The sequence below is a fragment of the Pongo pygmaeus genome, chromosome 9, assembly GCF_028885625.2.
Source record: "Pongo pygmaeus isolate AG05252 chromosome 9, NHGRI_mPonPyg2-v2.0_pri, whole genome shotgun sequence".
Classification (NCBI taxonomy): domain Eukaryota; kingdom Metazoa; phylum Chordata; class Mammalia; order Primates; family Hominidae; genus Pongo; species Pongo pygmaeus.
Genome location: NC_072382.2, coordinates 132,052,407 through 132,196,585, shown reverse-complemented (window position 1 = coordinate 132,196,585; position 144,179 = coordinate 132,052,407). Strand labels below are relative to the sequence as shown.

Here is a 144,179-nt window from a genome sequence, read left to right as displayed (position 1 = left end):
CACTTAATAACGTAACTTTGAAATTTTCCCACACTCAATGTGGAGAGTGCCTTCCATTATTTTATTTATTTATTTATTTATTTATTTTGAGACGGAGTTTCGCTCTTGTTGCCCAGGCAGGAATGCAATGGAGCGATCTTGGCTCACTGCAACCTCCGCCTCCCAGGTACAAGCAATTCTCCTGCCTCAGCCTCCTGAGTAGATGGGCTTACAGGCATGCGCCACCATGCCCAGCTAATTTTGTATTTTTAGTAGAGATGGGGTTTCTCCATGTTGGTCTGGCTGGTCTTGAACTCCTGACCTCAGGTGATCTGCCCGCCTCAGCCTCCCAAATTGCTGGGATTACAGGTGTGAGCCACCGCGCCCGGCCATGTTCCATTATTTTTGCAGTTCTCGTTATTTCCATTTACATGGGCATTCCAAAATTTATTAAACCAGACAATATGGATGGACATCTGTGTTGTTTCCAATTCTATCAAAAAACAAAGGTCTAGGCCGGGCACAGTGGCTCACGCCTGTAATCCCAGCAATTTGGGAGGCCGAGGTGGGTGGATCATTTGACGTCAGGAGTTCGAGACCAGCCTGACCAACATGGTGAAACCCCATCTCTACTGAAAATACAAAATTTAGCTGGGCGTGGTGGCAGGCGCCTGTAATCCCCGCTACTAGGGAGGCTGAGGCAGGAAAATTGCTTGAATCCAGGAGGCAGAGGTTGCAGTGAAGCCAAGATCATGCCACTGCACTCCAGCCTGGGCGACAGAGTGAGACTACATCTCGAAAAAAAAAAAATATATATATATATATATATATATATATATATATATATATAGCATAAGTTCTCAAAAACAGAACTGCTGGGTCAAAGAGTCCATGGACAGGTAATTTTGGTTTATTACTACTATTAGTATGAGAGACTGGGTCTCACTCTGTCACCCAGACTGGAGAGCAGTGTTATGATCATAGCTCATTGTAACCTCAAATTCCTGGGCTCAAGTAATCCTCCTGCCTCAGCCTCCAAAGTAGTTGGGACTACAGGCACATGCCACCACCTGGCTAATTTTTTATATTTTTTCTAGCGATACCCAGGGTGGTCTCGAGGTCCTAGCCTCATGCGCTCCCCCGCCTCAGCCTCCCAAAGCCCTGGCATTATAGGCAGGAGCCACTGTGCCTGCAGGTAATTTTACTTACATATGCAAACATATAACCAAATTGCCTCCAAAGGGGTTTTAGTAATCTATACACACAGCAGCAAGGTAAAAGAATCCCTGTTTCCCCACAGCCTCGCCAATAGTTTTATCAAACTTACATTTTTGCCCATCATAGGTTAAAAATCGTATCTCAATATGGTTCTGCTTTGTGTTTCTCTTGCTGTGAGGCAGAACACCTTTTTATTTCTAGGAATGGACTATTCATACCTTTCTTATGTTTATATTACCTTAGTAGTCTTTCAATACTTGGCTTATAGGAGCACTTTGTATAGAGATTAGCCTTTTCTTTGTCATGCATGTTGCAAACACTTTTTTCCAGTGGTGTGTTGGTAAATAACAATGGCTCTCTGGGAAAAATGAACTCGGCTTTATAGCACTTGCCAATTTCCACTGAGTAAATAGCCCCATGATGGACAATTTCAAGCTACCGACATTATGTCACTAAATGTGGAGTTCAGAAGAAATGTGCAGCAGCACACAATTATATACACAATACAATACAAATACACATTTGTATTTGTACAACACAAACACAACAATAGATGTGGCCAGGCGCAGTGGCTTACACCTGTAATCCCAGCACTTTGGGAGGCCAAGGCGGGTGGATTACATGAGGTCAGGAGTTCAAGACCAGCCTGGCCAACATGGTGAAACCCTGTCTCTACTAAATATACAAAAATTAGCCAGGCGTGGTGGCACATACCTGTAATCCAGCTACTTGGAAGGCTGAGGCAGGAGAATTGCTTGAACCCAGGAGGCGGAAGATGCAGTGAGCCGAGGTCACACCACTGCACTCCAGCCTGGGTGACAGAGTGAGACTCCATCTCAAAAAAAAAAAAACCCCAAAAAATAATAAACCTCAAGCATCAATGATAGCAAAATGTAGTTAAATAATTAGGAAGTGATGAGTTTTTCAGTATTTATTACTTTTGATTCTAACATACTTTAATTATAAGTTTCTATAATTTAATTTTTAATAATAACTGTGACAACCAGCTTGCAAAATTCCTGAAAAGGTAACAATCAGCTCATATGAGTGCAGGCCAGCTCCAACGCACCTTTTTTTCCCAGTTTGTTGATTGCCTTGATTGCCTTTTGACTTTCTTTTTTTGTTTGTTTGTTTCGTTTTTTTACTTTCTTTCTAATGATGTTTTTCACCATACAAAAGCTTTAATTTTGATGCAGTTGCGTTTATCAATCATATTTTTTATGGGCTCAGAATTTTGATTGTGTGGTTTTGTTTTTGTTTTTCAGGCAGGTTCTCATTTTCTTGCCCAGGTTGGAGTTCCGTGGCTCAGTCACGGCACATTGCACCCTTGGCCTCCTGGGTTCAAGCAGTCCTCCCACCTCCACTTCCTGAGTAGCTAGGACCACAGGCACTCACTACCATGCCCAGCTAGTGTTTTAAATTTTTTTGTAGAGATGGAGTCCCACTATGTTCTCCAGGCATGGGCAATCCAAAAGTAAATAAACAAAAACAAAAAATAAAATGAGACAGGCACAGGAAAGCTCTTTATAAACTACAAGAATAATTCTAATGTATCTCTCCAATAATGATAAATACTTTGGCCATTAATTTTTTTTAAGCTGCATCATTTAAAGATGGCTTTACAAATCAGTGGGAAAACATGGACTGTTCAACAAATGTTGTAAGGAAACTGGATAGGCCTCTGGAAAAAAAGGAAAGTAGGAGCCCCACCTCCCACCATACGCAAGGATATGATCCAAATGGAAAAAGATCTAAATGTAAAAATGAAACCATAAAAGTATTAGAAGAAAACATGGGAGGAGTCTTATAATCTTGGAATGGGGAAGGTCTTCCTAATCATTATTCAAAATTCTGAAAGGCTAGGTGTGGTGGCTCATGCCTGTAATCCCAACATTTTGGGAGGCCGAGGTGGGAGGATCACTTGAGGCTGGGAGTTCGAGACCAGCCTGGGCAATATAGCAAGACCACATCTCTATTAAAGAAAAACGGTTCTAACTGTCTTCAGTAGATAGTGTTGTTCCCACACTACAGATGAAGGAACAGAGGCTGGGAAAGGTCAAATGATTCACGGTGATATGTATTTCCCACTCTTAGCTCTTATTGCTCTTATTTTCTGGTACCCATTCTTCTAGCATTGGCACCTCCCCACTTGGTACACTGTTTCCCAAAGAAGATTTTCTAATAATGAGTAGGAAGAAAGGCCATATGAACGTATGGAGCCTGCTTATTATCCTCTAAATAGCCAAGATCCTAAATTAGATCCGTTCTATTCCTGCTCATCAGCCTTTCTTTTTCTGTAGCAAGGTGAAAATCCCCCTGGCCTAACTTCTCAATATGGCAAGGTCTTGGTTTTATCCCTGGTGTCTTTGGCTGGAAAGGTGTAAAAGGTCATTATCCAACGATGTCACAGCTCAAATCAGCCCCAGATCTTCTTTTCATATCAGGAGGAAAATGTTTCTAAACCTCTTCTTTGATTTAGAATGTCCTCATCTTGACCTTTTGGATTAGATTGTACCTGGAAAACAGAAAAATATTCTGAGTTGGGACCAGGTCCTCTAAAAAGTCTCTTTCCTATGAAACAGCTAACACATGGAGTTTCATAATCAGAACTTTTTGTTGTTTTTTCTTGAAATGTAAGCTTCTGTTAAAATGCAAGTAGCCCCTGGGAAGGTTTACACTCAAGTTTTATTGACCATGTCCACCTTAGTGTTAATTCATTTAGCAGATTATTTATTTGGAGCATATTTCCTCAGAGGAAGTAGCAAAGGAGGATAAGTAGTAGAAGAAGAAAACTAAGAGGAGAAGCAGGGGATACTACTGATGGGGAAAAGAGTGCAGTGATGGAGAAATGGAGACAATTACCAGAGGCTTACCTCCCCCAGTCACTTCTGAGATACGACTGTCAAGCACAGGCAGGGTGAAACAAGCTGATATGTAAGGTGCCATAAGGAATGAAGTAAATTAGACAGGTTCTCTGAACCCTGAGGGGAGGCTCTAGTTTAATACCAGAACCAGTCATCTCATTCTTTTCACATATTCTTCTACTTGGTCACTTTTGGCATTGCTCAGGATCCTTCATAAGCTAGAATTAATTTGCAACCAGAAATCAGACCCAACCATTCATATAGCATGTAATTGCAGCTGTCCCCTACTGTCAGCAAGCACAAGCTCCCCAAGCAATTTACTACCTGGACAAAACTACATTTTATAAGCTTCTCTTTTCTCAACTGTCATTCAATATCCTCCTAGATTCCTCGTCTATAAAATCCTAACTCTCTAACCAAGTTCCTATTCCAAGTTTCTTTACAGTGGCCAAGAGTGTCTCTGTCCCCACCGTTATACTGTGATTGCACACAGCTTCATTTAGGTTATATGCCGAGTCCTCTGCTGCCCATTGGTGAAAGTCCAAGTGAAGGCAAAACTCTGTTGAAGAGAATATCAGCAAAATGGCAGGCTAGGAAGGGTGAAGCTTTTATTTCCCCACAGAAACATATGAGGGGAAAAGAAGCAGAAACTCTTTGAACCAACTTTATCAGAACTCTGGGAAACAAAGCTGACAGCCACCAAGCAAATGTCCAATCAAGAAAAAGCTGGCCGGGCACAGTGGCTCATGCCTGTAATCTCAGCACTTTGGGAGGCTGAGGCAGGCAGATCACGAGGTCAGGAGATCAAGACCATCCTGGCTAACACGGTGAAACCCCGTCTCTACTAAAAATACAAAACATTAGCCAGGTGTGGTGGTGGGCGCCTGTAGTCCCAGCTACTCGGGAGGCTAAGGCAGGAGAAAGGCATGAACCCGGGAGGCGGAGCTTGCAGTGAGAGGAGATCGTGCCACTGCACTCCAGCCTGGGCAACAGAGCGAGACTCCATCTCAAAAAAAAAAAGAAAGAAAAAGAAAAAGCCACCTTCAAAATGGTAGGAAAGTTTTCTGACCCCGCCCTTCTCCATGATGTGGTTTTGGTCTTGAACTGGCAACAGCCTAGTTCCCAGTACCCTTTCTTGAACCAGAAGGAGCATAGCAGACCTTGTTCACAAATTAGTATGTATCTCTATTCTGGCCGATACTTGAAAAACTGAAACAAAGAGATAGTCTCTGTTTTGCCTAACTCAGAACTCAGGTGAAAAAAGCGGTAGGCACTACTCATAAAACCTGCAAGACAACTGCAGATCCACAGACTCCTGGGACAAAAAATTACAGGTGAAGATATATAACAGACCATCTAAACCACAGAGGAGAAGCTGCAGTACGACTAAGTAATTCCGACGTTCTAAAGCAGCCATATATATGAGAGAATTTAGAAAGCCACGTACATGTCCTTGCAAGATGCGTGCTCAGAAAAGACCTGAGAAGACCTTAAGCTTCCACCTCGAGCTGATCCCTAGGCACAAAACAAGCTTAGCTAAGTGTTAAAAGAATGCCTTAGGACTGGCCGGGTGCAGTGGCTCACGCCTGTAATCCCAGCACTTTGGGAGGCCGAGGCGGGCCGATCACAAAGTCAAGAGATCAAGAACATCCTGGCTAACACGGTGAAACCCTGTCTCTACTAAAAATACAAAAAATTAGTCGGGCGTGGTAGCACGTGTCTGTAGTCCCAGCTACTCGAGAGGCTGAGGCAGGAGAATTGCTTGAACCTGGGAGGCAGAGGTTGCAGTGAGCCAAGGTCGCACCACTGCACTCCAGCCTGGGCAACAGAGCAAGACTTTGTCTCAAAAACAAAAACAAAAACAAAAAAAAAGGAATGCCTAGGACAAGGCCAATCTACAAACACTGACAAAACTGCTGGCATTTAAACAACATCGTTGTTTAATCTTTGTTAAAGCATTAACTAAACATGAGCTAATGGAACAGAGATTTCAGTGATTCAACACAATAGCCTCTGCAAAAATTGTTAAGAAAACTCTCAAAACTAACAGACTATTACAGCCTTCAACAACCAAAAAACAAAAAGAAAAAGAAAACAGCAAACCCTGGACAAAGGGAAGAATGTCCTTTCCAGAGTTACCATATTATAATAATTGGGCATTTGCCCAATTTGAAAAATCACAAAGTATACAAAGAAACAGGAAAATACGACTCATTCAAAACAACAAAATAAATTGACAGGAGCCATTCCTGAGGAAGCCCAGACTTCAGACTTAGACAAAACTCTATACAATTTAAAAAAAGAAAACCTAAAGGAGAAAGAGGTAAAGGAAATCAGGAAAAGAGTGCTTTGGTTTGAATATTTGTGTCTACCCAAAATTCATATGTTGAAATCCTAACCTCCAAGATCTTAGGAAAAGAGGCCTTTGGGAGGTAATTCGGTAATTATGACAAATTTCCTTATAAAAGTGGCCTCTTGGCTGGGCAAAGTGGCTCACGCCTGTAACCCCAGCACTTTGGGAGGCCAAGGCGGGAGGATCACCTGAGGTCGGGAGTTCGAGACCAGCCTAACCAACATGGAGACACCTTGTCTCTACTGAAAATACAAAATTAGCTGGGCATGGTGGCGCATGCCTGTAATCCTAGCTACTCGGGAGGCTGAGGCAGGAGAATTATTTGAACCTGGGAGGCAGAGGTTGTGGTGAGCGAAGATTGCGCCATTGAACTCCAGCCTGGGCAACAAGAGCGAAACTCCATCTCAAAAAAAAAAAAAAGAAAAAAAAAGGCCTCTTAGCCATGCTGTCCTCTGAAAACACAGTAAAAAGATGGCTGTCAATGAACCAGGAAACAGGTCCTCACCAGGCAGCAAATCTCCTGCCTCCTTGATCTTGAACTTCCCAGTCTCCAGAACTGTGAAAAACAAATTTCTGTTGTTGTTGTTTATAAGCTACGCAGTTCATGGTATTTTGTTAAACTAGCCCAAACAGACTAAGACAAATGACATATGAACAAAATGAGAATATCAACAAAGATACAGAAATTATAAAAAGAAACCAAACAGAAATTCTGGCCAGGCACAGCGACTCATGGCTGTAATCCCAGCAATTTGGGAGGCCAAGGCGGGCAGATCACTTGAGGTCAGGAGTTCAAGACCAGCCTGGCTAACATGGTAAAACCCCGTCTCTACTAAAAATAAAAAAATTAGCTGGGCATGGTGGTACACACATGTAGTCCCAGCTACTTGGGAGGCTGAGGCAGGAGAATTGCTTGAACCCAGGAGGCAGAAGTTGCAGTGAGCCAAGATTGCACCACTGCTCTCCAGCCTGGGTAACAGAGCAAGACTCCATCTCAAAAAAAAAAAAAAGGAAATTCTATAGTTGAAAACTAAAAATTGAAATAAATATTCACCAGAGATTCAACAGCTAATTTGAAAAAGTAGAAGAAATAATTAGCAAACTTGAGACAAGGACAATTAGAATTATAAAATCTGAAGAACAGAAAGAAAAAAGAATGAGGGAAAATGAATAGAGTCTGAGGGAACTATGGGTTACCGTGAAGCAGCCTAATATATGTATTATGGAGATCTCAGAAAGAGAAGAGAGAGAAAAGGGAGAAGAAAAGTATTGAAGAAATCTTGGCCAAAACACCCCAAATTTCATAAAAGACACACATCAACAACTCCAAGAAGCCAAATAAACTTCAAGTATAAGCTCAAAAAGATCCACACCAAGACACATTATAACCAATCCATCAAAAGACAAAGAGTCTTGAAAACAGCAAGAGAGATGCAACTCAGTAAGGAATCTTCAATGAAAATACCACAATTGTGAGATTTTTACTAGCACAAAAAGAAAAAAAAAGAATATCGCCGAATTTTTCATCAGAAACACTGGAGATAGGAAGGATGTGGGATGACATTTAAAATGGTGAAAGACAAAGAACTGTCAACCAAGAATTATATATCTGGCAAAACATTCCTTCAAAATGAGGAAGAAGTTAAGACATTTTCAGATAAACAAAAGCCAACAGAATTTATTACCATTTAGACTTGCCCCCACAAGAAATGAAAAGGGAAGTCCTTTTGGGTCAAAATTAAAGAATGTTAGATGTAACTTAAAGCTTTATGAAGAAGTAAAGAGCTCTGCTAAAGGATTTAAAAGAAAAAATACGTTTAAAAATTATTGTAAAGCTGTATCATTAAACAATGCTGTGAGTTGATTTATGTCCCTTCAAAATTCATATGTTGAAATCCTAACCCTCAGTACCTCAGAATGTGACCTTATTTGGAAATAAAGCCATTGCAGATACAATTAGTTAAGATGAGGTAATAATAAAGTAGGGTGATCCCAATCCAATATCATTGGTGTCCTTATAAAGAGGGAAAATTTGGAGACAGGCAGAATGACATAAGAAGATGAAAGCAGAGATTAGGATAACATTTCTACAAGTCAAAGAATTCCAAATTTTTCCAGAAGTACCAGAAGCTAGATGAGAGGAATAGAACATATTCTCTTACCACCTTAGGAAGATGCAACCCTACTGACATGTTGATCTCAGACTTTTAGCCTCCCAAATTGTGAGACAATAAGTTTTTCTTGTTTAAGTCACCCAATTTGTGACGATTTGTTACAGCAGCCCTAGGAAACTAATGTAAGTACACAATATAAAGATGTAACTCAGGACATCAATAACATAAAGTGAGAGGGGAGAGCAGAGCTGTATAGGAGTAGAATTTTTGTACTCCATTGAAGTTAAGTTGGTATTGATTCAAATTACATTGTTATAACTTTAGGATCTTATATGTATTCACTATAGTAGTCACAAAATTATATCTATAGAATATATACAAAAGGAAATGAGAAGGGAGTCAAAACATGTCGCTAAGAAAAATCAACTAAACACAAAAGAAAGCAGCAATGGAGTAATTAGAAACAAAAAAGCTAGAAACAGAGAAAACAAATAACAAAATGACAGTAGTCCTTTCTTAGTAATGACATTAAATGTAAATGGATTAAACTCTTCAATCAAAAGAGATTAGCAGAATGGATTAAAAAATACAATACAACTATGTGCTGTCTACAGGAGGCTCATTTTAGATCTAAAAGCACAACAAGTTTGAAGGTAAAATGGTGGAAGAAGATGTTTCATGCAAATAGTAATCAAAAGAAAGCTGGGATGGCTATATTAATAACAGACAAACTAGATGTTAACTTGAAGACTGTTTCAAGAGACAAAGAAAGAGATTATATATTGATGAAGGATCCATTCATCAAGAAGATATACAATTATAAATATATATGAAGGAACCAACAGAGACACCAAATATATAAAGTAAATTGACAGAATCAAATGGAGAAATAGTCAGTCCCACAATAATAATTAGAGACTAAAATATCCGACTTTCAATAATGGATAGAATGACCAGACAGAAGATCCATAAGGATAAGACTAATAAAGATCCAACAGAAAACTTGAACACCACTATAAAACAACTAGATCTACAAACATTTACAGAAAACTCCATCCAGCAACAGCAGAATACACATTTTTCTCAAGTGTGCATGGAACATTCTCTAGAAGTCTTAGTCTATTTTGTGTTGCTATTTTTTAAAAAACTTGAGACTGGGTAATTTATGAAGAAAAAGAGTTTATTTGGTTCACAATTCTGCTGACTGGAAGGCATCTGGTGAGAGCCTCAGGCTGCTTCCACTCATGGTGGAAGGCAAAGGGGAGCTAGTGTATGCAGTAATCACATGGGAAGAGTGAAAGCAAGGTGGGGTGCCACAGTGCCAGGCTCTTTGTACAAGCAGCAGGAATTAATTATTTGAGCAATAACTCACTCACTGCTGAGGGGATTATTAAATTAAGTCCCCACATCCTACATTGGGATAATATTTCAACGTAAGGTTTAGAAGGACAAACATCCAAATTATACCACTAGGATAGACCACATTTTAGGCAGCAAAACAATTTTTAAAGAAATTTTATTTTAGGCCAGGCACGGTGGCTCACGCCTGTAATCCCAGCACTTTGGGAAGCTGAGGCAGGTGGGTCATGAGGTCAGGAGATAGAGACCATCCTGGCTAACATGGTGAAACCCCGTCTCTACTAAAAATACAAAAAATTAGCCAGGCATGGTGGCGGGAGCCTGTAGTCCCAGCTACTCGGGAGGCTGAGGCAGGAGAATGGCGTGAACCCGGAAGGTGGAGCTTGCAGTGAGCCGAGATTGCGCCACTGCACTCCAGCCTGGACGACAGAGCGAGACTCTGTCTCAAAAAAAAAAAAAAAAAAATTTATTTTAGGCTTTAGAGAACTCTAGGAAAAAAATTTTCTTTGAAACAGGCTCTTACTCTGTCATCCAGACTGGAGTACAGTGGCATAATCACAGCTTATTGCAGCCTCAATAAATCCTAGGCTCAAGCAATCCTCCTACCTCAGTCTCCCAAGTAGCTCAGACAACAGCTACACACCACCATGCACAGCTAATTTTTTTTTTTTTTAATACAAGCAGGGTTCCACTATGTTGCCCAGGCTGGTTTTTTTGTTTTGCTTTGTTCTTTCCTAGATAGAGTTTCACTCTTGTCGCCCAGGCTGGAGTGCAATGGTACAATCCTGGCTCACTGCAACCTCCACCTCCGAGGTTTGAGCGATTCTCTTGCCTCAGCCTCCCGAGTAGCTGGGACTACATGCATGCGCCACCACACCCAGCTAATTGTTGTAGTTTTAGTAGAGACGGGGTTTCACCATGTTGGCTAGGCTAGTCTGGAACTCCTGACCTCAGTTGATCCACCTGCCTCGGCCTCCCAAAGTGCTGGTATTACAGGCATGAGCCACCATGCCCGGCCCCAGGCTGGTCTTGAACTGGGCTCAAGCAATCCTCCCACCTCAGCCTTCTAAAGTGCTGGGATTACAGGTATGAGCCACTGTACTTAGCCAGAAAATTCTTAATAAATCTTAAGATTTAAATTATGCAAGGTGTCCATTCATCACAATGAAATGAAACTGGAAATAACAAAAATATGTGGAAATTCAGCAATATACTTTTAAACAACCAATGGGCCAATGAATATATGACAAAATGAATTAGAAAATAACTTTGAGACAAATGAAAATAAAAACGCAACATACCAAAACTTATGGGATGTAGTGAAAGCAGTGCTAAGAGGGAATATGCAGCTGTAAACCTATTCTTTTAAAAAGGTCTTAGGCTGAGCATGGTGGCTCACGCCTGTAATCCCAGCACTTTGGGAGGCTGAGGTGGGCAGATCAGGAGGTCAAGAGATCAATACCATCCTGGCCAACACGGTGAAACCCTGTCTCCACTGAAAATACAAAAATTAGCTGGGTGTAGTGGTGCACACCCATAGTCCCAGCTACTCAGGAGGCGGAGGCAGGAGGATCGCTTGAACCTGGGAGGTGGAGGTTGCAGTGAGCCAAGATCGCACCATTGCACTCCAGTCTGGTGACAGAGTGAGACTCCGTCTCAAAAAACAAAACAAAACAAAAAATAAATAAAAATAAAAAGGTCTTAAATCAATAATCTAACTTTACATCTTAAGAAACTAGAAAAGACACAAATTAAACCACAAAAAGAAAACTACAAATCAATGTCCCCTATGAATATTGATGCAAAAATCCTCAACAAACTACTATCAAAAAATTCAGCAGCAGATTAATAAGGAGCTATATACCATTACCAAGTAGGTTTTGTTCCTAGAATGCAAGAACAGTTCAACACACAAAAAATCAATCAGTATAATACACCATATCAACAGGATGAGGGAGAAGAAAACCACATGATCATCTCGATTGATGCAGAAAAAGCATTTGACAAAATTCAACACCTTTTCATGATTAAAAAAAAATCAATAAACTAGGAATAAAAGGAAAACTTTTCAACTTGATAAAAGCTATATATTAAAAACCAATGGCTAACATCATACTTGATACTAAAAGACTAAAAGCTTTCCCTCCAATATTAGGAATAAGACAAGGATGCCTGGTTTTGCCCCTTCTATTCAAAACAAAATTGGAAATTCTAGCCAGAGCAACTAGGCAGGACAAAGAAATAAAAGGCAACCAAACTGAATCAACTGAAGTAAAATTATCTGTGTTTACAGATGACATAATCTTATATGTAGGAAAAAGTAAAGATTCTACCAAAAACCAGTTAGACCTAATAAACAAATTCATAAAACTTGCAGGATACAAAATCAACACTCAAAAATCAGTTGTATTTCTACATATTAGCAATGAGCAATCTGAAAAAGAAATTAAGAAACAATTGCATTTATGATAACATCAAAAAGAATAAAATGCCTAGAATAAAATTAATCAAGGAGGTGAAAGATTTGTCCACTGAAAAACTACAAAAGTTGCTGAAAGAAATGAAAGGTAAATGGAAAAACATCCCATGTTCATAGATTGGAAACCTTAATTAAGATGTCAATATCACCCAAAGCAATTCAATGCTATCTTTATCAAAATCCCAATGATGTTTTTTGCAGAAATAAAAACAATCCATCCTAAAAATTAATATGGGGTCTCGAGAGACCCCAAATAGCCAAAACAATGTTGAAAAATAACAAATTTTTCAACTCACATTTTCTGATGGTGCCACACCATCACAGTGTGATACTGCCATAAAGACAAATCTATAGACCAAAGGAATAGAATAGAGACCCCAGAAATAACCTGCTGCACATATGATCAAATGATTTTCAATGGAGTTGCCAAGGCCATTCAATGGAGAAAGTAGTCTTTTCAAGAAATGGTATTAAGAAAACTGGATATTCACATGCAAAAGAATGAAGTTACACCCTTATCTTACATGATATGCAAAAATTGACTCAAAATGGATCAAAAGTCTAAACATTAGAGATAAAACTATAAAACTCTTAAAAGAAAACATAGTGGGCCAGGTGTTGTGGCTCATGCCTATAATCCCAGCACTTTGGGAAGTGAAGATTGGCAGATCACCTGAGGTCAGGACTTTGAGAACAGCCAGGCCAACATGGTGAAACCCCATCTCTACTAAAAATACAAAAATTAGCTGGCATGGTAGCATATGCCTGTAGTCTTAGCTACTTGGAAGGCTGAGGCAGGAGAATTGCTTGAACCCAGGAGATGGATGTTGCCATGAGCCAAGACTGCACCACTGCACTCTAGCCTAGGTGACAGAGTGAGACTCCGTCTCAAAGAAAAAAAGGAAAGAAAACATAGTGGAAAGTTGCATGACATTGGATTTGTCAATGAATTCTTGGATATGACATGAAAAGCACAGGCAAAAAAAGAAAAAGAAATAGATAAATCGGACTTCATCAAAATTAAAAAATTTTGTGTATCAAAGAAAACTATGAAGGGCTGAGTGAGATGGCTTACACCTGTAATCCCAGCACTTTGAGAGGATGAGGTGGGTGGATCACCTGAGCTCAGGAGTTCGAGACCAGCCTGGCCAACATGGTAAAATCCCTATCTATACTAAAAATACAAAAATTAGCCAAGTGTGGTGGCATGCACCTGTAGTCCCAGCTACCGGGAGGCTGAGGCACCAGAATTGCTTGAACCTGGGAGGTGGAGGTTGCAGTGAGCCTAGATTGCACCACTATACTCCAGCCTGAGCAACAGAACAAGATTCCATCTAAAAAAAAAAAAAAAAGAAAGAAAGAAAGAAAACTATGAAAAAAGTAAAAATGCAACCCATAGAAAAGGAGAAAATATTTGTAAGTCATGTATCTGAGAAGGGATTAATATCCAGAATACATCTGATTTGTAAAACTCCTACGATTCAACGATAACAACAAAAATTTGTTTTAAGTAAGCAAAAGACTCAAATAGACGTCACTCCAAAGAAGATATACAATTGGTCGATAAACATGAAAAGATGCTCAACATCACTAGCCATTAGGGAAATGCAAATTGAAACCACAAGGAGATACTACTTCACATTTAAAGAATAGCTATTATTGGCCGGCTGCGGTGGCTCTCACCTGTAATCCCAGCACTTTGGGAGGCTGAGGTGGGCGGATCACAAGGTCAGGAGATCAAGACCATCCTGGCTAACACGGTGAAACCCTGTCTCTACTAAAAATACAAAAAATTAGCCAGGCATGGTGGCAGGCACCTGTAGTCCCAGGAGAATGGCGTGAACCCGGGAGGCGGAGCTTGCAGTGAGCCGAGATCGCACCACGGCACTCCAGCCTGAGCGACAGAGTGAGACTCTGTCTCAAAAAAAAAAAGAATAGCTATTATTTAAAACAAAAGGAAAATAACAAGTGTTGGCAAGAAGGTGGAGAAATTGGAACCCTTGTGCATTGACTGGTAGAAATGTAAAATGGTACAGTCACTATGGAAACAGTATGGTGGTTCCTCAAAAAGGGAAACAGAGTTATCACATGACCAGCAATTTCATTTCTGGGTATATACACAAAAGAACTAAATGCAGAAACTCAAACAGATAACTTGTACATCAGTGTTCATAGCAGCATTCTTTGCAATAGCCAAGAGGTAGAAAAAAACCTGTGTCCATCAACAAATGGATAAATAAAATGTAATATATACATACAATGGAATATTACTCATCCTTAAACAGGAATGAAATTCTGGTACATGCTACAACCTGGATGCACCATGAAAATATTATGCTAAGTAAAATAAACCAGACCCAAAAAGACCACATAACCAGATCCAATCCAAACATTGTATGATTACACTTGTATATTACTAAGAATAGGCAAATTCATAGAAACAGAAAATAGAATAGCGATTACTAGGCGCTTAAGCGAGGGTGGACTGGAGAGTCATTGTTTAATGGGTTTGAGTTTCTGTTTGGGATTGTGAAGTTCTGGAAAGGATTAGTGGTAATGGTTGGACAACAATTTGAATGTATTTGGTGCCACTGAACTTACACTTAAAAATGGTTAATGAGGTAAATTTTATGTTATGCATATTTTTCAAAAAAAAAGTTTAAATTATGTTGAAGACAAAATGTGTTCTTTCCTTTTTCTTTTTCTGTGGGAAGGGGATTCAGGGTGTTAAATATTTTTTTAAGAGATGGGGTCTCACTCTGTTGCCCAGACTGGCCTCTAACTCCTAGGCTCAAGAGATCCTCCCACTCAGCCTATGAAGTAGCTGAGACTAGAGGCACGCACCACCCTGTCAGGCTTAAAATGTGTTTTCATAACCCTCTCAGACTATCCACTAAGCGTCATTTAACCTTTTTTTCGTAACCAAAATTTATTGAACACTAACCAAATGTCAGCTCTCTGGTAGGTCCCCAGCTTTCAAAGATACATAAAGGATTCTTCATAAAGGACTTTATAATCTACTTAGAAAGGCATGGAAGTAAATTAGCAGACAATACCATGTGGATGAGTACCATGATACTGGTAAGGATAGGGACCTTGGGAAGTACATTGATGGGAACATTTAGCTTACGTGAGAAATGTCTGGGAACACTTTTGAAAGAATGTAAGTGACTGAGCTGAGTCTCAAAGAACGCATATTAGTTGGCCAGGTGAAATGGGGAAACAGCTTCTCAGACAAGAGGAGTAACATGTAAAAAGATAGAGTAAAGAGAACATGAGACTGAAAAAAACATGGAAACTTATGAAGTCAGTAGAAATGGGGTGGGAAGAAGATGAATATTGGAGAGCTGGATGAGGCTCAGAAAGTTAATACCTTATATGATATGGGAGTGTACACTTTATCTCACAGGCAATGAGTAGCCATTCTATAAGAGTTCAGAGGCCGGGCACGGTGGCTCACGCCTGTAATCCCAGCACTTTGAGAGGCCGAGGCGGGCGGATCACAAGGTCAGGAGATTGAGACCATCCTGGCTAACACGGTGAAACCCTGCCTCTACCAAAAATACAAAAAATTAGCCAGGAGTGGTGGCGGGCGCCTGTAGTCCCACCTACTGGGGAGGCTGAGGCAGGAGAATGGCGTGAACCCGGGAGGCGGAGCTTGCAGTGAGCTGAGATCACGCCACTGCACTCCAGCCTGGGCGACAGAGCAAGAATCCATCTCAAAAAAAAAAAAAAAAAAACAGTTCAGAAAGAGGAGTCAGCTGTATCTTTAAAACAAACTTCCTGGCTACACTGTGGAAAAGGGACAGAAGAGAGGTTCAACTCCTCATTTAAAGTGAGGACTGATGAAGGACCTGAAGCAAGATAGTGGCAACAGTCACAGAGGCCAGTGGACAAGAGTCAAGAAACGTTCATGATAAAGACTCAGAAGGCCAGTCATGGCGACACATGCCTGTAATCCCAGCTACTCAGGAGGCTGAGGCAGGAGGATCACTTGAGCCTAGAAGGTCGAGGCTGCAGTGAGCTGTGATCACACCACTGCACTTCAGCCTGGACAACAGAGTGAGACCCAGTCGGTACAACGACAACAACAAAAGTTTAATTAGCCAGGCCTGGTGGTCTGTGTTTTGTTTTTTTTTGTTTTTTTTTTTTTTGAGATGGAGTCTTGCTCTGTCACCAGGCTGGAGTGCAGTGGCACGATCTCGGCTCACTGCAACCTCTGCCTCTCAGGTTCAAGCAATTCTCCTGCCTCTTCTTCCCAAGTAGCTGGGAATACAGGTGCGTGCCACCATGCCCAGCTAATTTTTGTATTTTTAGTAGAGACAGAGTTTCACCGTGTTGGCCAGGATGGTGTGGTCTTAGCTACTCAGAAGGCTGAGGTGGGAGGATCGCTTGAGCCTAAGAGGTCCAGGCTGCAGTGGGCTATGATCGTACCACTGCACTCCAGCCTGGACAACGGAGTTGGTCCCTGTCTCTAAAGAAAAAAGAAAATGACTCCAAAGGCCAGTGGCCAGCTGGATGTGGGTGACAGGAAGACTCTCACTCAGGTTTCTAGCTTGGGAAACTTGGTGAGTGGTGGTACAATTCATAAAAATTAGAAACCTAGAAGAAGAAATAGTTTTGATACAAGGGAGATAATAACTTCTGGGGTTTTTTGTTTTGTTGTTTGTTTTTGTTTTAATTTGCTTTGTTTTTGAGATGGAGTCTTGCTCTTTCACCTAAGCTGGAGTGCAGTGGCACAGTCTCAGCTCACTGAAACCTCCACCTCCGAGGTTCAAGCGATTCTCCTGCCTCAGCCTCCCAAGTAGCTGGGATTACATGCGCGTGCCACCATGCCTGGCGGATTTCTGTATTTTTAGTAGAGATGGAGTTTCACCATGTTGGCCAGGTTGGTCTCGAACTCCTGACCTCAAGTGATCTGCCTGCCTCAGCCTCCCAAAGTGCTGGGATTATAGGTGTGATTCACCATGCCTGGCCTTTAGGTTCTGTTTGGAAATGTTGTATTAGAGGTGATTGTGGGGCAGAAACAGATGGCTATTTAGGTGTGGAGTTAGGAAAAAAGCCTGACATACGGATATAGATTGGAGGGTGCACTGGACAGAAAGGAGGATCTGCCTTAAGTGAAAGGAATTAATGTCTAAATGTGGAATCCCAATATTAGAAGAAAGTCTACCCCTTCCACAGCAGGGGAGATTAAGGAATGGAGCAGCTCCCCTATATGACATCGAGATCGAATCACATGGGCAGATGCCAACTCAACTTTGTGTGTAATAAAGCTTATTAGAATAAACCGAGTACGGATAAGCCCAGAAGCTTTCCAGACTGGGCTTCATTTTGAAGCAAGAGGGACTTCTAATATATATCTTGTCTGTGGCAAAGCAAAATGCTAAATACCTTCTTATATTTGAGATAAATTCTTTGAGAATCTTGTCAGCAACCAGAAAAGCATAGCTAACCAAAAAAATGAAACAAAATAAAATAAAAATAAAACAAGTGTTGGTGTGTTCTATTCTTTTTTAAATGGGCATTCATTATCAATTTCCCCACATCTGTTGTTTCCTTCTGCTGCGGACAGAAATTCTTCTTCATAAAAGGTGGATTCTATATGCAGAATTCCTAAGGAACTAGATCACATCATATATGGTAGAAGATTGGGCTTTAGAGTAAGAAAATCCTGGCTGAATCCTGTTCCAACCATGTACGTGGTCATTGTCAAATTCATTTATTCACTCATTCATTCATTTATTCATTCATGCAACAAACATGTGCAGAGCACATTTTATATGTCTTATCCTATATACATATAATACTGAGTAAAAAGTCACAGCTCTTGCTCACAGACCTGTGAGAAGGAAGACATACAAACACAATTACAGCATAGTGTCTGCGCTGGAAGAGTGAGGAAGATGGTGCACCAGACTGCTTTAATGAGACTGGAGAGAAGGAAGAAAAGGTAGGGAAGAAGGTAAGAAGTATGAGAGAGTAAAGGGCCCTGGGGACATAGGAAACATAGAGAGAGAGATTGACAGGGAATTCCTAGTAGAAGGAACTACAAGACCAAAGTCAAGGAGACATAAGATAGTATGGAGTTGGGTTCCGGGAGCAGCAAGTCATTTTTTGATAGTTGGACAGTAAGATAGGTCATGAGTGACAGGGATGGGTGACAAGGCTCGATGCACAGTCAGGGGCAAGATCATGTGCACTCTGCCTATTTTGTGTGCCTGAAGGTACCATTGAGGCATGTTCCTCATGCTCCTCTTAGACTCTATAAATCCTACTCTCTTCGGTAAATAGCTCTTTTTTATTCTATTGCTGTCTCCTACTCTCTGCCTAAGAAACTCCCACTCATTATTTGGGGACCTTGATACTGTGTGCATAGGCTTCTCACTAAATTCTGTGGCATCCTACGTTAATCAGGGTTCTCCAGGGAAACAGAGCCCATAGGATATATTTGCACAGAGACAGAGATATTTATGTTAAAGAATTGGCTCACACAATTGTGGAGACTGTCAAGTCTGAAATCTGTAGGCCAGCAGGCAGGAAACTCAGGCAGGGTTTTTATATTGCAGTCTTTTTTTCCATCTTTCTTTATATAGAGACAGGGTCTCACTCTGTCACCCAGGCTGGAATGCAGTCAAACAATCATAGCTCTCTACAGCCTCGAACTCCTGGGCTCAATTATCTTCCCAACATTCCTGAGTAGCTGGGACTACAAGCATGCACCACCATACCTGGCTAATTTTTTAAAAATTTTTTGTAGAGATGGAGTCTTGCTATGTTGCCCAGGCTGGTCTTGAATTCTTGGCCTCAAGCGATCCTCCCACCCTGGACTCCCAAAGCACTGAGATTACAGGAATATTGCAGTCTAAAGGCAGAATTTCTTCTTTTTTGAGAAACCTCAGTCTTTGCTCTTCAGGCCTTCAACTAGGTGGATAAGGCCCACCCACATTATCGGGGGTAAGCTAGTTTAATCAAAGTCAGAAAAAAAAAAGATTATAGGCCAATGGCTCATACCTGTAATCCCAGCAATTTGGGAGGCTGAGACAGGAGGATCACTTGAGCCCCGGAGTTCGAGGTTATGGTGAGCCATAATTGTGCTACTGTACTCCAGTCTGGGCAATAGAATGAGATCCTGTCTCTAAAAAAAAAAAAAAAAAAAAAAAAAATGAATCACATCTTTAAAAAAAGCTTTACAGCGACATCTAGACTAGTGTTTGACCAAAAAAATGGGCACCATAACCTAGCCAAGTTGACATACAAAATTAACCATCACACATCCCCTTGAGATTTCAAACTCTCTAGATATATCAGGCAGGGGCATAGCTGGAAACAGAATTCACTGAAATGAATTTTATGGAAGAACTATTTTTAAAGGTATCATCAGATTTTTTCTGAGACAGGGTCTCACTCAGATTTAAAGGAACAAACAAGAGGTGCCAAGTTACCTGTTAAGAACTGTAAAGAATCTGAGATTGTACATTATTTGAAAGCTAACAAGAGAGCCTATTAGTTTCACAGGTGCTGGTAGAAGACATGACACTCCTGGGTCAACATGAAGGACAGTTTATTGCTCATAATAACAACAGTAGCCAAAGAATCAGCACCTATTTTTTTTTTTTTTTTTGAGGCAAATTCTCACTCTGTCACCCAGGCTGGAGTACAGTGGTGTTATCTCCGCTCACTGCAACCTCCACCTCCCAGGTTCAAACACTTCTCCTGCCTCAGCTTCCCAAGTAACTGGGATTACAGGCATGCACCACTACACACCTGGCTAATTTTTGTATTTTTAGTAGAGACGAAACTTCACCATGTTGGCCAGGCTGGTCTTGAACTCCTGATCTCAGGTGATCCACCCGCCTCGGCCTCCCAAAGTGCTGGGATTACAGGCGTGAGCCACTGTGCCCCACCAGCATCAGCACTTTTATTCTAGTTTCCCAGGTCCTAATTTCCATGAAGAGTGTGACAGGAAAAGAGCCAGATAACAACTGTACATGCAGTGGGGTAGGTTGAGTTATAGGAGAGGGAATTCTGAGCTTAGGAAACCCAATCTTTTGTAATGGTCACTAAATAGGTCTGCCCCTTTCTCTAGAGGAAGACAGTATCTTTCTTATACTGCATAGTAAATATGACTGCCTTTTGCTCCAGAGACACTATCTTTATTTTCCAAGGCTACTTAGTATACAAACCTCCTTGAAAAGGCATTAGCATTTTGCATGTAAGATGTGCAGAAACATGAGAGACCCATGGAGAATTATCTCTCAATAGTACCTAGAAACCAGTGGTGGTAAAAATCTGTTACCATTCATAGGGCCAAAATCCAAGAAAAAATACAGTTATCTGAGCCCAGTAAGAGCTGGAGGTATGGAAAAGAGGCCACCCATTAGGAACTGCAGTCACAGAGAGACACAGGCACCAGAGAAGCATGCTGAAGCAGGGAAATAATGAGAAAGAAATATTCCAATCTCTATCTTCCATTTTGATTTTTGGCCAGTGACTCCAACCGGCCAAATCCAACATGAAGCCAGCTGTCAAGAAAGCCTCAATAATACAGTTCATAGGGGTCAGTATCCTAGTGTTCAAAGCAGCACTGGGAGAAAACTGGAGAATGTATTTGGGATAATGGAGGAGAATGGTACAATTGATGATCCCTTTAATATCTCAGCTTGAAAGTTTCTTGATTTTCTGGGATTAAATCAACCTCACTCCACTCACTCTATTTAAATCACCCTCTCTCAAGGTTACATGGAATTCATCAATATACAGGACTCCTCCACCTCCAAAATATTAAGCCTCAATCTGCCAGTCTCTGACCACAACTTTCTAAACTACCAGCTGGCTGACTCTCTTTTCCTCAGTAGACCTGCTTTGTTTTGAACACCACTGTTTCTTGCATTCCATTTGTTTTTTTCTGATTCCAACTTCCTTCTTGTTGAATTACTCCATTTCTTAATGATTTCAGAAAAAGCCTCTGCATGATGAACACTCAGTCTTTTGACTGCCTGAAAAGGTTTCTATCCTAGCCGCCATCTTATATGATAGTTTAGCTAGGTGTATAATGTTAGTATCCTGCTTATTTCCTCTCAGAACTTTAAATATATTATTCCAGTGTTTTGTAGGTTTTTTTTGTTTGTTTGTTTTTTGTTTTTTTGGCTTCCGTTCTTGATGATGAGATACCAATTTAATGTGTTATTTCTATATATGTAACTCTTATCTTTGATGTCCTTGAGTTTTTCTGTAATGTGTTTAAATAAGGATTGCTAGAATTTATTCTCTCATAAGTCAGCTTTCTTCAATTTGACCAATCAAGTTGGTTTTGTTTTGTTTTGTTTTTGTTTTTGTTTTTGAGACGGAGTTTCACCCTTGTTGCCCAGGCTGGCATGCAATGGTGCGATCTCAGCTGACTGCAACTTCTGCCTCCTGGGTTCAAGCGATTCTCCTGCCTCAGCCTCCTGAGTAGCTGGGATTATAGGTGCCCACCACCATGCCCAGCTAATTTTTATATTTTTAGTAGAGATAGGGTTTCACTATGTTGGCCAGGCTGGTCTCAAACTCCTGACATCAGGTGATCCATCCCCCTCAGCCTCCCAAAGTGCTGGGATTACAGGCGTGAGACACCGTGCACAGCCCAAGCAATCAAGCTTTTTATAATCCTTCAAAATTTGTCCTTTTAAATATTTTTTTCCTCCATTTCTTTTTCTACTTTCTGCTTCTGGAAACTCCTGTTAAACGTGTGTTGAATACTAACCCCATGATTCAACTTTTCTTTTATATTCTTTATCTCTTCTTTTTGTGCAATCCTTTGGATAGTTATCTTATAGCTGTGTTCCAGTTCACTAGTGAATCATTAAGGTATATTTGTCTATAATTTAACCCACCTATTCAGTTTTAATTTCAATACAAAAGTTTTTCATTCCTCTAAGTTCTATTTGATTCCTTTTCAATCCACCTGGTCAGTCTTTACAAAGTTTTGCTCTTTCCATATGAATCCTGTATCTCGTCTTCTTTCATCCTTTTAATCATTTTTCAAAACTATTTACTTTATAATCTTTTAAAGATCATTCTATAAAAATCAAAGTTTTAGAAATGAATTATACTGTGCCTGATCAATCTTTGCATAGTGGATTATTTCTCTATGTGGTTTGAAATTTAACTATGAGCTCATCTTCAATAGGGATTCTTTTCCCTTGTGAGTTTGCTGAGTTATGGAAGTGTGTTAAGGGATGGGAACCGGGGCTGCGTGTGGCACTTGCGGGCCAGCGCGAGTTCCGGGTGGGCATGGGCTCAGCGGGCCCTGCACTCAGAGCGGCCCGCCGGCCCTGCCGCCCCAGGCAATGAGGGGCTTAGCACCTGGGCCAGCAGCTGCTGTGCTTGATTTCTCGCCAGGCCGTAGCTGCCTCCCCGCGGGGCAGGGCTGGGGACCTGCAGCCCGCCATGCCTGAGCACCGCACCCTGCCCCGCGTGGGCTCCTACGCGGCCCGAGCCTCCCTGACCAGAGACGCCCCCTGCTCCATAGAGCCTGGTCCCATTCACCGCCCAAGGGCTGAGGAATGCCCTCGCAGGGCACGGGACTAGCAGGCAGCTCCACGTGCGCCCCTGTGGCGGATCCACTGGGTGAAGCCAGCTGGGCTCCTGAGTCTGGTGGGGACTTGGAGAACCTTTATGTCTAGCTAAGGGATTGTGAATACACCAATCGGCACTCTGTGTCTAGCTCAAGGTTTGTGAATGCACCAATCAGCACTCTGTGTCTGGCTGATCTGGTGGGGACTTGGAGAACCTTTATGTCTAGCTAAGGGATTGTAAATACACCAATCAGCACTCTGTATCTAGCTCAAGGTTTGTAAACACACCAATCAGCACCCTGTGTCTAGCTCAGGGTTTGTGAATGCACCATTTGGCACTCTGTATCTACTTAATCTGGCTAGATACAGAGAATCTTTATGTCTGGCTAAGGGATTGTGAATGCACAAATCGGCACTCTGTATCGAGCTCAAGGTTTGTAAATACGCCAATCAGCACTCTGTGTCTAGCTCAGGGTTTGTAAGTACACCAATCAACACTCTGTATCTAGCTAATCTAGTGGGGACATGGAGAACTTTTGTGTCTAGCTCAGGGATTGTAAACGCACCAATCAGCACCCTGTCAAAACGGACCAATCAGCTCTCTGTATAACAGACCAATCGGCTCTCTGTAAAATGGACCAATCAGCAGGATGTGGGTGGGGCCAGATAAGAGAATAAAAGCAGGCTGCCCGCACCTTGACAAAGGCGCTCCGCCCTCTTCCGTGCTGGGAAAGCTTTGCTTTTTCCTTCTTTGCAATAAATCTTGCTACTGCTCCTTTGGGTCTGCATTGCCTTTATGAGCTGTAACACTCACCGGGAAGGTCTGTAGCTTCACTCCTGAAGCCAGCGAGATTGTGAACCCACCACGAGGAAGAAACTCTGAACACATCCGAACATCAAAAGGAACAAACTCCGAATGCGCCACCTTTAAGAACTGTAATACTCCCCGCAAGGGTCTGCGGCTTCATTCTTGAAGTTGGTGAGACCAAGAACCCACCAATTCCGGACACACCAGCACTTTAGGAGGCCGAGGGAGGCAGATACCTGATGAGGTCAGTACCTTGAGACCAGCCTGGCCAACATGGTGAAAACCCTGTGTCTACTAAAAATACAAAAGGTTAGCCGGGTGTGGTGGCAGGCATCTGTAATCACAGCTATTGTGGAGGCTGAGGCAGGAGAATTGCTTGAACCCAGGAGGCAGCGGTTGCAGTGAGCTGAGGTCATGCCATTGCACTCTAGCCTCGGCAACAAGCCTGTCTCAAAAAAAAAAAAAAGCTCCTGTGGGGACTGGGCTGATCCCAGAGTGGGCTGATGGGTGCTGGGTCAGTCACCCTTTATGTGTAGGTGCACTGTGGAAGTGTACCGTCCAGTCCCGTGGTGTATCTCTGTTTTGGGGGGTCTGGGATCCAGTGTAAAATGTGATCCTTGATTTCTGAGCATCTAGTTGCTCTGCTTCCAGCTATGTCTGCTTTTCACACATAAAATATTAGGCCTTGGAAAACTGCAAATTCTTTGTTGGCCCTGTTAATGGGCTTTGCCCTGAGCTCAGTATTCCAGTTAGAAAGTAAAGACTGAATTGGAAGCCACGTATGTAACTAGACTGGTGTACAAAATATTCCTTTCCGGCATCCAGTTTATTTGAAAAGGTTTCTGAATGTTCTCTAAGTTCATCTGTATGTTTTCCTTGTAAAATGCTGTAGCAAATTCCTGTGATTTTGTATTACTTTGGCATCCATTTGTAATAATCCACTAACGCACCCAAAGTCTGTCTTGAAATGCTTATGTTCTCTCTGTGCGCTTTGAGATGGCTTTGGCTATGTTGGCCAGAGAAACTTCAACTGTTTCATTTAGAGAGACATAATTCAACTGTTTCTTTAAACAGTTTTACCTTTCTCCTGGCTAAAAATTTTTAAATCGAAGCTATAAAATCTTTGTTTTTCTGTTTTTGTGTATACATGTGTACATGTCTGTTTGTATATTGTCTACAAGGTACCAAATTGACTTGATAAATGAGTATTCATAAGTAGCCCAAATGTTTTTCTTTCTTTTTTTCTTTTTTTTTCCTTTTTTGAGACGGAGTTTTGCTTTTGTTGCCCAGGCTGGAGTGTAATGGCGTAATCTCGGCTTACTGCAACCTCCACCTCCCAGGTTCAAGCGATTCTCCTGCCTCAGCCTCCTGAGTAGCTGGGATTACAGGCACCTGCCACCACGCCTGGCTGATTTTTGTATTTTTAGTAGAGATGGAGTTTCGCCATGTTGGCCAGGCTGATCTGGATCAGGTGATCCACCTGCGTCGGCCTCCCAAAGTGCTGGGATTATGGGCGTGAACCACTGCACCCAGCCCCAAATGCTTTTCAAATTCACTTGACTTTAGTAATCTTTGGTAAATAAAGCTAGTTTTAAAATTAGATTTCGAGCCTTTAGATTCTGGGGTCTGGATAATGCTTATGGTGAGGTCTGGAGACGTGTATCTAAAGCACCTGGGCCACCAGCTTCAGGGCAGAGCCAAGGTCAATACATCCTCTCTGGCGCAGCTGTGCCTCCTGGCCATGCTGGGAGAGGTTAGCTCCTACAGGCATTGTCTTCACAGCCCTGTCCTCAGGCCTGGGCTCTGTATCTGGTACATAATAATTAAAACTGCTTACTTCCTAGGTTGTTCACTAGAATTTAGAATCACTAAGAATTCAAACTGTAGTTAGTATGTATAACTAAAACTACTTGATATAAGAGAAATAATTCTGTGTACAGATTGGACAAGGACAGTAGAATGTGTTTTTTGTTAGGTTATTTTTAAAAACGTAAATATGTGGGTTTTGTTAAAGGAAAAGTAATTTTGTCTAGAGGTTAATTCAAGGTTGTTTAAATGGAATGAATAAAAAATGATATTGAATAGACATTTCTCGAAGACATAAGAATGGCAAACAGGTATATGAAAAGGTGTTCAACATCACTGATCATCAGATAAATGAAAAATCAAAAACTACAATGAACACTGGGTGTAGTGGCTCATGCCTATAATCACAGCACTTTGGAAGGCCAAGGAGGGAGGATCTCTTGAGCCCAGGAGTTTTGAGACCAGCCTGGGCAGCACAGGGAAACCCCATCTCTACAAAAAAAAAATTTAAAAATAGCTGGGCATGGTGGTGCCACGCCTGTAGTCCCAGGTACTCAGGAGGCTGAGGCAGGAGGATCACTTGAACCTGGGAAGTCAAGACTGCAGTGAGCCATGATTGCACCACTGCACTCCAGCCTGGGTAACAGAGTGGCACCCTGATTTAAAAAAAAAAAAACTACAGTGAGATATCATCTCACCCTAGTTAAACTGGCTTTTATTCAAAAGACAGGCAACAACAATAAACACTGGTGAGGATGTAGAGAAAAGGGGAAACCTCATACACTGTCAGTGGAAGTGTAAATTAGTACAGCTGCTATGAGGAACAGTACAGAGGTTCCTCAAAAACTAAAAACTAAAAAATTAAAAAACCATATGATCTAGTAATCCCAAGGTAGATTACCTTGTTAGATAGATACCCGAGGAAAAGGAAATCAGTACATTGAAGAGAGATCGGCACTCCCATGTTGACTGCAGCACTATGCACAGTAGCCAGGATCTGGAATCAACGTGTCAACAGGATAGGATAAAGAAAATGTGGTATATATACACAATGGAGTACTAGTCAGCCATAAAGTAGAATGAGATCCTGTCATTTGCAACAAGAGTGGAACTGGGGGACATTATGTTAAGTGGAATAAGCTAGGCACAGAAAGGCAAACTTCTCACGTTAGCAATCATTTGTGGGAGCTAGTAATTAAAACAATTGAACATACGGAGATAGAGAATAGAATGATGGTTACCGGAGGCTGGGTAGGGTAGTGGGGTCGTATAGAATAGGTATGGTTAATGGGTACAAAAAAATAGATACAATTAATGAGATACAGTATTTGATAGCACAACAGGGTGACCACATTCAGCAATAATTTGTCATACATTTTAGAATAATTGAGGGAATATAATTGGAATGTTCAAAATACAAAGAAATGATGAATGCTTGAGGTGGTGGATACTCCATTTACCCTGATGTGATTGTTACACACTGTACACCTGCATCAAAATAGACCCCATAAACATATATATCTCCTAGGTACCCATACAAATTAAAAAAAAAGTTTAAAAATAATAGATAAAACTCAATGAGGCTGGGTGCAGTGGCTCATGCCTGTAATCCCAGCACTTTGGGAGGCTGAGGCGGGTGGATCACCTGAGGTCCGGAGTCCGAGACCAACCTAACCAACACGGTGAAACCCTGTCTCTACTAAAAATACAAAAATTAGCCGGGCGTGATGGCAGACACCTGTAATCCCAGCTACTCCGGAGGCTGAGGCAGGAGAATCAATCACTTGAACCTGGGAGGCGGAAGTTGCAGCGAGCTGAGATCCCACCATTGTGCTCCAGCCTGGGCGACAGAGCGAGACTCTGTCTCAAACAAACAAAATTGAATGGATGTAGAGAGTTGTAGGGGGAAAGAGAATGGAAAAAAATCTGTAAGAAGTTATAAAAGGATTGTGGAACCATTATCTTGTATGGTCAAGGCTGACTGAGATTGGATAGATCTGTTTATAATATTAAAATTAGCTTTAAATCAAGTGTTTTAAACCATTGCCATCTGACAAACTACCCAAAAGCAGATTTTGAATTCTAAATTATTTTTGACTTCAAACTAACTTTTGGACGTTCCAAAAAGAGCCCCTGGAACTCCAAGAGAGACATATTGGGCTTATCTGGTATGTTAAAATCACATAGAAAGCATTGTCAAATTTAGAAATCGTGTTTAATTTTCCTTGAGTTATATTTGTATAAATGTGTTAATATATGTTCCAAAATTGTATGAAAGTCCTAAAACTCTGATATGTCTTGGTAAATTGCTTCATTCTGGTGCTTTTTTTCTAAGAGCTCTTTGCAAATCCTAAGGTGGTGTATTTTCAAGGAGGTTCATGAAAAAGCCTCTGAAAGGTACTTTTAAATAGAGACCTCTGCTTACAACCTCGAGATTATTCAATTGGACTGGGTTAAAAAAAAAAAAAAAATCCAGTAAAAAAAAAACTGGACTCATAAAATTGCTAATCTGACATCATACAGAACAATAATTAAGTAGATGGGACTAACCTGATAAAGGACTGAAATGATGTTTATGACTTTTTTGCTTGAAACATTCTTTTATTATTTATTTTGAGACAGGGCCACGCCATGTTGTCCAAGCTGGCTTCAAACTCCTGAGTTCAAACAGTCCTCCTACTTCAGCCTCCTAAGTAGCTGGGATTATAGGTATGCTGCTAATTGTTTTGTTTTGTTTTCCAGAGTTAAAAAAAAAAATCTTTTTTTCCTCTTAAGCTATTTATAACTTACAGTAATTGGGAAAGTATACTTTTGTGAGCAGAATGGAAACATTTACTTTTCTCCCTGATATCTTCAAAATTTGGAATCTATTAATGAGTATTTTTATTTTATGGCAATATAGGTATTTGAATAAATTCAGTAAGAATCTGTTTTCTTCTGTGATAGGACACAATTAGAGACACTGGTTATTTTACTAAGACTTTGACTGGAATGTCATACTTTCATATGTGATCAGGCTGCTTTAAGGAATTGAAACTGACTTTAAAGCCAATAGACTTGGAAAAAGACTGTCCTGGTTCCTTGTCTATACCGTTTCTTTAAAGGATTTTTGATCCTATGGTAAGTAAAGAATGTCACTTTCTAACAGGCCCAGGAACCTCAAGATATTTTGGGGACCTTGAGAAGAATTCACCCAATTTGTATGGTTATTACAGGTATAATCTGATGGAAAATCCTTGGCGTGGCTTCCTATCCTTGAGAGGCTTTTTTTTTTTTTTTTTTTTTGAAACAGTTTCACTCTTGTTTCCCAGGCTGGAGTGCAATGGCGCGATCTTGGCTCACCGCAACCTCCGCCTTGCAGGTTCAAGCAATTCTCCTCCCTCAGCCTCCCGAGTAGCTGGGATTACAAGTATGTACCACCACGCCCGGCTAGTTTTGTGTTTTTAGTAGAGACGGGTTTCTCCATGTTAGCCAGGCTGGTCTCAAATTCACAACCTCAGGTGATCCGTCCGCCTTGGCCTCCCAAAGTGCTGGGATTACAGGCATGAGCCACCATGCCCGGCCGGCTTTTAAAAATCTGAGTTTCTTATGAAAAAGCCCCTGCAAAGCCAATTTATAAAGAGCCTATATAGCCAATCACTATTGCTGCTTTACTTTATGCAAATAATCAAGCCATGTATAATAGGACTAAAATTATTCTGCAATTAAATTGGTTCTGCTATGATTTATCTTTGGTAGAAATGGGGGACTAGAGATTGAAAAATTACATTTCAGAAAAAAACTATAGTACACCTGTTATTAGATTCTACCACTGACCATTGTTTCTATTATTTGCCTACAATTCAGACTGAATTTTGAATTCCTTCCTGGTTACAAGTCTCCAAACTAATGTTTCCAAAATTTTATTCCATTTTTCTGACTTGGACTCACTGAAATTGCTACTACCTTTTTCCGGAGGGCCTGCAAGCTGAAGCTCATGAATAAACAACCTTGTGATATGCAAATTACAGACCAGAAAAGCTGTTAGATTGCTACCGCCTATTTCTACTTTAGCTGAGAATGCTTTGAGTTTAACATCAAGACACCTCAACTGACTGCCCTCCAAACTCTAAAGAAACTGGTTTATACTGTTCCAAACATTAACCTTTGTGTTTCTTCTGTGCAAGAGCCTGTCTGCAACACCATCTTCTGAAATCAGATACAGCTGTCTAATGGGGCTGGCCTATTTCCAGAAATGGGAGACTGGGTTAACGGGATCCTTTGCCACTCAGCTATTAACTCAAATATTCTCTCCACAGCCACCAACTCAGCTTTCATTGTGTGAAACATCTAGGGAAGTTTCATATGGAAATGTTGTTTGCAGAGAATGTTTCCCCAAGAATATGGTGCTTTGGCATGTTAAGTGCTTTTGAAAATGGAAAGGCCTCAGAAGCCTCAGAATCAAGGTCCCTCTAATTTTGTCTTTTTCCTCTCTCTCCAAGGGCACAGAGAGTCTCCCTCTGGAATTCCTTTATCTGACCAAGAAAGCTTCTCACCAAAAGAAACACAATTGCCTTCTATCTCCTTCCTGAAGTCTCGTCATCTATTTCAGGAAAGAAGGCTGAAGAATGACCTTTATGCGTGATTAACCAAATGTATGTCTTTCCTGATGTACAGCTAATTGCCATAGACTAATGCAGGCCTCTTTATGAAAATGGCTCGCCTGTTACTCAAACTTGGCCAATTTCTGCATGTTATCTTTTGACAACTCACCTCTGTGGGACAAGCCACTCTAAAATCAGACATTTCTAGCTCCAAAGACAATATATAGCCAATCTATGGCCAACCAATAATAATTGATCACCAGTGCTGCCTCCTGTCAGATCTTGATCAAAACAGGGAATGTGAAATGTGATATACAAAATGGATCACTCTGGTTCAGAGCTCTAAAATTAAATCAGGGCTGGGTGCATTGGCTCACACCTGTAATCTCCAGTTTGGGAGGCCAAGGCAGGAGGATTGCTTGAGCTCAGGAGTTCAAGGGCAACATAGTGAGACCTTGTCTCTACTAAAAACAACTACAAAAATCAGTTTGGTATGATAGCATGTGACTAGTTCCAGTTACTCAGGAGGCTGAAGTGGGAGGATCACTTGAACTTGGGAGGTCAACGCTTCCAGGAGCTGCAATCACACCACTATACTCTAGCCTAGGTGACAGAGTGAGACCCTGTCTCAAAAATAAATAAATAAATCAATCAAATTGGGAAGCCATTCAAAGAAGTACTAATTCTATAAAACCTGCAACCTTGGAAATAAAAAAACCCAGAAATTGCCTTAAACCTTTGAACTGGGCCAAATCCCCATGACCAAAACATCTTGGAAAATAGATAAATTTTGCCAGCACTATAACTCCTAAACAGCAGCTACAACCAATGGACTATGGACTCATGTACTAAGCCAGCCTCCTCTACCAACAATAATTCTTTCAAAACAACTAGTGTAATCACCCTCGGCATCTTTTTAAAAATTACTACTCCCCTTTCTTTTTCAGAACACAATGTGGCCTTTGACCACGTCTGTTTCTCCTGAATCACAATTCCTAAGACCCCAATAAGTGTCTTACTGCTTTGCAGTCCGGCCTTTCATGCTTCTTGATTAACAAGAATAACATGAGAAACTTACATTTTAATGGCATCATTTTGCTGATGTATTGAGTATTAACTGGAGAGAGGCAAAAGAAAACTCAAGGAGACTAGTTAAGAGATTATGGAAATAATCCAGGCAAGAGATGTTGATGACTTGTCTCAAGGCAGTAGTGGTAAAGATGGAGAAAAATGATCAAAGTGTGTGTGTGTATGTGTGTGTATTCAAGATATGGTCTTGCTATGTTGTCCAAGCTGGACTCGAACTCCTGGACTCAAGCGACTGTCCCACCTCTGCCTCCTGAGTAGATGGAAGCTGGGACTATAGGTGTGTGCCACACATGGCAGATTCTGTAAATATTTTAAAGAAGGTGCCAACAGCATTTGTTAATAGACTGAACATGGGATGGGAGAGAAATCGAGGAATAAAAGATGATTCCAGGACTTGTGCCTAAGCAACTAGAAGGATCCCATTGAATTAGTTCAGAAAGACTGAAAGGAGCATATTTTGATGGGGAGGGATAGGGATGATCGGGAATTTAGTCTGCGACATGTTAACTGTAAGATGCTCACCTGCTATCCGATGAACGTGTCAAGAGTAAATAGTTGGAGTCACCTTGAGATTGGAAGATATTACTAAGGGAGAAAGTACAGACGGAAAAGAGAATAGTTCCAAAGACTGCAGAGGGGACAGCAAGGATGATTAACAAAGGAGGCTAAGGAATAGTGGCGAGTGAGGTGGCAAGGTAATTGGGAGTGTGTGGTGGTGTCCTGGAGGTCAACTAAAGAAAAGACTTCAAGGAGGAGGCAATGATAAATGCAGATGGCACTGTTATATAAGATGAGAATGAAGAATTGATAATTGGCTGCAGCAGCTCAGAGGTCACTGATGACCTTGACAAGAACAATTTGTGTTGACCAGTGAGAGTGAAAGCCTAACTGTAGTGAACTTAAGAGAAATGACTCAACAGATACTTGTATGCACATGTTCATGGCAGCAGTGTTCACAATAGCCCCAAAATGGAAACAACCCAAGTGTCCATCAACCAGAAAATGAGGCCGGGCATGGTGGTTCACGCCTTTAATCCCAGCACTTTGGGAGGCCGAGGCAGGCGGATCACAAGGTTGAGATCGAGACCATCCTGGCCAGCATGGTGAAACCCTGTCTCTACAAAAATACAAGAATTAGCTGGGCGTGGTGGCGCATGCCTGTAGTCCCAGCTACTTGGGAGACGGAGGCAGGAGAATCGCTTGAACCCAGGAGGTGGAGGTTGCAGTGAGCCAAGACTGTGCCACTGTACTCCAGCCTGGCGACAGAGCAAGACTCTGTCTCAAAACAAAAACAAGAACAAAAACAAAAAAAGGGAAATGGCTAAATACAATGTGCTATATGCATACAATGGAATATTACTCAGCCATGAAAAGGAATGAAATTCTGACTCATGCTACCATATAGACAAACCTTTAAAACATTATGCTGTGTGAAAGAAGCCAGACACAAAAGAATAAATACTGCATGATTCCACTTAGAGAGGTACCCAGCGTGTCGAATTCAGAGACAGAAAGTAGAACGGCGCCCCTAGGGGCTGGGGGCAGGGGAGAATGGGAGCTATTGGTTAAGGAGTATGCAGTTTCTGTTTGGAATGATGAAAAATTCTAGAAGTGGACAGTGTTGATGGTTGGACAACATAGTGAAAGTAATTCGTGCCCCTGAATTGTATACTTGAAAACAGTTAAAATGGTAAATTTTATTATATATACTTAACCACAATAAATTGGCTGGGCATGGTATCTCATGCCTGTGATTCCAGCACTTTGCAAGGCCGAGGCGGGAGGATTGCTTGAGTCCAAGAGTTCGAGACCAGAATGGGCAACATAGTGAGACCTGCCCCCACCAAAAAAAAAAAAAAATTGAAAAAAAAAATTTTTAATGACTCTCTAACAAAACAAAACCATAATTGAAAAAGAAAAATTGAAAACAACATAGACAAGTCTTCCATGAAGTTTTGTTTTAAAGAGTCGGGGGAACAAAGAAATGAGGCACTAGTAGAAGAGGGAAAGGGGTCAAAAAAGGATTTTGTTTTCAGAAGGGTGAAATTACAAGTTGTTTTATGCCAATTGAAATGATCCAAGAGAAAAGTAAGAAATGATAATGCAGGAGAGGGGAGGGTAGCTCCAACAGTGCCACTGAGTAAGCGAGAGGAGAAGGGGTCCAGTGCTGAGTGGCAGTGTGGCCTTTGCTAGCAGGACAGCGAGAGGAGAAGGGGTCCAGCGCTGAGTGGCAGTGTGGCCTTTGCTAGCAGGACAGCGAGAGGAGAAGGGGTCCAGCGCTGAGTGGCAGTGTGGCCTTTGCTAGCAGGACAGCGAGAGGAGAAGGGGTCCAGCGCTGAGTGGCAGTGTGGCGTTTGCTAGTAGGACAGCGAGAGGAGAAGGGGTCCAGCGCTGAGTGGCAGTGTGGCCTTTGCTAGCAGGACAGCGAGAGGAGAAGGGGTCCAGCGCTGAGTGGCAGTGTGGCCTTTGCTAGCAGGACAGAAAGGGGAATTCTGTGATGAGAAATGCTGAGATTATGAGATTCTGTACCATCTTGATTGGGGGAAGGCAGAGTCCGTGGCTCCACATGCTGGGGAATAGGGGAAATTCTCTATTGTCCTCTGACTGCTTTTATTTTCTCTCTGAAATAGGAAGTATATTCATTGTGGTAGACTGAGTAATGGCCCCCCAACGATGTCCATGTCCTAAACCCTGAGATCTGTGACTGTGTTACCTTACATGGCCAAAGGAACTTGGCAGATGTGATTAAGGGTAAGGACCGTGGGCCTGGCGCCGTGGCTCACACCTGTAATCCCAGCACTTTGGGAGGCCAAGGCGGGCGGATCTTGAGGTCAGGAGTTCGAGACCAGCATGACCAACATGGTGAAACCCCATCTCTACTAAAAATACAAAAATTAGCTGGGTGTGATGGCACGCGCCTGTAATTCCAGCTACTCGGGAGGCTGAGGCAGGAGAATCGCTTGAACCTGGGAGGCAGAGGTTTCAGTGAGACGAGATCACGCCACTGCACTCCAACCTGGGCACCAGAGCGAGACTCTTTCAAAAACAAAAAACAAACCAAAAAACAGTAAGGACCATGAGATGGGCAGCTTTTGCTGGATTACCAGGGTAGGCCCGATCTAATCACGAGTCCTTAAAAGTGGAAGAGGAGAATGAAGTACTGAGACATGGATGAATCTTGAAAGCATGCCAAGTGAAAAAAGCCAGTGACAAAAGAGCATATACTGTGTGATTCCATTTACATGAAAAGGCCAGAAGAGGAAAATCCATAAAGGCAGAAAGCAGATTAGTGGTTACCAAGGGTTAGGAATGAGTGATGGGCAAGAATAAAAGATAATTGCTAAAGGGCACAGGGTTTCTTGGGGATAATGAAAATGTTCCAAACTTGGTTCTGGTAATGGATGGATGTACAATTCCATGAATATACTAACAACTATCAAATTGTCCACTTTAAATGCATGAATTATGTGGTGTGTGAACTATATCTTCACTATGGCTCTTACTAAAAACAGTGGAAGGGGGCTGGGCGTGGTGGCTCACGCCTGTAATCCCAGCACTTTGGGAGGCCGAGGCTGGCAGTTCAAGACCAGCCTGGCCAGCATGGTGAAAACCCATCTCTACAAAGAATATAAAAAATCAGGTAGGCATGGTGGCACGCGCCTGAAGTCCCAGCTACTCAGGAGGCTGAGGCAGGAGAATTGCTTGAACCTGGCAGGTGGAGGTTGCAGTGAGCTGAGATCACACCACTGCACTCCTGCCTGGGTGACAGAGCGAGACTCCATTTAAAACAAAACAAAAAACAGTGGAAGAAGGAGGCAGAAGAATGTGGTTGAGAGAAACATGATGATGGGGAAAGGGGCAGAGGAGTTGCTGGCTTTCAAGATGGAATAAGGAGACCATGAGCCAAGGAGTACAAGTGGCCTCTAGAAAGGAGAAAAGGCAAAAAGGGCTTCTCCATATGGCTTTCAGAAATGGACATAGTCCTGCCTATACCTTGATTTTAAGCCAGGGAGACTTCTGTCCAACTTGTGACTTCTAGATTGTAAGATAAAGAGTGTGTGTTGTTTTAAGCCACCACATTTGTAGTCGTTCGTTTTTTGTTTTTTTGTTTTGTTTTGTTTTGTTTTTTTGAGAGTCTCACCCTGTTGCCCAGGCTGGAGTGCAATCGCACAATCTCAGCTCACTGCAACCTCCGCCTCCCAAGTTCAAGCAATTTTCCTACCTCAGCCTCTCAAGTAGCTGGGACTACAGGTGCCCACCACCATGCCCAGCTAATTTTTTGTATTTTTAGTAGAGATGGGGTTTCACCTTGTTGGCCAGGCTGGTCTCAAACTCCTGACCTCAGGTGATCTACCCACCTCATCCTCCCAAAGTGCTGGAATTACAGGTGTGAGCCACTGCACCCGGCCTGTGGTAGTTTTTTATGATGGGCATCAACTGAGAGAGAGTGGTAAAGGAAGTATTGGAGGACTGACAGAAGAGATGATAGAAAAGTCTTCTAAGTGCAAAAGAATGAATGAGCCAGAAAAATGTAATATAACTGCCAAACAGAATTAAAAACACATAACAAAATTGAGAACACCTTCTCCCCCATCTAGATGGCTACTATGAGAGTTCCATTTTTTTATTAGAAAATATTAATTACCCCACTGTTGTGCAATATTTTTGTGACCCAGTGAAGATCATCTAAGTTTGGTGAATGATTAGATCATAATCCTAACCACAAATGATTTCTGCATTGGGTTATTAGCAAACACTGTCCTCAAAAATGAATGCAATAGGCTGTTTCAGTCTTAAGCACTGCAAAATAAAAAAATAAAAAAATAACTCAATCCTTGCAAAATCACCTGTGATTATTGCTGAACCCGTAAGATAGGACTCAGCTCAAATGTATTCGCCAACATAGTGTCTACTGCTAAAATAGAGTCCTCTTCAGAGGAATCCTCCCCAAGCTCTTTCTCAGTGTATTAGTCAGGGTTCTCCAGAGAAGCAGAACAAATAAGAGATTAGATATATGTTTATTTAATAGGAGACATACTGTGGACATTGTTTCATGCGATTACAGAGGCCAAGGAGTCCCACGATCTGCCATTGGCAAGCTGGATCCAGGAGAGCCGATGGTGAGTCAGAAGTCAGAAGGCCTGCGAGCCAGGGGAGCTGATGGAAATCCTGGTCTGGGTCCCGAGGCCTGAGAATCAGGAGCACAGCTGTCTGAGGGTAGAAGAAGATGGATGTCCCGCCTCAAGCAGAGAGAACAAATTCACCCTTCCTTCACCTTTTTGTTCTATCCAGGTCCTCAATGGATTGAATGACACTCACCCATGTTGGTGAGGGTGATCACTACTTAATCTACTGATTCAAATGCTAATCTCTTCCAGGAACATCCTCACAGACACACCCAGAAATAATGTGTTACCAGCTATTTGAGTATCCCTTAGCCTAGTCAAGTTGACACACAACATTAATCATCATACTCAGGGATGGCCCTGTTGGATACAAATAAGGAAAACCCTCCTAGCAGAATCCTGGGGCAGCCATACTGAACTTAACCCACTCTTAAGGAAGTAAGTTAACAAACAGATGCACATTAAGTTTGCTGGCCCTATGATCTACTTTATTGTCTTCAGCAAGATGTGCTATAAGATCTGGGCAAGTGACCTCTGTAGGTTGCTCTTCTTTTTCTTCTTTTCTAAAGAGCTTTTTTAAAAATTGTGGATATTCTATTTGTTTTTCATCATTTAATACTTTTTTACCCTAGAAGCAGAATGTACACACATTTAATTCATATGAACTGAAGTAGGCTTGAGAGAGGGAAGTATAAGCATCATTTGACTAAGCAAATTAATGCCCAAAGTAAGCAGAAGATAGAAGACACAAACGTGTCATTCTCTCAGTTGATCTGTTTCCAGGTGCCTCTCATAGTGTGGGCATCTAGCAGTCTGAGTCCAAGTCTAGAAGTCCTACATGCAAGCCAATGACTTCCTCTGGGGCTCAAAAGAAGGATGAGCCATCTGTTCCAATGCTGCAAGGAAAATCCTCTAGGTTGGACTTACTGAGAGACAGAATGTCAGCCTCCAATGTAGCTCATAAATGCAATATATTGTGCCTTATAGGCAATTTAAGAGATCTTCAACGGTAATCTTGACTATACATGATCTTCGATTTGTAATGCACATTTTAAATTTTTAGAGAATTTTCCATTTTACTAATAGAGCAGAAAACAATAAAAAGGCTAAATGAAACCAAGTATGGAAGCAAATGGCATGTAAAAAGTAAAGGAGAGGTTCCTCTTCAAAAAGACTTTCCTCCCTGTCTAATTAGGAATAAACAGTAACTTCTCTTAGAAGCAAAATTTATTCAAAGACCTGTGCTAACATTCTCAGATATCTGCTAGCCGTAATAAATCAACGTACTTTGTGTTCTTAGCTCCCACAATTTAGCCTAAATATTTGCCCTAGCATGCTTATAGTAGTCCAAGCAAGCATTAGGTCATAGCCTGTTCCTCTTCCTTATTTGGAGGTATTTTTACCTTTCTCAGCATTCCACAAGTTACTGCCTCCTTCCTTTGTTCCCCTCTGCCTTTGTCTCTTTTAGAAAGTTCTAAGTTGCTAGCCAGTTGGGACAAATACAGAATTTCAGGTCCCATTCCAGGCAATGGAAACCATACACAGCAGTAGGGTAGACATGTCAGGTTATAAATAACCCTGTCTCCTTTGTTCAGTGTACTCTCGTGGCAAAACAGCTGGCTAGCGTGCCCTTTCTGCAGAAAGTAAAAATGGCCTTGCTGAGAAAATTAAATTTACGTTCAAGTGGTATTTCTTTGCGGCACTGGGGAACAAGCATTTCTAACAGGCATGTGAGACAGGCTAGAACATACATGTTCTAAAGTAGAAAGGGAAGGAAGGACCAAGACATAGCAAATATTCATGATTCACTAAATATACATGAGATACATTAAGCCCTTGACATTGTTGAAGCCTTACATCAGCCACTCATAGTTGATATTATTCTAACCCCATTTGTCCTTTGCCCCAAAAATGCAAATGAAATTGAGACCTACTCATCAGGCTGATTGATGAGATACAGCTACTGCCATGCATACATATCCCTGTGTCTTTCCAATAGGCAAGTCCCTGTATACACTGGTTCCATACACCTTCCGTCTGTTGGATCCCTTGCTCAAACATCACCTCTGATCCTCATAACCACACCGTCAGAAAGAAAAGCTGGCACAGCAAGGGGAAAGACAGGACTATGAACATTGTGTAATCCAGATTCAGGTAGTATGGTCCTTCACCCTGCTTGTACCTTACCCAAAGTGTTAATCTACCTCACTCTTTCCTCTTACTTCTCACTGAGTGTTTTAAATTTTGTAATAAATTGTGGGATTCTAGATACTTAGTTTGGCCTGTGGGTCTTCCCCTGACATAGTTTTGCCTAAGGGTCTAGGAAGCTACCATTGCCCCAAGGTAATTTCTCATATAACAGGAGCTGACCTTAGGACCTTTGCAAAAGATACGACTGTATTGTTTTGAGAGCTGTTACATTGGTCATTTAGCCCATAGATTGCAAAATTATATACAACTACATCCAGATCTGAATAACTGAGATTCTGGAAATGAAAGATAAATGTAGTAGCTGGTCATGTCTTTTACTTGTTTCTCATTTAGTAGGCAAGGTGTCTGTTCTACATGGGAAAACTGCACTATGCTAGACAAGAGAATTTATGAAGTTAGACTATGGAAAGAAATATGTGTGTGCTCTACTATGAGATAATCGGCCTGGTATAGTTCCTTCTTCTAGAAACTGCCCCATAGCATCTACACATCTGGCATAAAAGCTGCATTTTCTGTTTTTTGTTGTTGTTGTTGTTGTTTTTTGAGATGGAGTCTCGCTCTGTCGCCAGGCTGGAGTGCAGTGGCAGGATCTCAGCTCACTGCAAGATCCGCCTCCTGCGTTCATGCCATTCTCCTGCCTCAGCCTCCCGAGTAGCTGGGACTACAATGTGCCCACCACCACGCCCGGCTAATTTTTTTTATGTATTTTTAGTAGAGACCGTGTTAGCCAGGATGGTCTTGATCTCCTGACCTCGTGATGCACCCGCCTCAGCCTCCCAAAGTGCTGAGATTACAGGTGTGAGCCACCGAGCCCAGGCTGCATTTTCTTATAAGAAAGTTGATTGGTTTAGGGATGAGTACTCAAACCAAGCTAAACCAGTAAGTCTCTTCCCTGGGATTTATAAATTTAGAACCCCCCAAAATTGAGGTTAGTTCCTCTTCAATATATAGATTTGTATGGTGTATTCCTACAGATTAGAGTATATAGGCATACTTTGTTTCATTGTGCCTCACCTTATTGCACTCTGCAGATTCTGCATTTTTCACAAATTGAAGATGTGTGTGGCAACCCTGCATCGAACAAGTCTATTGGAGCCATTTTCCCAACAGCATGCAATTACTGTATATCTCTATCACATTTTGACAATTCTCACAATATTTCAAACTTTTTCATTAATTATTATAACTGTTATGGTGATCTGTGATCAGTGAACTTTGATCACTATTGTAATTGTTTAGGGGCACCACAAACTGCACCCATGTAAGATGGTAAACTTAATAAACATGTGTGCTCCTACTGATCCACTGACCGGTTGTTTCTAGTCTCTCTGCCTCTCCTCAGACCTCTCTATTCCCTGAGACACAACAATATTGGAATTAGGCCAATTAATAACCCTAGAATGGCCTCCAGGTGATCAAGTGAAAGGAAAAGTCACACGTCTCTCACTTTAAATCAAATCTAGAATTGATTAAGCTTAGTGAGGAAGATCAAAAGCTGAGATAAGCTGAAAGCTATGCTTCTTGTGACAAAACAGCCTTAGATTGGAAAGAGATACATTTAGGACTTTCATAGCTAGAAAGAAGAAGGCAGTGGCTGGTTTCAAAAGACAGGCTGACTCGTTTGTTAGAGGCTAAAGCAGCTGGTGACTTTAAGTGGAAGCCGATGTTCATTTACCATTCTGAAAATCCGAGAGCCCTAAACAATTATGCTCAATCTATTCTGCCTGTGCTCTATAAATGAAACATCACAGCCTGAAGGAGAAAGCACATCTGTTTACAGCATAGTTTACTGAATATTTTAAGCGCACTATTGAGACCTACTGCTCAGAAAAGATTCCTTTCGAAGTATTACTGCTCTCCAACAGTGCAACTGGTCACCCAAGAGCTCTGATGAAGATGTACAAGATTAATGTTGTTTCCATGCCTGCTAACACAATGTCTATTCCGCTGTCCATGGATCACAGAGCTATTTCTACTTTCAGGTCTTATTTAAGAAATACATTTCAGCCGGGCGCAGTGGCTCACACCTGTAATCCCAGCACTTTGGGAGGCTGAGGCGGGTGGATCACGAGGTCAGGAGTTCGACAACCATCCTGGCTAACACAGTGAAACCCCATCTCTACTAAAAATACAAAAAAATTAGCTGGGCGTAGTGGCGGGTGCCTGTAGTCCCAGGTACTCGGGAGGCTGAGGCAGGAGAATGGCGTGAATCCGGGAGGCGGAGGTTGCAGTGAGCCACGATAGCGCCACTGCACTCCAGCCTGGGTGACACAGTGAGACTCCATCTCAAAAAAAAAAAAAAAATACATTTCAAAAGGCCTTAGCTACCATGTATAGTGATTCCTCTGATGGATCTGGGCAAAGTGAGAACCTTCTGGAAAGAATTCACCATTCTAGATGTCATTAAGAACATCCATGATTTGTGGGAGGAGGTCAAAATATCAACATTAACAGGACTTTGGAAGAAGTTGATTCCACCCCTCATGACTTTGAAGGGTTCAGTACTCCAGTAGAGGAAGTAACTATAGATGTGCTAGAAATAGCAAGAGAACTAGAATTTGAAGTGGAGCCTGAAGATATGATTGAATTGTTGCAATCTCATAATGAAACTTGAACAATAAGGAGTTGCTTCTGATGGATGGGCAAAGGAAGTGTTTTGTTTTTTGAGACTTGGGTCTTGCTCTGTCACCCAGGCTGGAGTGCAGCGGTGCAATCATAGCTCACTGTAACCTCAAACTCCTCAGCTCAAACAATAGTCCTATCTCAGCCTCCCAATTAGCTGGGACTACAGGTGCATGCCACCATGTCTGGCTAATTTAAAAAATTGTTTTTGTAGAGATACGGTCTTGCTATGTTGCCTAGGCTGGTCTTGAACTCCTGGTGTTAAGTGAGTCCCTTACCTTGGCGTCTCAAAATACTGGGATTATAGGCATATACCATACCCAGCCGAAAATAGTTTCTTGAGATGGAATCTACTCAAGATAAACATAAAGGTGAAGATGCTGGGAACTTTGTTGAAATGACAACAAAGAACTTAGAATATTACATAAACTTAGTTGATAAAGCAGCAGTGGGGTTTGAGAGGACTGACTCCAATTTTGAAAGACATTCTACTGCAGGTAAAATGCTATCAAACAGCATTGCATGCTACAGAGAAATCTTTTGTGAAATAAAGAGTCAATTGATGCATCAAACTTCATTGTTGTCTCATTTTTTAAGAAATTGTTGTAGCCACCCCAACCTTCGGCAACCACCATTTTGCTCAGTCAGCAGCCATCAACATTGAGGCAAGACCCTCCACCAGCAAAAAAGACTATGACTTGCTGAAGGCTCAGATGATCATTAGCACTTTTTAGCAATACAGTATTTTTAATTTTTATTTTTTTAGATATAATGCCCTTGTACACTTAATTGACTATAGCAGGGGTGTCCAATCTTCTGGCTTCCTTGGGCCACATTGGAAGAAGAAGAATTGTCTTGGGCCACACATAAAATACACTAACACTAGTAATAGCTGATGTGCTAAAAAAAAAAAATTGCAAAAAAAATCTCATAATGCTTTAGGAAAGTTTACAAATTTGTGTTTGGCCACATTCAAAGCTGTCCTGGGTTGCGTGTAGCCTGCGGGCCATGGGTTGGACAATCTTGGACCATAGTATAGTGTAAACATAACTTTTATATGTACTGAGAAGCCATAAAGTGTGTGTGACCCACTTTATTGTGATGGTCTTTAACTGAACCCACAATATCTCTGAGGTATGCATATATTGGGATTTCAACCTGATACCTTAGGTTTTGGAGCCAGATTACTTAGATTTGAATATCAGAAGAACTCAGTAAATTTTAGCTATCTTTACAAGTTGGGATAAAGTATTTTCTTTTTTTTTTTTTTTTTGAGATGGAGTCTCGCTCCATCGCCCAGGCTGGAGTGCAGTGGCATGATCTCGGCTCACTGCAAGCTCCGCCTCCCGGGTTCAAGCAATTCTCCTGTCACAGCCTCCTGAGTAGCTGGGACTACAGGTGCCTGCCACCATGCCCAACTAACTTTTGCATTTTTAGTAGAGACGGGGTTTCACCCTGTTGGTCAGGCTGGTCTCAAACTCCTGACCTCAGGTGATCCACCTGCCTCGGCCTCCCAAAGTGCTGGGATTACAGGCGTGAGCCACCGCACCCGGCTAAGATAAAGTATTTTCTTTTTCCCAAATATGACTTCAACATTTATTTTTTGAGCATATACTATATTCCAGTCATTAAGTTAATCTTAGAAGAAAAATAGTAGATATGATTGCTGCTTTCATGGAACTTATGGTTTAGTGAGGAGGCAGACATTATACAAATGATCAGACATATGCTTATCACAAATAAGCATAAATATGAACTGCAGACAGTCCCCAACTTGAGATTTTTTTGACTTTACAACAGTGTAAAGTGATAAATATACAAAAGAAACTGTACTTCACATGTCTATACAACCATTCTATTTTCTACTTTCACAATAAAGTACATGAGATATTCAATACTTTACCATAAAATAGGCTTTGTGTTGGATAATCTTGCTCAACTGTAGGCAAATGTAAATGTTCTGAGCACATTTAAGGTAGGCCAGGTATGATGTTTGGTAGGTTAGATGTATTAAATGCATTTTTGGCTGGGTGTGGTGGCTCATGCCTTTAATCCCAGCACTTTGGGAAGCCGAGGTGGGCAGATAACTTGAAGTCAGAAGTTTGAGACCAGCCTGGGCCATGTGGTGAAACCCCATCTCTACTAAAAACACAAAAATTAGGTGGACATGGTGGTGCATGCCTGTAATCCCAGCTACTAGGGAGGCTGAGGCAGGGGAATCGCTTGAACCCAGGAGGTGGAGGTTGCAGTGAGCTGAGATTGCACCACTGCACTCCAGCCTGGGAGACAGAGTGAGACTCCATCTCAAATAAATAAATAAATAAATAAATGCATTTTTGACTTATGATATTTTCAACTTACGATGGGTTTATTGCAATATAACCCCATCATAAGTTGAGAAGCATCTGTATAAGAAGTGCCATGAAGGTGAAACAGGGTGGTACGAGAGGTTATAATCAGAAGACCAACCTAGTCTTCCTTAAGAAAACAATGATTGAAAGGTAAGTAAGAGTTAGGGGAAGTTGGAGAAAGCTTTCCAGGTGAGGGAATATGGGCAAAGGCCCTGAAATGGGAAAAACTCTGGTGACTTAGGAAATGAAAATAGGTCAGTTGGCTTAGATATAGCAAGAGAGGAGGAAAGTGAACTGAAAGGAGGCTGCAGAGATGGAGACCAAATCATGCAGGACCTTACAAAAGGAGTAGGATCCCAAAGATTCAAGGTTTTGGGGGTCAGATTAAGGACTTTGGATCAGGATGGTAGTGGCTGAAAAGGAGAGAAGTGGCAACAATTAAGAGATTATTTGGTAAAAGGGAAATAAGCATTTATCATGCTTTCTTATATAAACAATATCAGTAGGTAATCAAATAATCGAAAAGGGGCAATTTCCCTTTATAGAAACATTGTACAATAGCTAGTAAATGAAGAAGGATAGAATTATATCACCACTTAAAAACTCCTAATGAATGAATTGATCTAGGCATTTCTCATCAATGGCTGCCAACATCACCAAAAGAAGGACAAGCATACACTGTGTATCTCTCAGTGGAAACGTACACTGCCACCTATAAAGTAATATTGCCAAAAATTAAACTTGAATCTGATAAAACATTTAGATCCTACTGCCAAATTACACAAAATGCAGCTAAGGGAACATAAATACACCACAGGGATGCAGTTGACAAAATCCAGATTGTGGCAAACACTATAGGGCAAATAACCTAGTCCCTTTTTAGAAATGCTGGGGAAAAAAGAAAGAGGGAAAACAATGCAAAGGACTTAACCGATATACTAGCCAAACATGGCACAGCTCTCACTGAAACTGCAAAAAAGAAATATATGGCAGATCTGTACAGACAGAAAGTAGCTAAGTTAGTGGTTCCTAGGGCCGAGGAGTTGGGGGAAAATAAATCTTTGAATAAAAATTGATTATGGTGATGGTTGCACAGCTCTGTGAATATGCCAAAAGCCATTTAATTACATATCTTAAATGGGTGAATTGTATGGTATGTGAACTACATCTCAAGAAAGCTGACATATGTATATGTGTGTGTCTATATATGTGTATCTATATGTAAAAGAAGAGATCTGAGGATCGAAAGGAAATCAGCTAACGAATGGAGTACAGTATTTCTACACAGAAGAAATAATATGCATAGTGGAGAAAGAACATAGCATTTTAGAAGATGTTAAAAAAAAAAACAAAAAACTGCCGGTCGTGGTGGCTTACAACTGTAATCCTAGCACTTTGGGAAGCTGAGGCAGGCGGATCACAAGGTCAGGAGTTCGAGACCAGCCGGGCCAATATGCTGAAACCCCGTCTCTACTAAAAATACAAAAATTAGCTGGGTGTGCTGGGGTACACCTATAGTCCCAGCTACTTGGGAGGCTGAGGCAGGAGAATCACTTGAACCCGGGAGGCAGAGGTTGCAGTGAGCCGAGATCATGCCACTGCCTGGCGACAGAGTGAGACTCCGTCTCAAAAAAAAAAAAAGAAAAGATAAAACAAAACCGCCTCTGCAACTGGCACATTTCCTGAAAAAGCATAGCTAAGAGATGAAGCTCAAGACAGTGAAAGGGCCCAGATTGCATAGTGGTGTGAAAGCCATGCTAAGGGTTTGGGACTTTATCCTAGGAGCAATAGGAAGCCATTGTTGGCTGACATGACTGCTGTGCACTGCGACTCTGGCGACCATGTAGAGAATGAGGAAAAGGGAGAGTGCATTTGGGAAACCACATGAGTGGTATTATAATTCTCCAGGCACAAGCTAGTATCATCTTATTTTAGGACGGTGGCAGTGGAGAGGGACAGATTCAACAGGACTTGTTGATGGATTGGAATTGAGATACAGTAGTAAAGTAGCAAAGTCAACCTGCTTCACTGGGTGAATGGTAAAATGTGAACACCAGAAGAGGTATAAATTTTAGGTTAAGAGAGTGAGATTAATTTTTTATATATGTAGTTGTATAATCTAATAAGGAAGCAAGGTCGGGTAGAAAGCATTCATGCCTTAATGCTAATGCTTTTGGACTAAATAACTAAGTTTCCACTCAGTTATAATGGTCTTTCACAAGGAAGTGCCATCTTTTGCAGAATTTAGTCCCCCAAAGAGCTCGTGGCTGAAATATAACTCCTGGAATTTGCCTGGAATTTGAATTCCTCAGAATCATCCACACCAGGTTAATAATTAAAGGTTCCTCATACTGTCTACATTTGTTTGTTTCACCTATGTACAGGATTCTGATTTCACAAAATCCTCCTAGCAGTATTATTTAACCTAGTGTCAAAGAAGGTGTGTATATTCCAGCAACCCAGAGGCAAGTCTCTACCAGCTCAAGAAGGAAAAAGGTGGGAGGCTGCAGAAGCCACAGAAACTGACTCTGCCCAGAGCCTAAACAGACAAGAGGGCTCCTGCAAAGTTAATCTTCTTTGAATTTTTTCTCACACCCTCTCCAAGCATCTAGCACTGAGCTCTTAAGGGCCTCACGGTCATTTGTTAGTTAATAAATTCTTCAGACCTGAGGTGGGGGTGGAGTGGAAGGATGATAAAATATTTAAATATTAAATGAGAAAGAAAAGCAGCAAAGGGCTCAGGTATGGTAGCTTATGCCTGTAATCCCAGCACTTCAGGAGGATCACTTGAGCCCAAGTTCACATAGCAAGACCCAGCTCTACAAAAAATTTTTAAAATTAGCCAGGCATGGTGGCACACTTGTAGTCCTAGCTATATGGAAAGCTGAGGCCAGAGGACGCTTGTGCCCAGGAGTTTGAGACTGTATTTAGCTGTGATTGCACCACTGCACTCTTGGACAACACAATGAGAGCCTGTCTCCAAAAAAAATTTTTTTAAGTGGAAAAGGCAGAGGAGACAAGGGAATAATCTAAGGGAAAAAAAGTTTTTAAATGATAAAAGCCATATATGACAAACCCGCAGCTAATATCACACTGAACAGGAAAACATTGAAAGCCTTTCCACTAAGATCTGGAACAAGACAAGGATACCCACTTTCACCACTCCTATTCAGCATAGTTCTGGAAGTCCTCACCAGAGCAATTAGGCAAGAGAAAGAAATAAAGGGCAACTGAATTGGAAAGGAAGAAGTCAAATTATCCTTGTTTGCAGATGACTTGTTCTTATATTTAGAAAAACCTAAAGACTCCATCTCTCAGAACTTTGATGAACGAATTCAGTTAAGTTGAAGGATACAAAAATCAATTGATTTTCTTTTCTTTTTTTTTTTGGAGACAGAGTCTTGCTCTGTCGCCAGGCTGGAGTGGCACAATCTCAGCTCACTGTAACCTCTGCCTCTTGGGTTCAAGCGATTCCCCACCTCAGCCTCCCGAGTAGCTGGGACTACAGGCGTGTGCCACCATTCCCATCTAACTTTTTTGTATTTTTAGTAGAGATGGGGTTTCACTATGTTGGCCAGGCTGGTGAACTCCTGACCTCATGATCCGCCTGCCTCGGCCTCCCAAAGTGTTGGGATTACAGGCGTGAGCCACCACACCTGGCCCAGTTGATTTTCTATATGCTAACAGCCATCAATCTGAAAAAGAAATCAAGAAAACAATCTCATTCACAATAGCTACAAAAAAGCAAAATAAAATACCTAGGAATAAATGTAAGCAAGGAAGTGAAAAATCTCTACCCGGAAAAGTATACACATTGATGAAAGAAAATGAAGAGAACAAAAAAAAAAAAGGAAAGATACCTCATGCTCATGAATTGAAAGAATTAATATTGTTAAAATATCCACACTACCCAAAGCCACCTACAGGTACAGTGCAATCCCTACCAAAATATCAATGACACTCATCACAGAACTAGAGAAAACAATCCTAAAATTTGTATGGAACCACAAAAGACCCTGAAAAGCTAAGGGCAATTCTGAGCAAAAATAACAAAGCTAGAGGCATTCCTTTACCTGACTTCAAGTTGTACTACAAAAGAAAGCAAATTTTTGTGTCAGTGTAGCAGTTGAGGAGCTGCCACCACAGCCCCTGGAGAAGCACTTAGAAAAGACTTGCCTCATAGTCTTTTATTGACTGACTATCCTGTTAAAGGCACTAGGAGAGGTAGATAGGATTTGACTACTTCATTTCCACCCTGATTCTCGTCCAGTTGCTTACCACCTACATACATTCTCACACATTCCTCACCAGGGCCCCAGCTCCTGCCCTTTCCTGAGCCCTGCTCTGTGGCCGCCAGTCCTCTCCCGGGTAAGCATTCCGCCTTCTTTCCCTTCCTCTCTTCAAAACTTAGTGCAAAAGTTTCTGGGCCTAGTTCGCATCTTTCTGATTTTTCTCATCTCTGAAATGGGAATAATAAGAATGATAGTGGGAATAATAATAGAAACCTGTGATAAAACCTGTGAATTACAGTTGCCGTAAGGATTAGATAACATTATACATACTTGAAGACTTGTTGGAAACTGCGAAAGACTATAAAAACAGAAGTTGTTTTTATTGCCTTTATTCCTAAAGAAGATTGCAAGTGTCAGGGTGTTCAGGTGCTTGGCTGCTTGTCTCTCAGAGTGAATGAATGTGAGATGTTGCCAAGTGTTTCAAAAGGAAAATCCACTCTACTTCAGCGGGACGTCCACCCACCTGCACAAAACCCTCTGGAAAGAAGTCCTTCGGTTTGCAAACTGGAGGCGTGGGAAAACAGAAAGCGCCCAAGGAGCACCCGCCCGCACCCCGCCCACCCCCAGGCACCTGGGGCGCTGCAGCCTGCGGTCCCGGGAACCCCTATGACCTCCGGGGGCGGTGTGGAGAGCGCTCGCTCGCCCGCCAGGCCAGGGGAAGCCAAGACTTAGGGCCCTAGGAGTTTTAACTCCTAGGTTGATTGATTTTACAGTTGACCAAGAACTTCGAAACCCCCCGGGCGGTACCGGTTACTTCGGGGAGGCCCGCACACTTCCTCCGGGAAGGCCAGGGAAGTAAGTGATGGTGCAGTAAAAATGATAGATTCACGGTTGTGGAAGAAGTAAGGTATATTTTTGGAGCAGCTCTAGGTGTCCCTGTGTTGGAAGAACGAGAGGGACCTGGGAGTCCGTTTCTCCACTCATCTCAAGAGCCGCACGTCCTGCCAGGTCACCGAGGCAAGTGCTAGAACGGCAGAGAGCAGGCACTGCGAGGAGGCCCGAGGAGCCACGCAATCCAGACACCCGCCGCAGGTCGCAGTCCGCCCAGGACCGGGGCGCGGGCTCACCTGTCTGCGGGGCGGCCCTTGGCAGGCCTGTTTCCATGGGTGAACAATGGGCACCTTACCAACTAACCTCCCTCGCCGAAGAGGGGCTGAAGTGTTTCTATTTCGACCTCGCTACAAAAACTACCCGAGAAAATAGGAGTTACGTTTTTAGTTCGAAGAAAAAAAAATGCTATAAATGTGACTCCTGCGGAGAAATGCTTCTCAGGTGTGAGAGGGGAACTGGGTAAGAGGACGGGTTAAAGGAAGGACAAATGGGACAGGGCTTATGGGGCATGTGAATGTAAATCGGCACATGTGCGCACATATGCAAAAATACAGTGTCAAGACCCACGGCCTTTCTGGGTCACGCAGGCTCCACCGTCTAAGGAGACGGAGTCACCAACAGTGCAAGTCCCGACGGCCAGGAGGGCCCATTTTCTGCGCTTGCGCAATCATCACGTTTCCCTCCCCACCCCGAGCCCCGCCCCCGAGCTCGCTCCATCCCGCCCCCTTCTCCTCCCCTTCCCCAGCCAGGCCGCCCGCGCAGAGCATTGTGGGACACAAACAAAGTGCCCCCAAACAGGCTGGAGTGAGCGGAGCGGCAACGGCGGCGGCGCCGGCCCGCACGCGCGCGGCGGCGGCTCCCTCCCAACCTCCCCCTCCCCTCCCCTCAGTCCCCTTCCCCTTCCCCACCCCGCCCCGCTGGGAACACGCGAGCCGTCGCCGCGCTCCCCAAACAACCGCCTGCCCTCGGCCAACCGTCCCCAACGGCCGCCCGCGCGCGGCTCCCGGGCCCCCTCGCTCCTCCCCTCTGGCCCCTCCGAGTGCTGGGGGTGCTTCCCTCCCCGCCTTCTCGCACTCCCACCTCGCGGGCACGCCGGTGGGCTGTGCCGCCATGCCCCAGCCACAGGCTGCTCACGGGCCTAGGCGCGGCGGCCCGAGATAGGGGCCCCTGAGCCTCCCGGGGGAGGAGAGAGGCGGCGAGCCGCGCGCTCCGCCCCCTCCCCCCGGGCCGCCGCCGCCGCCGCCTCGCCGCCCCAGCCTGGCGGGAGAAGGAGGAGGAGCAGCAGGCCTCCGGGCCCGGCGCCGCCGCCCGCAGGTAACGGGGAGGGGAGGGCGGGCTCCGGTCGCGCGGGGGACGGCCCCTGCACGCTGCCCGTGGCTGACACCGCGTGGCCCCCACCTGGCGCCGAAGGGAGCGGAGAGCCGGGTCTGTCACCCTAGTCCGCGCGGGGAGACACCCCATGGGATCCCCTCGGTGGCATTTAATCCTTTTGGGAGGAGACCGGCCTTGGGCCCCGCGGTCCCGGAGCAGTTACCCCGACCTTCCAGGGAGCTGCCCGTCCTTTGCACGCCCATTTGCCCAACACCCTAACCCGGAGCGGCCGGAGGTGTTGCCACCTCTCACCTGGTCGAACCCAGGAGGCTCAGACCTGTTTTTTTTCCTCCTCCTTTCCCCTTCTGCTTTTTCTCTGGTACAGGAAAGAAAAAGATGGCACTTCTTTAAAAAAAATATATATATATATAGACACACACACACACACACACACACACACACACACACACACCTCTTTTTCTTTCCTTCCTGAGGATCACTCTGCATCTAGTCGTTTTATTGCTGGCCTTATCAGAAAAAGGGGTTACCTCGAGAAATGACAGGTACGTTAGAACTGATTAAAAGGAAATTGCGTCCATGTGAGTTCTATGAATCCAAGCAGAATTTAGAATAAAACCCCGTAATTGTGTGCTTTTTTTGGAACTTGCAAAAATGAAGACAAAAACTTAATTTCTTTTTTAGCATGTAAGTAGATAATCTCTTGAAGTCAGGAAGAAATTCTCTATAACTTCCACTTATTTTCTCAATGTTTTATTTGGAGATCGGCTAATACCGGAAGCAAGCTGCACGATTTTGATTTCCTTTTCTCTAGGTGTTCAGTTGGAATTCTTGGGTTTAAAAAATACTGTATATATCTTTATTTCCCCCATTACTTCACTTGGACTGTCAGTGGATTAATAATAATTTTACCTAATGTAGTTTCCCCGTATCATAGAATGTGAATATAATGAACGTAGTCCTGTAGTTTTGTATTTTAGGATTATTAGTAATGTACTGATTAATTATGAAAACCAGATTATTCATTTTGTGCAGTACTGCTTGGCATTTTTGCATTTGTAATTATTTAATTCTCAAAACAACCTAATGATGCAGATATTATTACTTGAATTTTATGGAAGTGACAAACTTAGTGATACGAAGAATTACAACTTGCCTTAGGGCACACAACTAGTAAGATAGTTTAGATGTCAACCCAAATATAATTCCGGTATAGATGTAATTTCTTGTACTTTCTACCGTACTTCCCAATAGAAGTACAATTTTATTAACTTTGTTATGAAAAATTTTAGTCGTATGGAGGTTCGTTCTATACAATTGTCATTGATTATTCATGCAATGAATAAAAATGCTAATCAGTGCAATGAATAACCAATTCAGTGATTAGCATTTTTGCCATATTGTTTCCTGTTTTTCTCTATATGTGTGTAATTATTTGAAAGTAAGCTGCAAACACTGTAATCCTCAAATGTTTCAGCGTGTGTTTCCTAAAAATAGGGACATTCTCCTACTAACCCCAGTATCGTTATTAATGCCTATCAAAATTAACAACTCCATCTTCAAAATTCCTCAGTTGTTCCAAAGTGTCTTTGAGGGTTCTGCCCCCAGTTGTAGTCAGTCAAGATTCATGCATTGATTGCATTTGGTGATTAAGTCTTTAGTCCCTTTTGTAAAATGAAGAGTATCCATCCCCTCTCCTTTTTGCAGGGGAAATTAAATAGGATGAATATTCCCTCCCTTCTTTTTTTCTGACACCTAATTGACCAAACCAGTTGTCTTGTAAAATATACCCACATTCTGGATTTGTGCCCTCCTAATGTCATTTCATTTATTCCTCTTTCTCCCTGAATTTCCTATTAACTGGAAGTTAGGTGTAGAGGCAGGCTTAATTAGTTTAAAGTAAAACTTCCTTTGGCAAGAATATTTAATAGGTGATGCTGTGTACCTCCTATTGCATAATATAGGAGACACATAATGTCAGATTCCCACACTATTAATGATGCTAAATGTAACCATTTGATTAAAGTCCTGACTACTGATCTGTTGTAAAGGTGTGGTTTGCCAGTTTGTGATTAATATGTAATCTTGGGGTAAAACTTGGACACTAAGCAAATACCCAGTTTCTGACAATCTTTTGCTTAGTGATTTTTAGCACCCATGATGACTTTTGCTTGAATCAGTTATTTTATTGGAGGTTCTCTCTAAGGAAGAGATTTCCTTCACTAAGTGCAGGTAGACTGTTGTTCTTCCCCAAAATGCAAATTAAATGTTAAATTTAATCTCTTTACTTTTCAATATTCATAGTAAAGAGCTGGAGAAATAGCCACCCCCAATGATGGCATATAAGATGTTTTTTGGGGCAGGGGTGAATGATACCACTTCAGACTCTCATGGGTTTTAATTTATTCCTTGTTTTATAACCAGTTACAGTCGTTTTTCTTTTTAATGACCAAATTGTCCCAGATTTGGTCAGTAGGAACCATTTCAAGCTGACTGTTGTGTGTCTTGACACCCCTGCTCCCCATTAATCTTGGAGTGCTTTCTGACACAAGTTACTCCAAGGTTTATCTTATACTTTCTTTGCTCACCTCTGGAAAGGGCTGTTTTTCCAGGGAGTCTTGGTTCTTTTTAATGAGAAATCGTATGTAGAAACCAAGTTCTGGATGTTTGGCATATTCGTTGCTGCTGCAGTATCATTGTTTCTAGGTGCTTTGAGAGGAGAGAACTAAGAAAAAGTTTTTTGCTTGTTTAATCATGAGTTCAGAGTGATATTCCAATTCCTATTTAACAAGCAGACTTTTTCTTCCTTGACTCTGTATTTGTCTCTTGTCTTAAATGAAAATCTTGGTTTTTAATACAATTAATAAACTGGCCAAGCATGGTGGCTCATGCCTGTAATCCCAGGACGTTGAAAGGCCGAGGCGGAAGGATTGCTTGAGCCCAGGAGTTCAAGGCCAGCCTGGGCAACATGATGAGACCCCATCTCTATAAAAAATTAAAAAATTAGCCAGGCATGGTGGTGTGTGCCTGTGTTCCCAGCTGCTCAGGAGGCTGAAGCAGGTGGATTGCTTGAGCCCAGGAGGTTGAGGCTGCAGTGAGCCATGTTCATGCCCCACTGCACTTCAGCCTGGATGACAGAGTGAGACCCTGTCTCAAAAAAAAATAATAAACTTATTTGCTTTCTCCCACTGTATATACAAAATCATTTTAAAATTATAGTGCTGGTATTACTAATACCAATAAGCTTCATAAAGTTTAAGCTTTCTTTGCATTTATTTTTGTATTTAGACTATATTGCATGAAGAATGTATAATGAGTACTGTGTTCAAAAGTCACTTGAAATACTTTTCTCTGGTTGTGCTACCAACTTGATATGGTTCATAGGTTTCAGTTTTTACTTAGGATTTTATTTTTGAATATGTAAAGTATATACATAGTGTAGAAGTCAAAATAATGTTTTAAAACTATACTTGGGTTAGCCGGGCATGGTGGCACATGCCTGTAGTCTCAGCTACTTGGGAAGCTGAGGCAGGAGAATTGCTTGAACCGGGGAGGCGGAGGTTGCAGTGAGCCGAGATTGCGCCATTGCACTGCAGCCTGGGTGACAAAGCGGGACTCCATCTCAAAAGCAAAACAAAACGAAAAAAACTATATTTGGATAAACCTTATTAAAATTAGTTTTTAAAGATGAAGTATTGTTTACCTTTACCATACTCCTTTTAATATCTACTACATTCTCATATCAAGCTCAGAAGAATTAGCAGTAGACAAATTATGTTATGTGAAGCCACATAGAAGTACTTTTAAATTTTAAAATTAGATTCTGCTTCCTCTGGCAAAGAGAAAGAACTAAGACTAATTTTTAGAAGTTAGCAGAGAAGTGGATTCCATGCTTTTTTTTTTTTTTTTTAAAGACGGGGGACTTACTGTGTTGCTCAGGCTGGAGTGCAGTGGCTATTCACAGATGCGATCCTACTACTGATAAGCACGGGAGTTTTGACCTGCTCTGTTTCTGACCTGGGCCACTTCTCTCCTCATTAGGCAACCTGGTGGTCCCTCACTCCCGAGAGGTCACCATGTTGATGTCCAATTTAGTGCAGACACCCAATCAGCATAGGATACTACAGCCCAGAACTTCTGGACTCAAGGGGTCTTCCTGCCTCAGCCTCTTGAGTAGCTGGGACTACAGGCACACACCACTGCACCTGGCTCTTTTTTTTAAAGAGTGATTTTTAAAACAGTGATAGATTTCTCACTATGTTGTCCAGGCTGATCTCTCAAACTCCTGAGCTCAAGTGATCCTGCTGCCATGGCCTCCCAAAGTGCTAAGATTACACGCGTAAGCCTGTAGCCATAGGCCTAGATACCATATTTTTAAATAAAAATTCCATAAAAATAGAACTGTAGCTTTTACTTAAATCATGACTTTAAAGAGGCAGGTAGTTGGTAGAGGTTTTATGACTCCATCTACTTTTTTAACTTTTTTTTTTTTTTTTTTTTTGAGATGCAGTCTCCCTCTGTTGCCCAGGGTGGAATGCAGTGGCTCGATCTCAGCTCACTGCAATCCACTTCTGCCCCCTGGGTTCAAGCGATTCTCCTGCCTCAGCCTCCCTAGTAGCTGGGATTACAGGCGTGTACCACCACGCCCAGCTAATTTTTGTATTGGTAGAGATGGGGTTTCACCATGTTGTCCAGGCTGGTCTCGAGCTCCTGACCTCAAGTGATTCACCTGCCTCGGCCTCCTTAAGTGTAATCCTGGCCTCCTAAAGTGCTGGAATTACAGACGTGAGCCACTGCACCCAGGCGACTCCATCTACAACAAAACTGGCATAAATATGCTGTGTACAGATAAAAAGGCATTTGGATGTGTGATCAGTGGAGATAATACATTTTGTTTGGGTTGGACCAAATTTGAAATAAATTCATAATTATGTGATCTCAAATGAAGTTTTAAGAGGGAGCAATGTTCATCTAAAGTAAGCAGAGCACAATTAGGCAGTTTATCAGCCTCCTGTCAACCAAGTGCTGAAAAGCAAAACTGTGCCTGTAGTGTGTTTTCCTGTGTTCATCTTCACTGTCATAGGTCACACTAGCTGGGGCTGGTGTTGCAGGTGGTAAAGGAATTTACCAAGGCAATTGTAGGTAAAGAAGGGCAGATTTATTAGAGAAAGTATGAAAGTAGGTTGGTTGCAAGGGTGCAACGGGCAGATCAGCAAGAGAGAAGCTGACTGCCAGGAGACAGTGGCTTGCTGGGGATGTTATAGGATGATGCTTCTGCTGTGTGCTGCAGAGAGGGCTATGTGCGGTACTGATAAGGCCAAGGTTACAGTGAGCTAACTTGCATTTTTCTGTTAGCTGAGAGTCTGGTGATAAGTTGAGTGCAGAAAGCTTGGGCTGTGTCTTGGACCATGAAGAAAGGCAGACTTATACTTTATCTGCTTTTTCTTTTTGCTGTACCCTTTTCCCACCCGCCTGACTCCTTTTCCCTTATTAGGACTCCACAATCACTGCTTTCAATAACAGAGTGAACATCTAGTTCCATTACGGAGTGGAGTGGGAAGATGGAGAATGCTTGCACATGAACCCATTCACCCTCATTCTGTCTTTAATCTCAGTAAAATACATACACTACCCAAGGTTCTTAGAACATATAAGGTGATGAAAAAGGATACTACAAACAGTTGCATGGGTATGTGTAGCCATGTAGCAGCTAGAACCTGTTATGTAGGCTGAATGAACTAATACAGTGTTGATAATAATGCTAACATTTGTTATGCCCTTTCTGTATGCCAGCTGTGCTAAACATTTTATACATTATCTTATTTAAATCTCACATTAACACTTTGACATTGCTACTAGTATCTTATTTTGCAGTAAGGAAACTGATATCTAAAAGCATTAAATGACTTGCTTAGAGTGTCACAATAAGTGGCCCACCCAGGTTTCAAATTCAAGGCTGTTTAGAGTTAGCACTTAGCTGCTTTGCTCCACCTCGCAACTAAATGTAACAAGTCATAAAAATTGAATATATTTTCAGTCACCACGAATAGGGAACTACATGACTGATGCTGTAACAACCTCAGAGATTGCAACGGGGATGTGTTCTGAGAAATGCGTCGTTAGGCGATTGTGTCATTGTATAAACATCATAAAGTGTACTTAGACAAAACTTGATGGTATGGCCTACTCTACATCTAGGTTATATGGTATAGCCTGTTGCTCCTAGGCCACGTATCTGTACAGCATGTTACTGTACTGAATGCTGTAGGCTTTTGTAATGCAGTGGAAAGTATATGTATATCTAAGCATATCTAAACCTAGAAAAGGTGCAGTAAAAATATGGTATTACAGAGTTGGGCATGGTGGCTCATGCCTGTAATCCCAGCACTTTGGGAGGCTGAGGCAGGTGGATCACCTAAGGTCAGGAGCTCGAGACCAGCCTGACCAATATAGTGATACCCTGTCTCTACTAAAAATACAAAAAGTAGCCAAGTGTGGTGGCATGCACCTGTAGTCGCAGCTACTTGGGAGGCTGAGACAGGAGAATTGCTTGAATCTGGGAGGCAGAGGTTGCAGTGAGCCCAGATTGCACCACTGCCCTCCAGCCTGGGTGACAGAACGAGACTCTTGTCTCAAAAAAAATAATAATATGGTATTATAATATGGGACTGTTGTGGTATTTGTGGGCTATCATTGAGGGACACATGCCGCGCATGATTGTATATCATTTTCCTTTCTAATAGGTGTGGGAGTTTCTGACCCCTTGCTTCAGAAACTGCATTTAGATACTACTTTAAGAGGCATTTTAAAAGTAGAGTAAAAATCAAGATGGATTGATGGATGGATAGGTATGTGATAAAACAATTACAGTAGAATTTTTTTTTTTTTTTTGAAACAGAGTCTTGCTATGTTGCCCAGGCTGGAGTGCAGTGGCGCGATCTCAGCTCACTGCAAGCTTCGTCCCCTGGGTTCACGCCATTCTCCTGCCTCAGCCTCCCAAGCAGCTGGGACTACAGGTGCCCGCCACCACGCCTGGCTAATTTTTTTGTATTTTTAGTAGAGACGGGGTTTCACCGTGTTAGCCAGGATGGTCTCGATCTCCTGACCTCGTGATCCGCCCGCCTCGGCCTCCCAAAGTGCTGGGATTACAGGCGTGAGGCACCGCGCCCGGGCTACAGTAGAATGTTAATGGTAGGCTCTAGGTATGGCTATTCAGGTATTCAACTATAAATTTTTTTTTTTTTTGCTTGTTCTTTGGTTTTTTTTTTTTTTTTTTGAATTTTGATAGTTTTGGGGGTGCAGGCGGTTTTTGGCTATATGGATAAGTTCTTTAGTGGTGATTTCTGAGATTTTGGTGCACCCGTCACCTGAGCAGTGTACACTGTACCCAATGTGTAGTCTTTTATCCCTCACCCCACTTGCACCCTTCCCTCCAAGTCCCCAAAGTCCATTATATCCTTCATATGCTTTTGCGTCCTTGTAGCTTAGCTCCAGAGTGAGAACATACGATATTTGGTTTTCCATTCCTGAGTTACTTCACTTAGAATAATGGCCTACAACTCCATCCAAGCTGCTGCAAAAGCCACTATTTCATTCCGTTTTCATGGTGTAAATATACTGTGTTTTCTTTATCTGCTCGTTGGTTGATGGGCGTTTAGGTTGGTTCCATATTTTTACAATTGTGAATTGTGCTGCTGTAAGTGTGTGTACATGTGTCTTTTTCACATAATGACTTCTTTTCTTTTGGGTAGATACCCAGTAGTGGGATTGCTGGATCAAATGGTAGTTCTACTTTTAGTTCTTTTTTTTTTGGAGGTGGAGTTTAGCTCTTGTTGCCCAGGTTGGAGTGCAATGGTGCAATCTCGGCTCACTGCAACCTCTGCCTCCTGGGTTCAAGCTGTTCTCCTGCCTCAGCCTCCCAAGTAGCTGGGATTACAGGCATGCACCACCACACCCAGCTAATTTTGTATTTTTAGGAGAGATGGGTTTTCTCCATGTTGGTCAGGCTGGTCTCGAACTCCCGACCTCAGGTGATCCGCCCACCTCAGCCTCCCAAAGTGCTGGGATTACAAGCGTGAGCCTTCGCACCCAGCCTACTTTTAGTTCTTAAAGGAATCTCCATACTGTTTTTCATAGTGGTTGTACTAGTTTACATTTCCACCAGCAGTGTAAAAGTGTTCCCTTTTCACCACAGTCATGCCAATATTTATTATTTTTAATTTTTTAGTTATAACCATTCTTACAGGAGTAAGGTAGTATCTAATTGTGGTTTTAATTTGCATTTCCCTGATAATTAGGGGTGTTAAACATTTTTTCATGTGTTTGTTGGCTGTTTTTATATCATTTGAGAATTGTCTATTTTTTTTAACTCACTTTTTGATAGGATTGGTGGTTTTTTGTTTGTTTGTTTTTGCTGGTTTGTATTCCTTGTAGATTCTGGATATTAGTCCTTTGTTGGATGCATACTTTGCAAAAATTTTCTACCACTTTGGGTTGTCTCTTTACTCTGCTGATTATTTCTTTTGCTATGTAGAAGCTTTTTAGTTTAATTAGGTCCCATTTATTTTTGTTGCATTTGCTTTTGGTTTTTTGGTCATGAATTCTTTGCCTAAGCTAATGTCTAGAAGAGTTTTTCTGATGTTATCTTCAAGAATTTTTATGGTTTCAGGCCTTAAGATTTAAGTCTTTGATCCACCTTGCGTTGATTTTTGTATAAGATGAAAGATGAAGATCCAGTTTCATTCTTCTGCATGTGGCTTGCCAATTATCCCAGCACTGTTTGTTGAATAGGGTGTCCTTTCTCCACTTTATGTTTTTGTTTGCTTTGTCAAAGACCAGTTGGCTGTAAGTATTTGGCTTTATTTTGGGGTTCTCTGTTCTGTTCCATCAGTCTACATGCCTGTTTTTATACCAGTACCATGCTGTTTTGGTAACTATAGCCTTGTAGTGTAGTTTGAAGTCAGGTAATGTGATTCGTCCAGATTTGTTCTTTTTGCTTAGTCTTGCTTTGACTATGTGGGCTCTTTTTTGGTTCCATATGAATTTTAGAATTGTTTTTTCTAGTTCTATAGAATGATGATGGTATTTTGATGTGAATTGCATTAAATCTGTAGATTGCATTTGGCAGTAAGGTCATTGTCACCATATTGATTCTACCCATCCATGAGCATAGGATGTGTTTCCATTTGTTTGTGTCATCGATTATTTGTTTCAACAGTGTTTTGTAGTCTTCCTTGTAGAGATCTTTCACCTCCTTGGTTAGGTATATTCCTAAGTATTTTAATTTTTCTTTGGCAGCTGTTGTAAAAGGGATTGCGTTCTTGATTTGATTCTTGGCTTGGTCATCATTGGTGTATAGCAGTGCTACTGATTTGTGTACATTAATTTTGTATCCTGAAACTTCACTGAATTCATTTATCAGATCTAGGAGCTTTTCAAATGAATCTTTAGGGTTTTCTAGGTATACGTTTGTATCATCAGCAAACAGCAACAGTTTGACTTCCTCCTTTGCAGCTTGGTATAAAATTCTTTAAATTTTGCTGTATCTAAAAGTTTTCAAAATAAAATTTTACTGACTAAAAATATATTCTTAGGACTATACTTTCAGGGATCATTTCTATAGTTTGTTACTAGAGAGTTTCTCTGAATATGTAGAGCACTGGAAAAGTCAATTTTTTTTAAAAAAAGAAAAAATATATGTATATTCTTATTATAAAGCAGTATTGGCAGCTGTGTAAAAACCAGTAACATGCTGTATCCTCCATGTCTGTGTACAATGATCCTCTGAAAAATGTATTAACTCTTCCTAGTCTTTTATCACTGAAAATGGTCAAGCATTAAAGACTGTTGTAAAGAGGGTTCCCTCATTACTTAAGAGGCTTCTAATTAAGCTCCTTCCAATATGATTTTTTAATACTCTTATAAATATTTCATTTATCAAATTTCCGCCTGTGGTTTCCTGACATTTTGTAACCCCTATTGAATACACTCTATATAAGCGTTATGGGGTGTTTTTGCTTTTTAAGTGCTACCACATTCACAACTGTAACGGATAGTCCTTGGTACTTCAGAATAATTGTTTAAAATGTATCTCCTGTTAAGCTAAAAGTTACATTAGTTTTTCTTTGTTCTTAATATTAGAAATACTTCACCCCATTTTGAGCAATGAGCTAGAAATATTCCAAGCCATAGGATTTAAAATAGTGATTGTATGTGTGCCTTTAAAAATTAAAAAAACACATTAGATTTGTATTATACTTCTGCTTGAAGGCCACATTGAGTGTTAAATTAATTTTTTCACTAATATTATTAGTTACAATGTTGATATTGGCTGGCACATTTTTACATAACTTACCCTGGAGTAAATCACTGACTTGTATTATCATGTTATTTTACGTTGATAACTCTGTCTTGCAAGAGTGAAATGGGAGGCTGAAGCTTATTAATTAGAGAATAACATCCTTCTTTGTCTCCACATTGAATATTCTTCCCTTTTAATACTTTCCTTATATAGCTTTAAAAAAACACTTAAAATTACAGATGTTTGATACCTGGCCTTTTTACAATTTTGATATTCTTTTACTTCAGGATATTGCTATCCTTCTACAGGTATTAAATGATACTTTTGGGGGGGTCTTTTTTGGGTTTTTTGTTTGTTTGTTTTGATTTTTTTGAGATGGAGTTTCGCTCTTGTTGCCCAGGCTGGAGTGCAATGGCGCCATCTTGGCTCACCACAACCTCCGCCTCCCAGCTTCAAGCAATTCTCCTGCCTCAGCCTCCCGAGTAGCTGGGATTACAGGCATGCGCCATCACGCCCAGCTAAATTTGTATTTTTAGTAGAGACGGGGTTTCTCCATGTTGGTCAGACTGGTCTCGAACTCCCAATCTCAGGTGATCCACCCACCTCGGCCTCCTAAAGTGCTGGGATTACACGTGTGAGCCACTGCGCCCGGCCTTGGTATGTATTTTTTAATGCTGAAGTGATTTGCTATTGATTTGGTTTTGATAGTTTTTTACGCACCCAGCATAACTACAAACATCTTGGCAACATGTAACTAAGACTGTGAGTCTCTGGAATCTAGTTTTTGTGGAACTACTACCCTCTAGCTTCTGAAACAACTTTAGATGATTCCTTTTAAAAATTATTTTCTTTTATTCAGATCTTAACCTGTTAGGTATCTGATCTTTGCCTATTCTTGGCAGGTAAGCATATCCAATAATGTACTTTATTAAATAATCGTGCTCTTTGATAAGAAAATAAAGAATAAGTTCTTCAGGGACTTAGATTTACTTATTTTGCTTTAATTTCACTTTTGTGTATGTGTGGATGTGTGTGATGGAGTTTTACTCTGGTCCCCCAGGCTGGAGCGCAATGGCGTGATCTTGGCTCCCTGCAACCTGCACTTTCCGGGTTCAAGAGATTCTCCTGCCTCAGCCTCCCGAGTAGCTGGGATTACAGGCGTGCACCACCACGCCCAGCAGGTTTTTGTATTTTTTAAGTAGAGACAGGGTTTCACCATGTCAGGCAGGCTGATCTCGAACTCCTGACCTCAGGTGATCACCTGCCTCGACCTCCCAAAGTGTTGGGATTACAGGCGTGAGCTATCACGCCCGGCCCTCATTTCACTTTTTTACTGGTGGTGGTTACTGTAGTATGTGTTTCTTCTACTTACAGCTTTTTCTCCTGTTTACATTTTTCCTGGGTTTTACTTTTTCTTTGGCTCTTTGCTCTTCTTACTTTCTGCCTTGGACCTTCCCACTGCTCATTTCCTTTTTGTGGCTTTCCATTACTGAATCAGGACGGTTTCTTTTGTCTTTGGTGCGCTTCACATGCTGTGTAAAACTAATCCATTCTTCCAAGAGAATTATTTTTATTTACAGGAATCACTGCTTCTCTTTGTCTTTGGGTCCACTTGGTATTGCATTTTCCTTCTTTCTACTTTCCGCCACTAGTTTTACCTAGCTTCACTTTGAGAGGCAGTATAGCATAGTGTAAGGAGCACCAATTAGCATGCTAGCTGGGTTCAACTCTTGACTCTGTTACCTGTTGTGTGGCTAGTTCCTTAACTTGTCTATGCTGCCTTTTCCTCACTGGTAAATGAAGATACCTGGTGATAGCTATCACAAAAGTTTATGTGAAAATTAAGTTACATAATATGTAAAAGGTACTTAGAACAATACTTGGCACATATTGGGTACTATGTAAGTATTAACTATAAACTAATGATTATTATTACCTTTTTTTTTTTTTTTCTTGAGACAGGGTCTCCCTCTGTCACCTAGGCTGGAGTGCAGTGGTGTGATCGTGGCTTATTATGGCCTCGATCTCCTGGGCTCACCGGGTTCAAGAGATCCTCCCACCTTAGCCTCCTGAGTAACTGGGACTACAGGTGCACTCCACCACTCCCATCTAATTTTTGTACTAGAGATGGGGTTTTGCCATGTTGCCTTGGCTGGTCTCAAACTCCTGGGCTCAAGCAGCCTGCCCAACTCCGCCTCTCACAGTGCTGAAATCACAGGCATGAGCCACTGCACCTTGCCTATTGTTACTACTTTTAATATAAAATGGTTCAAAGCAGTTGGATCTTCAGTGCCTCTTATCATACATCCTTCTATTTTTTTCTCCACATTTATTTATTTATTTGAGATGGAATCTGGCTCCATTGCCCAGGCTGGAGTGCAATGGCACAGTCTCTGCTCCCTGAAGCTTCTGCCTTGTGGGCTCAAGCCATCTTCCCACCTCAGCCTCCCAAGTAGCTGGGACCACAGATGCACACCACCACACTTAGCGGATTATGTTTTTTTTTGTAGATACAGGGGGGTCTTACCATGTTGCCCAGGCTGGTCTTGAACTCTTAAGCTCACGTGATCTGCTTGCCTTGGCCTCCCAAAGTGGTGGGATTAAAGGCATGAGCCAGCATACAGGCCTCCACGTGTTATTTTTCGTGTTTCATTTTCTTAAAAATTCTACTTCATCATCTTTTCTCTCAGGAGTCTGCCTCTTATAACTTGAAAGAGGAGTAAAGCCAAAGCCAGACAAGAACTCTAGCTACTTCTCACCACGCCACCAATAAACTTAACTATAGCTGTACTCTTTCTTTCCTCTCCCCATCTCCCCAGCCTGGGCCTCCGCCTGTTTAAGGCTAATCCTTTCACTCATCCTCTGAATCCCATTTCCTTCTACCTATCTAGGGACCTTATACCATCTGTTATCACCCATTTCCTGTGTCTTTAACCTTTCCCTCTTTTCTGTGTCTTTTCCAACAAAAATCAAAACATTCTGTTTATATTTTACTTTAATAAAAAAAAAATCTGAGAGAGAAACAAGGGAAAAAAACATTTTCTAGTTTGTCCGTTCTGTAAAAAATCAGTACCCTCGCCTGACCCCTTACTTCTGTCCAGCTAACCCTCTTGCTCTATTTTTAGAACCTAGCTACTTTATGATGAATTGTCTTTACTCACAGTTTTCACTTCCTCATGTCTGTATATTCTTTCTTTTTCTATGGCAATCTTGCTTCTAATTATTCTACTTTTTTCTTATATGCTATTATAAGGTCATCAATGATTCCTTTGTGGCTAAATCAAATAGACTTTGGTTTCTATCTTATTTGACCAGTCAGCAGCATTTGACACTGTCAATCACCACTCCTTGAAATACCTTGTACCCTTGGTTTCTGAAGTAACTCCTACTATGCTGGTTATTCTGTGTATCTATCTCTTTCACAGGTTTCCTTTCTGCTACCCCACCTTCACTTTTTTCCTCTTTTTTTTCTTAATTGGTCTAGTTAAAGGTTTATCAGTTTTGCTTATTTTTTTCAGAGAACCAAGTTTTGGCTTTAATTTTTCCTATGGCTTGTCTGCTTAATTTATGTCTGTGCTTTGTTTTGTCTATTTATTTTGGGTTTTCTTTGCTCTTTTTCTAGCTAAGGTAGACACATAGACCATTGATTTGTGTGTATGTGTGTGGTGAAATACATGTAACATAAAATTTGCCATCGTAACCATTTTTAAGGGTACAGTTCAGTGGCATTAAGTACATTCACATTATTATACAATCACCACCACCACCCATCTTTCAGAACTCTCTTCATCTTTCAGAAGTGTAACTCTGTGCTCGTTAAACAGTAACTCCCCATCCCTCTCTCCCCACATCCCCAGGCAAGCACCCTTCTACTTTTCTGTCTCTGAATTTGAGTGTCCTCTATGTACATCGTGTAATTGGAATCATATGGTATTTGTTGCTTAATTATTGGTTTATTTCACTTGCATAATGTCTGCAAGGTTTGTTTGTGTTGCAGCATATATCTGAATTTCCTTCCTTTTTAAGGCTGAATAATATTCCATTGTGTATTTATGCCACATCTCATTAATTCATTCATCTCTTGTGGACATTTGGGTTGCTTCTACCTTTTGGCTGTTGTGAATAATGCTGCTTTGAATATTAATGTACAAATACTGATGTGTCCTTGCTTTCACTTCTTTTGGGTATCTGCCCAGAAGTGGAATTGCTGGATCATATGGTAATTTCTATTTTTTATTTTTTGAGGAGCCCCACTATACTGTTTTCTATAGTGGCTACGCCATTTTACATTCCCACCAACCGTGCACAAGGATTTTAATTTCTCCACATCCTTGCCAAGACTTGTTATTTTGGTCTTTTTTACTATTACATTAGACATTCAAATGGGTATGGGGTGGTAAGTCATTGATATTTAGAGACCATCATTTTTTTTTTTTTTTTTCCCCCGAGACGAAGTCTTGCTCTGTCACGCAGGCTGGAGTGCAATGGCACGATCTCGGCTCACTGCAACCTCTGCCTCCTGGGTTCAAGTGATTCTCCTGCCCCAGCCTCCCAAGTAGCTGGGATTACAGATGCGTGCCACTATGCCCAGCTAAATTACAGTTAAAAATATATCCCAGTTTCCTTTGTTGATTCCTTATTTGACCAGCCCATGGCTTATTATTTAGAAGTGCATTGTTTAATTTCCAGATATTTAGGGCTTTCTTGATATTTTATTACTTATTTTTTTCTGTTTTGGTGAGAGAACATACTCTGTGCATTCATTCCTTTAAAATTTATTAAGATTTGTCTTATGGCCCAGCATATGATCTTTCCTGGTGAACATACGACTTTGCACTTGAATGTATATTCTGCACTATAAATGTCAATTTGGTGAAGATGATTGCCCTTTATGTCTTTTTTTAATGTTTTGAGGCAGGGTCTCACTCTGTCACCCAGGCTGGAGTGCAGTGGATCAATCTTGGCTCACTGTAACCTCCACCTCCCAGGGTTAATAAATCCTCTCACCTCTGCCTCCCAAGTAGCTGGCACTACAGGTGCATGCCACTATGTCTGGCTAATTTTTGTATTTTTTGTAGAGACGGGTTTCACCATGTTTCCCAAGCTGCAGATCTTTTATCTTTACTGATGGTTTTGTGTGTGTGTGTGTGTGTGTGTGTGTGTGTGTGTGTTTCAGTTCTGTAACTGCAGAGAGGTGATATTAAAATCTTCAACTATTGCTGGGCGTGGTGGCTCACACCTGTAATCCCAGCACTTTGAGAGGCTGAGGCAAGTGGATAACCTGAGGTTAGGAGTTCGAGACCAGCCTGGCCAACATGGTGAAACTCCATCTCTACTAAAAATACAAAAAGTAGCCAGGCATGGTGGCACGTACCTGTAGTCCCAGCCACTTGGGAGACTGAGACAGGAGAATCGCTTGAACCCAGGAGTTGAAGGTTGCAGTGAGCCAAGATCATGCCACTGCACTCCAGCCTGGGCAACAGTGCGAGACTCAGTCTTTAAAAAAAAAAAAAAAAAAAACTTCAACTTTTGGCTGGGCGTGGTGGCTCACACCTGTAATCTCAGCACTTTGGGAAGCTAAGGTGGGTGGATTCATTGAGCCTCAGGAGTTTGAGACCAGCCTGGGCAACATGATGAAACCCTGTCTCTACAAAAAAATACAAAAATCATCTGGGTGAGGTGGTGCACGCCTGTAGTCCCAGCTATTCATGAAGCTAAGGTGGAAGGATTGCTTGAGTCTGGGAGGTCCAGGCTGTGTGTGTTGTGATTGTGCCTCTGCACTCTAATCTAGGCAACAGAGTAAGACCATATCTCAAAAAAAAAAAATTGTCAATTATTATTGTGGAATTATCTTTCCCTTTAATTTTGTCAGTGTTTTGAAGCATATACATTTTTATTACTCACCTCTATCTTTGATAATACTTTGTTTTAAGTCTGCTTTATCTGATATTAAAGTAAACCAACTCCAGCTTTCTTGTACGTACTGTTTGCATGATATATGTTCTTCCATGTCTGTCTTTTTTTATTTAAAGTGTGTTTCTTATAAAAAACATATATTTGAGAATGCTTTTATCTCTTCTGACAATCTGTGCCTTTTAGTCAAAACATTTAGTTTATTAAAAAGCAACATGTATTAGTTTGCTAGGGTGCCATAACAAACTATGACGAAGTAGGTGGCTGTTAACAGAAATTTTTATCTCATAGTTGTGGAGGCTTGAAGTTCGAAATCAGGCATAGGTGGGGTTGGTTCCTCCTGAGGACCATGAGGGAAGCATCTCTTGTTCCACATCTCTTTGCTTCTGGTAGTGCCTTGGCTTGTCTTCATGGGGCATCCTCCCTATGTGCATGTCTGTCTACGAATGTCCCCTTTATACGAGGACACCTTAATGATCTCCCTCGAACTTGATTACCTCTATAAAGACTCCATTTCCAAATAAGGTCCCATTCTGAGGCACTGGGGTTTAGGACCTCAAGTATCTTTTTAGAGAACCCAATTCAACCCCATACCAAGACATATATAAAGTTAACTGCTTGTGCAGAGGTAAGTTGGAGAAGGCCACTGTACTTGTGTACATATTTTTTTAAAAGGTACAACAATTTAATTATATTAAAACAGTAACATACATTTGTGTGTATGAGGGAGGGATATTTAAAATTAAAATATTGTATGATCACAAGAAAGACCTAATATTCTTGCTCTGCTCTTGAGCATCCAAGAAAATTAAAACCTGTTTTATATCCCCAAAATAAAAAGAGACTTGATAGAAGTTACAGTGCTCAGTGCTTGCAACCCAAGTCAATTTATACTCTTGTTAGATAAGTTTATGTTCTAAAGGCTACAAAAATCTTATTAAATCAAGGGGAAAAAATCATTTTAGAACAGTTATTCAAGATGAAAGAAAGGGCATGTCTTCAGTGAGAGAGCTGCCTGCTGTCGGATGATTTCTTGCTAATGTGTTTAAAGATTTTGGATTTCTCAACTTTCTTGGTTTTCTGGTAGTCAAATCCACCACCTCCTCGCTTTTTCTGCTTGCCTTCATTGCCGTTGACGTTCAGATCAACAAAGGCAGGCACTTTGAAATCAAATGGCAGAGCAACTTGAGGCAAATTTAAGTTATTTACATTAAAGATCTGTTTCAGAGAATGGGAATCATAACCTCGTATGTATGACTTATATGCTTCCTGGGCTGACTTACAAAGAAAGCAGTTCTTTTCAATCAATTTCTCAAGCTGAGACTGAATGTCAGAAATTTTAGACCAGGAAAAGTCAAATTCACTTAATGGAACCTTGGATTGTTTCAAGTAGAAGAAAACCCAATTCTTCTGGGCCCAAAATGGGCAAGGCATGTCTTCTCCCATTTAGGCCTCTGGCTGTTCTACCTACACGATGAATATATTCCTTAGGGTCATCCGGATGGTCATAGTGAACAATCCAGTCGACTTGAGGAATGTCCAGTCCTCTTGCCACCATATCCGTACACAATAGTGTTCCCGAATCTGCGTTGCAGAACTGGAAGAATGTGGTTGTACATTTATTTTGCTTTTGCTTTCCATGAATGGCCAAGATGGGCAAATCAATGTAGTTCAGCAACTCATAGTGGTATTTCACGGACATACAAGAGGAAAAGAAGACCACGAGCTTCTTTCGGTTCTTCTTAAGGAATGTAAAGAGTAGAAGGAATCTCTTTTCAGAAGGACAAACAACATATCCCTGCTCAAGACCATCCACTGTTGCATTAGCTTTATCATCATCAACACCAACATACAATGGCTCCTTTTTCAGAGAAATCCTTGCCAGGCCTTCAACTTTTCGAGTTTGGGTGGCAGAAAAGAGCATAGTCTGTCTACATGTTGGCAAAAGTTTAATAATTTGCTTTAATTGCTCTTCAAACCCATCATCCAAGATACGATCAGCTTCATCAATAACCAGACACTGCAGGTTTTTATACATAAACCCTGGGATATTCTGCATGTGGTACAGCAGACGGCCTGGTGTGGCCGCAGTGATGTTGATCCCATTAGCAGGTTTCTGTGCTTCAGCAGATCTGTTACTGCCACCCATTATCAATCCGTAGGGTATGCACGTGGTGAGTCATTAGCTCCTTAAGAACACCAAAAATTTGCATGGCTAATTCTCTAGTGGGTGAGAGAAAAAGGACTCCCGATGCATTCCTGGGCATGAATTTTAACAATGAGTTCTACTGCAGGTTTGAGAAAAGCCAGGGTTTTACCACTGCCTGTTTTTGCAAGCTGCTAGAAGATCCCTGCCTTCCAGAAGTGGTCTGATACTTTTATGCTGAATTTCAGTCATGTTTGTAAAACCCATTTTTTTTTTTAACTTCAGAGTTTTCATTGACAAGATTACATAGAGAAGCAAATGAAGTATCCTCAAACGCTCCTGTGAGTCCCAGGGGCAGGCTGGGCACCTCACTGTCATCTTCATCATTATCTGGCTTCTCCACGTTATTTTCTGTTTCTTTAGGAGTCTCGGCACTTTCTTCTCAGATTCCTCTTTGTTTTCAGTTTTTGCTTTTTTTGTATCAGTCCCAGCATCATTCACCATTTTTCTCTTTTGATTCTGAATTGGGAGACTGCATTGCTGCTTCTCCATTGGTTAATACGGTGCATTTCTGGGGAGATTTTTTAGGTTTTATATTTTCCACTGCTTCTTGAGACATGTCTCCATTTTGAGCTTCTGATAAGCCACATTCTTAGAATGTTTTGATTTTTTAACCCTTCTACCTCTCATTGTTTCTTCAGACACATCTCCATTTTGAGTTTCTGACAGGGTCAGATTTGAGGCCACTGCAACTTTAGGTTCTGGTGCTGCAATTTGAGTTTCTGCTTCTTGATCTTCTTGCGCAGGAGTTTTTCATTGGCAGGTGAGACATTGCTGTCCAAGAAGTGCCTAGATCACGTCACACGGTACAGCTACTCAGTTCTCAGGGCTGACGTTACTTCCACTTGTATACATATTTTAAAGCGTATATGCAGTTGAACTCTTGAGTACTTGGTGTGGACACTTAACTCTTTAGGGAAAATAAGGAGCTCTTTAAATGCTAGTTGACTAAAACTGACTTGAATTTTACTTGCTCATGTAAGGAGCCGAATGGATGAATAAGATAGGCCCTCTATTCAGTCTTTCTTTCTAGATACAATAATATGATGTGAATAGCAGACATCCCTTAGGTACTCTGATTAACCTGTTTATGCCTACCTTTCCATTATTGGAACACTAAGCATATGGGAGTTATTTCTGTCCTGCTCAAGGTCATCGCTAAGGTCTGATTGCAAAACTTCAAATAATTGCAACCTCTGGCATAAATGGGTTAAATTATTATAAATGACAACATAATGGGGTGGGGAGAAATAACTGGGAATTGAAGATTTTGGTTTTTTTTTTTTTTGGTCATATAGACCTTTGTGTAAATCCTGGTTTTGTTAACTTAGTTATAGGGATATGGACAATTTAGTTTGATTTTCTGTCTCCTCGTTTAACACTGGATTTATTTTTATTTTTTTAAGACAGAGTCTCTCTCTGTCACCCAGGCTGGAGGGCAGTGGCGTGATCTCAGCTCACTGCAACTTCTGCCCCCCAGGTTCAAGCAATTCTTGTGCCTCAGGCGCCTGAGTAGTAGCTGGGGTTACAGGCGTGCACCACCACACCCAGCTAATTTTTGTATTTTTAGTAGAGATGGGGTTTTGCTGTGTTGGCCAGGCTGGTCTCGAACTCCTGGCCTCAAGAGATCCACCCATCTCGGCCCCACAAGTACTGGGATTACAGGTGTGAGTTACCGTGCCTGGCCTATAACTGGATTTAAAAAATCGTTTTACCAGAGTTTGTGAGTCCAGAGTGAGATAGTGACACTTGGTGGGAGTTACTCAATGTATATTAATTTATCTTCTCTTGATGTAGAAAGTAACAATCAGCATGACTTGGTGACTACCAGCAAGGAGAGGAAATTCTAATCATTTAATGTTTCTGATTTAATTGATTTATTGATAACTCTCCATTACTTTTTCAAATCTCTGAACTAGAAAGGGCTTATTCGTAGAGTAAAATGATTAGAATCTTTGTTTCATTGAAAAACAACTAGTTATAAAATGTTTTTTTTGTTTTTTTGTTTTTTTTTTTGAGATGGAATTTCGCTTTTGTTGCCCAGGCTGGAGTGCAATGGTGCAGTCTTGGCCCAGGGCAACCTCCGCCTCCCAGGTTCAACTGATTCTCCTGCCTCAACCTCCCAAGTAGCTGAGATTACGGCGTGCACCACCATACCCAGCTAACTTCCTTTTTTTGTTTTGTTTTGTTTTGTTTTGTTTTAAGTGGAGACGGAGTTTCGTCATGTTGGCCAGGCTGGTCTCAAACTCCTGACCTCAGGTGATCCACCTACCTTGGCCTCCCAAAGTGATGGGGTTATAGGTGTGAGCCACCACACCCGGCCAAATGGTCTTTTTTTTTTTTTTTTTTTTTTTGATACAAGATCTTGCTGTCATCCCGGCTGGAGTGCAGTGGTGAAATCACAGCTCACTGTAGTCTCAACCTCCTGGGCTCAAGTGATCCTCCTGCCTCAGCCTCCTGTGTAGCCAGGACTATAGGTGCACAGCACCACACTTAGCTAATTTTTTTTTTTTTAATTTTTGGTAGAGACAAGGTCTCTTTGTGTTACCCAGGCTGGTCTTGAACTCCTAGGCTCAAATGAGCTTCCTGCCTTGGCCTCCCAAAGTGCTGGGATTATATGCATGAACCATTGTTCCAGGCCTAAAATTATCTTTTTAAAACTCAGATAAAGTAGTCCATTTAAAATACTCCCTGAAAACTTAAAAAACCCTTAAGGGAAGTAAACTAGTGTGAAATAAAGATCACAAAACACTTTCAGTAGTGTTCAGAAAAAGAAAAAGCATGTTCCCAAATATGAGTTCTCATGTGAATCTAATTGAAAAACTTGGTTCGTATCATGGGAAAATACAGACATTGACTTAAATTGATAAGAGTGACAAGTTTAGAGCAACATATAAAATATGAGGTACTGCTATATTTGTAAAGTAAAAAAGAGTCTTAATAGTGAGAAACATCTTATTTTAATAACTTTTGGTGGGGTGGGTGAGTTGTAATTTTCACTAGTTTGAGTACACATATAAATTTTCCATGTAAGTTTAACATGAAGTTTCTACATTGAGCTGTGGTTCTTCCATTCCTAAATCAATTGTTTTAACAGGTTTCCTACAAAACATTTGTATGTTGTGTATGTTACACTCTTGGAATACTAATTTATATGTTTTGTTTATCATTTGCAATTAAGCTTTTAATAATAATGTGATTGAACATAAAAGAATAATATGCTTATCCCAAAAATAAGCACCGTAAATCAAGAACATTTATTCAGCAATTTTTCAATGCGCACTTTTATTTTTTTAATTTTTAATTTTTTTCTTATGATCTTGTTGCATACCAGTGTATGTACTCTTTTAAGCAGTTACAGAATATAGACAAGGCTCAGCCTTTTCTGTCAAGTCGCATTAGGCCCATGGGTGAGCAAAATCTGTGAACTACTTACTGATCACTTGTATGTAAAATATTATACTGGTGAATAGAGTAGTGACTTTTTATGGAATCACTGCAGTATAATAAGCCATATTAAGAGTATAACACATAAATCGTATAGAAACAGAAATAATTAAGAACATCTGCTGGTTTGTCCACACAAATCTTGTACACAAATGTGCATAGCGGCTTTATTCGTAATAGCCCAACTGCAAACAACTCAAGTCTATCAACAATTAAATGATAAACAGATTGTGTTACATCTATGCAATGGAATAGTATTCAGCAATAAAAAGAACAAAAGTCCTTACACTCAACAGCATGGATGAATCTCAGAATAATTATGTCCATGAAAGAAGCCAGAAAAAAAGAGTACATACTATATAATCCCATTTATATAAAATTCTAGAAAATGGAGCTACTAAAGTGAAAAGCACATTGATAATTCCTGGCAAGGACAGGAAGGTGAGACTGCAAAGAAACTTACAGAAATTGTGGCAGTATTCCTTATCTTGATTGTGGTGATGATATATATATATTATAACTCATCAAATTGTACACTATGCAGTTTATTGTACGTGAATTATATCAGGAAAGCACTCATAAAGTGATTTTTAAAGAACCTATGCTGGAAGTACAGATGTGATTGATTCCATAAATATATTGGAATAATCCTTGGAGAGATTAGAGTGTGTATACCCTGGTAAACCTAAATTTATATGATATCAAACACAGAATCAGTGAGTCCAAACAGAACTGCCACTGGAGTTCAGTGTAGAGAAAGACAGCTTGGTTTAATAATAAAATGAGGATAGGATTTAATTAAAGTCAGAGGCTCTGAATTTGAATCCCTGTTAGGCCATATTTTCTCTAATCTTTGTTTTTCTCATCTTTAGTTTCATTAAGATTTTAAGATCCAAAGAATATATTTGAAAGTACATCTGAAAGTGACATAAAAATGGAAGGCTGGCCGGGCGCGGTGGCTCACACCTGTAATCCCAGCACTTTAGGAGGTCGAGGTGGGCGGATCCCAAGGTCAGGAGTTCAAGACCAGCCTGGCCAACATGGTGAAACCCTGTCTCTACTAAAAATACAAAAATTACCTGGGTATGGTGGCATGCGCCTATGATCCCAGCTACTCAGGAAGCTGAGGCACGAGAATTGCTTGAACCTGGGAGGCGGAGGTTCAAGCAATTCAAGAGCCAAGATTGCACCACTGCACTCCAGCCTGGGCGACAGAATGAGACTCCGTCTCAAAAAAAAAAAAACAACAAAGGCTTTCCTGACATTTACATTAGAAGGGAAAACAAAATAAAGTAGAATTAGACCTGTGGAGATCAGTGAGGAGGGAATTCCAAAAAGGGACCAGAGCTGGGGGAGTGGGAATATGTATGATATATGTGGAAAATGATGAGTCAAAAGCAGGTTAGGGCAAAGAGTTCATTTTGTAGAGCAGGGAGGGAGAGAGAGCAGCCTAAAGTATCTAAAAGCATAATAGAGAGATTATAAAATAGCGAGAAAGTTTACCATCAGGATATAAGTTGCTGTTACAAGCCCTGTAACCTTAGCCAAGTCATTTAATTCTCTGAGCCTCAATTTCCCCATCAGTGTAATGGGAGATAATAATAGTTCTGCCAGATCTCAAAGATTTTATGTATTTAAATCAGTCCATGTCAGATGTGATAGGGTGTAGGATAGTGCTGAAAAGTACCAAGTACTGTTGATAGTTCAGCGTGATTATCAAGCTGTGGGCTAATGAGTGTCTGGACTCAGAAAATTGTATTTTAGAGACAGTTTAAGTAACAGTAAAGATTAATATAAGGCCGGTGAGACTGAAGGCAAGGAGATCAATCAGGATGCTGTTTCAGTAGTCCGAGGCAGAGGCAGAGGCAGTAGAGAAAGGAAGGATGGATTTGAGATAGGTCTTGGTGACCAGGTCTGTGTTAGGAGGAAAAGGGGAAGAGAAATTGTATTAGTTTTCTGTGGCTGTTGTAATTATCACAAATTAGATAGCTTAAAACAACAAAGTAATTTCCTCACAGAAGCTTGAAATAATCATAACTGGGTTGAGATCAAGATGTTGGCAAGTGCTTCTTCCCTCCGAAGGATCTAGGGGAGAAACCATTCCTTGCCTCTTCCAGCTTATGTGGGCTGCAGGCATATTCATCTTGTGACCATATCATTCATCACTAGTCTTCACGTTGCCACGCCACCTCCTCTTCCCCACCTTTCACCTTCTCCTGTGTGTGCCAAGTCTACATCTGCCTTCCTTGTATAAGGAGACTTGTGACTGTATTTAGGGCCCACCTGGGTAATCTGGGATAATCTCCCCGTTCCAAGATATTTCATCACATTTGCAAAGCCATAAAGGTATCATTCACAAATTCAAGGGATTAGAACATGGACATTTGGGGGTTTTAGCTTTTTGGAGCTGGTCCTGTCATTGACCAGAGTACTTGAAAAAGAAGAATGCATTTTTGAGAGATGATAATGAATTCACTTGGGACCTGCTGAAGTACCTATGGGCCATGTGTATGAGGGTATTCAATTTATGTTATCAGAAAACCTTGAATCAGATGGCTTAAACAATACGGACATTTATTTAAAACAAAAAACAGCCTCAGAGTTGGTTAAATTAGCAATTCAGTGACATCCTTGAGGACCTAAGTTCTTGCTTTGCCATCCTTAGGCTGGCTCTCCTATGGTAACAAAATGATCCCCACAATTCTAGGCCTTCAATCCAGATATGAAAATTTAGTTGGCTTGTTTTGTGTGCCCCACCCCCACCTTTTTTTTTTTTTTAAGTCTGCAAGGAAACCTAACTTCTGAAGCTGCCCATTAGGTTCTATTTTTCTTGGCCAGATAAACATTCTCGTGACCACCATCTTTTACCTAAATCTTTTTTTTTTTTTTTTTTGAGGCGGAATCTTGCTCTGTTGCCCTGGAGCTGGAAGTGCAGTGGGATCTCGGCTCACTGCAACCTCCACCTCCGAGTTCAAGCAATTCTCCTGCCTCAGCCTCTTGAGTAGCTGGGATTACAGGCACGCGCCACTGTGCCTAATTTTTGTATTTTTAGTAGAGACGGGGTTTCACCATGTTGGCCAGGCTAGTCTTGAACTCCTGACCTCAGGTGACCCACGTGCCTCAGCCTCCCAGAGTGCTGGGATTACAGGAGTGAGCCACCGCACCTAGCCACCTGAATTTTTTGTCTACATTGCAGATTTGTTCAGGTAGGGACCCCTGCCTCAAATATACAAACATTACACCCATCTGTCTTCAGTGACAAATGGCAAAACAGACCTCTTGAGCACTTCCCACATCACATTGTTTTACTACTTTTTGCTATGCAGATTTGGTAGAATCTTGCAGATGTGGAACTGTCTTTCTGTGGTTTATTTAAAAAGTAGTCCATTCACCTTGCTTAGTCTTGTTTAAGTTCTTGTCTACAAATTCCTAACCATGTCCTCATTTTCTTTTTTTTTTTTTTAAGACGGAGTCTCGCTCTGTCGCCCAGGCTGGAGTGCAGTGGTGTGATCTCAGCTCACTGCAACCTCCGCCTCCCGGGTTCAAGCAATTCTCATGCCTCAGCCTCCCAAGTAGCTGGGATTACAGGTGCATGTCACCATGCCTGGATAATTTTTGTATTTTTAGTAGAGACAGGGTTTCGCCATGTTGAGCAGGCTGATCTCGAACACCTGACCTCAGGTGACCTGCCCGCCTCGGCCTCCCACAGTGCTGGGATTACACGCATGAGCCACCACACCAGGCCCATGTCCTGATTTTTAACATTAAACTTGAAAGCAGTGGTTAATGTAGTCTGGGAACTCTCCTGGGGATCCCGAGAACCTTTTAGAGAGTACCTGAGATCAAAACAGTCTTCTAGCAGTGTTTTAAGACACTACTTGCCATTTTTCATTCTTATTCTTAGATATACAATGGAGTTTTCCAGAGGCTGCCTACTTGAAATGTTTTTTTTTTTTTTTTCTTTATTTTATTTTCTTTCTTTATTTATTCTTCCCCGAGACAGAGTCTGGCTCTGTCACCCAGGCTGGAGTACAGTGGCGTGATCTCGGCTCACTGCAACCTCTACCTCCTGGGTTCAAGTGATTCTCCTGCCTCAGCCTCCCAAGTAGCTGGGACTACAGGTGTGCGCCACCACACCCGGCTAATTTTTATATTTTTGGTAGAGACGGGGGTTTCACCATGTTGGCCAGGCTGTTCTTGAACTCCTGACCTCAGGTGATCTGCCTGCCTCAGCCTCCCAAAGTGCTGGGATTACAGGCGTGAGCCACTGCGCTCGGCTGAAATGTGATACTGTAACAGACTTAACACGTGAGAATTCAGCTGATTTCCAATAAGCCAGACTTAAAGAGATTTTCAAAAATCAGTGCTACTCTTGCCTTTTTCTTTCTTTTTTTTTTTTTTGTCTGAGAAAATTTAGTTTCTTGAAAACTGTGTTGTCTTAAAATGTACTGTTATTTTTAGGTGAATAATTTTTTAAATTTCTAAGTTTTAATTTATAATACGGTAAATATTTTTAGATATAGTTCATATAAATAAAAGCTCTTTTGGGTTCTCAATAAATTTTAAGAGTGTAAAGAGGCCTGAGATTCGAGTTTAAAATCCGCTGTCTAGTGTTAATGCCACTCTAACCACATACTCCAAAGTTTTTCCATTTATCCAATCATTTTTTCCTTCTCTTACTATTATCAGTTATCATGTAGGTATATCATCTTCATATGTTGCAGGATTTGTTGCAAGTACTTCAGAGTCATTCATTCTGTTTAATATTCATCCCATTTATGGGAGCAGCAGCTTTCTCATTCTTTATTAGTATGTCTCTGCATTTTATTTCCAACACTTACCTCTGTTTGTTAGTACTTTCACCATTCTTACTGTTTTTGTGCTTATCGAACATGCTGGATTTAGTAATATACCTCAAAACTAAGCACAGAGAAAAAGCTAATGAAGACTAGAGAGCTAAGACTTACATGACCACACAAGTCCGTTATTATCATCTCTTGGTAATAGGCATAGTTAACACTCTTGCTCTGAGAAATGACTTTGATTTATGATAAACATTTATAAGTGGGGCATATCTGTAATTTTTATAAACTTGGCTGTGAAGGGAGAGTGCCTGATGGATGATACCCAGTTTTGATGGGAGGTGAGGGATGGGGCATGGAGAATCAAAAATGAGTACTAGATTTTAAGCTGTGGGTGACTGAGCAATTGAAGGTGTCCATGATTAACAGATTAAGAAATTCCGTAGTGGTATGTTAGTTGGGAAATAATTTGAGTTTGTTTTCAGACATTGAATTTGCAAGATGGCGAACACATTCAGATGGAATCGTCTAGCACTCTAGCTGGTCAGTAGAAGCCCAGAATTGACATTCAGAGGGATATTGCTGAGATTTTAGTCAAAGGTGGGAGTCAGAGATCTGTCGATAATGATAGCTTATCTGTTAATCACTGCTGCACCATATTCTTATATAAACAGTCTGTGCTAGGCACTGGGCTCTTTACATAGACTCATCTCATTGAATCTGTATGGCAGTCCTCAGAATCTCATTGAATCTGTATGGCAGTCCTCAGAATCTCATTGAATCTGTATGGCAGTCCTCAGAGAGCTCACTTGTTTAGGGCCATCCAGTCACTACAGTCATATAACCATGATTAACGTGCAGGTCTGTCTGAACTGAAAAGCTGTTGTTCTACCTAGTGTACCTGCTGTCTCCAGGCAACGCTAATATATTCATTGATAATTGAATTGAATGTGAAATACTCAAAGCCTAATTATGCATGAGGTGAAGAAATCTGTTACTGAGTTTTGGGTAATATGAAAAGACTATAATTCTTTTAATCCTTAGTAATGTGTCAAAAGATTCAAATATATTTATCCTTGGAGCGATCTTCTGTAGTTCAAAGGGACAGGGATACCACGAGTGTCTATGGCAGATCTAGAATTAGAAACCTTAATAGGAATTGAGTAGTTACAGTGTGAGGTATACTTTATTGGGAAAGTTTCAGGTAGTAAGTTTCAGAGAATATTCAAATTAATAGATTTTTTTTCAAGTTTATTGTAATTTTAAAAATACATTTACAGGTTGAAAAGTATGTATTTTTCTGGGATATTCAGATAATCAGAATAGGCTAATATCTGTCATTTTCACAGTCACTTTTTTCTCTTTAGGTTGTTAGGCAGCAAATAACTACAGCTAAGGACTCAGCTTTTAATATTCTGGCCCACTGGTGATTTTTTCATTTTTTTAAAGATCACTTTGTTACAGAATTTGCCTGATTTCTTCTCAGTCTGATAATTTAGAAAGGAATTTACTGTAATGAGTCCTAACATTTTTCCACATCAATCTTTTTAGTTGTGTAGTTTGTTACTTTTCGGATAGTTGATTTACTGGTTTGAACAGATCGAATATGAGTTTTAGAAGTAGTAAGATTTTTATTCTAACAAGAACAGTTGTTCCTTTATAGAAACAAGTATTCTTACACTATTATCAAATCACTAGAAAGAATACTTGTAGGTGGGCTGGATCAGTGGCTGGAGCATTACCCCTGCTGCAGACTGGCTGCTAGCAGTTCTGAGAGCAGAGTGGACAGCATGGGTTGGTCTCAGGATTTGTTGTGTGCCTTGTGGAGATCACTGTCAAAAGAAGTGAAGGAGCATGTGGGCATGAACTGGTTTGGGAACAAACACTACTCTATTCCAGAGTACAAGAACTGGAGAGGTGAGGACAAACTATTCAAGAGAAAAGAATTGTCGAAGCAGCAAATAAAAAAGTAGACTGTGAAGTAGGGGATATTCCAACAGAATGGGAAGCTTGGATCAGAAGAACAAAAAAGAGGCTGGGTGTGGTGGCTCACGCCTGTAATCCCAGCACTTCGAGAGGCCGAGGCAGGCAGATCACCTGAGGTCAGGAGTTCGAGACCAGCCTGGTCAACATGGTGAAACCTCATCTCTACTAAAAATACAAAAATTAGCCAGTCATGGTGGTCCATGCCTGTAATCCCAGCTACTCAGGAGGCTGAGGCAGGAGAATCACTTGAACCCAGGAAGCGGAGGTTGCAGTGAGCTGAGATTGTGCCACGGCATTCCAGCCTGGCTAACGAGAGTGAAACTCTGTCTCAAAAAAAAAAAAAGAGAACAAGAATAACTCCACCTACTATGGAGGAAATACTTAAGAATGAAAAATACAGAGAAGAAATTAAAAAGCAAAGATTTTTATGAAAACCAAAAACTCGTTAGTAAGACTAGTGAGGAACTCTTGGCTCCACCAGTTCAAACTCAAAGGACATGGCTTTGCTCCATACTTCGGAAAGGAAGAACTCTCACTGGTTCCCACCGGCACTGGTAGAACCTTTCAGCCAGAATCCCAGATGCCACAAGACAGAAAGAGCCACAATCAGTGAATGCATTATGGTCAGATCATTTTGTGTATATGGATGTGACTATTTTAACAAATAAAAGAAGTCAAAATATAATTTAGAGAGACTGGTAATTTAGAGAGATTGGCCCCCAGGTACTGTTTTTAACAGTGATTTTTGTACAAAGCAGTGGACTCTTTTTTTTTTTTTTTTGGAGACGTAGTCTCGCTCTGTTTCCCAGGCTGTGGAGTGTAGTGGTGTGAGCTTGGCTCACTGCAACCTCCACCTCCTGGGTTCAAGCGTTTCTTCTGCCTCAGTCTCCTGAGTAGCTGGGATTACAGGCACGTGCCACCACGTCGGCTAATATTTGTATTTTTAGTAGAGACAGGGTTTCTCCATGTTGGTCAGGCTGGTCTCGAACTCCTGACCTCATGATCCACCTGCCTCGGCCTCCCAAAGTGCTGGAATTACAGGGGTGAGCTACCACGCCTGGCCAACAGTGCTTTTTGTACAAAGTAGTGGACTCTTAAGAACCAAGTAATCTGTGCTCCATCCCTAGCTCTGACATTAAGTAACTGACATCCTTAGCTCTGACATTAATAACTGACATTAAGTAACTGACTTGGTTTACTTTTCTGGGCTTTAGCACAAGTATATGCCACCAGTAAATGTTTGTTGAGCTAAACTACATTTCCTGAGCCATAAAATAATCTATTTGCCCTTTAAGCTCTAAAATTCAAATTTTTTCATTCCATTTGAGGGTTTTAAAATATTGCCTCTTTTTCAATCTGTTCATTCATCCTTTATCTTTTTTAGTCTCTAACATAACAGTGAAGCCATTAGTAGTAATAGTTATCGTATAAGATAATATCAGTCCCAGAGTCACACTCCATAGTCTGGCATGTGGTTCCTCTAGAGACACTTAATATAATATTGACTATATCAAAGTAAACATTTTCTATAGCCCTCTGTATCTCCAAAAAACTGGTAATTTATAGAGCTGCTATCTGAAGCTTTATTCTTATTATTTTATTTTTATTATTATTATTTTTTTGAGACAGGGTCTCGCTCTTTGACCTAGGCTGGAATGCAGTGGCTCAATCTGGGTTCACTGCAGCCTTGACCTCCCAGGCTCAAGCAGTCCTCCTGCCTCAGCCCCCCAAGTAGCTGGGACTACAGGCACACACTACCACACCTGGCAAATTTTCGTATTTCTTTGTAGAGATGGGTTTTCACCATATTGCCCAGGCTGGTCTTAAATTCCTGAGCTCAAGCCATCTGCCCGCCGTAGCCTCCCAAAGTGCTGGCATTACAAGCATAAGCCGCTGCACTCGGGCTGAAGTCCTGTTCTTGACCAGCTTCATTCAGGATCCTTAAAAGAGATCTTAGCAGAGGTTTTGTAATTACTATCACTTGATCAGTTGTAAAATAAAATAAGAGCTTTAGGAATTGGACTTCTATAGCTTAATTGCCACCTACTTTTGTAAAGTACCATGAATAGTTGTGGTAATTATACATTACCAAAGTGTTTGTGATTATTAGTTACTTGAATTTTATTTTACCAATGAATAAACTTTTAATAAGAGGAGGATGACTGCAAAGTGTGAGTTGTTTGTCCATATTGCCTATAAGCAAGAATGATACAATGAAAAAATTTGCAATTAACATCATATACAGTATAATTCTATAAATTCCATGAATTCTAATATTAAATGTGAAAAAATTTACCTACCTTTTTGCTTGCCTTTTTTATATTTTTAGTAGAGACGGGGTTTCGCCATGTTGGCCAGGCTGGTCTTGAACTTCCGACCTTGGGTGATCTGCCCACCTCAGCCTCCCAAAGTGCTGGGATTACAGGCATGAGCCACTGCACCTGGCCTGCTTTGCCTTTTTAATATCAAGAAAAAAAATCAAGATTCCTTCTCATTGTTGAATAAAGCTTAATTTTTTAAAATGAGATTGAACATATAATTGTGTTTATTAAAAATGAAAATCTTTTGATATAAATTTAAATTGAGTAATTCTTACATAAGATTATTTTGCAATTATCATGCCAAAATAAAGTCTGGTGCACTTTGCTTTTGTTGCCTGCAGTTCTTTTGAGTTTTGTAAAAATCTGGCCTTGCTGATGAAAAATTTTGGAAATAGGAAATGGTTGCACAACAGTGTGATTGTACTTAATGTCACTGAACTGTACACTTTAAAATGGTTAGAATGGGCCGGGCACGGTGGCTCATGCCTGTAATCCCAGCACTTTGGGAGGCCGAGGCGGGTGGATCATTTGAAGTCAGGAGTTTGAGACTAGCCTGGCCAACATGGCAAAACCCTCTCTCTACTAAAAATACAAAAAAATTAGCCAGGCGAGTCCCGTGCACCTGTTATCCCATCCACATGGGAGGCTAAGGCAGGATAATTGCTTGAACCTTGAAGATGGAGGTTGCAGTGAGCCAAGGTTGCGCCACTACACTCCAGCAGTCTGGGTGACAGAGCGAGACTCCATCTCGGAAAAAAAAAAAAAGGTTAGAATGGCAAATTTTATTTTATATATTTTTTTAACCACAATTAAAAAAAATTTGGAGCTAGTCACAGTGGTGGGGACGTGTAGTCCCAGCTACTTAGGAGACTGATATGGGAGGATTGCTTGAGCTCAGGAATTGGAGACCAATGTGGGTAGCACAGCGAGACCCCATCTCTGATTTAAACAAACAAAAATCTCCTAGCCCAGGGAGGTGTGTCACATGACATCTGCTGTCGTGTGTCGTGGCTAAATAAATTAAAATATAGGTGATAATTGCCAAAGTGGAAAAGAGAAATGTGAACCATTTAAAGTGGTAGCCACTCTTACTCAAAATACTGCAAAATACAGAATTCTATGATTGGGGTAACTTCAGTCAAGTGATTTAATTAGTAGAAGGCTGTAAGGCTAGGTGGCCTTCAACATTGCTCTTTACCTGGAGATTAAGTTTGTGATTCAAACCTTGCTTTTATTGGTTAAGTCAGGGATTTAAAATCTGTAGAAAAGACTTCAGTGTCCAGCATGAGATGAATGGATGAACAAAATGTGGTGTATATTGAGCTTTAGAAAGGAAGAAATCCTGACACAATAGTACATCATGGAAGAACCTTGAGAACACTTTGCTATGTGAAATAAGCCAGAAAGAGACAAATATTGAATGCTTCCACTTATATGAGGTACCTTCAGTAGTCAAATTCATAGAGACAGAAAGTAGAACAGTGACTACAGGAATGTGGGGGTGGGGAGAATGGGGAGCTATTGTTTAATGAGTACTGTGTTTCACTGTGGGATGATGACAAAGCTCCAGAGACGGATAGTGATGGATGATTGAAGCACAGTGTGAATGTATGTAATGTGAACATACAAACTGTATGCTTAAAAATAGTTAAAATAGTAAATTTTGTGTATATTCTGCCACAAAAATAACCTTAACTGCTGCTTATTAAGTAACTTAAATGATGTAGGCTTTAGTTTATAATAGAGTGTTATGTTTCATTTTAAGAAATTGGGTCTCACTCCATCACCCAGGCTGGAGTGTGGTGGCATGTTCGTAGCCCACTGTAACCTTAAATTCCTGGGCTCATGCAAATAGGGTATTAGAGAACTTTTACGAAATAAAATGATATGAGCACATCATCAAAACAATAGGCCGGGCGCGGTGGCTCACGCCTGTAATCCCAGCACTTTGGGAGGCCGGGGCGGGCGGATCACGAGGTCAGGAGATCGAGACCATCCTGGCTAACATGGCGAAACCCCGTCTCTACTAAAAATACAAAAAATTAGCTGGGTGTGGTGGCGGGAGCCTGTAGTCCCAGCTACTCGGGAGGCTGAGGCAGGAGAATGACGTGAACCCGGGAGGTGGAGCTTGCAGTGAGCCGAGATCGCACCACTGCACTCTAGCCTGGGTGACAGAGCGAGACGAGACTCCATCTCAAAAAAAAAAAAAAAAAAACACAATAAAACTACTTTTTAAAATATTTATTTATTTATTTATTTATTTATTTTGAGACAGGGTCTCACTCTGTTGCCCAGGCTGGAGTGCAGTAGCACAATCACAGCTCACTGCTGTTTCAAACTCCTGGGCTCAAGCCATCCTCCCACCTTAGCTTCCTAAGTACCTGGGGCCACAGGCTCATGTTACCACACCTAACTAATTTTTGTATTTTTTGTGGAGACAGGGTCTCACTGTGTTGCCTAGGCTGGTCTTGAACTCTTAGGCTCAAGTGATCCTCCCACCTCGGCCTCCCAAAGTGCTGGGATTACAGGCATGAGCCACCACACCTGGCCTGTTTTCTGGCTTCTTAAGGCAGACACTTTAGGTGATTAATTTGAGACCTTACTCATTTTCTAATTATAATCATTTAAGGGAATGAATTTCCCTATAAGCACTATTTTAGCTGCATTCCATAAATTTAGATGTGTTTCATTTTTGTTCATTTTAACGTTTTATAGCTTCCCTTGAGTCTTGCCTTTTGATTTATGGATTCTTAGAAGTGTGTTGTGTTAATGAGAGAACTTCCCCAACCTGGCAAAGGGCAATTACAAAAAACCTAGAGATAGTAAGACTGAATGCTAAAAAGGCAAGATTGTCCCTTCCCTCAAGTCCTATTCCCACCAATCCTATTAAACATTATATTGAAAGTCCTCACTGGTGCAAAAAGGCAAGAAAAATAATAGGCATACAGATATGAAAGGAAAAACAAAACTGTTCCTATTGAGAGACCTGATTATTTACACCCAAGTAATTTTTTAAAAATACAAAAAGCGTGCTAAAACTAATCAATGACAGGAACAAGGTCAACGTAAAGAAGTTTGGTGATTTTTTAATTACCTTTCTGTTACTAATTTTTGTGTTGTAATTCCATTAGGGTCAGAGAACATACATTAGAAAGACTGACTATTCTTCTGTTATTGCATAGAATGTTCTATAAATGTCAGATCCAGTTGGTTGATGGTGTTATGTCTTTGCTGATTTTCTGCCTACTAGTTTTGTGATGGCTGCGACAGGAGTGTTAAAGTCTCTAAGATTAGGGCCTTGTATATTTTTTCTTTCATTTCTGTCGTTTTTACTTCATGTATTTTGATGCTCTCTTTTAAGGTATATACACAAAATTGTTTCACTTGATGAGTTAATCCAGTTCAGCTTTCTTTTGATTAGTGTTTAAATGGTATGTATTCTTTTTCAACCTTTCCCCTTTAATGTATCTAAGATATGTTTGAAGTTAGTTACTTATAAACACACTACATTGAGATCATGGTTTTTCTCTTTTTTCTCCTCATGCTGTCTCTGTGTTTTCATTGTTGTGATTAAATCATTTGCATTTATTATAATTGCAAATGCACTTTAGAGGTAGAGGCTCCCTTCTTACACCTGTCCCCTGCTAATGAAATGAAGGCTGTACTTTGGGCTTGACACCCTGAGAATACTGGGACGAAAATTGTCCTTGCGCTAGCTTGTGAAGCAATGATTGAGTCAAGCCTAGAAGTCTTCAGGTTGCCGTCCCCCCTTCTATGAAGTACTCAGCTCCTGGAGCAGGGATTTCATTCTGAGAGAACCTTGCAATTATTTCCATCCCCAGCTTTAGAGACTTGGCTCAGAGATTTTTTGTGGTGGGGAGAAGTAGACCGATAGTAGACCGATAGTTCTTAATCTCTTCTGAATGCAGCTTACTTAATTGGGAAGATAATGTGTAGAATTTCAAAGCTAAGGGCACTCTCAAAAATGGTGGTAGTTGTGGGAGAGAACTATAGAAAAGACCAGAATAAGACAGCTAAGTGAAGCTCTACTGTAGCAAGAAGAAATATCAGATAGACCTCAAATTGTTTCTTCAAATGAGCTACAGTTGGTTGGTTGGTTGGTTGGTTTTGAGACAGAGTCTCGCTCTGTTTCCCACGCTGAAGTGCAATGGCATGATCTTGGCTCACTGCAACCTCCACCTCCTGGACTCGAGCGATTCTCCTGCCTCAGCATCCCGGTTAGCTGGGACCACAGGTGCACGCCACCAAGCCCAGCTAATTTTGGTATTTTTAATAGAGACAGGGTTTTGCCATGTTGGCCAGGCTGGTCTCGAACTCCTGGCCTCAAGTGATCCACCTGCCTCAGCTTTCCAAAGTGCTGGTATTACAGGTGTGAGCCACTGCACCCAGCCTGAGCCACATTTTGATTTCAATTAATTTGTAGAATATAAACCCAGGGCTTTTTTTTTTTTTAATAACAGTAGAGCAGTTAGTGGAGTTTAACACCTTGGTGTGATAAGAGAGAGCTAGAATATCACTGTAAATCCAGGGTGACTGTGGGCGTACCCAATAATGTACCTCTCTGTGGATCAACGTCCAAGGCTTAGCATTATGGAGGTTGGGGAACTGGGGAAATCGACTTTGCTAAAATAATTTGGCTACTCACTAAAAAATAAGCAAGAAACAGTAAGAAGCACCAAGAAAGAGGGAGGTAGAGGAAAGGAACAGTAACTGGATTTGCTATACTATATTATCAAAAATGTCAGTGTCTAGCAAAAAATTATGAGGCATGCAGAGAAAAAAGAAATTATGACTCATGCACCAGAAAAAAAGCAGACCTTATAAACTGCCTCTGTGAGAGAGACCACATGTCAGATTTAACAGAAAAGACTTTAAAATAGCCATCATAAGTGTGTTCACAGAACTAGAGAAAAAGCATAATTAAAGAGGTGAAAGTGGGTATAGTGACAATTTTGCATAAAATAGAGGCTATCAATAAGAATATAAAAATTATTGAAAAAACAATTAGAAATTCTGGAATTGAAAAAAATAATTAACCGAAAATTCACTAGCAGTGCCCTTCTTCACTGGCAGAAGATGGATTTAGTGAATTCGAACATAGATCAATAGAAATTATGCAAACTGAGGAACAGAGATAAGATAATAATGAGCAGAGCTTCAGCAAAACGTAGGACACCATCCCACATACCATTAAACACTTAAGAGTAATGGGAGTTCTGGAAGGAGAGGAGGAAGAGAAAGAAGATAATAATAGAAAATGATATAGCAATAGAAAAAACACTCAAATAGTGGCAGAAGACTTCCCATACGAACGAATTATGGTTTGACTTACAAGTTTTTAGTGTATGATAGCGCAAAAGCGAAAGTGATAACGCATTCAGTAGAAACCATGCTTCAAGTACCCTTACTTACAACCACTCTGTTTTTCACTTTCAATGTGGTATTCAATAAATCATATGAGGTACTGAACACTTTATTTAAAAATACTTTGTTAGGTTATTTTGTCTAACTGTAAGCTAATGTCAGTGTTTTGATCACTTTAAGCTAGACTAAGCTGTGATCTTTAGGAAGGTAGTTATATTAAATGCATTTTCGACTTTGATATTTTTAACTAACAATGGGCTTATTGGATATAATTCCATACATTGGAGCATCTTTACTGAAAATCTTTTTCTAAGTAAGAAAAATGTAGCAATTTAAACATACAGTAAAAACGCTAAAAGTTTAAAAAGGAAAATCTTTAAAATAGTAAGAAAATAACTCACTCAAAATGGAACCACTGTAAGATTAATGGCTGACTTCTTATAGCAGTGGAGGCCAGAAGGCGTTGGGAGAACATATTCAAAATGTGCAAAGGACGGGGGAAGAAAACTGTCAACCAAAAATCTTATATCCAACAATGCTGTCTTTTTTAAATGAAAGCAAAATAAAGACTGTCCTAGATAAACAAAAACGAAAATTTGTTGCTAGCTGACCGACTTTACAAGGAACATCGAAGGAATTTTTTCAGGCTGAAAGCAAATGACCCTAGATGGTAATTTGAATGCACACAAAAAAATAGAGCATCAGAAAAGGTATTATATAATTACTTTTAAAAAAAGAATTAACATTTTTTCTCCTTGTTATAAGTTTATTAAAAAGCAAGCTATTTATATGTATATACATATATGTAATGCTGATCCCATAACAAAGAAATGTAATAAATCTGTAATATATCTGCCAGTAACAGCACAAAAATAAGTGGGTAGGAGCAAAGCTGTGTTGGGCTAAGGAAATGACTACAGATTGGAAAGTAGTAATCATGACCACATGTTGTGTTTGTAATCATGAGCAGATGTGATATGTGTAACAATGCTACTATAAATGGGGGAGGGAATTGACATGTATAGTAGTCATGTTTTTGTCTGTCACAAGAATTAAGCTAGTATAGATCTGAAGCTGGTTCTGGTATATATGCTAAAACCTTGAGCAACTACTAAAAACATAACTCAAAAAATATAATTAAAAATCATTTTAAACCTGCAAATGCTACATTAGAAAATAATGCAAAAGTAAGCACTAAAGGAATAGTAGAGGAACAAAACAGACATGGGACATAGAATCGCAGGTTTGAATCTAACTATACAAATAACATTAAATGTGAACGGGTTGAAATCAAAAGACAGAGATTGTCAGACTAAGTTTATAAACAGCATTATCCAGCTGTATGCTAGCTAAAGGAAACATAATTGTCATTCAAAGAAAAATAGATTGAAAGTAAAAGCATGGAAATAAATATATCATGTAAACAGCAACCACCAGAAAGCGAGAGTGGTTTTACTTGTATCCAACAAATAGACTTTATAACAAAAAGTGTTACTAGAGATGTTTTATAAGGATAAAAGGGTCATTTCATCAGGAAGCTGTATCAGTTATGTTGCATATATGTAATAACAGAATACCAAAATACGTGAAGCAAAAACAGAAATGAAGAAACAGACAATTCAACATTAGTAGTTGGAGACTTCAGTATACCGCTTTTAACAATGTATAGAACAGGCCGGGCACAGTGGCTAACACCTGTAATCCCAGCACTCTGGGAGGCCGAGGCGGACAGATCACTTAGGAGTTTGAGACCAGCCTGGCCATCATGGTAAAACCCTATCTCTACTAAAAATACAAAAATTAGCCAGGCATGGTGGTGCACTCCTGTAATCCCAGCTACTTGAGAGGCTGAAGCAAGAGAATCACTTGAACCCAGGAGGCGGAGGTTGCAGTGAGTCAAGATCGTGCCACTGCACTCCAGCCTGGGCAACACAGCAAGACTGTGTCTCAAAAAAAAAAAAAAAAAAGAAACGTATAGAACAATTAAAAGGTCAACAAGTAAATAGACACTATAAACCAACTAGACCTAACTGACATCTATGGAACACTTCACCCAGCGACAATAGAGTATATGTTCTTCTCAAGTGCACGTGGAACATTTTCCATTATAGACCATATGCTAGGCCATAAAACAAACCTCTGATTTCTTTTTTTTTTTTTTTGAGACAGAGTTTCACGTTCACTCTTGTTGCCTAGGCTGGAGTGCAAAGGCGTGATCTCAGCTCGCTGCAACCTCTGCCTCCCAAGTTCAAGCGATTCTCCTGCCTCAGCTCCCCCAGTCACTGGAATTATAGGCACCTGCCACCATGCCTGGTTAATTTTTGTATTTTTAGTAGAGATGGTGTTTCACCATGTTAGCCAGACTAGCCTCAAACTCCTGACCTCAGGTGATCTACCCGCTTTGGCCTCCCAAAGTGCTGGGATTACAGGCGTGAGCCACTGCACCTGGCCAATAGATTTTAACGCAAATGACCTGGTGCGGTGGCTCACGCCTGTAATCCCAGCACTTTGGGAGGCCGAGGTGGGCCGATCACGAGGCCAAGAGATCGAGACCATCCTGGCCATCATGGTGAAACCCTGTCTCTACTAAAAATACAAAAATTATCTGGGCATGCTGGCACGCGCCTGTACTCCCAGCTACTTGGGAGGCTGAGGCAGGAGAACTGCTTGAACCTGGGAGGCAGAAGTTGCAGTGAGCTGAGATCATGCCACTGTATACCAGTCTGGTGACAGAGCGAGACTCTGTCTCAAAAAAAAATGGAGATTATGTTCTGAGACCATATGGAATGAAATTAGAAATCAAAAGCAGGAAAAAATTTGAGAAGCTCACAAATAAGTGGTAATTAAACAGTGCATTCCTAAATAACCAACAGATCAAAAAAGAAATCCAAATGAAATCAGAAAATATTCTAGAGTGGGTTAGGCATGGTAGCTCACTCCTTTAATCTCAGCACTTTGGGAGGCCAAGGCAGGAGAATCGCTTGAGCCCAGGAGTTTGAGACCAGCCTGGGCAACATAGTGAATCCCTGTCACTATTTTTTAAAATGTATTTTAAAAAAGAAAATGTTCTATGGTGAATAAAAATGAAGATACGACATTGCAAATACTCATGGGATGTAGTTATAGCAGTGCTTAGAGGGAAATTTATAGCTGTAGATGCTTATATTAAGGAAGAAGAAAGATCTCAAATGAATGACCTCACCCCTCCACCTTAAGACATTGGAAAAAGAGCAAACCTACTTAAGGCATAAGGAAGGAAATAATAAAGATTATAAAAGAATACTATGAAAAATTTTATAGCAATATAATTGTCGTATGTCAAATGTCAGAAGCAGTAGACAATCTGAATAGATCTATATCAAGTAATGAAATTAGTAATTTAAAAACTACCCTCAAAGAAAAGCCCAGGCTCAGATAGCTTTACAGTGAATTCTATCAAACATTTAAAGAACTAATACCGATTCTTTACAAACTCTTCCAAAAAACAGTAGAGGAGGGAACTGCTGTTCCCATATCATTTTATGTGGCTGGTATTTGCCCTGATAATAAAGCCAGACAAAGACGTCACAAGAAAACTACAGACCAATATCTCTTATGAATAATGAATGTGAAAATCCTCAATAAAGTACTAGCAAACTGAATCCCACAACATATTTTTTAAAAAAACAAACTATGTATCATACATGACCAACTGGGATTTTTTCCAGGTTTCCAAGGCTAGTTCAACATTTAAAATTAATTAATGGAATATATTAATAGAATAATTTTTAAATTACATGATTATATCAATAGATGCAGAAAAAGCATTTGACTCATTGAATTCCCTTTAGTGATAGTAACACTGTAGCAAACTAGGAGTAGAGAAGAGTTTCCTTAACCTGAAAAGGGGCATCTATGAAAACCTGGTAGCTAACATCATAATCAGTGATAACAGACTGGGAATTTCCCCTTCTAAGACTAGGAACAAGACAAGGATATCTGCTCTTGCTATTTCTGTTTAACATTGCACTGGAGACTCTAGGTAAGGAAATTAGGCAAGATAAATAAAAGGCATCTAGTTTGGAAAGGAAGAGGTAAGACTGTTTTCAGATGACCGGATCTTATACACATTGAGCATCCCAAATCCAAAAATGTAAAATTTGAAATGCTCCAAAGTGCAAAGCGTTTTGAGCACCAACATGACGCTCAAAGAAAATCCTCATTAGAGCATTTTGGATTTCGGGTTTTTGGATTAGGAATGTTCAACTAATAACATGTAATGCAAATATTCTAAAATTCAAAATACTTTCGGTCCCAAACTTTTTTTTTTTCATTTGAGACAGTCTTGCTCTGTCACTCAGATTGGAGTGCAGTGGTGTGCTATTGGCTCACTGAAACCTCCGCCTCCTGGGTTCAAATTATTTTCGTGCCTCAGCCCCCCTACTAGCTGGGATTACAGGCATGTGCCACCACGTCAAACTAATTTTTTTGTATTTTTTATAGATGGGCCGGAGTTGCGGGGGAGGGGGGGGTCTCTCCATGTTGGCCAGGCTGGTCTCGAACTCCTGGCCTCAAGTGATCCACCTGCCTCAGCTTCCCAAAGTGCTGGGATTACAGATGTGAGCCACCATGCCTGGCCCCCAAGCATTTTGGATAAGGGATACTCAACCTGTTTATAGAAAATCGTAAGGAATTCATTTAAAAAGTATAGGACTAATAAAGAAGTTGAGCAAGGTTGCAGAATATAAAACCGGTATACAAACATGAGTTGTCTTATTATACACTTGCAGTGAAGCATTCAATGAAGAAAACAGGCTGGAGGTGGTGGCTCATGCCTGTAATCCTAGCAGTTTGGGAGGCCAAGGTGGTTGGATTGCTTGAGCCCAGGAGTTTGAGACCAGCCTGGGCAACGTGTCAAAACCCCATCTCTACAAAAATTACAAAAATTAGCCAGGCGTGTTGGTGGCCCATGCCCATAGTCCCAGCTACTCAGGAGACTGAGGTGGAGGGATCAGTTGAGCCCAGCAGATCAAGGCTTCAGTGAGCCGTGATCATACCACTGCACTCCAGCCTGGGGCAGCAGAGTGAGACTCTGTCTCAAAAAAAAAAAAAAAAATTAAAGGTGACATCAAAAGAATAAATTTAACAAAGAAAAACTCATACTCTGAAAACTTACAACATTGCTGAAAGAAATTAAAGACAATCTAAATAAATAGAAAAACACCCCATGTTCATGGATCAGAAGATTCAACATTGTAAAGATAGCAGTATTCTCCAAACTAATCTATAAATTCAATGCAGTTCCTATCAGAATCCTAGCTGACTTTGTAAAGATTGACAGTCTGATTCTGAAATTAATATGGAGTTGCAGGGGACCCAGAATAGCCAAAATAGTACTGAAAAAGGACAAAATGAGAGGACTCAGCTTCTTGACTTCAAAACTTACTGCAAAACAGTGGTAATTAAAGCATTGTGGTACTGGCACAAGGACATATAAATCAATGGAATAGAGAGTCCAGATATAAACCCATTTGTGTTCAACTGATTTCCAACAAGGATGCCAAGATCTTTCAGTGGTACAAGAATATGCTTTTTAACAGATGGTACTGGGACAACTGAATAGCTACATGCAAAAGAACGAGGTGGGACCATATACAAAAAATAACTCAAAATGGGTTAAAGGCCTGAAACTGTAAAAACTCCTTGGAAAAAAAAAAAACATATTAGTAAATCTTCATGACTTTGTATTTGGCAAGGAATTTGTAGATATGATAACCAAAAGCATGAACAGCAAAAGAAAAACACTGAACTTCATAAAAATTAAAACCTTCTGTGCTTCAAAGGACACCGTCATAAAAGACAAACCACAGAATGAGAGAAAATATTTGCAAACCATTTCTCTGGTAAGCAACTCACAACTAGAATATATAAAGAACTCTGACAACTCAGTAACAAAAAGACAACCCAATGGGTAGAGCTCCAGATGGACCCCAAGGAAGATACACTAATGTCCAGTAAGCACATGAAGATGCTCAACATTGTTACTTATCAGGGAAATGTAAATTAAAACTACAATGAGATACCACTTCACATCCACTAAGATGGCTAGAAACAAAGTTGGATAATAACAAGTGTTGGTGAGGATGTGGAGAAATCAGAATCCTCATACGCTCTTTTTTTTTTTTTTTTTTTTGGAGACGGAGTCTCGTTGACACCCAGGCTGGAGTACAGTGGCATGATCTTGGCTCACCGCAACCTCCGCCTCCCAGATTCAAGCTATTCTCCTGCCTCAGCCTCCCGAGCAGCTGGGATTACAGGCGCCCACCCCTACACCCAGCTAATTTTTTTGTATTTTTAGTAGAGTTGGGGCTTCACCATATTGGCCAGGCTGGTCTTGAACTCCTGACCTCAAGTAATCCACCCGCCTCGACCTCCCAAAGTGCTAGGATTACAGACGTGAACCACCGCATCCAGCCTCCTCATACACTCTTGATGGGAATATAAAGGTGTGGCTGCTTTGGAAGACAGTCTGACAATTTCTCAAATGATTTAATATAGAGTTACCATATGACCCAGCAATTCCTGTCTTAGACATATACCCAACAAACTGAAAACATACATCTACACAAAAACTTACACATGATTGTTTGTAGCAGCATTATTCATAATAGCCAAAAACTGGAAACAACTCGTGTCCATTAACCTGTAGATAATAAAAATGCGGAATATGGAGTGGAGTATTTTTTCAGCAATAAATGTAAATGAGGCATGATACATGGTAGAACATTATACTAAGTGAAGTGAGCCCCAAAAGTCCACATTATTATATGATTCCATTCATATGAAAGTCTTGGATGGGGAAGGTTTATAGACAAAAAATAGATTAGTGGTTGCTTAGGGCTGGCAGGAAGTTGGAGGGGGTTCTCCTATTTTTGTCTGTTGGGAACCTCCTCAAGTTGACTTGAGCTTTGATATACCCCGAGTAATCTTTGGTAGCTTCCTTGTTATCTGGTCAGATATTCCAGGAGGCATTTACTGCCTGAGACATGGGATCAGCCATTTCTCTAAGGACCCATGAGTTTATAGTTTTTTTGAGGTGAGAAAAGGAATTTAGAAGCCATTCTAGGTGCTAGCAATATTCATTGCTAGAGATTAAGTACATTGTCATTTCATACTGATGCTTTTAATTTGAAATTCAAGACCGTAAATTCAAATTGCAACTTTTTCCATTAACTATTTATAATGAATAGATGTAGGCATTTTATATAGCAAAACCAGTTAGAAATTTTATAACATAAATTTATTCAGTCATATATTTCACTCTGTTGTATGTTATGTGCAATACTGGACAGGGTCAAGAGAGAAATTAGACAGAAAATGTTTTCACCAAGGCCTTTTGCTCTGTCTGCTCCAAGCTTCTAACAACTTGCCTTTCTGCCCTTCTTCCCCGTACATTTTTTACATGTCTTCAGCTCTGATAAATTCAGCAGAATGAGATTTATCGTGACTTCTTCCCTGAACTACAGGCCAGGATGGGCAACTTCATGTATAAATTTACACGTGGATATTCTTCTCAGGTATTTTAAACTCAGTATATCCAAAACTGAAACATTTCTTTCCCCATCATCAACTCCTATCAAAACCAGCTCTTCTTTCGCCTTGTTTGGTGAAAACAAAGTTAGAGATATAACCATCTGACTTTTTTAGCTACTGTTCCACCCACCCTTAGTACAGAATCATGCCTAGGTGGTTTTCCATTCTAAATATTTCTCAGATGCATTTTCTTTATCCTCACTGCTGCCACCAAGACGTCTTCTTAAAAGGCAGATAGGACTCTTCTCCTCCCATGTGACTACCTGTGCTTTTTGAGGAAGATTGTAGGTCTGAAGCTTGTATAAACGTAAGTGGTCTTGAACCAAATAATTTTCTGGCCTCAGTGTCCTCATCTGTAAAATCAGGGTATTATAATGTAACCTCATGTGAGACAGCGTATCTAAAGCCCCTAGTGTTATATCTGGAACATAGTTGATAATCAGCCAATACAGACAAGTTTATGTATAAATTTCCACCTGGGTATTCCTCTTACAGGCATCTTAAACTTCTTTGCCCCTCTCCTTAACCTTTTCTGTCCTTGATGGGTTTTAATTAGAATATAAGCTGCGAGTGCGTGATCTCAGTTCCGTTTTAGCATAATTAAAACCTGGTTAGTATCTTTTGAAAGTCAGCCTCCAGTTTTGAGATGTGGCTGCATATTTAAATAGGTACATTCTTTTAAATATCAACTTTTCCCATCCAACTAAAATTACTTTCAAGGTTAGCAGTCTCATTACTTTCTCTTTCATCATGTTAAAGCAGCCACCTCACTTTATATGCTAAGAGCTACTTCATTTTAATCTCAAATCTTCTGATAATTTTTATCATCTAATCTATATATCAAAATACAGGTTTTTAAAATGCTGTGAAAAATAGAGTAGACATTTTAAAATTTGATCTCCATTTAATTTTTGTTCACACTTTTTCTAGTGTGAATAAATAGCTAACATTTATTGAATGCTTGCTTTATGCCAGGAATTGTGCTAATTTAATCCTCTTGGCTATCTTGGAAGTATAATTTTTATGATTCCTGTTTTTCAGATGAGAAAAAAAACAGAAGCATCATTAGAGAGGTGAACAACTTGACTCAGATTTAATGCCTGGCTGGTAAATGGGGAAGTGAAAATTTAAAACCTAAGATTTGTCTAACTTAAACCAATCTACTTTATCAAGTAGGCTGTATACCTTACTTGGCAAAATTGTTTCAACCCAACTGTAAAAAAAAATTGTAGGTTCTTTTTTGTATTCCCTTAAATTATATGTTGTTTAGCAACATACCACTTTCACAAGAATGTGTGATAGCAGTATTTCATCAGTAATTTGGAATAAAATGGGTGGGAAGTAAACTTCCTGAATTACTGAATAGTTCAAATTGCAGACTGCTACAAGTACATTTTTATTACTTGTAAATGCTGCACAAAGTCTAAATTAGTCATTGTAGTTAATACTGATCTTTACTCAAGAATTTTAAATGACCTCCAAATTAAACTTATAACTACACATATACATATTCATCTACACACAGAGATAAATGAGATTGATTAATTAATTAATTAATTAGTGGAGTTTCACTCTTTTTGCCCAGGCTGAAGTGCAATAGTGTGATCTTGGCTCACTGCAACCTCCACCTCCTGGGTTCAAGTGATTCTCCTGCCTCAGCCTCCCAACTAGCTAGGATTACAGGCACACACCACCACGCCCAGCTAATTTTGTATTTTTAGTAGAGATGGGGTTTCACCATGTTGGCCAGGCTGGTCTTGAACCCCTGACCTCAGGTGATCCACCCACCTTGGCCTTCCAAAGTGCTGGGATTACAGGCATGAGCCACCGTGCCTGGCGAGATTTTTTTTTTTTAAGAGACTTGGCTAACTTATAAAAACTTCGGGTTATACCTTGTGGTTTCTAAACTGTCCATATTATGTATGACATTTTCTTTTTTTCTCTCTCTCTCTTTTTTAAAATTTGAGGCCGAGTGTGATGACTCACACCTGTAATCCCAGCGCTTTGGGAGGCTGAGTCAGGTGGATTACATGAGGTCAGGAGTTCGAGACCAGCCTGGCCAACATGGTGAAACCCCATCTCTACTAAAATTACAAAAAATTAGCCAGGTGTAGTGTCTGGCGACTGTATTCCCAACTACTCAGGAGGCTGAAGCAGGAGAATTGCTTGAACCCGGGAGGCGGAGGTTGCAGTGAGCCAAGATTATGCCACTGTACTCCAGCCTGGGTGACAGAGTGAGACTCTGTCTCAAAATAAAATAAAATAAAATTTGAGACAGGGTCTTGCTGTGTTGCCCAGGTTGGAGTCAAGGGATCTTCCCACCTTAACTTCCTGAGTAGCTGGGATTACAGCTGCATGCCACTATACTTGGCAAATTTTTAAATATTTTAAAAATACTTCATTGCTAAAAAATTGTAGCAATTATCTGAGCCTTCAGCAAGTCATAATCTTCTTGTTGGTGGAAGGTCTTGCCTTGATACTGGTGGTGCCACTGATCCGGATGGTGGCCACTGAAGACTGGAGTTGTGGCAGTTTGTTTAATAAGACAGTGATGAAGCTTTCTTCCCCTACCCCACTCCACCCCTCGCTTTTTTTTTTTTTTTTTTTTTTAAATTAGAGGTGGGTCTCACTCCATTGCATTGAGCTCCTGGGCTCAAGTAGTCTTCCTGCCTCAGCCTCCCAAAGTGCTGGGATTACAGGCATGAGCCCCGGCACCCAACCTGGATCTTTCTTTCGTGAGGATTTCTCTTTTTTTTTTTTTTTTTTTTTTTTTGTAGACAGTCTCACTCTGTCACCCAGGCTGGAGTGCATGGCATGATCTTGGCTCACTGCAGCCTCCACCTCCCGGGTTCAAGCAGTTCTGCCTCAGCCTCCCGAGTAGCTGGGATTACAGGTGCCTGCCACCACACCCAGCTAATTTTTTGTATTTTTGGTAGAAACAGGATTTCACCATGTTGTCCAGGTTGGTCTCGAACTCCTGACCTCAGGGGATCCACCTGCCTTGGCCTCCCAAAGTGCCAAAGTGCTGGGATTACAGGCATGAGCCACTGCGCCCGGCCTTCACGAGGATTTCTCTACAGGATGTGATGCTGTTTGATAGCATATTACTTACAGAACGACTTCTTTCAAAATCAGAGTTGATTGCTAGGTGTAGTAGTTCAAACCTGTAATCTCAGCACTTTGGAATGCTGAGGCCGGGAGTTCGAGACCAGCCTGGGCAACATAGGGATACCCCTGTCTCTACCAAAAAAAAAAAAAAAAATTTTTTTTTTAATTAGCCAGGCATGGTGATACACACCGTAGTCCTAGATACTTGAGTGGCTAAGACAGGAGGATGCTTGACCCTAGGACTTCAAGGCTACAGTGAGCCATGATCATGCCACTGTACTCCAGCCTGGGTGACAGAGTGAGACCCTGCCTCTAAAACAAAAATTATAATCTTAACTAGCTCTTCTGGATAACTTGCAGGTTTGACATCAGTACTTGCAGCTTTACCTTGCACTTTTATGCTATGAAGATGGCTTCTTTCCTTCAACCTCATGAACCAACCAACCTCTGCCAGCTTTTCTGAATTTGTTTTAGAGGCAGGGTCTCACTCTGTCGCCCAGGCTGGTGTACGGTGCCTTGATCTCGGCTCACTGTAACCTCTACTTCCCAAGCTCATGCAGTCCTCCAGCCTCAGCCTCCTGAGTAGCTGGGACTACAGGCATGTGACACCACACTGAGCTAATTTTTGTATTTTTTATAGAGATGGTGTTTCACCCTGTTGCCAGGCTGCTGTTGAACTCTTGAGCTCAAGCCATCCACCTGCCTCAGCCTCCTAAAGTACTGGGATTATAGGGTGAGCCACTGCGCCCAGCTAAAAAAAATTTTTAATTAAAATTTTTTTTAAATTGGAGTTGATCCTCTCAAACCCTGCCACTGCTTTATCAACAAGGTTTATGTAGTTTTCTAAATCATTTATTGTCATTTCAACAGTGTTCCTAGTATCTTCACCAGGAGTAGACTCCAACTCAAGAAACCACTGTCTTTGCTTATCCACAAGGAGCAACTCCTTATCTGTTCAAGTTTTATCATGAGATTGCAGCAATTCAGACTCCATTTTGAATGCTAGTTCTCTTGCAGTTTCCAACACATCTGTAGTTACTTCCTCTGTGAAAGTCTTGAACCTCTCAAAGTCATCCATGAAGGCTGGAATCAATTTTGTCCAAACTCCTGTTAATGTTGATATTTTGACCTCCTCCCATGAATCTCAAACAGTCTTAATGGCATCTAGAATGATGAATCTTTTCCAGAAAGTTTTCACTTTGCTTTGTGCAGATCCATCAGAGGAATCAGTATCTATGGCAGCTATAGCCTTTTGAAATGTATTCCTTAAATAATAAGGCTTGAAAATCAAAATGACTCCCTGATCTATAGGCTGCAGAATGGATGTTACATTAGCAGCCATGAAAACAACATCAGTCATGTACATCCTCATCAGAGCTCCTCGATGACCAGATGCACTGTTGGAAAGCAGTAATATACTGAAAGCAGTCTTGTGAGCTGTCGGTCTCAACAGTGGGCTTTTAAAACATTCAGTAAACCATGCTGTAAATAGATGTGCTGTCATCAGGCTGTGTTGTTTCACTTACAGAGCACAGGCAGAATAGATTGAGCCTAATCGTTAAGGGGTCTAGGATTTTCAGAATGGTAAATGAATATTGGCTTCCAGTTAAGTCACCAGCTGCATTAGCCGCTTACAAGAGAGGCATCCCTTCCTTTGAAGTTTTGAAGCCAGGCATTGACTTCTTCTCTCTAGCTGTGAAAGTCCTAAACGTGTCTCTTTCCAGTGTAAGGCTGTGTTGTCTGTATTGAAAACCTGCTGTTTAGTGTAGCCACCTTCGTCAGTGATCTTAGCTAGCTCTTCTGGATAACTTGTTGCAGCTTCAACATCAGCACTTGCGGCTTCACCTTGCACTTTTATGTTACGGAGATGGCTTCTTTCCTTCAACCTCATGAATCAACTTCTGCTAGCTTCCAACTTTTCTTCTGCAGCTTCCTCATCCCTCTCAGCCTTCATAGAATTGAAGAGAGTTATGGCCTTGTGCTGGATTAGGCTTTGATTTAAAGGAATATTGTGGTTGGTTTCATCTTCTGTGCACACCAGGCAAACTTTCTCCATGTCAGCAATAAGGGTGTTTTACTTTCTCATCATTTGTGTGTGCACTGGAGTAGCACTTTCAATTTCCTTCAAGAATATGTCCTTTGCTATCACAGCTTGGCTAGCTGTTTGGTATAAAAAGTCTAGCTTTCAGGCTCTCACCTCTCAACATGCCTTCCTCAGTAAACTTAATCATTTCTAGCATTTCATTTAAAGTGAAAAACATGAGGCGGGTGGATCGCTTGAGGTCAGGAGTTCGAGACCAGGCTGGCCAACATGGTGAAACCCCCTCTCTACTAAAAATACAAAAATTAGCTGGGCTTTGTGGTACGTAACTGTATTTCCAGCTACTCTGGAAGCTGAAAGGAGAATTGCTTGAATCTGGGAGGTGGAGGGTGCAGTGAGCCAAGATTGTGCCACTGCACTCCAGCCTGGGTGACAGAGCAAAATTCCGTCTCATAAAAAAAATAAAGTGAGAAACGTGCAGCTCTTCCTTTCACTTGGTCATTTAGAGGCCATTGTAGGGTTATTAATTGGTCTAATTTCAATGTCCTTGTTTTTCATGGAATAGGGAGACCTGAGGAGGAGGAGAGAGATGGGGGAATGACTAGTGGGTAAATCAATCATAACACACACAACATTAAGTTCACTGTCTTATATGGGTGCAGTTTGTGGTACCCCAAAACAATTACAGTAGTAACATCAAAGATTACTGATCACAGATCACCATAACAGATATAATAATAATGAAAAATTTTGAAATATTGCAAGAATTACCAAAATGCGACACAAATGTGAAGTGAGCACAAGCTGGTGGAGAGTGGCACCAGTAGACTTGCTGACAGCAGGGTTGCCACAAATTTCCAATTTGTAAAAAACACAATATCTGCAAAGTTTAATAAAGCAAAGTGCAAGAAGATGAGGTATGTCTCTGTATCCAAAATATATTTCTCCATATAAGTTTGTATTATGGAGCATATCTTGGGCCTGCGTTTCCGCAGGCATATTGGGAAATGCATGTGATAAATATATGGTAGAGAATGCATTTCTTCATCATCACCTTCTTCTCATCCCATACTTCTAAGTATATCAGACTTCGTACCATATATGTGAACAAGCATGACTTACGGGAGGTACTCATGAGCCATTTTATTTATTCTGTGGAGTGAGTTCTCCAGCTTCCTGAAGAGTAAGTTTTAATAACTGTTCTGATCACTTTCAGGAAATACCAGCAATCTTTTCAAGAACTAATAAACGTAGAGTGAAAGCTTTCCCTCCTTTCCCACCTCAGGCCTACTACAGGCCTGCAGTTGAAGAGTTAGATGTGGTTTGCCTCCTTTTTCTTTCTTTCTCTCTTCCCCAACTTTCTTCTTTCACTTCTCTTCATTTGCTGGCTGTGGTTTCTGGCCCTTTCAGGAAGAAAAGGTCTTTGATAGCAATGTTAGTAGCAGCAGCAACTAATGTTTCTATAGCATTGATTATGTTACTAGTTACTATTCTAAACACTTAACATGTATTAGATCATTTAATCCTCAGAACTCTATGAGGTGTGTTGTGTTACGTTTATTATACCACTGAATATAGTAAGATACAGAGGGTTTGTTTAATGACTTGCCTAAGGTGACACAGGTAAAAATAGCAGAACCAGCATGCAGAGCGAGCATTCTGGCTCCAGAGTCTGTGCTTTCAACCACTCCACTGTGTTGCCTTTATATACTGTTGGGAGATAGTAGGCATACTTCTTGGCCTTGGTTGTTGTTTAAATCAGACTTATGTGCCCTTCAGAGTTGTTTCAGTTGTAACATATTTTCCATAGACTTGAGGTAAAGGATCAGCACGCCTTGAAGCCCCTTTCCCTTCAGAGTTGTTTCAGTTGTAACATATTTTCCATAGACTTGAGGTAAAGGATCAGCACGCCTTGAAGCCCCTTTCCCTTCAGAGTTGTTTCAGTTGTAACATATTTTCCATAGACTTGAGGTAAAGGATCAGCACGCCTTGAAGCCCCTTTCCCTTCAGAGTTGTTTCAGTTGTAACATATTTTCCATAGACTTGAGGTAAAGGATCAGCACGCCTTGAAGCCCCTTTCCCTTCAGAGTTGTTTCAGTTGTAACATATTTTCCATAGACTTGAGGTAAAGGATCAGCACGCCTTGAAGCCCCTTTCCCTTCAGAGTTGTTTCAGTTGTAACATATTTTCCATAGACTTGAGGTAAAGGATCAGCACGCCTTGAAGCCCCTTTCCCTTCAGAGTTGTTTCAGTTGTAACATGTTTTCCATAGACTTGAGGTAAAGGATCAGCACGCCTTGAAGCCCCTTTCCCCGCAGGGGAGCAAGCAGGGAAGTAGAATGGGGTTTGCAACTCACAACAAACTGATTACTCTCAGCAAAAATCCTTTTCATATCTACTCTTTGAACATGGAAGAGGACTGAAGGTGGATGTAACTCAAGGTTGAAAATAGTTTTCCACTATCCCTTGTATAAGGTGCCCTTGTGCCTCACTTGAGAATGTAGTACATTATCTGTTGTTTGGGGCCTATTCAAGATGGAAATGGTTTCATTTTAATACTCTGATGCGCATGTCTTCCAAATATGCTGTTTAATTTCTTGCCTTCACACCTTTGTTCATGCAGATGGTCCCTGGATTGTAACTAATTCATTTGCTCTGAAAGCATGTTTCTTCCCTCAGCCACATGATCCCAAAGTAAGCACTCTTGAAGGCCATGCTTTGAAAGCAGAAGCTACTCTCCTGGGATGCAATAAATGAACAAAATGCTTTATATATACCCCTCCCATTTTCTTCCTTTCATCTCATTTTTGTGAGACCTAAATCAGCAAATATGTTAAATGATGGTTTGCGTAGACCAGTCCCTGGCTGTCTAGTGTCTCATTGTGGTCAGTTGACTTCAGGAAGGGTATGTGGAGCACTCAGTTTACATTTGAACTTCTGTCACTAATGATGGTCAAGATAATTATTTCAGTAGCTTTACCTGGCCGCTTTGGAACAGAGATTTATGCCTTATCCTTCTGTGAAGTCTGACATGGAACAGTCTCAAATTGATCATTTTGTCTTCTCAAGTTAGAATAGTCTGTGACTTATATTTTTTTAGACAGGGTCTTACTCTGTCACCAAGGGTGGAGTGCAGTGGTGCAGTCTCGGCTCACTGCACCCTCCACCTCCCAGGCTCAAGTGATCCTTCCACATCAGCATCCCGAATAGCCGGGACTACAGGCCCATGCCACCACACCTGGCTAATTTTTATGTGTTTTTTGTAGAGACAGAGTTTTGCCGTGTTGACCAGGCTGGTCTTGGACTCCTGAGCTCAAGCAATCCGCCTGCCTTGGCCTCCCAAAGTGCTGGGATGACAGGTGTGAGCCACCACACCTGGCAACCTTTTTAAATTCATCTTGAAATCTTTTTTTTTTTTCTTTCCACTTCCTTTTTTTCTTTTTCCCATCTTTCTTTTCCTCTATACATTTACCTGCATAAAACATTAACAGGGATGATTATGTAATGGATTGTTCAGTGTTTACACTGGCATTGCCTGCTGCATGCTCACATTTAGAAACAGGAATGATAATATGCCTACTGACAGAGATATGATGACAATCAACTAATTATTAAATGTGAAGCATTTCAAATACTATCTGGCACATAGAAGACACTCTACAATTGTCATTATTTACAAACTGTTGCAGCCCTGCAGCTCATTAAAACGCTGGTTCACAGGCCGGGCGTGGTGGCTCACACCTGTAATCCCAGCACTTTGGGAGGCCGAGGCGGGCCTATCACCTGAGGTCAGGAGTTCAAGACCAGCCTGGCCAACATGGTGAAACCCCATCTCTACAAAAATACAAAACTTAGCCAGGCATGATGGCAGGTGCCTGTAATCCCAGCTACTCGGGAGGCTGAGGCAGGAGAATTGCTTGAACCCGGGAGGCAGAGGTTGCAGTGAGCCAAGACTGCCCCGCTGCACTCCAGCCTGGGCGACAAAGCGAGACTCTGTCTCAAAAACAAAACAAAACAAACAAAAAAAACATTGGTTCACAGACTTCACTGATTGGACAGTTTGGAAGGCAGATAAGGAGAATATATTTCTATACAGTCCCTACGTTGAAGTTTCTCTCTCACTACCATCTTTCAGCTTTTTAATTTAGTACAGTGGCCACATGAAAATGATCTAAATCACATTTTAAACCACTAAAATATCAATTAATGCTTTATTTTATGTATTTTTTAGGACATTTCTGATTTATTTGCATCCTTGAAGAGCATCTGTAGAAGAGGAAGTAAAAGATGGGTGTGAAAACATTTACTCATAGCTCCTCTTCCCACAGCCAGGAAATGCTTGGAAAGCTAAATATGCTGCGAAATGATGGACATTTTTGTGATATCACTATTCGTGTCCAGGACAAAATCTTCCGGGCACATAAGGTGGTACTAGCAGCTTGCAGTGATTTCTTTCGCACCAAACTTGTAGGCCAAGCCGAGGATGAGAACAAGAATGTATTGGATCTGCATCATGTTACAGTGACTGGCTTTATACCTCTTTTAGAATATGCTTACACAGCCACTCTATCAATTAACACAGAAAATATTATTGATGTTCTAGCAGCAGCCAGCTATATGCAAATGTTCAGTGTTGCCAGCACCTGCTCAGAGTTCATGAAATCAAGCATTTTATGGAATACACCCAACAGCCAACCTGAAAAGGGTCTAGATGCTGGACCAGAAAATAATTCTAACTGCAATTTTACTTCTCGAGATGGGAGCATTTCTCCCGTGTCCTCAGAGTGCAGTGTGGTAGAAAGAACGATTCCTGTCTGCCGAGAATCCCGGAGAAAGCGCAAAAGCTACATTGTTATGTCTCCTGAAAGTCCTGTGAAGTGTGGCACGCAAACAAGCTCACCCCAGGTATTGAATTCTTCAGCTTCCTATTCAGAAAATAGAAACCAACCAGTTGACTCTTCCTTAGCTTTTCCCTGGACTTTTCCTTTTGGAATTGATCGAAGGATTCAGCCTGAGAAAGTTAAGCAAGCAGAAAATACCCGGACTTTAGAATTACCTGGCCCATCTGAGGCCAGTAGAAGAATGGCTGATTATGTGACTTGTGAGAGCACAAAAACTACCTTGCCTTTAGGTACCGAAGAAGATGTCCGGGTCAAAGTAGAAAGATTAAGTGATGAGGAGGTCCATGAGGAAGTGTCCCAGCCTGTCAGTGCATCTCAGAGTTCGCTGAGTGATCAGCAGACAGTTCCAGGAAGTGAACAAGTCCAAGAAGACCTTCTGATTAGTCCACAGTCTTCCTCTATAGGTATAATGCCTTTTGTGTTTTTCTTGGTGCTATAAAGTCAATTCAAACATTTTTAAGTTCCTGTTAGATAAAAAGTTTTGTGCTCAGTCATATAGGAAATATAAAGAAGAGTAAAACATGATAACTGGATTTGCTTGAGATGCTATTAGCACTATCATTTATTTTTTACAAGTTGCACATTGGGGAAGATAAAAATAATTGAATAATATCTGGTGGGACAAAGGCAGATACACATACACAAAAAACAGTTAAATCCAGTTTGTGTTTTATTCTTCATTAAAATATGTATTGAAAACTTACCATGTGCCAAGCAAATATTGATGTTACATAAAGAAAAACACATAGTCCCTGCAATGAAGAGGTTAATCATCTAATTGGGGAAGCAGGTATGTAAGTAAATGATTACAGTGAACTATTAAAAGTGCTCTCATCTGGAGGTGTGAACAAAGTAGTATGGTTGCAACAAAGGAAAGAACAAGTTACACTGTATATTTGAGTGGGTCTTACGCAATAAGTAAGAGTTTACCCAAGTGTGGGAATGTCATTTCTGTGAAAACATAAAAACGCAGAGCATATATGCAAACACAGAGGTATGGAAGAGCATTGTGTGTTTGGTAAACAGTGAATTCAGTGCAAAATGATGTAAATAAGTACAGATGCCTGAAAGTGTAGGGAATAGTGGGAGATAAGATAAAAGGAGTGGTTGAGCGCAGGCTGTGAAGAGCCTCGAATCCTAGTTTCAAGTAGGGGTTGCATTTAAGTGCAGGTAACGGAATCCCTTCTAAAGTAACTTAACTGTAGCAGTTTTATTTATTTTTTTCTTTATTATTTATTTATTTATTTATCTTTTTAGATTGAAAATAAAATAATTTATGGTTGTTTTCTCTGGCAGTATTTTTTTCTTTCTTTTTTTTAAATTCAAATTCTGGGGTACATGTGCAGAACGTTCAGTTTTGTTACATAGGTATACACATGCCATGGTGGTTTGCTGCACCCATCAACCCTTCATCTACATTAGGTATTTATCCTAATGCTGTCTCTCCCCTAGCCCCCCACCCCCCAACAGGCCCCACTGTGTGATGTCCCCCTCCCTGTGTCCATGGGTTCTCATTGTTCAACTCCCACTTATGAGTAAGAACATGTGATGTTTGGTTTTCTGTTCTTGTGATAGTTTGCGGAGAATGATGGTTTCCAGCTTCATCCATGTCCCTGCAAAGGACATGAACTCATTCTTTTTTATGGCTGCATAGTATTTCATGGTGTACATGTGCCACATTTTCTTTATCCAATCTATTATTGACGGGGATTTGGGTTGGTTCCAAGTCTTTGCTGTTGTGCATAGTGCCACAATAAACATATGTGTGCATGTGTCTTTATAGTAGAATGATTTATAATCCTTTGGGTGTATACCCAGTAATGGGATGGCTGGGTCGAATGGTATTTCTATTTCTAGATTCTTGAGGAATCGCCACACTGTCTACCACAATGGTTGAACTAGTTTACAGTCCCACCAACAGTGTAAAAGCATTTCCTATTTCTCCGCATCCTCAACCGCATCTGTTGTTTCCAGACTTTTTAATGATCACCATTCTAACTGGTGTGAGATGGTATCTTATTAAATTTCCATGTGAAATTTAAACGAGTTTTTTCCAATTCTGTGAAGAAAGTCAATGGTAACTTGATGGGGATAGCACTGAATCTATAAATTACTTTGGGCAGTATGGCCATTTTCACAATATTGATTCTTCCTATCCATGAGCATGGAATGTTTTCCCATTTATTTGTGTCCTCTCTTATTTTCTTGAGCAGTGGTTTGTAGTTCTTGAAGAGGTCTTTCACATCCCTTGTAAGTTATATTCCTAGGTATTTTATTCTCTTTGTAGCAATTGTGAATGGGAGTTCACTTGTGATTTGGCTCTCTGTTACTGGTGCACAGGAATGCTTGTGATTTTTTATCACAAAGTGTTCAGGAATAAAAGTCCAGGGGTGGTACAGTGAATCTGCAATATAATCAGTGGCCTAGGCAACTTGTATATTTATAATCTGCCATCTTTAGTTTGTTGGTTTCATCCATAAGATGCTCATTTCATCTTTACCTTTGTATTCTAGAAAGGGGCAATGCTTTGTATCAAGAAAGCACCTTTGTTCTCAGAAATCCCTAAAAAACTTCTGCTAGTCTGTGTCACATAGTCTTTCCTAGCTGCAAGGGAATCTGGGAAGATAATGTATATTAGTTGGGTACCTAAATGCCTTGAACAAAATTAGAGCAAAATGGATATTGAGTATGCAACTAGCAATGTCTGCCACAAGTAGGCCAAGTAAGCTTGGATTTTATCTTAGTGGTAGGTAGTAAGGAGTCTACATTAAAGGGATAAAAACAAAAACATGCAGATATTTTAGGAAAACTGTTATTGACATGCAGTGAGTTTGGTTGTACAGAGACAGTCTCAAAGACCAATTGCAGTGCACTTATCTTGGTGTGAATGAAGACTTAAAACCACATGAAAGAAAATAGATATTACAAGACTTTGTAAAGAAAGACTCAGTACCTGATGAGACTGAATATGTATATTGAAAGAACAGGAGAAGTTAAAGTACTCTGATTACTAGGAAATAATGGTAACACTTTATTATATTCCATTGATTCTAAGTCACAATTTTTCATATTTTGTTATTTCTGAATCCAGATATGTCTTACAGTTGGCAGTCTTCTACAGTTGCTTTTTTCTTCCTTAGTGCTATAGAGAATAATGGCAATCATATGAATCAATAGCATTTTAGCATCTATTAAATGCAGTTAGTGCCGTATGAAAATCAGTGGAAGGTGGTGGGAATCCAGTTTTGAGAGTAAATTATCAAGGTCAATTCTGTGTAAATTGTGCTTGGATGATGATCAAGCAGTGTCATTTCAAAAGCAGTAGAAAAGATAAGTGAGATTCCCAACTTGGGACTTTTCTACTAGTAGTGGCAAATTCAATCTCAATAGGAAAAACAGAAGAGCCAAAAACAAGAGGATACCGTGGGGAATACCTATATTCAGGTTTGGGAAGGGATAGAAGAAAAGCCACTAGTGAGTAATAAAGATTTGTTCAAAAGATTGGTGAACCGGGAAGACCATATTAACTTTGTTAGTTTCTTGTGCTTTTACCCTCTGTGTGAGTTTCCCTGGGCTGCTGCAACAAAGTACCACAAACTGAATGGTTTAAAAAAAATTTATTCTCTCATAGTCAGAGGCCAGAAATCTGAACGACAGGTGTTAGCTCCCTTTGAAGGATCTTTCTCTCTTTGAAGATTGTAGGGAAGAATCCTTCCTTGTGTCTTCCAGCCTGTGGCAGCTGCCCACAATCCTTGGTGTTCTTTGACTTACAGCTCCAGTATATGATATTGTACTTTGGTATATGCATTCGTCTTTACATGACGTTCCCTGTCTCTCTGTTATGCCACTGGCTTCAAATCTCTCTCTCCGTAAAAGGACAGCAGTCATTGGATTCAGGTCCCACCCTAATCCAGCATGACCTCATCTTAACTTGATTACATCTGCAAAGACTCTATTTCCAAATAAGGTCACATTCATTGGTAGCAAGGATTAAGACGTACTTTTTTTTTTTTTTTTTTTTTTACTTTAAGTTCTGGGATGCTTGTGCTGAACATGCAAGTTGTGTTTTTGGGTATTTTATTTTCTTTGTAGCAATTGTGAATGGAAGTTCACTCATTATTTGGCTCTCTGCTTGTCTGTTACTGGTGTATAGGAACACTTGTGATTTTTGCACATTGATTTTGTATCCTGAGACTTTGCTGAAGTTGTTTATCAGCTTAAGGAGTTTTGGGGCTGAGACAGTGGGGTTTTCTAAATATACAATTATGTCATCTGCAAACAGAGACAATTTGACCTTCTCTCGTCTTATTTGAATACCCTTGACTTCCTCTCTTCCTATTTGAATACTCTTTCTTTCTCTTGCCTGATTGCTCTGGCCAGAACTTCCAGTACTGTGTTGAATAGGGGTGGTGAGAGAGGGCATCCTTGTCTTGTGCCGGTTTTCAAAGGGAATGCTTTCTGCTTTTACTCATTCGGTATGATACTGGCTGTGGGTTTGTCATAAATAGCTTTTAATATTTTGAGATATGTTCCATCAATACCTAGTTTATTGAGAATTTTTAGCATGAAGGGGTGTTTAATTTTTTTTATTTTTAATTTTTATTTATTTATTTTTCAGACGGAGTCTCACTCTGTCACCAGGCTGGAGTGCAGTGGTGTGATCTCAGCTCATTCAAGCAATTCTCCTGCCTCAGCCTCCTGAGTAGCTGGGACTACAGATTCGTGCCACCACACCCAGCTAATTTTTGTATTTTTAGTAGAGATGGGATTTCACCATGTTGGCCAGGATGGTCTCGATCTCTTGACCTCATGATCCGCCCGCCTCAGCATCCCAAAGTGCTGGGATTACAGACGTTAGCCACCACGCCCAGCCAGGGTGTTGAATTTTATTGAAGGCCTTTTCTGCATCTGTTGAGATAATCATGGTTTTTGTCATTGGTTCTGTTTTATGTGATGGATTACGTTTATTGATTTGCATGTTGAACCAGGCTTGCGTTCCAGGGATGAAGCCGACTCGATCCTGGTGGATAAGCTTTTTGATATTCTGATGGATTCAGTTTGCCAGTATTTTATTGAGGACTTTCACATCAATGTTCATCAGGTATATTGGCCTGATATTTTCTTTTTTTGTTGTTGTGCCTCTGCCAGGTTTTGGAATCAGGATGTTGCTAACCTCATAAAATGATTTAGGGAGGAGTCCCTCTTTTTCTGTTGTTAGGAATGGTACCAGCTTCTCTTTGTACCTTTGGTAGAATTCATCTGTGAATCCGTCTGGTGCTGGGCTTTTTTTGGTTGGTAGGCTATTTCAGGAGAGTTTATAGCATGAAGGGATGTTGATTTTTTTTTTTTTTTTTTTTTTTTTGAGGTTCTGCCACAACTTCAGAATTTGTTATTGGTCTATTCAGGGATTCAACTTCTTCCTAGTTTAGTCTTGGGAGGGTGTATATGTCCAGGAATTTTCATCTAGATTTTCTAGTTTATTTGCGAAGAGGTGTTTATAGTATTCCCTGATGGTAGTTTGTATTTCTGTGGGATCAGTAATGATATCCCTTTTATCATTTTTTATTGTGTCTATTTGATTATTCTCTCTCTTCTTCTTTATTAATCTGGTTAGCAGTCTATTTTGTTAATCTTTTCGAAACACCAGCTCCTGGATTCATTAATTTTTTGAAAGGTTTTTCGTGTCTCTCTTTCGGTTCTGCTCTGTTCTTAGTTATTTCTTGTCTTCTGCTAGCTTTTGAATTTGTTTGCTCTTGCTTCTCTACTTCTTTTAATTGTAATGTTAAGGTATAGATTTTACATCTTTCCCACTTTCTGATGTGAGCATTTAGTGCTATAAATTTCCCTCTCAACTGTGCTTTTTAGCATGTCCCGGAGATTCTGGTACCTTGTCTCTTTGTTCTCATTGGTTTCAGAGAACTTCGTTATTTCTGCCTTAATTTCGTTATTTACCAGTGGTCATTCAGGAGCAGGTTGTTTAGTTTCCATGTAGTTGTGCAGTTTTGAATGAGTTTCTTTTATGATTATTATTATTATTATTATTATTATTTATTATACTTTAAGTTCTAGGGAACATGTGCACAACGTGCAGGTTTGTTACATATGTATACATGTGTCATGTTGGTGTGCTGCACCCATTAACTCGTCATTTACATTAGGTATATCTTCTAATGCTATCCCTTCCCCCTCCCCCTGCCCCACAACAGGCCCCAGTGTGTGATGTTCCCCTTCCTGTGTCCAAGTGTTCTCATTGTTCAATTCCCACCTATGAGTGAGAACATGCGGTGTTTGGTTTTTTGTCCTTGTGATAGTTTGCTGAGAATGATGGTTTCCAGCTTCATCCATGTCCCTGCAAAGGACATGAACTCATCCTTTTTTATGGCTGCATAGTATTTCATGCTGTATATGTGCCACATTTTCTTAATCCTGTCTATCATTGATGGACATTTGGGTTGGTTCCAAGTCTTTGCTATTGTGAATAGTGCCGCAATAAACATACATGTGCAAGTGTCTTTATAGCAGCATGATTTATAATCCTTTGGGTATATACCCAGTAATGGGATGGCTGGGTCAAATGGTATTTCTAGTTCTAGATCCCTGAGGAATCACCACACTGTCTTCTACAATGGTTGAACTAGTTTACAGTCCCACCAACAGTGTAAAAAGTGTTCCTATTTCTCCACATCCTCTCCAGCACCTGTTGTTTCCTGACTTTTTAATGATCACCATTCTAACTAGTGTGAGATGGTATCTCATTGTGGTTTTGATTTGCATTTCTCTGATGGCCAGTGATGATGAGCATTTTTTCATGTGTCTGTTGGCTGCATAAATGTCATCTTTAGAGAAGTGTCTGTTCATATCCTTCCCCCACTTTCTGATGGGGTTGTTGTTGTTTGTTTTTTTCTTGTAAATTTGTTTGAGTTCTTTGTAGATTCTGGATATTAGCCCTTTGTCAGATGAGTAGATTGTAAAAATTTTCTCCCATTCTGTAGGTTGCCTGTTCACTCTGATGGTAGTTTCTTTTGCTGTGCAGAAGCTCTTTAGTTTAATTAGATCCCATTTGTCAATTTTGGCTTTTGTTGCCATTGCTTTTGGTGTTTTAGACATGAAGTCCTTGCCCATGCCTATGTCCTGAATTGTATTGCCTAGGTTTTCTTCTAGGGTTTTTATGGTTTTAGGTCTAATATTTAAGTCTTTAATCCATCTTGAATTAATTTTTGTATAAGGTGTAAGGAAGGGATCCAGTTTCAGCTTTCTACATATGGCTAGCCAGTTTTCCCAGCACCATTTATTAAATAGGGAATCCTTTCCCCATTTCTTGTTTTTGTCAGATTTGTCAAAGATCAGATGGTTGTAGATGTGTGATATTATTTCTGAGGGCTCTGTTCTGTTCCATTGGTCTGTATCTCTGTTTTGGTACCAGTACCATGCTGTTGTGGTTACTGTAGCCTTGTGGTATAGCTTGAAGTCAGGTAGTGTGGTGCCTCCAGCTTTATTCTTTTGGCTTAGGATTAACTTGGCAATGCAGGCTCTTTTTTGGTTCCATATGAACTTTAAAGTAGTTTTTTCCAATTCTGTGAAGAAAGTCATTGGTAGCTTGATGGGGATGGCATTGAATCTATAAATTACCTTGGGCAGTATGGCCATTTTCACGATATTGATTCTTCCTATCCACGAGCATGGAATATTCTTCCATTTGTTTGTATCGTCTTTTATTTCATTGAGCAGTGGTTTATAGTTCTCCTTGAAGAGGTCCTTCACATCCCTTGTAAGTTGGATTCCTAGGTATTTTATTTTCTTTGAAGCAATTGTGAATAGGAGTTCACTCATGATTTGGCTCTCTGTTTGTCTGTTATTGGTGTATAAGAATGCTTGTGATTTTTGCACATTGATTTTGTATCCAGAGACTTTGCTGAAGTTGCTTATCAGCTTGAGGAGATTTGGGGCTGAGATGATGGGGTTTTCTAAATATACAATCATGTCATCTGCAAACAGGGACAATTTGACTTCCTCTTTTCCTAATTGAATACCCTTTATTTCTTTCTCCTGCCTGATTGCCCTGGCCAGAACTTCCAACACTGTGTTGAATAGGAGTGGTGAGAAAGGGCATCCCTGTCTTGTGTCAGTTTTCAAAGGGAATGCTTCCAGTTTTTGCCCATTCAGTATGATATTGGCTGTGGATTTGTCATAAATAGGTCTTATTATTTTGATATATGTCCCATTAATACTTAATTTATTGAGAGTTTTTAGCATGAAGGGTTGTTGAATTTTGTCAAAGGCCTTTTCTGCATCTATTGAGATAATCATGTCTTTTTTGTCTTTGGTTCTGTTTATATGCTGGATTACGTTTATTGATTTGCATATGTTGAACCAGCCTTGCATCCCAGGGATGAAGCCCACTTGATCATGGTGGATAAGCTTTTTGATGTGCTGCTGGATTCGGTTTGCCAGTATTTTATTGAGGATTTTTGCATTGATGTTCATCAGGGATATTGGTCTAAAATTCTCTTTTTTTGTTGTGTCTCTGCCAGGCTTTGGTATCAGGATGGTGCTGGCCTCATAAAATGAGTTAGGGAGGATTCCCTCTTTTTCTACTGATTGGAATAGTTTCAGAAGGAATGGTACCAGCTCCTCTTTGTACCTCTGGTAGAATGAGTTTCTTAATCCTGAGTTCTAATTTGATGGCACTGTGGTCTGAGAGGCTGTTTGTTACGATTTCTGTTCTTTTGCATTTGCTGAGGTGTGTTTTACTTCCAATTATGTGGTCTATTTTAGAATAAGTGCCATGCGGTGCTGAGAAGAATGTATATTCTGTTGATTTGTGGTGGAGAGTTCTATAGCTATCTATTAGGTCTGCTTGGTCCAGAGCTGAGTTCAAGTCCTGAATATCTTTGTTAATTTTCTGTCTCATTGATCTGTCTAATATTGACAGTGGGGTGTTAAAGTCTCCCACTATTATTGTGTGGGAGTCTAAGTCTCTTTGTAGGTCTCTAAGAACTTGTTTTATGAATCTGGGTGCTCCTGTATTGCATATATATGTATTTAGGATAGTTAGCTCTTCTTGTTGCATTGATCCGTCTGCCATTATATAATGCCCTTCTTTGTCTTTTTTGATCTTTGTTGGTTTAAAGACTGTTTTATCAGAGACTATGATTGCAGCCCCCGCTTCTTTTTTTTCTTTCCATTTGCTTGGTAAATATTCCTCCATCCCTTTATTTTGAGTCTGTGTGTGTCTTTGACCCACATGAGATAGGTCTGAACACAGCACACCAATGGGTTTCGACTCTTTGTCCAATTTGCCAGTCTGTGTCTTTTAATTGGGGCATTTAGCCCATTTACATTTAAGGTTAATATTGTTATATGCAAATTTGATGCTGTCGTCATGATGCTAGCTGGTTATTTTGCACATTCGTTGATGCAGTTTCTTTATGTTATTGGTCTTTGTATTTTGGTGTGTTTTTGCAGTGGCTGGTACCAGTTTTTCTTTTCCATATTTAGTGCTTCCTTCAGGAGCTCTTGTAAGGCAAGCCTGGTGGTTACAAAATCCCTCAGCATTTGCTTGTCTGTAAAGGATTTTATTTCTCACTTATGAAACGTAGTTTGTCTGGATATGAAATTCTGGGGTGAAAATTCTTTTCTTTAAGAATTTGAATATTGGCCCCCACTCTCTGTAGAGAGATCCGCTGTTAGTCTGATGGCTTCCCTCTGTAGGTAACCTGACCTTTCTCTGTGGCTGCCCTTAACATTTTTCCTTCATTTCAACCTTGGAGAATCTGATGATTATGTCTCTTGGGGTTGCTATTCTCGAGGAGTATCTTAGTGGTGTTCTCTGTATTTCCTGAATTTGAATGTTGGCCTATGTTGCTAGGTTGGGGAAGTTGTCCTGGATAATATTCTGAAGTGTGTTTTCCAACTTGGTTCATTTCTCCCTGTCACTTTCAGGGACCTCAGTCAATCGTAGGTTTGGTCTTTTCACATAGTCCCATATTTCTTGGAGGCTTTGTTCCTTTTCAGTCTTTTTTTCTCTAATCCTGTCTTCATGCCTCGTTTCAGTAAGTTGATCTTCATTCTCTGTATCTTTCTTCCGCTTGGTCCATTCAGCTACTGATACTTGTGTATGCTTTGTGAAGTTCTCGTGCTGTGTTTTTTAGCTCTATCAGGTCATTTATGTTCTTCTGTAAACTGGTTATTCTAGTTAGCAGTTCCTGTAACCTTTTGTCAAGGTTCTTAGCTTCCTTGCATTGGGTGAGATAGAACATGCTCCATTAGTACAGAGGAGTTTGTTATTACCCACCTTCTGAAGCCTACTTCTGTCAATTTGTCAAATTCATTCTCTGTCCAGTGTTGTGCCCTTGCTGGAGAGGAGTTGCAATCATTTGGAGAAGAGGCATTCTGGTTTTTGGAATTTTCAGCGTTTTTGTGCTGGTTTTTCCTCATCTTCATGGATTTATCTATCTTTGATCTTTGAGGCTGATGACCTTTGGATGGGTTTGGATGGGGTGTCTGTGTGGAGGTTCTTTTTGTTGATGTTGATGTTATTGCCTTCTGTTTGTTAGTTTTTCTTCTAACAGGCCCCTCTTTTGAAGGTCTGCTGCAGTTTGTTGGAGGTCCACTCCAGACCCTATTTGCCTGGGTATCACCAGCGGAGGCTGCAGAACAGCAAAGATTGCTGCCTGCTCCTTCCTCTGGATGCTTCATCCCAGAGGGGCACCGGCCTGATGCCAGCCGGAGCTCTCCTGTATGAGGTGTCTGTCACCCCTGTTGGGAAGTCTTTCCCAGTCAGGAGGCATGGGGGTCAGGGACCCACTTGAGGAGGCAGTCTGTCCCTTTGCAGAAGTCGAGCACTGTGCTGGTAGAACCCTCCTTGTCAGTATCCGCTGCTCTCTTCAGAACCCGCAGGCAGGGACGTTTAAGTCCACTGAAGCTGCAACCACAGCCGCCCCTTCTCCCAGGTGCTCTGTCCCAGTAAGATGGGATTTTTATCTATAAGCCCCTGACTGGGGCTGCTGTCTTTCTTTCAGAGATGCCCTGCCCAATGAAGAGGAATCTAAAGAGGCAGTCTGGCCGCAGCCACTGTGCCACACTGTGTTGAGTTCTGCCCAGTTGGAACTTCCAGGCCTTTTTAGCGCTGTCAGGGGAAAACCAGCTACTCAAGCCTTAGTAATGGCAGATGGCCCTCCCCCGACCAAGCTTGATTGTCCCAGGTCAACTTCAGACTGCTGTGCTGGCAGTGAGAATTTCAAGCCAGTGGTTCTTAGCTTGCTGGGCGAGGTGGGAGTGGGACCTGCTGAGTGAGACCACTTGGCTCCCTGGCTTCAGCCCCCTTTGCAGGGGAGTGAATGGTTCTGTCTCACTGTAGTTCCAGGCACCACTGGTGTATGAAAAAAGAAGAGCTAGCTTGGTGTCTGCCCAAACAGCCGCCCAGTTTTGTGCTTGAAACCCAGGGCCCTGGTGATGTAGCACACGAGGGAATCTCCTGGTCTGCGGATTGCAAAAACTGTGGGAAAAGCGTAGTATCTGGGCCAGATAGCACAGTCCCTCACAGCTTTCCTTGGCTCCTTGCACCTCCTGGGTGAGGTAACACCCCACCCTGCTTCTGCTCACCCTCTGTGGGCTGCACCCACTGCCTAACTAGTCCCAGTGAGATGAACAGGGTACCTCATTGGAAATGCAGACACCTGCCTTCTGTGTTGGTCTCACTGGGAGCTGCAGACTGGAGCTGTTCCTATTCGGCCATCTTGCCAGTAGCCAAGACGTAGTGTCTTTTTGGGGGAAATAATGTCACCCACAGCAGCCACTGAAGTTCATATTCCTGAATTGGGGTCAAAATAGTTGTGAAGAATTTACATGAACACACATCCAACAAAATATTTAATTTCAAGAAATCATAGCTATTTGTTGATCCAACCAAGTTTTTACTAAACTACCAGAGTCAGTAATTGAAAACACCTTGGTACCTTCTGAGTAACGAACTGCCTACTGAATAATTATAATTTTAATCATTTAAGAAAGTAGGAACCCAAATATTAATCTATCTAGATATCTAAGATATTTAGTTAGGCATGTGAAATAGTCATCCTTTACCACTCCCAAGTATATATAATCAGTTATATATATATATCTGTTAAATATCTTCCTAAGATATTTAGTTAGGCATGTGAAATAGTCATCCTTTACCACTCCCAAGTATATATAATCAGTTCAGGTTTTGCCTTTATGATAGTTTTGTTTTTGTTTGAGACTGAGTCTCGCTCTGTCACCCAGGCTGGAATGCAGTAGCATGATCTCAGCTCACTGCAACCTCTCCCTCCTGGGTTCAAGCAATTCTCCTGCCTCAGCCTCCCAAGTAGCTGGGACTGCAGGCACACACCACCACACCCAGCTAATATTTGTATTTTTAGTAGAGATGGAGTTTCACCATGTGAGCCAGGTTGGTCTCAAACTCCTGACCTCAAGTGATCCACCCACCTCCGCCTCCCAAAATGCTGGGATTACAGGCCTGAGCCACTGCACCCAGCCCTTTATGATGTTATTAACAAGAGTTAATAAGTAGAACAAACCTTTCAGTTATATAAGTAGAATCTGTTACCTATATATTATTATAAATGGATTCTATAAAGCAGACATGGCAACCACTCTGAATCAGATAATCCTAATGTGGTTTGTTTCTTGTGTTTTTTTGTTTTGTTTTTGTGGTTTTTTGAGCCAGTATCTTGCCCTGTTGCTCAGGCTGGAGTGCTGTGGTGTGATGTCAGCTCACTGCAACTTCTGCCTCCTGAGTTCAAGTAATTGTCCTGCCTCAGCCTCCCAAGTAGCTGGGATTACAGGTGCCTGCCACCACACCTGGCTAATTTTTGTATTTTTAGTGGAGACAGGATTTCACCATGTTGGCCAGGCTGGTCTCGAACTCCTGACCTCAAGTGAACGCCTGCCTCAGCCTCCCAAAGTGCTGAGATTACAGCCGTGAGCCACCATGCCTGACTCCAATATGATTTTTTTTCCTTGCCTTCATGGCAAATGTACTGATCACTCTCAACAAACCAATCTTAATTCCAAACTTACATACTAAAACAAAGCCATACAGAAAAAAGTAAATTCTTTGCGGTATTGAAGGCAGTCAGTAAATTTGAGAGGGAGAAAAGGAAGATGTGCATGGTACTTTTTCCCCTATAAGTTCCATAAGTGTATTTAATTTTACTTACTAATTTGTTAAAGAACATCTCTGAGAGGTATTTTGTCTTTCTAGGTATGGAAAATATAATGTTTAGTATATTATTTTCAAATTTCCAAAATAATAATTTGATTATCCATGAAATTAGTTCAGATAGGATTTTACCTGCTGTTTTAAGTTCCCCTTGTTGCCACTTGCCCATGGAAAGGTTGTAAAATTCAGTATCAACTTGCAGCAAATAAAAGCAATAAATACAACAAATTTAAAGGAGAAAAAAGACTGCTGGTTTTAGGTTGGGCCTTGTTACTTAAAAAGATAACTCCCTAGTCCTTCTAACCCCATCCCCACTCCTAGGCAAACCACTGTAAATATTAATAGTTGCCTATTCTGGATATTTTATATCAGTGGGATCATGAAATACGTGGGTTTTTTTTCTCACTGGCTTATGTTTTTACCATAATGTTTTCACAGTTCATTTGTGTTATACCTTGTAAAGTTTTGAAATGGTTTTGCCAGTCAGAGATCTGAACTTGGCCTCCAGGGCCAGTTCAGATGAACTAATCCAAGCTATGTTCATCCTCTCATTATAGTTTATTTCTCTTGTAGACCGTTAACACAGTAGGCAGGCAGGCAGATGATCTTCAGAGCAGGTGTTAGTCTAGAAAACAATTTCACCAAGGAGCAACACAATCTGAATAACCAAAATATTTTCAAAAGACTGTTTCTAGGAAAACAAAACAAACCTGACAGCGAAGGGCTTCATTGAACTATTTGAGCTTAATTCAGCATGAACTTACATCCCAGCCAAGGGCAGGTGGCACCTCAAAAGGGATTTTATATCTGCCATCTCATCCAGGATCCCAGGACAAAAGCAACAAGGAATTTAGCTGAATCTCAGTGGATCTTTATTTCTGCCAGGGCCCTGTAGCCAAAGACCACCTATGATTGAACAGGTTGAGTTTGTTGCTCGTTTACAACAAGGGAGATTATACACCATGGGGTTTTTAGGGTTGGTTCTCAGTAAGAAAGTGTTAAAAAGGCCTTAGCGCAGGATTTGGCCTTGTGTTGGGTGATTTCAGGGATGCTTACTCTCTGTTAGGGAGGGTTCAAGGAAGTGAGGTTTGCTCAGGACTGGTGATGTCAGAAAGGAGAGAGAATTCTGTTATTGAATATCTTAATAAATACTATCTAGGAATGCAGACTAAAGTGAATCTATAGCAGTAGTGGCTCATTAGCCGGCGAGAGATGGGGATGACTGGTATGTTTCTGATTGCACAAATAAAAGTGTTTTTTAGTCTCGCTTTAAGTAAGGGTCACAGAGTGACTTGATCTTACGTTGTTTCGTGAGACTGTTTATGTTCCCCAGGAGAATACTGTGGCTGTAAGGACCAGGCCCCACCCCTAAATGAGTGCCAAGACTGTTTCTGAATGTTGGAAGATGTTTCCCTTTTTCAAGTATAAAGTGAGATCTTATATTGAAAACCTTTTAGAACAATGCCTGGCACATGGTAAATACTCAGTAGGAGATGACCACCGTAATTGCTTTTCAGTTCCAGAGGAATCTTTGTAAGTATCTTGAATACCTGAACAGTGGCAGCAGCAACTTGAGTTTGATGCGACAGAAGCTATTATACAGCACTTCTAATTGGGGGGAGAGTCGACTCTGTCTTGATAAGCTAGCCCTGAACCATATAAAGCTGATTGTCTCTATGAATCAGTTTTACTGTTTCACAAGGTGAAAAGTGTCTGACCAGAATTCTTAGCCTCACTACCACTGAGAACAGAATCCCTATAGGGTAGAAAGGAAACTTCATTTTAATAATTTAAGAAACATCACTGTCACCTCAGGAAAGTAATATTGCGCATATATATGTGTGTGTATGTGTATATATATGTGTATGTATTCTGCTGTTAAATCAGTTTAACTGAAATTCCAATTCATATGATTACTTGTGTTATTTGCAAAAATCATCATTTCAAGAAAAACAGTTGCAATTTATTTTTTGCTGATAGTTGCATAAGTGATATAATAACACTATGTGTTTACCTCCACAGTATACATAGAATTCCAAAAGTCTGTTTTAACTCATTTTAGCTTGGAGTGGCTTTCGTTTTTAGCTTTTGGTGCATTCAGTAGCCACGGGTGAGGGAAAATGGTTTTGCTTTGCTTTGCATGCTCACTATCCATTGAATTAGGGGATCTAGACATTTTAGAGTGTAGAGATGGATTTGTTTTAAGAAGGACCATCTGCTAGATGTATCTTGTACTGAATTTTAGTTCTTTTCAACCAGCTTTTTAAACAAACCTTTGGCGGTACTAGAATCAGTCCCAGACAGTGTGGTTTTTATTCTCACCTCACCAAGAGTCCACTCCCTCCTAGAAAGAATATGGCCTGCCTGATAGTGAGAAGCAAATGTCAGTCTTCTTGGCCTACCCTTATCACAACTCCAGGCACTTTTTTGGCAAGCCTTTGCCTATAAGCTTTAATATTGTCTGTGCTCTGAATAAGTTCAGAATACCGTAAAATAGATCTTTATGTCCATGGGACCAAGTCTAAATACTGGCGTTTTTCCAGTTTTTTATCCCAGGACTGATTGAAAAGTTAATGTTTATTTCTCTTTTCTTTAAGGAAAAAACTGAGAATGGGAAGATACTGACAAGTAAACAATTCTTTCTTAAAATGCAGCATTATCTGGTTCTCTATCCTACATCTGGATTAAAAACGAGTCAGAAGAACCCAGGAATAACTTGCATAAGTAGACATAGGGGAAAAGCAGAAATGCCGTTTGATAGTAAGAGAAAGAAAAAGAGAAGACACACACAGAAATGCTACACACATACCAGAAGGGATGGAATGGGAAGACCAGAAAGAATGGGGGTGCAATTGGGAATGAATGTAAACACACACAGTCCTGCCTATTTTCAAAAGCCTCAGAATATATGCAAGTATTAGAACACTGTATAATAATGAGTGTTCTTTATTATTGTGGTGAGTCATCAAGAAACAAAAAATAAGTTATATTTGGTATCCTTCATTTAAGAAGTCAAGGCAAAATGTAATCCTGTCACAAGTTTTCCAGTACAAGTGATTAAATAAAGTTTGGATGCCTTAAAATTTAGTTTTTTAAAACACTTTTTACTTAAGTGGATAATGTACCTGTTTCCTAATGACAGCAATTCAAGTGTTCCAAAGAGGGAAACTTAAGTATTAGATTCCAAATTTTCATCAGAAGGAAATTTCATCCCGTATGATCATTAGCAGATGATACTTATTAAATGTTCACACGTATATAGTGGTGTACAAACTGTTACAGTTAGTACATTTTCTTTTTTTTTTTTTTGAGACGGAGTTTCTCTCATTGCCCAGGCTGGAGTGCAATGGCACGGTCTCAGCTCACTGCAACCGCCGCCTCCCAGGTTCAAGTGATTCTCCTGCCTCGGTCTCCCGAGTAGCTGGGATTACAGGCATGCGCCACCACACCCAGCTAATTTTGTATTTTTAGTAGAGACGGGGTTTCTCCCTGTTGGTCAGGCTGGTCTCGAACTCCTGACCTCAGGTGATCCACCTGCGTCGGCCTCCCAAAGTGCTGGGATTACAGGCATGAACCACTGCGCCCAGCCACATTTTCATTTTCATTAAAATATTATAAGCAAAAGCTTGTTTGCTGTTAAAAGACCAAAATTCTCAGAGGCTCAGATTTGTTCATTTGGTGCAACACAGCTAGTTTGTGTTCAGTAAATAAACTGGCAGAGTTCGTTACCTAATGAGAATAAGCTAGGTTGTTTGAGTCTACTGTCCCACAACAAACAACAAATTTTAAGTTTTTAAAAATTCACTTTTAAACTGTTTGAAAAGCTGAAAAGATGGCCAAGGAACTGCAAGGTTAAATTAGGGGAGAAAGCCTGGCCCAGGGAGGTAAGTAGATCATCACAGCACTAAAATCAGTTTTGCCTTTAAGACATTTGCCAAAACACAAATGGGCTTTGGTTGATCAACTCAAAGAGCAGGAGAAATGAAACTGAAAGCTCAGAGTGTGTAAAAGTTGTAAAGTCTTAGAAAAGTTGCCCCACACATTAAGCAGGGAGCAGGTTTACATTAGAACTAAACCTGCTCCCTGCTTAATGTGTGTATTGTAACACATACCTGATTGGTAATAATTTAAAAATCCAGCAATACCAAGTGTTGGTAAGGATATGGAGCAAGACAACTCTGATATACTGCTAGCAGTGATGTAAATTTAGTACAATCATTTTGGAAAAGAATTTAGTATTTTCTGATAAGGTTGAAGATAAATGTATTCAGTGACCTAGCAGCTCCATTCCTACATATATACCACTTCCATTCCTAAGTATATACTGTGGAGAAAAGCATGCTCATGTGCATTGTCCTTTGGGATTGTACTGTCAGAACTAAACCTGCTCCCTGTCCTCCATACTCCAGGGGACTGTAGAAAAACCTGCCTTGGCAGTGAGCAGACTAGAAAAGGAAAAAGAGAGGAAAACACATCCCTGAGAAGTTACTGCTAGACCACGTACAGATTGGTACAACACAGACTTTGAGTGGGTAGGCCAAGGAATCTCAAACAGTGAATCTCATATAGATAATGCTGCCCAGGAACCTAGCAGAAGCAAACATAAAACGTCTCTGGAAAAGGGCATTATGTATCCTGACCTCAGCAACTCAATTACCTACAAATAATTTTCAAGGGCAATAACCAGTCGAAAAATTACCAGAGCACTCAAGAAAACAAGGCAGAGAGAGAACCAACAGGAAAAAAAAATGTGTTTTTTAAATGCAGCAGAAATATACTGGCATTGCCACTTGGCGTAGTTTTCAAGCACAGATATAAAGTAAATATGCTTACTGTATTTAACAAAATAAACATGAACAATAATTGCAGAGAACAGTAAACTATAAAAAGTGACATAGCAGATTTAAGGAGTACCAAATGGGACTTTTAGAGAAAAATGATAATCAAAATTAAAATCTCCGTGAACATTTTGGCAGCACATCGCACTCAACAGAAGAGAGAATTAGGAAATTAAAAGATTAACTAGAAGAAATTACTTCAGTGCTACACAGAGAGAGACACAGTGGTGGAAACTGCAGTAGCAAAGAGGAGAAGGGTGTGGAAGACAACAAATGTAGGTTTGATGGGAGCTTTAAACAGAGAAGAGAGGTTGGCTGAGAATTTTCCAGATTTGATGAAAGACACCAGTCCCAAACAGGAATAGTAAAAAGAAACACAGACCTAGATACATCGTAGAGAAAATTCAGGGAAAAAAAAAAAATGTCATATTCTTCAAAAGAATATGACTTTTTAACACCACCAGAAACCAGTGGGATGATATCCTCAGTGTGCTGAAAGAAAATAACTCCCAGTCTACATTTCTACACAGGGTAAAAGTATCTTTCAAGAATGAATTATATTTGAAAAATATATAAATGAAATATTTATATTTGAAAATATATAAATGAAATGTTTTCAAACAAAAAGAATTGATCATCAGCAAATCATTGCCAAAAAAGTTACAAAGAATGGACTTTTGGCAGAAGTGAAGTGAGCATAGATGGGAGGTTTCATTTGCAAGAATGAACAGCAGAGGAAGAGGTAAATATGAGAACATGTATATATGATAATGTCTGTGGGACTTAATCAGAACAAAGAAGTGAAATATCAGACAATTTGTAAATGGCAGGATGGAAGTGGTGGGAAATGGAGTTAAAGCTTCTAGGATCTTTATGTTATCCAGAAGGAAGTAAAAGTTTTAACTTTCGACTTTGGTAAACAAAGTATATCTCTAATTTGTAAGGCAACCAATAAAAAGAAATAGGAAAATATTGTGTAACTTCTAAACAAATAGAAGGGGAGAAGTGGAATATTTATTTCCACTTGTATTCAACAAGCTGATTCTCAAATGTATACAGGAATGCAGAAGGCAAAAAATAGCCAGAATGTTCAGAAAGCAAATGAACAGGGGCAGAGAACTTTCTCTACTTGATAGCAAGATTTATTATAAAGCTACAGTAACTAAAGATTGGCATTAATACAAGGACAAATAAGCAGATGGAACTAACAGAAAACCCGAAAACAGACCTATGTATTTGTACATGACATACGACAGAGGAGGCACTGCAGACCTTTCATGACGTTTGGTCACAAAGTCAACTCCAATGGCTTAAAGAAAAAACAAAGCATAAGGCAAAACATGATCCTTTCCATAAGATAATTTCAGACAGGGAAAGATTTTTTAAAAACAAGACCAAAAAGCCGTAACAATGAGAAAAAGATGAATTAAATTAAAATGTTAAACTTTGGTCATCAGAAGAAGCCATAGAAAGGTAAAAAAAGCCATGGGGTGGGAAAGGTATTTGTAGTGTGTGTCGCTGACCAAGGGCTTGTATACAGATGGTGAAAAGAACTCTTACGCTAAAAAGGCAGACAACTCGGGCATTTCACAAAAGAGGGAGCAAGGGAGATTCCGTAAATATGTGACACTAGATTCACCTCAGTAGTAATAAGGGAAATGCAATTCAAACCACCGTGAAATATTGTAACACATACACCAGGTTGGTAATAATTTTAAAAACCAGTGGTAATAACTTAAAAATCCAGCAACACCAAATGTTGGTAAGGAGGTAAGGATATGGAGCAGCACAACTCTGATACACTAGCAGTGATGTGAATTTAGTACAGTCACTCTGGAAAGAGTTTAGTATTTTCTAATAAGGTTGAAGATAAATGTGTTCAGTGACCTAGCAATTCCATTCCTACACATATACCACCTCCATTCCTAAGTCTTTACCATGGAGAAAAGCATGCTCATGTGCATTAAGGATATTCATAGCAGCATTGTTCTTAATAGCCAAAAAACTGTTCATCAAGAGTAAAATGGATAATGATGAATATTATAAACAATGAAAATAAACTTTGGTTACACGTAAAAACGATGAGTCCACAATGTTGGAGGAAAGAAGCAAGACAAAAGAATACATGTATGACCCGATTTATATAAAACAGCCAGACAACACTAAAAAGTATTGTTTATGGCAAGCCTTGGCAAACTTTCCTTTAAAGGCAAAATGATAACTGTTTTAGACATAACTGCCACATGGTCTCTGTCACAACCAAAAGCTACTAAACTCTGCCACTGTAGGGCAGAAGCAGCCCTAGTCCAGCCAAAGCTGTGTTCAGCAAGAACGAATACCTACTTTATGGATACTTGTATTCAAGATAAAGTTACTTTTAAAAGTGAGAGAATGGGAGGAGGAAAATGATAACCATAAGAAGCTTTTGGAGAAGGGAGGGGTTTATGATCAGGGAAGGCTGAATGGGGACTTCCAGGATGCTGGCAGTGCTTTCGTGTGGCTCGTGTGTGAAGGTTGCCCGGGTGTTCACTTTATCTGTTAAATTCTGTATAAAAGTTGTACAACAAGTTGTGTATGTCTTCAATAAGTTTTAAAAAATAAAAATTTCAGTGTTTTCCTTAAATGGTTAATTATTCAGTTTTATGTGGATTTTTGTTCGCTTTTGAATTGCCCTGCTTGCTTTCTGAAATGTGTCAAAGAAATAGTTCTAAAAGAACTTAAATAGTAATATAAGACTATTATCTTACATGTGACTTTTTTTTTAATCACAAACATTTAAAAATATAGAACACGGCCGGGTGCGGTGGCTCACACCTGTAATCCCAGCACTTTGGGAGGCCGAGGCAGGTGGATCACAAGGTCAGGAGATCGAGACCATCCTGGCTAACACGGTGAAACCCCATCCCTACTAAAATACAAAAAATGAGCTGGGCGTGGTGGCAGGCGCCTGTAAGTCCCAGCTACTCGGGAGGCTGAGGCAGGAGAATGGCGTGAACCCGGGAGGCGGAGCTTGCAGTGAGCCAACATCGCGCCACCGCACTCCAGCCTGGGCGACAGAGCGAGACTCAGTCTCAAAAAAAAAAAAAATGTAGAACACTACTTTGGATTAATAATTCAGGATATGAACACTAGATAATATATGTCAGAGGCTTAGATATAATATAGCTTTCAGTTACAATCTTGGCTTATTCACACCAAAGGATTACAGTTGTCCTCTTTCTCTTATTCACAGGCTCAGTAGATGAAGGCGTTTCTGAGGGGTTGCCTACACTTCAAAGCACGTCTAGCACTAATGCTCCTCCGGATGATGATGATCGGTCAGTACTAATATAGCATTTCGTTACCTCGTAAGGGTTGTGTTTACAACTCCAAATTCAAGCATTTCATCTCAGAGTTGTAGAAGTTTATTACAACCTCACTTCAGTATACTTTTCAAAGTAATGAAGTAGCATCATCACATTATAAATTAGAGCACCTATACAAGGCTTTTTTTTTTTCCCAGCATTTCCAAAACTACCTAGTCCCATTGCTTTAAATCGTATCTATCAAGTGTTGGCAAACTATGAACCACAGGCCAATTCCAGCCTACCACCTTTATTTGTAAATCAAGTATTATTGGAACACAACCACGCTCATTTGCTGACATACTGTTTGTGGATGGCAGAGTTGAGTGGTTGAAACAGACTGTACGGTGTGCAAAGTCAGAACGTGTGCTGTATGGACTGCTGTGAAAAACATCTGCCAAAGTCTGATCTGTATACCCATAACTCCCTCCCTGCTTGATATTTCCACATAAATGTGTAAAGGGCATTGCACATTTAACAAGGTCAAGACAGATCTCTTGATTTCTAACTCCTTGTCTAAATCCTGCTTCTCCACCCTTTCTCCCATTTCAGTAAGCATCATCATTATCCCCTAATTTCTCAAGCAAAATCTCTGAGGATTATTCTTAATCTTTTTTCCTTACCACTCTTCATCTCCCTCGTAGTTAATCCTTAAGTCCTGTCAACTCTGCCTATAAAATATATCCCTGTCTACTTTTCTAATCTGTACTGTAGCCACCCTACTCTAAGTCACCATCATCTTTTGCCTTGACTACTGCAATAGCCTTCAAAGTAGCCTCTGATTGCATTCTTCCCCAATTCTAATCCATTTTCCATGTAGCAGCGAAAATCATCTTTTTAAATTAAGTCAGACTATGTCACTGTTTTAAGCTATAGATTCTTAACATTCTTTATTCATACCTAAAATCTATAGGCCTTGCTATGCCTTCTAAAGCCCTACACGATGTGACTTCTGCCTAACTCCTTTCAGACCATTCTCCCTCTTACACTACATTCTAGCCTCATAGATCTTCTTTCACTGTTCCTGGAGTACTCCATGTTTGTTCCTGCTTTGGGCCATTCTGTCACTTTAGGGCCTTTGCCTGAAAAGCTTTCTCTCTCAGTTTTTACAGTGTTGGCTCCAGATTCATGACCTTCAGATCACTGTCTTGGTATCAGTTCTCAAGGAGGCTTTTCCTGCCCACCAGTCTCAAGCAGCACCCAATCACTATTAGATCCTTCTAATTTAATTGTCTGCTCTGATAAGTTCCTTGATTATTTATTATCTGTGTCTCTCCCACTGAATGTAGACTCCACTGAATGATTGCATTCTTCCTCAGAGAAGGTCCAGGACAATCTTAAAAACTGTATTTGTTGAAAACTTGAAGGATTTAAGGGACTCAAATTAGGTTTATTTTTCTTGAATAGCTAAACCTGGTAGGGGAGGTTATCAGCCGGAATCATTTGTGGATTAATGAAAGCATGAACAAACAGCAGTGTGCCTAGACTCCTTGATTTCAAGTATTAATCGGGTTGTGTGTTGTGTGTTAGATACCGGGCTGCATGGCAGTAACAGAGAGATGAGATCGTACAGCCCTTTCCCTCAAGGAGCTCAGTCAATTTTGGAGGAAGGATAAGGATTGAAGATAGACAAACAGATTATCATAAGTGATCTGCGGAGCTCTGTTGCCCTGCATAGGAGGATGCCTATCTAAACCACTGATAAATCAAAGAAGGCTTCCAGGAGGAGCATGTGACTACCTAGCTACATTTTGTAAAATGAGTAGGCATTTGGTATAGGGTATGTTTGGGGAGTGTGACAAAAAATGAGGCTAGAAAGGTACAGAGAGCTCAGATCATGAGGAATCTTGTATGCCTTGCAAAGGGGTTTGAATTTATTCTGAAGAAAATAGCTATTGCAGAATTTTAGACAGGGGACTGATTTGATCAGATCACTATGATGCAGTGAGAGGGATGGATTAGAGGAGTGTGGAGCTAAATGGAGAGAGTTATTAATTCAGGCTTGTATTAATGAAGGCCTAAATTTAAGAAGTGGGTTAGAAGGAAAGGATTGGCAAGATTAAGGACATTAAAGGTAAAGTAGCTGATGATATGTTCTGTGGTTGTATGTCATTCTGGGCTGGGCACAGTGGCTCATGCCCGTAATCCCAGCACTTTGGGAGGCCAAGGCAGGTGGATCACCTGAGGTCAGGAGTTCGAGACCAGCCTGATCAATATGGTGAGACCCCGTCTCTACTAAAATACAAAAATTAGCTGGGCTTGGTGGCGGGCACCTGTAGTCCCAACTACTCGGGAGACTGAGGCAGGAGAATCACTTGAACCCGGGAGCGGAGGTTTCAGTGAGCCGAGATCATGCCACTGCACTCCAGCCTGGGCATCACAGTGAGACTCCGTCTCAAAAAATTAAAAAAAATTAAAAAAAAAAACAAAAACAGGCATTCTGGACATGGTTTTTCATATTGTTAAAGTAAAACTTGAAATCTAACAGTTAAACTGTTTCAAAGAGTCTTTAAATGTCTTATCTTTTTTCATTTAAAATTGACCTATAGCAGTGTTTATTCAGTTTAAAAATCAGAGCCTGGTTGCCTTCTTTGGTCTGTTTTTTTTAGATTGGAAAATGTTCAGTATCCCTACCAACTCTACATTGCTCCTTCCACCAGCAGTACAGAACGACCAAGTCCAAATGGTCCCGACAGACCTTTTCAGTGTCCAACCTGCGGGGTGCGATTCACCCGTATTCAGAACCTAAAGCAGCACATGCTCATCCACTCAGGTAATGTCACTTTCCCTGTTGTTGCATAAGTGAACGCTCTAAAACATTTTATTTTGCAGTCCCAGTTAAAATAGAAAACAGGGGTTTCTGAGTTTTAAAAAAACTCTGGGAAGTCAAATGAAAACAGATTAGCTAAGGTTTATTGCTGAAATGATGCAGTGTCAGAAAGCTGTTTGCCATGGATGTTGAGTATTCTGATTAAAAGAACATAAGGTGATATGGAGTGAGTACTTTGTAAATAAAAAGACATATTAGGTGTGCACATAGAAGTGAGATAGAGAATCACAAACACAGATGGTAAAGCAAATAGGGTTAAAAGGGTCTGTATGGGTGTTCTTTGTGCTGTTCTTCTTATAACGTCTCTTTAAGTTTGAAATTTTTCCCAAATAAAAGTGTGTTTAAAAATGTAATATTTTCTTGCTAATTTACTTTCAATTCTACACTCCTAAATCTCTGTGTGCCCTGATGAGTCAGCTTTGTAGTTTGTATTTTTTTTAAACATAAGAGAGATTTTGGATAAATGTATAGAAGGGATTTGAAATTTTAGTTCAGTAATCGCATGAAGGCAACAGGATTCTTGTGGGTAAAACACTGACCTCTGATGAGTAAGAGATCTTTGCTGCTGTTTTCAGCTGCGTGAGTTACTATCTCACTTTCCCCTTCTGTAGATAGTTCTTACAGTCCCTGTCCTAGCACCAATTCTCTGTGACTTTGTTCAATCTGTAGATTGTGTTTTGAAAGGTTTTAAAATTTTTTCCCCAAAACACTGTGATAATGAATTTGAGGAGACTATTAACACACTTTATAACTCATTTATTTCTATCAATATTACATCATATTGCCCAAAAAAACCCATTATATCCCATGATGGTTCTGTCATGCTCATTACATTCAGAGATGTTAAAATTGTTCGTTCTTTCTTCTCGTTTCTCTGTGAGATAGGGAACAGAGAGTAGGTACTGATGATTTTCATATCTGTTCAATGTAAACCTCTAATGAAATGAAATAATATGTGCTGTTAATGGGGATTTGGGTTCTGTCTACATACTGTAGTTAAATTGTGTTTTGAAGTTAGTAAAATAGATGATTTAGAAAAGCATTCAAAAATCAGCTTCAGTAGACATTACCTAGTTTGCCTCCCCTACTGCCTTTTTTTCTTTTTTAAGCACTTGCGACTTTTCACATATTCTGCACATTTTCTGAGATACTCAATTAGAATATGTTTTTGCTGGTAATTCTTGTCTTTTCAGATGATCTGTTGCTACAAAAATATAGTTCAGAAATTGGTAGGGTTTATGACTTTTCAGTTTATTTTTGTTTTTAGATATTTTGTTTTGCTTTATTTACAGGAATTAAACCATTTCAGTGTGACCGCTGTGGGAAAAAGTTCACCAGGGCTTACTCGCTAAAGATGCATCGCCTAAAGCATGAAGGTAAACGCTGTTTCCGGTGCCAGATATGTAGTGCCACTTTCACTTCCTTCGGGGAATATAAACACCACATGAGGGTTTCCCGGCACATTATCCGCAAGCCTCGGATTTACGAGTGCAAAACATGTGGCGCCATGTTCACCAACTCTGGAAATTTAATCGTGCACCTGAGGAGTCTGAACCATGAAGCATCAGAGCTAGCAAACTACTTCCAGAGCAGGTGAGGTGCACAACGAAAACCCAACCAGGAAAACTGCTTTCTAAACTCTCTTTTCCTGCTTTTAGGGCAGCCTTCTGTGTTTTTACATCAGGTTGCCAGCTAGTCAGTCACATTTGTTACAGATTCCCACTGTTCATACTCTAATCTCCTGATCTGATAAAATTTTGCTGAGTCTTCTACGTATATAAAATTATAAACATTTTATAGTTGGTATTAAAAATATTTTCCTGCAGCAGTAGACTACTTGTCCTCTTGAGGTATTTTTTAAATAATACAAGGTTTAAGTAATTCTGTAATGGACCTTAAATAGATCTTACTGGAGATTTTACCATGTCAGATGATACTTAGTGATACTGGATTACTTCAGACTCTGGATGTTAATAAAATTCTTTACCACTTCTCTCTATTTAAAAATATTCTATATAAAAGGAATAGCCATTGGCCATTAAGAAAAATTTCAAAAGCAACTATAATGGGTGTGATGGTTTAGATCATGAAGTCATTCCTATTTTCATTCAGTTTAGAGCTCTATTCTTTTAATATTAATTTATAATAGAATTACCTTTCTGATGTATAGGGCATCCAAGGAAATCAGGTTCTAGTTCTAGCTCTGCCACTAATTGCTGTCGACTAAACATGTCACTTTACAGATGAAAAAGCTTGAAACTTAGAGAAAGATAAAATGTAAGCTTTAAATGATGGTTTCTAAGGCCTCCTCTAGATATAAAACTGTTGTTTTAAATTGTTTATAAGAATTGTACTTCTGTAGGAATCCTTAGTTTCTCATAAAATGAAATTTTTACAAATCTTTACTTTTTTTTTTTTTTTTTGAGATGGAGTCTCACTGTCACCCGGGCTGGAATGCAGTGGCACGATTTCGGCTTACTGCAACCTCAGCCTCCTGAGTAGCTGGGATTACAGGTGCCCACCACTACACCCAGCTAATATTTGTATTTTCAGTAGAGATGGGGTTTCACCGTGTTGGCCAGTCTGATCTCGAACCCCTGACCTCAAGTGATCCGCCCACTTCAGCCTCCCAAAGTGCTGTGGGATTACAGGCATGAGCCACCATGCCCAGCCCAAATCTTTACATTTTAAATCACCCTTATTTTTAAAACCTTTTTATTTTTTAATTGAATAGATGGGGTCTTGCAGTGTTGCCCAGGCTGAAGTGCAGTGGCTATTCATAGACACAATCATAGTGCACTGCAGCCTCGAACTCCTGAGGTCAAGCAGTTCTCCTGCTGGGGCTACAAGTGTGGGCACAACCCCTGACTTAAAACCTTATTTGTAAACAAATTCCAAATTATTCCTGCGTAGATTTTGTTTTTCCCTTCAAACCAGACATTCATTTTATTTAATGCAGTCATCTCTAATTCTGAATATGTGGTCGCCATATCACTAAACCTTAGGTTATACATATCGTAATAAACATAGTTTGTTCAGGACTAAAATAGTGTTCCTGTTAACTACTTGTGTTATCTTTATCGTCCCTGTACAGAGCCCTGTATTCTCCATTCTTCTTCTCTAACACCTGAAGACTTTTTAGAAAATACAACATAGGGCATTCTAAATTGCTTTGCAGATGAACAGATTTTAATTTTTTATTAATACTGAACAATGAAATTATAAAATAACCTTATCAAGTCTAATTACATATATTATTGACAATTATGGTGTAATGAAATTTTTAGTTCAGTAATAAAGATTTAAATAAAGCCTCTAAGGTAAGACTTATTTCACATACTTAGTTTCAATTACCAAAAAATGCTTATAAGTAGAAAATTTAGGAAATACAGAAAAGTATGAAGAAGAAATTTAAAATCTTTTCTATTTGATCACTTAAGGAAAGTAGCTACTGTTTTAGTATATTTTACTGTCCATGTTGCCTGTGGGGACCAATAATTAAATACTTTTTGAGGATTAACACATAACCAATCTCAAGGCATTCATTTCCAAATTCTTTATTAGTATTTTCATACACCAAATGTAATAGCAGGATACACATAAATTACTTTCTACATTTCCCAACTTTATAGTAGATTCTGTATCAGGTCATTTATGCATAAGGACTTAGTTTCTTAACTCACCTATGTCAAGTTTAGTAATACAAAGCTAGCTTTATATATCTTACTCAATGTATAATCAAGAAAAGTTTAGCATTAAAGTTACTCAGATGATCTTTGTTTAAGTGAGCATGCTACATTTGTTTTGTATATAGAAACTCCTCTACATAGAACAAGAAAGGCTGTTAAGGTGTCCAGAGTTACAATGAAAGTGATAATTAACCTGATGTATTGGTGGTGGGGAAGATTGATACATTTTGGTTTTAATGGATGTTTTGGTTCATATTTAGGAAAGTTTATAAGTTGAACGTTCCTGAGTTTTAATCTTCACTGAACAATTAGTGAAATGAAGAGTCCCAATTTTGTTGTATAAATCAGAGCTTTTTACTGTTGCTTATCTATTACTGGTTTGAAAATTAATTCCATATTTCATCCTTTGCCTCTTATCTAGTGATTTCCTAGTACCGGACTACTTAAACCAGGAACAAGAAGAGACCCTTGTTCAATATGATCTTGGAGAACACGGTTTTGAAAGCAACTCCTCTGTTCAAATGCCTGTAATTTCACAGGTCTCCTCAACCCAGAATTGTGAAAGCACTTTTCCCTTGGGGTCTCTTGGTGGGCTGGCAGAAAAAGAGGAAGAAGTGCCAGAGCAGCCAAAGACCAGTGCTTGTGCTGAGGCAACCAGAGATGACCCCCCAAAATCAGAGCTGTCTTCTATAACTATTGAGTAGTTTTGTGATTTGGCTTCAGTTTTGTTTTTTGGAAAGTGCCTGTGCTTGGTCTTGTACATTTAAATTTAATTTAATTTTTTAAACAAAAAAAGCCGGGTGGGAGGGAGGGGGAGATTGGGAAAGAATTTCCCTTTTTACTTTCTGAGCCCTGAAACTGATTTTATTTTTCATAACTGAGAGATTGCTTCTGTAAGTACACAATAACATGATGTTGAAACAAACTGTGAGACTTAAGGAGAACTGGTTGACTTAAAACATATACCAGTTCCTTCTTCCATTGTTAAAAGTAGGCTAACAACAGATCATTAGCTAGAGAGGAAATCAGATGATTATTGACCTTCTTGAGATAAGAGGGTACATGAGAAACTAATTACTAAACAGCTTGACAAATGGCCTGAGTAGATACTTACTGCTGTACACAGGATGTTGTATAATATTTTGTAAAGCCTGTTGTTTTTGGAAGTATTTATGGTAAGCTTTCTTAAAAATTATTAGGATAAATACTTCTGAAATCCGGCGTACTTTTTTTTAAGCTTTGTCATTTCTGTTATGATTTTTCATGGTGAAATTTTGGTACTGAGATGGGCATTCTCTGTACCTTTATAGTACCACTCCAAAGGCAAGGAACCATGATTGACAACAGTCAAGCTGTGGATGAAATGACCAGGAACGGAGAATGAAGTATGTAAATCCCAGCTTCATAGGAACTCTTCTCGTACTGCTTTTCTGATTAAAATTGCTGTTTACCTGGTCTCCGAATGTAATGCCTGACTGTGTCATTGCCTGGATCAGTTTTCCCCCTGCCCCATCAACATGTTCTCTTGCATATAGTGGCGTGCTGCCATATAAAGTAAAAATATTGGAGATATTCTATATTTTATATATAGGTTTATGTATTGTTGGGGATGTTTTCATTGTGCTCTTTTGGACATAATAAAGAATTCTCTTTTGAGGCTATATTCTTTTTTTTTTTTTTTTTTTAAAAAAAGAATGGCATCTCACTCTGTTGCCCAGGCTGGAGCATAGTGGCTAAGTCATAGCTCACTGCAGCTTCGAAGTCCTGAGCTCAGGCCATTCTCCTGCCTCAGCCTTTTGAGTATCTAGGATTATAGGCATGCTCCACCACACCTGGTTAACTTCATTTTTATTTTTTGTAGAGATGAGGTCTCACTATGGTGCCCAGGCTGGTCTTGAACTCCTAGGCCAAGTGATCCTCCTCCTTTGGCCTCCCAGACTGCTGGGATCACTGCACCGGCCAAGGCTGCATTCTTAACCCAACTAGATTGTTTACTGAATCCCATATGACAGCGATACATTGTCCTTACATATTTTTAGACATTGCAAAGTTATTAAAAACAGTTACTATAGTTTTTACACAACATAGGCAACAATGAAGAGATGAGTATAGACTGTAAGATTTTCATCTATGACTCACAAATCTGGGAGAAAAAAATTATTAAGACTAATGAGAAACTGAAAACCTTAAACTAATGAATATTATCATTTCTGCTGCTAAAAATATGAAACTTTGTGGTCTGTAGTTGAAATTTATATGATCCTCTAGACTTGGGTAGACTTTTCATCTGGTGCCATTAAAGCATCTCTAATATTGATCCTAAATATTTGTAAGTCCATGAGCAGTGAACTTTGGAATAAGCTTCTGTGTAGATACCCAAAGTTTAATAATTATGAGAGCACCTGATTCGATAGAAAATACAGTTCTTTAGTCAAAACACAAGATCTGAATTTTGTTCAGGTGCTAGACCATACTAAATGTATATATTTTTAATTATAGTGATTTGTTTCATTTTTTTAGATTGGCTAATTCTGTAATTTTTTCCCCAAAAACGTGAAGAAAGGAAAAGTAAATTCCTTAGAACTGTTTTAGGTTAAGATTCTCTGTGTCTGCCCGTATTCTGCAGTCCTTAACTTGTTTTCAGCTCTTTACCTCACTCATGAACTTGTTTTCACCCATTTGCTGCCAAACATAGGTGTGTTCCCTTCAGGAGAATCAGCATATACAGGGTATGATAGGCTCCCACCATTTATGCTTCTTCACTGATAGGGTCAAATTACTTTCTGCAGCAGACTATAATACTTCATATAGTACTGCTGTGTCTCAAATGGGAAGGTCAGGAATTTTAATGTTACATTGTGGTCTTTGAAAACTGTTATGCCTAGCAATAGATAAATCTCAAAATTAATTTTAAAATCTATATTGACAAGAATAGGTAAAATTATGACCAAGAATCATTGTTACCCTTAGTTCCAAGAGGTTTTTCGTTTTTGAAAGAGCAAGAGGAAAGAAAAAAGGAAAGAAGAATAAAGAAGAGAAATGTATAAGAATGGTTTGCAGATTTATTGGTTAAAAGTGTTTTTTTTTTTTTAGCGCATCCCCAACCCTGAAAACTTCGCATTAAGAGAGCCAAGCACAATTTTGGTAGCGCTAAGATACTCTGACTGTGTTCTTAGAATGAGGGATTACCCATCACTGGGTATTCCTTCCCAAGTAGAAACCTTAGATTTTCACTGGTAATACAAATTGCCAAGTTTTATGGGAAATCTGAATATACTGTGAAAATGCATATCTGGTTAGTTGTCTGCTGCCCAGATCTTATCAATACCAGTAACTAACCAGTATTTAACATAAAATGATATAAATGCCTTTTTCTATTTCAGTGAGGGTACATTATTCTTGATATATGTACTTTAAGGATATTAGATCTGTTTATGGATCTGTTTTAGGAAACAGATTTGCAAGGGATAATTGTATATATAGTAGTATTTAGATTTATTTCAAATTCATCTTAGGGATGCCTAGATGCATAATTTTTACCAGGACATATTGAAAATATTGCAAAGAGATAGCCAGTTATATTATCCCATTCATTAGAAATTACCAGTATAACTAAACATAAATATTCCAGTTTAGAGTGCTTAAACGTAGCTATCTTTCTTAAGGCCAGGAGGGTAACTTTGTGGTATCTAAAGGGCTTAAATTTCAGAATGCAGAATAAATTGCCTTTTTAAAACCGAGCATTTTATACAAGAAAAGCTTTTATTTTCAGTTTTTTAACTACCAAATAGGTGTGATATACTTCAGAAGTAAACAAAGATGTTCACCCATGATAATGGATGTTAAAGCTCCTGCAGTTGTTCTTTTCATGTTTAAAGGGTATATTCTAATAGTGGAAGCATCAAGCATGTCATTGATTTCATCTCATTCAGAAATAAAGGGATTAATATTGGTCTTTATTTTTTGGCATTGAAGTTTTATATAAATGGATGCAGATGGAGATTATCACCCACAAATATATTTAAATGGATTTTTCTTAATTTGAATTTCAAGTAATCTTTTTATTTCAAGTAATTAGTTACGCGTTTAGTTACATTGCCAGTTTTTTTTTAAATCAATTTCAGTAAGACAAAATAATACTAAAATGTTTAAATAGCCTCATTCAGTCTTACATTTTGACATTTCAGCAATCATTCTGGCTTACAGTAATCAAGTCCCCTGTTATGACACATGCCCTTTGGTCTTAATAACTAGCAAAAAAAAAAACAACAAAAAAAAAACAACTTTCGTCTTGTTAAAATACTTTAACCAAATGAAATAGACTAGTCAACACATCTGATGTCCCTAATTATTGGTAACTCAATTACCGTCTAACTAATAGGCTGTTTCAGGAGACTCTCCCAGTTTATAAATGGTTCTTTTGGGAGCCTTTGGAAGCTGTATTAAATCTTTCAGTCTTTTATTTCTTATTTTTTTCTCTTAATCTAAATAGAGGCCAGTTATCTATTTTATCAGCTTTTATTCTTGAAGATTCTCAGATTATGTTTTCGTCCCTTTTAGCTTTAATAGTCCTTGAAAAATACATTACTGTATAATGTGGCAATTCTGTAACAGAGAATTATTATTACTTGAATGAATAATCCTAAAATTTTAATATTTTAGCTGAAAGAAGTTTGAGATTTGTGGAATGGATGAACAAAAGAATTAGAAACTTTCATATGTTACTTTGTTTCACTCATCTGCAAAGTATGAAGTTGTAATTCTGAAATATACATCCAAATGAATGAGAATTTAAAATTTTCTAAATATTAATACTAACTGGGAAAAAAAACTAGTGTGAAGTTTACAGTTAGAAGAAACAGACCCAAAGTTGCCAAAAGGTAATAAATAAATGTAGTTTTCACTGTAAGTTATTGATGTAAGATGCTTTATTTGTAATATATTTAGATTTTGAAAGTTATTGAGAGATGAATGTATAAAAGCTAAATTTTCTTTTCTGAAGCAGCGAAACAAAATTGGGGTAACAAGGAAGCTCTATTGTGGCAAACATGTCTATGAGGACTATTAAAACTAAGTATACTCCCACAGGCTTTAAACTCAAATCATGAACATTTAAATTAAGTTGTTCCTTATTTTGCCTATACCCATTTTTATCTTTCAGTGCCGTTTTTGCTTGACAGTATGGTGACAGAGTATTTTTATTTGGAAAGTCCTCAGCAAGATGAATTAGCCAAAAGCAATAATGGTTCAGATTAAACAATAAAGTAGAATTGATTAAATCCCAGGCTCCACGAAGAACAGTCGCACTCTGGATGTTTCATTTTAGACGATAGATAAGTTGAGATGTTGTAATATTTATGGGGGGATAAGCCTATGTCAGTTATGGGATGAAGACTTGTAGTACCAGTACCATCAGTAGTCATACTTTTTTTTAACTTTTTACTAAACTAATACAGTTAGACATTTCCACTCTATCATGATTATATTTTTATGATGGGAAAATAAAAACAGTTCCATGTTTTTATAAATAGTCTCTGCAAAGATTTCAGATGTTATTGGTATCTCGGTTTGGCAGCATCTGAAAAATTGAGATTGCCTTTAAAGTGTTTGTGCTACTTTTACTTAAGTAAACCCCCACTGTGTTAAGACCCAGGCCGGTTTCAACTAATACCAAGGTTTCTATGTGCATAATAGTTGACAAAGAACTTAAGAGTAAGGACTATGGATTAAAAACAAAACTTTTTTTAACTTTAAAATTTTTAGTTTTTGTTCAAAGTACCTGGTTTATAAAGTCAAATTCTTTTATTATTTCCTTTCTCTTTTAAATTGACTGATTTTGCTGATTAAGCTTAAAGTCCCAGGCACAGTTGTGATGATATGCTGATAAAATTGGTGCCTAGTGGTTTGAGGAGCTCCAGTGTCATGACTTTTATTAAATTGCCCTTGTTTTCCCAAATGCCAATCTAGCCGTATTTAGATTTCAGTATTCAATAAAACAGATTAAAAATTATCCCATAAATGAATGTTGAGGTTACCAAAGTACATCACCCACTGAGGAAGGATAAATCTTCCTGCTTTAAGGGAGCCCCGTCATCTCTCCTCTTAATACACGTTTCCCTTGTTATTAGTGGAAGCTGTGTTCAAGATGGGAAGCCTTTCCTGCAGTTCTTAGAAACACCTGCTTTCTAAAGAGAGCCTTTTCTAGGATTAGGTTATGTGTGTTTTCTCTAGGAGATTTTTTATTTCAGTTACCAATTTAATTTTCAAGTTGACAGATGCTGTGTAAAGTCTCTCATACTGAGAGTAGTCCATTAAATTGTTGAAGGTTGCACTGCTTTTCATCTTTCAGGTACCTGAAGTGAATGACATCAGGTATTTGGAAGGAGTAAGATCATAAACTGTATTCATTTTCTTCCTTGTACAAAGTGATGACTTCTAATGCTTATATCTCAAGGTATTTTTTAAAAAAGCAACGGTCCCTAATAGAGTAAAATTTGGTTTTGGTCCAAGTTCCCAATAATGTATTTAATGTTTCTGTTGTTTACTGGTGCCTCCTGTTGCATCAGATAGAGATTGCCTGCCTCTTTGTAGGGCACCCTTGTGGCACCTTATGTCCAACTTGGAGGATAGTATATGGCTTCTTTGTGCCTCTACTATCTTTTCAAAAGCCATTTTATAAAAATCCTAGGTAGCCTATTTTAATATTTAAATATATATATTTGTGAAAGAACTTTTAGAACAGACTTTTTTTTTTTTTTACTTTAAAATTCCTGTATTTCCATTTTTAAGAGTAAATTTAATCTCCAGGATTTAGAAGTGTCTTTCCAGAGAAGCATAATGAGAAAGTCAGATTGAGGTAATAGACCAGAATTAAGTGATAGAAGAAACTGTTGTTTGGTTAAAGGACACAGATTTGAAGGAAAAAAATTTTGATGTAACAATTTTTTAAATAAAATTTTGTTTTTCTGTAATGTCATATTTGCTGCTACAGTAGCTCAATATTTTACAGGGCTAACATAAATCTGGCTCCGTTTAAAAACTGGAGTACTTCCTAGTGCAGCCAGCCTAGGCGGAAACTGTACACCATGGTCTTCCAGATGGGTGACTGATGGCTTTGTGTAGCTGATGCATGCTTTAATATTTGCCTATAGCCCGGCAGCAAGGAAGTCGGGGCGGGGGGACTTTTTTACCCTGCCAGTTATAGCATTGTGATTCTTTCTGGGCACTGGCATTTTGTGAAACTCTCAAGGGAAGGTGATGCAGGGGAGAAAATGTGAATTAAATTACATAGATGGGTGTTTTTATGTCTTCTACCCCTTTCCTAGAATTAGTACAACTCTTAACTGTGCCAGTCCCCAGTTCACCAGCTTTGTATCCAGTCGTCATCTCATTCAAGTATGGCTTTACTTGGTGACACTGGCCATAGCTAAGTTACTTGGCATGTTTGACTTTTGACAATAACAAAAATGGTTTTGGATTTTATTTCCAAAAAATGTATACAATATCAGAACTTCACATTTTATATACTAGTATCTGGCTATTAGTATTTTACAGGAACCATAGTTCTTGGTGACTACATATATATATATATATATATTTTTGTGACCTTTTTTGTAAACTAAGTGCCGTTTCAACGTTACAATCATTTTTAGAGTTATTGTAATCAATGTGAATATCATGTTTTTTCAAATCTGTTCTGAGCCTGTAGTGTTTGCTTTGTGAACATAAGTGTATTGTATATATTCTGTATAGTTATATTGTACTGAAATTAGCTTGTTTGATATAAGGAAAATATGTATTGAGTACCTTTTTGCTAGCCTGATTGTTTAATCTTTTTAAAAAAGGTTTAAACTTTTTTTAAAAAAAAAAAAATCTTTAAACTGGCCTTTATTACATGGTCACACATAAAGTTGCAGTTAGGAAAGGGATGGGCAGGGAAAAACTAGTTTTGAGTGTCTTTAGATAGAAACATGAGACTAAGGTTTGATTTTGTTTTCGTTTTCTCATTAAAATATCTTACGCTTTATGGAATAAAACTTCCTGCTGTTGTTATTTATTGTTTGCTGGGTGGTGGTGTTGGCTGAGGGCATGTGAGTGAGAAAAGGCATCAGAGCAATTCATTACTTAAATAATTATCTACTTAGAGTGCACAGAGTAGAGAGGGTTACATTAGACAGCACATGTCAATTTTTGGTGAAGTAGAGCTTAAGTGCAAAGATCTCACAAACACCATACCCCAACTTGGAAGGAGAGTATAAAGGCAGCCAGTTAGAGGACATCATCCAATCCTAGAGCTATTGAATCAGGTTCTTGTATAAAGCTGGGTACTAATGGGTGGGTTGCATCTTTCAAAGTTGCTCTGATTCTTTATAAAGTCATATTTTATTGACTAGAGACCAACTGGTGCCATTTCAATGATATCTTACAACCAGGGAGTAAAAAGCAGGTACCTAGCAGGGGAAAACAGCTCATTACATAGGTAATGAATCTATGAGATCCTGAGGAAGGAAAAGTTTTCTAACTTTAGATTCATTGATGTGGATTTTGACAATACCAGTCTTTAGAATAACAGTAACAGGCAAATAAAATTATTTTATTGACCTCAAGCTACCTGGATCATTTTAGAATTAAGTTCAGAGAGGAAGAGGGTAAATTTTAAGAAGCACACTCTTTCATTCCAGTGTGTTGAGCATTTTTAACAATTTACCAAATCATTCAAAATCAGAAAATGTTGGGTTCTTCAGTAGCCTTGACCACAGATGATTTATATAAGTGCAGAATGAAGAATTCAAAACAGATACATCCTTGCCAGCCATGGTGGCCCACACCTGTAATCCCAGCACTTTGGAAGGCTGAGGGAGGAGGATCACTTGAGCCCAGGAGTTCAAGACCAGTCTGGACAACATAGGGAGACGTTGTCTCTACCAAAAAAAAAAAAAAAAACTGGGCCTGGTGACACGCACCTGTAGTCCCAGCTACTGAAGAGGCTGAGGTGGGAGAATTGCTTGAACCTGGAAGGTCAAGACCTGCAGTGAGCTGAGATTGCACCACTGCACTCCAGCCTGGGTGACAGAGAGAGAACCTGTCAGTTGGCTTTGCATACTTGCATATAAATTACGTACCAGAAAGATTCCTTTCAGAGAATGATACTAAAAGTAATGACCAAAGATGTGTATCTTCTCAACTGATAGAGCAAAAAAAAAGTTTGGGCTTTTTCTCTTTTGAACAGGAATTTTGGTTCTAAGAACTAAGAAAGTTAAAATCTACAAACATACCAAAGGTTTAAAGGGGGAGAACTTGCTTGTAACAACATCAAACCCCCAAATTTAATGTAATTCTTTTTTGGGGAGTTAACTTCTATACAGATAGAAAAACTAACACAGGGCATATTCAATCTAGAAAGTCAGTCCTCTTGAGCAAATAGATTTATAACTAGGGTTTGAACACCTTTATGGACAAAGGGAAAGCTCTTTTGTTTTCTTAAATTCCAATTCATTTACTTGAATTTTTCTGCAAAATTAAAATTTTTACACCTGTTTTGTAGATAAGAGAGTGGAGCTGGCATTAGCATCGTTTTGCAAGGCTTCCTCACTTCATCCCATGCCCTTTCTTCCACACCTGCCTAATTTTTCCCGTGACTAACATTTCCGGCTGCCTTTGGCTAGAAGTCATTTAGTGAGTGTCTCGTTTACCAGAGATCCTGAAAGTTAGGCTCAGTACCCCACACACACCCCTAGTAAAGGGCCGGCTCAAATGATGGCCTTTGATGATTCTTGACATCTAGAGACCCTCTGTTGACAAAGTTGCCTTAGGACATAACAAGAAAATATTACACCAAATAAATGTTCTGTAGCCCGTTTTAAATTGGGGCTCAGACAAATGCTGACAGTTCAACAACAGTACATATAGTAGGACCTGTGTACCTAACTTTCATCCAGGAACAGAATTCTTTGTTGAGTGCAAATGACTTACAAAATTAGTAAACAGTCCTTTTCTGTTCTTTTTTTTTTTTTGATATGGAGTCTCGCTGTTGCCCAGGCTGGAGTGCAGTGGTGCGATCTCAGCTGACTGCAACCTCTGCCTCCTGGGTTCAAGCGATTCTTCTCCCTCAGCCTCCAGAGTAGCTGGGACTACAGGCACGTGCCACCACACCCGGCGTATTTTTAGTAGAGATGGTGTTTCACCATGTTAGCCAGGATAGTCTCCATCTCCTGACCTCGTGATCCACCCACCTCGGCCTCCCAAAGTGCTGGGACTACAGGCGTGAGCCACCGCGCCTAGCCTAACAATCCTTTTCATTTTTACAGTTTATAAAACGCTAGCACTTTTTAGCTATCTGATCTTCAGAAACCCAGTAAGATAAACAGGAAAAGTACTAACAGATGTGTGATCCACGTAAACGGTGCACGTCCTGCCCATTACAGGGAGAAAGATCCACTGAGAAATCAGGCCGTGAACAGGGCTGGAGTCTCAGAGGTATTGACTTGGTGGAGTCTCTGTGGACTCGGCTCTCTCCCAAACACAGTTCCTGGAAGAACAGGAATTGGGGTTCTTTTGTGCATTGGCACTTTGTGAAACCTTTGAGGGAGGGTAATGCTGGAGGGAAATGTGAATTCTCCAGGTGGCTGTGTCTAAATTATCTTAAAGGAAAGCCATTGTAACTTTTTCTTATGGTGTGAAAAGAATTGCTTGTGACCATTTTCTAAAGATGTGCACTGGTCGATTTTTTCTCGTGTGCTGTCATCTATTTAATACCTCCACAGGGTTATCCTTCCCACCCCTGTTGATAACATTTTCCATTATTCATCCCTGCTGCTACTAGCTAAATTCGAGCCTGTGTTGTTTCTGGCCTAATAACAGCACCAGCCTCCTTGCTGCTATTCCCTCCCTTCAGCCGGGCTTCCTTCCAGTCCATCCTTGGCACTGCTACTGCAGAGTCATCTTCTAATCAGGCCACTGCCCTGCCGAAAGCCTCCCGCCCCCCGCTCCCCCGGAACCCGCCCCTCAGCCCTCACACTCCCCTTCTACCTACCTCGGTTTGAGGTTGACTCACTCCTGTAGATTCCCACAGCAGATTTTGTTTGCCTTTACCAAACCACTTCTCAGCCACACAGCCTTGCAAAATCTACCTCAGAGTTGTGAGAATTGAGTGAGTTATATGTAAAATGCTTAGAACCATGCCTCGTAAATTGTGACCACTTCAGAAGCCTCGTCTATTACAAGACTCTGGCATCACGCTCGTGTGTCTCCCTCACCTGACTACATTCTTGAGGTCAGGGAATATGCCTTCTATTTGTGTGTCCTCTGTAGTACCTGGTATGGAGAACTCAAAAACTGTCGAAGGAATGATTAAATGTTGCCAAGAAGTGGTCATAAGCTCCATGTACGACAGTGCTTAGAGGTACTTACCCGGGAACTTTAGGACAGAATACCTAGAATTATTTTCATCAGACTGCCTGTTGATTAGCCTCAACTCTCACTTCAGCAAATGTCTCAGAGTCTCACTCATTTTTAAATGAGGGTCTGAAATAGGCTGTAGGAGTTGTGAATTAATACCAACTTTAATCCTCAGAACAACTGCTGTCAGCCTGGCTAGAATTTCCCCAAACTGTTCTTTAGGACACTGGCATCTGCCGTTTTTCTCCCCTTCACCTGTTTTCCTCATCCATTAACTTCATATTAAGTATCCCTTCTTAAGGAAGCTTTCCCAGAGCCTTTCCTGCTAGGTTGAGACTTTGGATTATGTTTACAGACCGTCCTGCGCTTCTATTACTATGGTAACTGACTAAACAGCTGGACTAAACCCCATTACGTTAAGTTCCACTAGGACAGTGACCGTATCTGTTTCTTGTACCAGGGGGTCCCCAGGCCCAAGGTTGTTTGAATGAATGAAGTCTCTGCCCTTAAGGAGCTTATAGAAGTAAGCAGAAGTAAAGAAGAATTACAGAAATACAATTGATAGAAATAACTGATTGCCATGAAAGAAACACCAAAAAGTATACTTTGGAAATTTGAAGTCGGAGACCTGGCTGGAGGGGTGAGGGAAGGTAGCATAGCAGAGGCATCACTTGAGCTGGGTCTTCCTTGGGAAGAGATGTAGGATTTGTACAGACAAGTGACGGAGAAGGAGATGACTCTGGGAAGCAATATGCAGCCTCAGAGGTTGAGGAAACAGAAGGAGTGTAGCTTGCTGAGCCTTGCAGGATCCCTGAAGGGGAAGAATGGAAGAAAACCTTATAAACTAGACTAGCACCAGGTCAAAGAAGGCCTGAAGAACTGCAGCTATATTTGGTAGGAAATCGAGAATTGTCTCACATTT

At 40.2% G+C, this 144,179-nt stretch overlaps 1 protein-coding gene, 1 long non-coding RNA gene and 2 pseudogenes across 7 annotated transcripts; 3 read left to right on the top strand and 1 right to left on the bottom strand.

Moving 5' to 3' along the window:
* The first annotated feature begins 23,629 nt into the window (after positions 1-23,629).
* On the top strand, positions 23,630-36,359 carry LOC129008354 (uncharacterized). The gene is made up of 3 exons (XR_008492532.2): positions 23,630-23,977; positions 30,021-33,962; positions 36,277-36,359. It is a non-coding gene; the product is annotated as an uncharacterized LOC129008354 (long non-coding RNA).
* Positions 36,360-49,409: 13,050 nt separating this feature from the next.
* Positions 49,410-139,896, top strand: ZBTB44 (zinc finger and BTB domain containing 44). Of its 6 annotated transcripts, none has more exons than XM_054440514.2 (6): positions 49,410-49,958; positions 103,286-104,359; positions 125,230-125,314; positions 128,005-128,114; positions 129,464-129,547; positions 132,282-139,896. In XM_054440514.2, exons 2-6 carry the CDS (start codon positions 103,342-103,344, stop codon positions 132,290-132,292), a joined length of 1,308 nt encoding a protein of 435 aa, XP_054296489.1. In that variant the 5' UTR covers positions 49,410-49,958; positions 103,286-103,341; the 3' UTR covers positions 132,293-139,896. The 6 variants fall into 6 exon arrangements, with proteins under 6 accessions (XP_054296489.1, XP_054296481.1, XP_054296488.1 ...); XM_054440506.2 differs by having other exon boundaries at positions 129,464-129,764; XM_054440513.2 differs by having other exon boundaries at positions 127,951-128,114.
* On the top strand, positions 59,565-59,641 carry LOC129009209 (small nucleolar RNA U3; annotated as a pseudogene).
* Positions 67,186-69,235, bottom strand: LOC129008350 (ATP-dependent RNA helicase DDX18-like; annotated as a pseudogene).
* Positions 139,897-144,179: the final 4,283 nt, after the last annotated feature.

Coding starts and splice junctions, on each gene's coding strand:
- ZBTB44 (XM_054440504.2), top strand. CDS start 103,342: ATGGGTGTGAAAACATTTACTCATAGCTCCTCTTCCCACAGCCAGGAA. Junction 125,315..127,950: donor CCTCCGGATGATGATGATCG/GTCAGTACTAAT, acceptor TGTTTTTTTTAG/ATTGGAAAATGTTCAGTATC. Junction 129,765..132,281: donor GCAAACTACTTCCAGAGCAG/GTGAGGTGCACA, acceptor CCTCTTATCTAG/TGATTTCCTAGTACCGGACT.